This window comes from Tetrao urogallus (genome assembly GCF_951394365.1).
Source record: "Tetrao urogallus genome assembly, chromosome: 2".
In the NCBI taxonomy this organism is placed as follows: domain Eukaryota; kingdom Metazoa; phylum Chordata; class Aves; order Galliformes; family Phasianidae; genus Tetrao; species Tetrao urogallus.
The window spans coordinates 95,201,284-95,345,462 of record NC_136814.1 but is presented as its reverse complement, the minus strand read 5'-3'; the positions used below and the strand labels follow the sequence as shown (position 1 = coordinate 95,345,462).

At 45.6% G+C, this 144,179-nt stretch overlaps 5 protein-coding genes across 5 annotated transcripts; 1 reads left to right on the top strand and 4 right to left on the bottom strand.

Annotated features, from left to right (window-relative positions):
• Positions 1 to 14,840: 14,840 nt before the first annotated feature.
• On the bottom strand, positions 14,841 to 19,268 carry RRM2 (ribonucleotide reductase regulatory subunit M2; the record flags this gene model as incomplete). Its single annotated transcript, XM_079550196.1, has 10 exons — positions 14,841 to 14,993; positions 15,389 to 15,502; positions 15,638 to 15,742; positions 16,172 to 16,305; positions 17,025 to 17,119; positions 17,771 to 17,904; positions 18,480 to 18,596; positions 18,735 to 18,872; positions 19,005 to 19,082; positions 19,176 to 19,268. 10 exons carry the CDS (start codon positions 19,266 to 19,268, stop codon positions 14,841 to 14,843), a joined length of 1,161 nt encoding a protein of 386 aa, XP_079406322.1.
• Positions 19,269 to 31,323: 12,055 nt separating this feature from the next.
• CYS1 (cystin 1) lies at positions 31,324 to 38,066 on the top strand (the record flags this gene model as incomplete). The annotated part of the gene is made up of 3 exons (XM_079550068.1): positions 31,324 to 31,488; positions 33,941 to 33,993; positions 37,961 to 38,066. The coding sequence occupies 3 exons, from the start codon at positions 31,324 to 31,326 to the stop codon at positions 38,064 to 38,066; spliced, it is 324 nt and encodes a 107-aa protein (XP_079406194.1).
• A 5,251-nt stretch (positions 38,067 to 43,317) lies between these two features.
• KLF11 (KLF transcription factor 11) lies at positions 43,318 to 49,658 on the bottom strand (the record flags this gene model as incomplete). Its single annotated transcript, XM_079550723.1, has 4 exons — positions 43,318 to 43,622; positions 45,456 to 46,449; positions 47,987 to 48,241; positions 49,611 to 49,658. The coding sequence occupies 4 exons, from the start codon at positions 49,656 to 49,658 to the stop codon at positions 43,318 to 43,320; spliced, it is 1,602 nt and encodes a 533-aa protein (XP_079406849.1).
• Positions 49,659 to 53,549: 3,891 nt separating this feature from the next.
• Positions 53,550 to 89,749, bottom strand: GRHL1 (grainyhead like transcription factor 1; the record flags this gene model as incomplete). The annotated part of the gene is made up of 16 exons (XM_079550117.1): positions 53,550 to 53,664; positions 54,915 to 54,979; positions 56,685 to 56,770; positions 58,528 to 58,616; positions 58,718 to 58,755; positions 60,146 to 60,285; positions 62,469 to 62,520; positions 67,283 to 67,441; positions 78,410 to 78,504; positions 79,455 to 79,566; positions 80,037 to 80,193; positions 80,970 to 81,046; positions 81,814 to 82,204; positions 83,657 to 83,727; positions 86,647 to 86,833; positions 89,730 to 89,749. The coding sequence occupies 16 exons, from the start codon at positions 89,747 to 89,749 to the stop codon at positions 53,550 to 53,552; spliced, it is 1,854 nt and encodes a 617-aa protein (XP_079406243.1).
• A 7,095-nt stretch (positions 89,750 to 96,844) lies between these two features.
• On the bottom strand, positions 96,845 to 139,997 carry TAF1B (TATA-box binding protein associated factor, RNA polymerase I subunit B; the record flags this gene model as incomplete). Its single annotated transcript, XM_079550225.1, has 15 exons — positions 96,845 to 97,037; positions 100,270 to 100,495; positions 102,979 to 103,049; positions 103,498 to 103,588; positions 106,267 to 106,319; positions 106,618 to 106,795; positions 108,747 to 108,894; positions 127,075 to 127,174; positions 132,631 to 132,787; positions 135,976 to 136,108; positions 136,535 to 136,630; positions 136,951 to 137,048; positions 138,830 to 138,917; positions 139,241 to 139,339; positions 139,980 to 139,997. 15 exons carry the CDS (start codon positions 139,995 to 139,997, stop codon positions 96,845 to 96,847), a joined length of 1,749 nt encoding a protein of 582 aa, XP_079406351.1.
• Positions 139,998 to 144,179: the final 4,182 nt, after the last annotated feature.

Sequence of the window (144,179 nt, the reverse complement as noted above, 5' to 3'; positions counted from 1 at the left end):
TTCTACTTCCAAGAAGCCAAGCTACAAAATCTACATTGCAAACCTTAGAAAGCTGAAGAGTCCATGTTCCCATTCAGAGGCTCTTGTACTACTCCCTACAGCAGGTTATTTACCCTAAGAGTGAACAGCATTGACCTGCGGAAGACAAAATCCCTTGGAACACATGGTCTGCACCCTATAATAAGAGCAGGCAAACTGAGGAAGGGAGGAGTGGGTTAACCCACCAAAACCAAGCACTGCTGCATCCAGCCCTGTGCACCTGGAGGGAACCTCAGAGTTTTGTTCCTTAAGGCTATGAGGGAAGAACATTTCTTCTCTCTTGCAGAATTAAGGATGTGTTCTATTTGTTTTCTCACTCCCATCAAGGGAAGGCTGAATATCACCATTCTGTTTCTTCAAAAGCTTAAGCATCAGCTTACCAAAAGCTTCATTATTTCTTCACCCTTCCAAAAAGTCACTGTAAGGAACAGCCTAATAGTAGATCCTTGCATCGCACATTTCAGATCCTTAATGTCTGCAGATCACTGCTCCCTCTCCATGTCAAGTAGCTGAGGACAAGGTTTCCCAAACCCCATCACACCTCATGGAGGAGGCTGTTCCACAGCTTGCACCCATGTAACACACCAGGCTTACTAGCACATGGTCCCAGCTGCACCAGCTCCAGCTGGTGAAGAAAAGCACAAAGGAAGCCTGGTTATGGGAGTGCAGCTCTGAACAGCTGATGGAATTACAGAGGCAGGCTTTGCCCTCAGCGCTGGCCCTTTCAGCAGAAAGGGGGGAAAAAATACCATAAATTCTGGTTTCTTTCCTCTGAGGATCTGTCAAATACATTAGCAGCCAAGCAATAAAGGGAATTCTCCGTTTGAGTACTTGTCATCAAAATGAGCGAGGAATCAGAAAAACAGCAAAAGCAGATGATGACTGACAGGACTACATTTTTATTGCAAAAAAAAAAAATATATACAGTTTCACGTGAGCAACAGCTCACTTTTAGACTTCAGGAACGTTTGTATGCAGGTTCTGCTCAGTGACTCCATGTAATGGGTTAATAATAATTACAGAATACCTAATGGCTATGTGCAAGGGCTGCTCTGAAAGTAATGTCTCTTCTCAATGCTTGTTGAACGCTTATGGAAACCAAACATCTACAATTCAGCACTGGTGACAGCAACACAAGAGACAAGCCACATTCCACATGGCAGCGCAGATATTTTTACAAGCACAGCATACAGGCTTTTGTTCACCACTGGTGAAAATTCACAGCCAATGATGGTGAGCATGTTGAAAAACAATGTTTTGTAGCTGATAATTTGCTCTATTAAATAGTCTTATTGTGGTCTTTGTACCTGTTGAAGTTTTCATGGTAATAGAAATTCATGGAAAAGAAATAGGAAGGAATACTTCTGGAGCAACCTCCCTGTCTTCACAAATAGATATGCTGATGTGTAAATAATGTCCACAATAACTACTGTTTTAATCTGATTTCATTACATGCTCCTCACATCCATGACATGAACATATTAATCTTCAGTACAGATTAAGCATGACCTAAATTTTGCCCTGTTCCTTGTGCACTGGTGCAGGAGAAAGGCTGTGTGCAGTCACACAGCTCAGGCACAATCATGGGAAACTGCAGACATCCCAGGAATCCACTCCACATGAGCCCTGGGCTGCCCACTGTCACCTGTGCAGGAACATCCAGCTCCTTTTTACCTTTCCTTTTCAGCCACTTTGCAGATGCAAGCATTCCATGGAAAAAATCAGCACAGACACAATGTGTCTGCACTATTCCAACCACCTTGATGCCACGTCAGGCAGAACATCAGGGCAAGGCAGGAGGGAGCAAGCACAGGGAGAGAAGGAAAACAGGTCATGCAAAGCAGAAATAAAAATGCAAAACAAAAGCCACAACAGAAGAGATCAAGAACAAAAGAAGCAAATTCAGGAGACAGGCACCAGCAAAATTGACAGATGAAGTGATGCGATGCACTGTGTACTACTGGGTTTCAGTAGATATGATGATGCCCTCGTTCCTATCAAAATGGCTGTTGCATGAATGCCTTCATTGCTCCTCTTTATCTGCCTCTGCTGAAATAAGGCTCCCAGCCTGGGACAGCAGGCAGCCATTCAGAACGCAGCAATCAGCTGTGTCTGCTGAGAGCAGCACTGACAGATGGGCACTGCTGGATTTAGCCATGCAGGCTTGCAGCGCTCCTGCTCACAGTGCTGCACATGGCTGTAAGCTGCCCTCCTTGGGTTCTTTGGCAGTCGTAACCCCAGGGATTAGGCAGCGAACTGAGCACCTGCTCAGAACAGGTTTGGCAAAGGACAGAACAATAAGGAAGTGCAAAATGGAGAATAGACAGGACCCCAGCAAGGGGCTAGGGACCAGCATGAGACATCCCAAGCTCACAGACTCCAAATGCATCAGGAATCCTACACAGCATCTCCATAAGTCTAGAGTTCATCTGACTAGATGTGAATGTCAGCATCAGAGTTAATCACCAGCATCACCTGCACCATTCACAGAGAGAAACGGGCACTTGGCAGATATCTTCTATCTGTCCCACTGGAAGCTGATATCTGTGCCAGCCTGATGAGCTGCCACAAGCTGCCCCTTCCCCTTCATTAACCAGAGCCTGGGGTTACCACTCCAGGTACAGATTTCTCTGCCATAGGCATGGAAACATTAGTGAAATGAAATTAATCCCAGGACAACACACGTGACACTTGCTTGTCATGCTGCCACATGCCAGTTCTGTGCCAGCAGCTCTTTGTCCAAGATGAATAAATATCCCTTTGTCAATTTGATAATTAAAATTAAACATCTTCAGCACCACGTCAATGGAAAACTGAGGGTAATGGCTTTATGTAATAATTAACAACTGCTTGGGGAGATTATTCAATAAGCTTTAAGGGCAGCATTATTTGTCATACACCTGTCCTAATCAAGATCAACAGCAAGGAAATGTGACTGCCCTGTGGGAAATTACTCATCTTGCAGGCAGCACTGGAAGAAAAGTCGTGACTGTTCTCATAATTGGGCACTTGGAGATAAGGTCAAGAAGATACCAGGGAGTCAGGGTGCAGGCGTTATGATGCTTATGTGTTTCAAAGAGAAAACAATCTAGTTTCAAGAATCTGTACCCAAAACACTTTGTTGTGAGTGCAACAGAAGCACCCTGCAGAGGCAGGGCATTGCCACACTGGAAGCACAGTAAGGACATTTAACATCTTGCCAACCCTCTGCTCCCATGTCTGACACTCTTCTCCAATGGGCAAGCAGAGCCACCAACGGTATCACGCATTAGGAACCCTTTGCTCTGTAGAGGGAGCCACAGACCTGTAATGTACAACGAGCCTAAAAATATCATTGGGAAGCATGGGCCTGGGTAACAAAGGACACAATGGTGATTCAGTTTATAATTAAACTTCCTGTTAGAAATATCAAAGTTCCTCTGATAGCACTAGTAATTACACTTCTGACTCACCTAGCTGTTACTGTAACCAGGCAAAATAAAAGCTTTTTTGATCCTGAAGGTATAAATAATTAAAGAAACTATTGTTTTGAAAGAGTACCTGGCATTTCACAGTTACTGAAACACCATCAAAATAAATAGCTACCAGAGAAAAACACTACTTCCTACTTGAGAATACTTATTACGACATGTATTACCTCAAAGAGAGTGATAAAGCATCCATCCCTCATGCAGAAGAGCTTTACCACTCATCCATATCTGTATCCAGCAAGATTAGCCTACAGGGACAAATAGACCATTACTAGTTAGATGCTAATGAGGAATCATAGAATTATTAATGTTGGAAAAAGTGTGTGAGGCCATCTAGCCCAAGCACCAACCATCCCCACCGTGCCCACTGACCACATCCCTCAGTGCCACATCTCCATGGCTCTTGAACACTTCCAGGGACAGTGACTCCACCACCTCCCTGGGCAGTCCGTGCCAGTGCCTCACCACTCTCAGAGAAGAAATTTCCCTTAATATCCAATCTTAACCTCCCCTGGTATAGCTTAAAACCATTATTTGTCATCCTGTCACAGTTACCTGGGAGAAGAGGCCAACCCCATCTCACCACAACCTCCTTTTAGGTGATCATAGAGAGTGACAGGACCTCCCTCAAGCCTCCTCTTCTCCAGACTGAACAATCCCAGTTCCCTCACTTCCAGGCCTTTCTTATGGGGTCAGTAGCTTAGAAGGCCTTTTTCACCTATCATATGTGCTTTAGTTTTCCTTTAAGTTGGTGCTGCCTCAAAGCCTGGTGCCCTGGGGCTGCAAGCACTGCCACAGCACGAACCTCCGCTGCCTGAAGCTCCCCATGGGACAAGGTGCTTATCCGTAGGTCCAGAGCAAAAGCTGCATCAGTTCAGTCGGCCCTTTACCGCCAGGCTCTCAGGGCCCTCATGAGAAAGGGTTTGTTCTCTTCTAAACAAGAACATGATGTTTTTAACTTGCCTCTGGGGAGGCCTGGCACAGGATCGGCGAAGCCTTAGGCCTGAATCAGCAGGGTGGCACCCTGCGCTGCAGGGAAGCATGAAGGCAGCTCATTAATTAGAGCAGGTTTGTAAGGGCCTCACAGCCTGGCCTCACCCTCATTACAGGGCCCGCTGAGCAGCGCCACTCACTCCAGCAAAGACAGCACCAAGTTGCTCGCAGCTCACCACAGCCTGCTTGTCCCTCTTGGTGAGCCTCTTGCATCTCTGTTCTACTTAAGAACCTGATGTTTGGAAGCAGAAAAGGCCCTGATTAGCAAAACTGCTGCAGCAGAATTTGGGGAAACACAAACATACAGCTCTTCTGAAAAGCATGCTGCACACTGTGAAAACAAAGACAGATTACCGGCAAGAACTCTATTTTTAGTTGTACCGTGTAATAGTTGATACTCACAAATTCCAAGTAAATTTTCTGGTAAATATTTGAGAGGCAGCCTGCAGCCCCAGCTTTGCCAACAACTGGTAGCTACAAGCCCAGCACCTGCAGCACTGCACTGTTCTCCACTGTTTCCATAGGGCTTCTGGTTGGCTCTGCCAGTCAGCACACAGGGGATGAGCTAACACCAGATAGACATTTTATGCTTTTAACATGTGGGAAGCAAGGCGTAAATTGTCCCAATGAAATGGTGAAAGGAGCAGCCTTAAGGCCGTAGAAGCATTTTCAAAGCAGGCTGCTTGCAGCAGCTCCAAACACCATAGTTGCTGGAAAGCTTTCCCCAGACCTGAGCAGCCACAAAGCAGCATCAAGCTGCTGATTAGCTGTGCTGAGACAGATGCTGCTAACGAGGGCCTGCTCTACCCCACCATGGGAGCAGCATAAAAAGCAAGGCACAGGAGTTGTGCAGGACAGCAGCGCTCTATCACACCTGTCCCATGAGCTACTCCATGGTGAGCCCTCAATTTTGACAGCTCCATTCATAGTTCAGTGCTTTAAGCGAGCCACCAAGCTCAGCAATACATAGTTTTCTCAGTAAGTCAAATGTGCTCTCCAGGTGAAGCCACTCAAAACAAGAGCTGCCTTCCACCTGGGTTAAATACGAGCTAGTGCTTCAGTTAGCAGCAGGGAGAGGGCAGGTGTGTATGTTCAGACCTGCTAAACCCACCATTAACACCTCACCCCAGACTTACTGTGCAATTGAACCTGATGCAAGCTTTTGCTATACTGACACCATCCTGAGAGGAGGTTTTACGTGACAAAATGAAGAACTCACCTCTGCTACCTTCTCATTGCTGCACCCTCCCATTCACCCCAGGATTTCTAATATCAAATCCGCCTTCCTGTTACGATTCATTTTATTCTACAGAAGGCTGAAAAGAGAGGCATAACCCTGATAGATACAGGAAAATTCTAAATTAACAGGCATCAGGCTCTCCCTTTCTGAGGGGTCTCAAGACAGCACCATGGGAATTTGGTCTCCCCAGGAGCTACAGAATTGACTTGTGATGGCTGGGAAAGGGCAGAGCAACGAGCAAAAGGAAGTATTAGCAAGTCAATCATTTAAAGGCATTCCCATTTTCAGTTGTATTGCATAGTGACATTCAGGTCAGTGAGTGCACTGTATGTGGCATGTTTGCACTGCTGCAGGAGAAGCACTCATATTGCAGAACAGACAGCCCCCCAAAAAATCCCAGCAATACAGACTACACAGCCTGCTGTGAAATCTTGTGCAGAGCATGATTTGTGCACGTACTCTAATCCTGCACTCAGCAAGTAAACAGGATGTCTTGTATTCAAGTATAGGAATACATTCCATGTCTTTCCAGAAGGGAAGCTCCAGCAGCCCAGCTCTCACCCAGATGTGACACTCATCCAGCACTAAAGGAGAGCAGGCAGGGTAGGGTGATCAGCTAAGATCCTTACACAGCAGCCCCCTACTGATAGCCAAATGCAATGCTTGCTACAGGGAACCTGCAGGCAGACTCAGAGCATCACAGAGCACGATCATAGAATCAAGAGTTGTAAGGCACCTCCAAGAACCATCTAGTCCAACTCCCCTGAGGTGAACAGGGAAACCATAGCTAGATTAGGTTGCCCACGGCCTGATCCAGCCTCGCCTTGAAAAATCTCCAGAGACAGGGCATCAACCACAGCTCTGGGCAACCTGATCCAGTGCCTCCCCACCCTCACTGTAAAAGACTTCCCTATACCTAACCTAAATCTACCCCCTCGCTGAGCTTGAAGCCATTTCCCCTTGTTCTATCACAACAGACCCTGCTAAAGTGTCTGTCCCCTTCTTTCTTGTAGCTCCCCTTTAGATAAGGAAAGGCCACCCTCAAGTCAGCTCACAGCCTTCTCAGGGCTGGACAGCCCCAGCTCTCTCAGTGTGACCTCATAGGAGATGCATTCCATCCCCAGGATCATTTTTGTGGCCCTTCTCTGGACACACTCCACCAGATCCATATTTCTCCTGTACTGTGGACTCCACATCTGGATACAGTACTCCAGGTGAGGTCTCACCAGTGCAGAGTAGAGTGGCAGGATCACTTCCCTCAACCTGCTAGTCACACATCTTTTGAAGCAGCCCAGAGTACAGCTGGCTTTCTGGGCTGTGAGGGCACATTGCTGGCTCATGTTCAGCTTGCCATCCATCATTACCCCCAAGTCTTTTTTTAGCAGGGCTGCTCTCAATCCTTGGTAAAGGGGGTTGCCTCAACCCAGTTGCAAGACCTTGCATTTGGATTTGTTGAACCTCATGAGGTTTACCTTTGCCCACTGCTCAAGCCTGTCTAGGACCCACTGAATAGCACCCCTTCCCTCTGGTGCATCAATCACATTTCAAAGCTTGGTGTCATCAGCTAACTTGCTGAGGGTGCACTCGACCACAGTCAATGTCACTAATGAAGATATTAGACTATCGGCCCCAGCAGCGACCCCTGGGGGACACTGCTTGCTATCAATCTCTTCCCAGACATTGAGCGATTCACCACCGTCTGGACTCGACCCTGCAGCCAATTCTTCATCCAAAGAGTCCACCCATCGAATCCATATCTTTCCAGTCTGGAGGGAAGGATCTTGCGGGGTACCATGTCAAAGGCCTTACTGAATCACATATGATGATGATGATATCACAGATAGATGACATCAGTGGTTTTTCCCTTGTCCTTTGATGCAGTGACACCATCACAAAAGGCCACCAGGTTGGTCAAGCAGGATTTGCCCTTAGTGAAGCCATGCTGGTTCTCCCTTATCAGCTCCCTGTCTTCCATGTGCCTTAGCATAGCTTCCAGCAGGATCTGTTCTATGATCTTTCCCAGCAGAGGTGAGTCTGATAGGTCAGTAGTTCCCAGAGTCATCTTTTTTTACCCTTTTTAAAGATGGATATGTTTCCTGTTTTTCCAGTCACCAAGGTCTTCACCTGATTGCCACAACTTTTGAAATATCATAGAGAGTGGCTTGGCAGGCACTCCCCAATTCCCTTAAGGCTCTGGGATGCATCTCATCAGAACCCATAGACTTGTGGATGTTCAGGTTCCTCACAGTGAGAGGGACACTGCTTCCCCAATCCCCTCCTACCAAACCAAAAGTCTGAAGGCTGTGTGGTGAGACTTCCTTCCTTTCCAAGGAAGACAGAGACAAAAAGATTGTCAGCCTTTCTCCTTAAATCTTGTCTTCTTCTTAAACCTTAGATTAACTACTATGGCAGATCCTAACTCAAAGAGAAATAATGTTTGAGTTAGCAGAGTGCATGCACAGGGGTAGGAGCTAGAAGAAAGCCCAACCCCCCCACCTGCAGCAGTGAGGGGACAGCTGCTGCAGGAGGCTCAGATGTGGAGGAGATCCCCAACCAGATGTGCAATCCCCCAGGCACAGCAGCATCCATCCAACAAACCTCCACAGGCTCATGTCATCACAACCCCAGGGACCAGTTCTATGTTGGTAATGGAGAAGCCCATTTCTAGATAGCTCTCTTCGAGCAGAATTTCTTCATCATTGCAAACAACTTCTCTCCTAAGCAGGGCATACCCCCCCTCCTCCCCAGAGCCTGAACAGCTCTAAAAGCTCTGCTCAAGTTTATGAGCATATTAAAATCAGTCTCAATCCTTTTTCTTGTCTTATTTAGAGACATAAGCAGTGAAATCCATCTGCTGCCTAAATATCTATACAACAATATTTAACATTTCATTTGAAGCACTATTTTTGCTTTAATCAATTTAAATGTATCCCAGCCATTCTGTTATTTCACACGTAAAGCTAGGATTTAGTGGTGGGAAGTGCAGCATCATAGTTAAGTAATGAAAAGGCAGCAAGATTAAAACCTTCTCATGAAGTTAGCCTACTCGACATAGTAAACAGCTTCTCAATTTAAAGAGGGATAAGCATTTTATAGAAGTGTATTAAGAACGAACTCTGTTATATCCTCCATACCAGTTTTAGTTCATACACAGCAATAAATCCAGTCTTGCTTTTTTCTCTATATCTACATACATTTACAGCACTATCTAGTGCAAATGTGATAGTTATATCAATAGAATATACAGTTTCCAGAAGCAGTAATTGAAACTGCAAAGTTACTGTTAAGCCTTGAACATGTTTTGTTTGAAGCTGCTACAGAATCCAATACACAATTAATACTTCAATTCCTTTTAGAACTGAATTGTATTTAGCCCTCCTTATAGCTGAGATAGCATTTAAGTGGCATCACAAAAATTCACAACCAGAACAGTCATCTGCAAATAAGAACACTTAGCCCTGCCAGCATCTCTGTTTGCAATGCTGATCTCTAGCTCACTGCCTAAGAACAACGCTGAAGTTACCTAATGACAGCTCCCTGCCTCCCTGCCCCACACTACTCCAAAAGTAAATTCATAGAGGAGATAAATCACTTAATTAAATACCAGGAGAGAGGTGCATGGAAACTGGCTGTCAGTGCTGTGCACAGAACCCAGCTAAAACTGAAGTGCGTGGCAACCTGAGCCTGCTGTTCAGTTGTGTCTTGGGCTGGAAAACACATGTCAGTGTCTTGCAGAGCAGTGATTCAGGGTGGGAGGATGGAGATGAGTTCTGAAGCATTGACACAAATACACATACTGAAAGCTTCTGGATAACAGAAAAACTAAACATTACATAAAACAGCACAAAGCAAGTGAGAAAGTCACAAGAAAGAGACAGGGCATGTGTACACTGCAAGAACTGGCTTGCCTGAAGACTTGTCCAGCTACAGAAATACCTGCAACCCCCCTTTCTCTCAGTAAGAGTTCAGCCTTTAATCAATTCCCTTAGCAGACTTCATTACCCAGCTGGCCCAGTTACTACAATGATCTCCTAGGGAGAAAAAGGGTTTAACTCTAGTATACTGCACTAGAGGAAGTAAAGACCACAAGGCCCATCCTGGATTTTACCAGCAGCCCTTGACAGTTCTGGAGGGTGTAACAGGAACAGCAGCACCCCCTATAGTCCCAAGAACGGGAACAACTGAGAAGACCATTTTTTTGGAAGCTCAGCTCCCCCAAGCTGCAGATACGCAAGAACTGAATCTCTCACATCAAGTCAAATCCTACAAAACTTGGAAGTACAAATTACTTACTGATAACTGACAGCAGGAACTGGTCTGGGATGCTCCCCCCCTGCCTGAGAAGCATCAGGGGTATCCAACAAGTGTGCATCCAACACAGAACTCTTCACTCCATGGTCAGGAGAAAAAACTGCAGACACAGGTGTTCAGCATCAGCCAAGTGCTGTATGGCATAAGCACCTCCCCGTCATTCACTGTCAAGCAAAGCAGTGCTGCCTGTGGCATGAGCAGCACACTGCATTATAACATGGGAAGAAGAAGGTGGCTTTGGTTACTGGGAATAATTACAAAGCCATTCCATTAAGGTATTTATCTCTTGATATCTGAAGTCTCAAAGCAGTGAATAACAGCACGGGGAAGAAAAGGTATTCATTTTAAATCCATTCTCCCTTTAATGCATCTCAGAATTCCTGCTTTCAGAATATAAGCATCCACAGCAGGAGAGGATTCTGACACAGCCCTTTCTTCTGCCATGTGCAGCCCTCTCTTAGAGCATCTCTCCCCTGTAGATTCAGAAGCACATAGTGGTGGTTATGCAGGCTAAGATCAAGAGTCAGACAGCTCTGGTGACCAGCAGTGCCCTGGGTTTGCTGCTCACTCTGGTTGGTGACAGTAGCAGGTATTTCTCAGCTGATGCTCGAATGTGGGATTGAGAACTGGTGTTCCTGTTTTATCCCATCCCATACTTATCTTCCATTTAACCAAGAGCCCCACCTTGTCTGAGGATCAGTGAAATCGTTGCTGAAGATGTCACCAGCAAAAAATCTCATCCTTTAAGTACACAATACTCTCCAAAGGGATAAAGTTATTTCCCAGTTACTCTGCAGGCTCAGGCAGAAGCAATAAAAATTCTTAAAAATGGATGTCTGTGGCACAAAGACCTACCACACATTTTGTTAGCTTAATCTTTTGGTCATTCTGCATTTGAAGGCTGTTTTTCTTCAGAAATCCAACAACTGTCTGATATCATAGGATATCAGTAATTCTCCCTCCCACGGGCAAATACCTAACGAAAAACAATAGCTTTGCATCAGCAAGCAGGGCATGAGACTGAACTCTAACTCTCAAATCTCTTCTGACAAGAGCAGTTACTTCTTACAATTAATTAGGCAAAAAAAGAGGCCAAAGTGTTAAGATGTAATCAACAGCTTAAAATAAGTGGGGCTGTTCCTGACTGAGAAGTAGGCTCTGACAGAAGAACTCTGCTCATTTACTGCTTTCCGCCGGGCAAAGTTTGACTTCTCACTGGTGTAGAGGAAGTGGTTACCCTTTGGGTATTGCACCAGATTGTGAATATTCCTTCAGATCTGCAGGCTGGCTGTGCCCTGCTGCAGGCATGAGCAGCAGAAACTGTTCTCTGACCTCTTCTGGGCACAAATTGCTGTAATCACTCCAGGAAATTTGAGAAATCTGGGGATTTTCTTCGTCGTTACATTCTAATGTTGCAGTTGCTTCCTGAGCACAAGACAGAAGTGGCTGCTGCCCTTACTCCTCCATGTTGCTTAAGATTTTATGCCTGACATGTAATTCAAAAGAAAAAAAACGCACCAGTTAAAGAGCTTTCTTACCTGGGAGCTTTCTTACCTGAAGCCATGGTTTTGTTTTTGTTTTTTTTTGTTTGTTTGTGTTTTTTTGTTTGTTTGTTTGTTTTTCCCCCATTACAGTCACAGTTGGAAATTTTACAAAAGAAATGCTCAGTCACTGTTCTTCCGTTTTGTCTGGTGCTATTAAAAGCTGTTAAAATTAACAGTAAAACACGTGGGGGAATAGTTAGGGATCAGTTCTGCATAAATTAACTGACAGGCAGAGCATTGCACCAGGCACAACTGCTTTCACTTACCCCTCAGTATTTTTCCTCTACTATCCTAATCACCTTCCACTCGCAGCAATTACTGTGCCAGAACCCCCAGCAGACAGCTGTTCTCATTCAGAAATGCGTAAAGAAATCAGTACTTTCATCAGTTCGCTTCAAATATCTACTAGTTCTTCAAACTCAGCTCCTGTATGTATTTCAAAGTCTGTTTTTCCTTTATTTCTTGTCTATTCATCTTTTTTTTAAAACTGTCAGATTTCATTCTCTCCTCAGTGTTTAAGAGGATCAAGTGTCAAACAAATGACACCTCCATTGCATTAGGAAGTAAGCATTTTCCAGTAACTAAGTACTTTATCAAGACTTGGACATGATCTATGTACAACTAACCAAGACTAAGACGTGCAATTCTCCTTGTGAAAACTGGGAAATAAAGGCAGGATTGTATCACAGAATGGTCAGGGTTGGAAGGGACCTCAAAGATCATGAATCTCCAACCCCCCTGCCACAGGCAGGGCCACGAACCTCCCCATTTAATACCAGACCAGGCTGCCCAGGGCCCCACCTGGCCTTGAACACCTCTAGGGTTGGGGTATCCACAACCTTTCTGGGCAGCCTGTTCCAGCTCCACCACCCTCACAGGACAGAGCATAAAGCATAAAAATAAAGAATATTGTATGCATAGCTTTTCCCCAGGCTACATAGCAAGAAGCTATTTGCATTATGATGAGTTCATAACCAAAACTAAGCAGGCATTTACACACCAGTGATACCAGAATAAGATTAATACCAGCCACAGCAAGCCTTATTCTCTCATTGAATCACTTCTAATTCTTATCTAATCCATCTCTAACACATCCATGATTCTATGTCTATGGTATCTATTACCCTATAAGCACACTTAGCTAAAAGACTTTCCTCCTGTCTGCCATTACAGGAATCTTGCTTGGCCACACATCCATTTCAAATTGCCCTAATAGGAAGTAGAACTGAATTTTCAACATACTACCTCCTGAATTAGGGATAACAAAATTAAAGCCTTCCATTCCAATCATTTCCATCTAGTGATCCTCTAAGTACATAAGAATCAATTAGGAAAAGATAACTATGACACAGCTAAACATTTCATATTCACCTCTTGCTAGTCTCACGCTCCAAATAACACCATGAGTTCTGATGCTTTAAATCAATCTGATCAAAGCTTTAACTGAAACAAGCAACGATAGAGCACAAAATCCAATTTGCTGAAGAAATACGCTGGTATTTAGCAGGAAAGCTGCTTAATAAGTTTAAAAACAAGCATTGAGTTTCAGTGCTTCAAAATGGTGTGCCTGGCCAGTCGATGTAACATGCCCCTACCTGAGTCACCAATATGTTCTCAGCACGTGGTAATCACTGACCTGTTACCAACATCAGTGCTACAAGGGCATTTTAGAGCCATCTGTTACAAGTCTTCTATCTTCTGCCTTGCATGCCAGGCTTTGGGGCTGGGTTTTAAAAATAATTTCATTTTGTTCCCTAATATAGCCTTAGAAACACGTGTCCTGATAGCTTCAGGCTCAGGGGAAGAGCAGTCACACACCATCAGCCTCAGTGAGCTCAAGGGAAAGAGCAAAGACCAGCAGATCGGTTCATTCTCTGCCCAGACAGCATCTCTCAAAGAAACAATGTGTACATTATATATAACTTCAAAGATGGAACGCTTTGGCAGGAAGACACCAACTCACTTTTTCAGTTTATGGAAATGCTTTAAGTTCTGTAAAGTACCAACCAAAAAGGCGTCAGAAGGCACACCTGCAGGGCAGACCTTGTTACTGAGGCGTCCTATCATGGAAGTCTGTACTTCAGTTACTTTCAGTCTCAGCAGGAATTAATGTGGTTTCACTGCAACTCATTCACAACAGTGCAACCTGACACCATAGGAAATTCCTCCACATTCCACACGCCATTACCATAGCTGTATTAAGCATACTTCTTGTCATTGACTAGCATTCTGTGTTCTCTTCCTTCAATATTAAACATTAAAACCAACCTAACAATAAGATGCAGAACCAGAGGATGTTGCCCCAGCCAATTCACTGGCTTTACCCTGAACCACCACCTACTACAGCTGTAGACTTCTAGTTAGGCACAATCATTTAATTCAACATCTGCCAACCAGACGGTAGGAGTTCTTTCCTGCAGAACTTGCATTTCCTCAGGAAGTCCACAATGCAGAAGGAAATCACCACGCAGCTTTGCCCATTGGAGTATTGAAGCCAGAACAGCTTCAAATCCAACCAGCTCTTTATTACTAAATAATGTTCCCAGACATCAAAAAAAGCAAATAAGCCCACAAGCCAGTGGCATGTTATTTTTCAATACACAGAGTATCAACTGATCCATTTGTTCACCTGCCACGCCAAGTTCCTTTATGCTCAACAGACTTAAATATCACTGTTTTGTAGCACCATTCATTTATCTTACATACCAGGAGAAGCACAAGTCACAACATTTAAGGCTCCAAAACTCCCAAGACTTGCATTTTACCCATTAGAGTATTTCAAGACAATTCTTTATTTTGAAAAATAAAGTGCCTGATTTATGTACAAACTATTAAAATAATAGTTAAAAAAGTAAACTTAGAACCTGCTAAGAAAGCAGTGATGTCATGCTGTTGCCTCCAGGGTATTCAGTGAGTTTAAGACCAGAAATTCTCAACTGCTTCTTTATGCAGTTAGAGAAGCCAGTGGTAAGTTGCCCATTACCCCCCATCTAGCAGAAGGATGATGCCCACATTTCATAAAAGTAACATGTTTCACCTAAGCATTCTAATTAACGCCCTTGGCAAAACCTAATAAAAAGGAATCTTGCTGTCAGAGCTACACTAGCCTCCTTAGAAGTACCAATATCACCACACTGCTCAAGAATGGCATTTTAACACAAAAATCAAGGCACACTGACTCAATATGCCTGACATTTCCTTGCAAAGAGGGGAGCATACACACTAACTCATGTCTCAGTCCTTTTAAAATTCTGCATCCAGGGTGAAAGAGTTGTCTGTGGGCTTTGACATGACTCCCATCCTCTGATATTCACCTACTCGCTTCTCAAAGAAATTGGTCTTGCCTTCCAGAGAGATGTTCTCCATGAAATCAAAAGGATTCTCCACCTTGTATATCTGAAATGCAAAGGCAATTCTATAGTCACTACGATTCCCAAATCTTCAATACAAGAAAACATTAAAAGTGGTAAAGAAGAGGTGTGCAATGATGCTATTAGCGGGCTTATTAGCTAAGTAAACCAGTTTTGATCCCAAGCCTTTTCTACTATGTTCATGTCTGTCTTTAAACCACAGCTTATTCGGTAGAGAAGCACAGCAACTCTTACATGGTTTTCATCAGCATCCTTTGATTTTTTTTTTTCCTGTGGCTGTCCAAACAGTTTTTAACTGTGGGACTACTAACTGAGTTTATATCAATAATGCTGCTGCCATTTTAGGCTTTGGGTTTCTGGAAGAAATTAAACTTAATATGATCTTTTCCCCCCATGACAGATTCTGTGTATTAGCCTTACCTTTCTAAATCCCAGTTCCAGCATCAGCCGGTCTGCTACAAACTCTATGTACTGTTTCATTAAAGTGCAGTTCATGCCAATCAACTTAACAGGCAGTGCCTCCGTCAAGAATTCCTGCAGATAATAGAAGCACATCGTGTACAGAAGCCGGCATTCATTCTGAGCTGTCTGGAGTAATGTTATACCCAACAGCTCCACAGCTTTGCACTTAATTGTGATCAAGTTCCCAAACAAGGAGCAGACAATTACCTGTTCTATGAGAACTGCATTCATGATGATTTCCTTTACTCTTTCCTCCGACGGTTTGCGTATCAAGTGCTTGAACATGAGGCAGGCAAAGTCACAGTGCAAACCCTTGAAGGAAATATCAGAAAGGTCTTTCAGGAATACAGATTTAAAAGAACTGCTCCGCTCAGTAGCACAGAACATAGAGCCTGCAGTCTAAGCACCATCTTGGTACTTGCTACAGAGCTGCTATCTACACAAAACTTTCTGCCTAACCAGAAAGATGCACACGTGAATTCAGGCCACACCAACTGCACGTGTTCCCACAGCAAGGTACACTGAGAGCAAGAGCTGGTGAGAAACTTGACGCTACTTTAATTGTGAAATGGTGCTTGCATTCATTCACTGCTGTAAGATCCATCCACAGTGCCACATATTTAAACCTTTTTAGTGAGCTTCACGGACCGCCCATTTCTAAATGTATTCCTGCTGTAAAATAGAGGCTTTAACAAGCTATGTGGCACATTACCATCTTAACTGCTGGAACTTGATTCTTACCTCATCTCTACTGATGAGCTCATTAGAAAAAGTGAGTCCAGGCATTAAGCCTCTTTTCTTCAGCCAAAAAATGGATGCAAAAGAACCAGAAAAGAAGATTCCTTCCACTGCTGCAAATGCTACTACACGTTCTCCTGTTAAAAGAAGACAGATTGATATCAATCATAAAAACATACTAGGATTAATACTCAGAAGTTGTGATAAGACCAGCAAGCAGTCCTCCAAAGAGGAATGAAGAAGTTTCTACTGAAGTATGCTACAGCTCATCCTGAAAATTATTATAGTAGAGGTTTCCAGTTACTAAGTAAAGCTTGAAAACATCATAAATAGCAAAAATAGAGTAGCTGAAGCCAAAAATCCTTCTGCTAGGTGAACCTGCACAAAGTAGTCACTTCAGCAGCAAATTGAAGTCACTATCTGTTCATCCCTCCATTAAAAGGGACACTGGCCACAAAGGACGCTTTATTACTAATAAAATAATAACCTCTGTGATCCCACCTTTGAAATGAGGCATCAAGAATCACCGGAGAGAGGAGCCACAGCCTACGACTGTCAAGAGTCCCCTGGTAGAGAATGGCCAACACTGTTCTGGTCACTTCAGCAGTTTGCTCAGCAGCAGGCAGCCAAAGGAATGGTGACTGCCACATACATTATCATCATTCAGAACACCAACAGTTTTACAAACATTGAAACCCATTTGCAAGATTAAAATTTTCTTTATCTCCATAATTACACTGAAGAGCATTTATTCATCCATCTTGTAACAAAAACAATCCCTGTGAAGTCTAGAAAAATAGTGGTTCCTCTTCTGCTAGGGGAGGAATTTCACTTTGCTTCCAATAGATATACTCACCATATGTTGCTTTCTTGTCCCCAATCCAGCGTATGGCCCAGTCAGCCTTCTTCTTAACACATGGTAATGTTTCAATAGCATTAAAAAGGAATTCCCTGAAAAGCAGAAAACTCATCAGTATGAAACATGAGTACAACAAATTCAACATTCATAGCCATACATGGTCTTGTTCTCTTACAAGTGGTCTGCAGCCTCACCCCAATACTTCAGCATCTTTCCATTTTATTTTGCACCTATTGAGCTCCATTTATGTCCATCTACTCTGTTTACAACACTTTCCCTGTCAGGCCAACACCAGTTCACATGAACTCCTATGACAACATCCAGGAGAATACTGTTTTACAAAGTATGATACTTGACCAAGGCTTTCTAAACTACAAACTAATCAGCTTCCAGTCTTCAGTGACCAAAGTGCTAAGACTCAGAAACAATCCTACAAAGCCACCTGTTAGGTTCAGTGGACCCACCATGAGGGCTTACTGTAGTTTTATACACAATCTTGTCTTCTGTCTTTTATAATTATATTCCTTAGTTCCAGTGTTAAGTGGCTGCAGTTTCACTTCACTTGAGTGAGGTATCACACATAAGAGCAGATATTTTTGACTAAAGTTGCACCTAAGCACCCTTTTAGCAGTATTTTATGTCTTGTTTAAACCCAGAAATCAATTTCCACTTCGCAGTAACTTATAGGCAACACATCTCAACAATTAAGAGCTTCGAATCTCTCATTACAAGGCAATACCAACCTCTCTCTAGGATCTTTAATGTACGTGTCAATAAGAAGACTGTACATTTCTGAATGTATATTTTCCATGGCAATCTGGAAGCCATAGAAACAACGTGCTTCTGTGACTTGCACTTCTTGACTGAACCGCTCCACCTAGAGGAAACAAATGAGCATTTGTGAACATGTTTATAACCAAGCTGCAGGTCAGAGGCATTGATGCTGCCTGCAACCACCACTGCTCAGCCCACAGAACTCTGTAGATTAACTCCAGGTGTGTGGGCTTCAACATAAAGAGCAGTAGTAGCCCCTCACAGTTACAAGTCACAGACCCATAGAATTATTTGCATTGGAATCATAGAATCACAAGATTGGAAAGGACCTGCAAGATCATCTAATCTAACTGTCCTCCCACTACCATTGCTACCACAAGCATTAAACCCTATTTTGTAGCTCCTCATCCAGACACCTCTGAACACTGCCAGGGACTGCAATTCCACCACTTCCCTGGGCAGTCCATTCCAGAGCCCAGGGACCTTTTAAGGGAAGGGACCCTTAAAAGCTATCTCCCTGCAATGAGAAGGGACACCTACAGCTCCATCAAACGCACAGAGCCCCATCCAGCCTGACCTTGGGTGTCTCCAAGGACAGGCATCTACCACCTCTCCAGACAAGCTGGACACATTACTAAGGGCAGTGATGCTCCCATCAGGCTCTTTCCACACACTCACCAAGTTCTCGTTTACGATGCCATCGCTGGCAGCAAAGAAGGCAAGGACATGAGAGATGAAGTACTTCTCCTCGGGCTTCAGGGACTCCCAATGCTGCAGATCTTTGGACAGATCCACCTACACACGAATAAGGGCCGCTGAGATGTGTGCTTGGGCCCAGGGCCGCCCCGCACTGAGGCACGGCCGAGGGGAGCGACGCAAGAGCGCGCCGTGGAAGAGCCGGCGGAGATGCACCGGAACCGCGAGACACCTCACCTCCTCCGCCGTCCAGAAGGAAGCCTCGGCCTTCTTGTACATCCGCCAGATGTCATGGTACTGGATGGGGAAAATGACGAACCGCCGGGGGTTCTCCCGCAGCAGCGGTTCCTCCTCTTGCTCCGCGCCCAGCGCCACCTGCGGGGAGCACAGAGCGGCTCGGGACGGCACCACGCCGCGGGGAGGATGCGAGGGAGCGGGGGCAGCGCGGGGGGAAAGCGGTTCTCAGGGCAAGGTGGCGGCGGGGGGCGCGGGGCCGCGAGCACTCACCGGCTTCCCTTCGCTCTCCCGGAAGATCTTGCGTGCTGTCTTGCTCGCCAGGACGCGACTGCTGTTGAGCGCGGGCGGCTGGTAGGAGAGAGGCGCGGGAGCAGTGAGATCTCCGTCATACCGGGCGAGCGGCAGGAGAAAAGGAAGAAGGGAGAAAGGAAGGGCGCTCACCGTGTTCTCCTTGTCGCTCAGCGCTAAGTTCTTCAGGGGGGACAGCCGGGGCTGCTCCTGGAGGGCGGCGAGCGGGACGCGAGTGGACAGCATGGCGGCAGCGCGGGAAGAGAGTAGGCGCGGGTCGGCCGCGCGCTTCTTTATATCCTCTTCGAACTTGGCGCCAGAACACTCGGCTGCCAATCACAACGCACGCCGAGCCCGCGGCCGCCCACCCCCCAACGCGTATTGGCTGGAATGCCGGCCGGAACCCCGCCTTCCATTGTAGCGGCGAAGGCGGGAGGAAGGAACCGCCCGGCACTTGGGCCGTCTTGGGGAGCAAAAACGCGGGAAACTGAGGAGGCCCCGCCCCTACGGCCGGCCGTGGCCGGAACTGCGGCGTTTGCCCCGTCCAGGGCTGGGGGGAGGGGAATCCTTTTTCTCCATGCAGCTTTCCAGCCGCTCTGCCCCAAGCCTGCAGCGCGACCTGGGGTTGTTGTGGCCAAAGCACAGGACTCGGCACCTGGTCTTGTTGGTCTTCATCCCGCTGGCCTCAGCCCAGTGATCCAGCCTGTCCAGATCCCTCCGTAGGCCCTTCCTATCCCCAGGCAGATCGACGTTTCTTCCCAGCTTGGTGTCATCTGCAGACTTACTGAGGGTAAAAAAATATGGAACACCGCAGGCATTTGCCCAGCTGCCCCACAGCAGCAGCCCAGACCGACTGTATGGCAGACTGTCCCAGGCTGAGCTTGGCATTTGTCACCATGGTCCATCAATCTGTGGAAGTGAGAACACTGTCCTTACCACCCTGGTCGCCAGGCAGGCGGTACGTGGAGGTAATGCCTCCAATTCCAATCCCCCGCTCATCGTCAAAGCAGTTCACGACAGCAACGCTGATCTGGGTGTCTTCCTCAGCATCCCTGTGTGCATGGCAGCTGGGGCAGCGAGACCAGGCACTTAAAGAACATCACTCCTCCATACCACTTCTACCGTCAGCTTCTTAAGCAGAACCGACATAGGAGATATGGCCTAACTAGAGCAAGCGTGCATCTCAACTCCCTCTTGGCACAGGTGGAAAATTACTGGCCGTCCCCACTCACAGAGCCCGTCAATCACTGCAAACGAATACTGAACGTTCCTTTGGGTTACATTCCTCTGCATTTACTCACATGAAGCTGTGTGTGCCGGAAGGCAACTCCAGCTCCCTCCTTCCCGAGCACCAAAGGTTGCTCACGCTAAGCAGAGCTGCGGCACAGCACAGCTCTGGTGCACCTCATCAACTGCTGCTGCAGCATCGGCTTTTGGCCCCCAAAATCCAGCCTGTTGTGTCTGCAGAACTACGAGTCGCACTACTGCAAGATACAGCCCAGCGCTGTGTGACCGCCATCCGCCCCCCGGCGGCCGTAACCCGGCGGGGACGGAAGAGGGAGCCCGCGGCCTCCGAACGGCTCCGAGCTGGGAAGCAAATGAGCAATCTTAGGGTGAATGTCCTGCTGGTAACTCCCGGCTTCTGTCCAGTCCACCGCTTACACAAAACGCCCCTCCACAGCCCGAAAATGTGTTCAGCTGGGAAGCAGTGGGAGCACATCTGGAGCACTTTGAAAGACCTCCCGTTATAGAAGAGTCCCAAACCAACAGAGAAAATAATCCCATGTTGTGGCAAAGAAACCTCTATTAAGTAGTTCTGGCCCTGTCCTTTTCTCCCTGCACTGCAGTACCTGGGATGCCATAAACCCAGAAGGACCTCACAGAGTTGGACTAGATAATCTTAGTGTTCATTTCCAATCTTAATGATTCTATGATTCTATTCAGGCTGGATATTAGGAAACACTTCTTCTCAGAAAGACTGGTGAGGCAGTGGCACAGGCTGCCCAGGGAGGTGGTGGAGTCACCGTCCCTGGAGGTGTTCAAGAACTGGAGATGTGGACCTGAGGGATGCGGTCAGTGGGCATGGTGGGGATGGGTTGGTGGTTGCATGAGATGATCTTAGAGATCTTTTCCACTTTAATGATTTTGTAATTCTGTTCAAAGGACATCACACACCTGCAAATGCTGGACCCTCCTCTGGTTTCATGGAGATGTTTTTATCTGAACAAGAACCACATGACTTGGCCATTGCCTACTCATGGTCTTCAAGAAGGATGGGCTACATCATCTCCAGGGACATAACCCTGCAGCTGCAGCACCGAGAGGCGGTGAACAGCTGGGGGAGGTACAGCCTTCCTCAGCCCTAAAACCAGGTGGCTGCAGCCAACACCCCCAGCAGAAGCCATCCCTTTTGCTGTAATTCCTATGCCAGGTTGCATCCAGCCTGGGTACTCCTCTGAGTAATAAATACTGGTTTTCCTGGCGCTCACCCCTGCTCCAGCAGGAACACCCAGACCTGGGTGCCCAGCACATCATCCAGGTGGTTTCTGAAGATCTCCAAGCAGGAGACCTCACAGCCTTTGAGCAATCCAAACAGGCCCATGGCATCAATTCCTGACTCCTAAAGGTAAAATGTTTAGTGCTCATTATTTGAGAGGTACTCATAAATATCAGCATTTACTGGTGTGATAGACAGCAGCGACTCCTCTCACCAAACTGGACAAATGTTTTGTTGTTCTTTCACTTATCTCCTTTCCATGTGCCTCCAGCAGTGATGTTTCAGGAGCATGCTTTTAGCTAGATTCTTCTCACTGTTTGTTCACACCTGTTCAAGCTGCTGTAACATTGTACAACCTGTCATGGTTGATTTACATTTAGCACTGTGAAGAAAAAAGACTGACGATTGGAGTTCAGAGAGCAAAAATATGGTGAGGTTGGGCTTTGGGGTGGGTTTGGGGTTTTTTGGACCTAAAGACTTTAAGCAGTGAGCTCAGGCAAACAGCTTTCTGATCCAGGAAAGCTCCCTGGTCACAGTTCAGCATTTTACCAGCTGTGTTTTGTTCACCAAGGGAAGGGCAAAGAGTCTCCCACTTGCAGCCCTCTCAAGAAAAGTGTCATTTGAAACTTAAATAACCTCCTTATAGGAAGTTCTTCTGGAAGTGGTGTAAAAGCAAACTTTAAAAAAAAAATAAGAAAAAGAAAAGGAAGAAGAAACCTTATCCTTCTTTCCCCAGCAGACCTTGGCTGCTGTGGTTACGCACTGTGCTGGGAAGAGCCATTTATTCTGCTCGCTGGGAGCACAATAGAAATCTCAGCGGGATGCCTCTCACTACCAGCCTGTGCTTGTAGCACAGTGCATGACATTTCTAGCATGATTAAAATAAAGGTTATGAAACTCATGTATGAAATTCATATAGAAATCTGGACGCTGCAAAAAAGCTGAAGAAAGTTAAGTAACAAATCAAAGCACTGAGAAGTGCTCGTGTCCCTCCCGATGATAGGCGTTAAAAGTCACAGAATCAGAGAACCGTTTCAGTTGGAAGGGACCCTTGAAGGCTACCTGCTCCAACTCCCCTGCAATGAACAGGGACATCCACAGATCCATCAGGTGCTCAGAGCCCCATCTAACCTCAGCTCAGGTGTCCCGAGGGATGGGGCATCCAACACCTCTCTGGGCAACCTGTGCCAGTGCCTCAGCGCCCTTATTGTAAGAGCTTTGTTCCCCCGATGTTTGAAAAGGACAATTTCAGGCTACATCTGTATCAGCAACACACTCTAGAAGTCATTATAACATTCCTGCGGGCGATCAGATCGAGGTAACCTCGGCACAACAGTCGATGGGTTGACGTTAATGGGTTACAGGACGTGTGAGTAACCCCCTGCAGAGGAATGCAAAGCACTGCAAGAACGTGCCTTGCTCCCGGTGTGACCCTGCAGTCCTAACTGAGGACTTCTCTGTCTCAGGAGCAGCAGATGGCGCAGGTCACAACCTCAAGCAGTCTCTGTGCTGCTTCAATAGTTCTGCGAAAGCCCAAAAACCTGCCGTCCCAGGAGACTGAGACGCACACCTCTGAGATAACTGCCCCCTGGGGACCCTCAGAGCAGAAGGGCGCGTTGAGCTCTGCTGCACCCAGCACAATGGCCCCTGAAACGGTGCCAGCTGTTGAGTCGGGGCTTTGCCTGCTCCAACTGACTCAGCTGGAAGCAGGCTGGCACCAAGCTGTGCCGGGAGCAAAGCACCACCGTCAGCACAAAGCGAGTCCACGCACACAGCTTTGTAGCACACCATTTATTATTGCCATCATTATGACACCAAGGCGTCAAACAAGATGCTGGAGATTAAACGGCAACAGTTAGCACACTAATGGGCATGCTGGCGTGCAGCCCCACACCCCGCTCCACAGCAGGCAGACCACACAGACCTGCAAGATACCGCAGCCTGCCCCAGTGCAATGAATTCCTCACCTGTCCATCTCTTGATCAGAGCTCTGAGATGCTAGAAATAGTGTGGCCCTGCTCTGCTGCCTTTTTTCTTTCCTATTTTATTTTATTTTTTACCTCTGGGAGGTTTGCAAGGGTCAGTGGTTAGTAGCTCTGTTCACTCCTCTACCAGAAGACACATCGTGGATGCCATCAACACCACCACCCAGGCACTCAGGCTTTGAAAGCCTTGCAGCTATCCTGCCAAACCCACAATGGCATGCTGTTGGAGAGACTCACTGTGCCCATGTCTGCACTGAAGCACCAAGGACATCCTCCAGCAGACCCCACAAAGCAAGAACTCGCTATCAAGTCACTAACGTGCATCAACACGTTATCAGCCAATGGAAGTGTCCAAGGGACTCTTCCATGGCCCTTTTAGCTGTGGTTTTAAAATAAGTAAGAACCTTCTAATTAAATACTTCAAAAACCTACCCCCATTATCAGGACGTTCGGCACTGGTTCTCCTGAGGATATGGGAGTAATTTATAACAGCCAACAAACCCTCTGCTGTGCTCTGTTCTGTCCTTCGCAGAGCAGAGGTAACCACATCCACCTGAACAGAGGCGGGGAAGCTTAATTAACTAATAGTTACACAATGCTTTCACAGGGAAATCTTGTGTTTACAGCTTCGTTTTGTAATAAACAGTGTCAGTGTCTCCAGAACTTTAACACCCAATCTGTGTGAGGGACATTTTACAAAGCTCAGCACCAAAATCCCTGTTATTAAGCAACCTATTATTCCTATGTAAGTGTGCTCCTGTAGAAGCCCCGACATGCCTCAGAAGAAGCAGGCAGTAGGCAAAAGTTTGACTTGCTCATGACTCAGTGACATGAAGTCATCTGCTTTAACTAACTGTCTCTGAGCACTACACAGCTGAGAAAAAATAACAAAGGGATGTTCTTCATGTATTCCACATGAGCCCAGCTCAGATGGCTATCTGAACATAGGGATGGAGGAAAAAAAAAAATGATTTGGTGCATTTTGGGCTAAAAGCTGATACATTTTCTATCACCCATCTTTTGTTGCTGATTCCAGCTAACATGTAATACTTGATTTCAATAAGCACAAGCTGAGCTGGTGGTGTTACTGTAGGTAGATTGCCAAGCCCACCAGAATATGTTGCTTTTCCAAAGGCTACCCTTGCTTATCTCTTGGACTAAACCATGCTTCCTTTTGATCACTGGTGGATTCCATTTGAGTGCTGATCTCTAGAAGTACCCGAGGCTGTTGATCTTCTTCTGGGAATTTCTTCCCATCTTTGGGAAATACAAATTTGTCTGCAAGCAAGCACCACTGAAGTGTCGCTGGGAACTGATACAGATATTTCCTATCATCCTGGAGCTGACAAGAGCTCCAGGGGAAGAAAAGAGGAAATTTTTGCAGAGGTGATGTCCAGGCGGTATTTATTGTACGCAGAAGGTACAGTCCAGGGTGCAGCTGGTCGTTTACAGTCATGCTTGGTGTGATGGTAATGAACAGCTCAGGCCTGTAGAAAAGCAGAGTAACAGCAGAAGAATACCATGTGAGATTAAAGGAAATGAATAAGTAATATCACAGATCCCATAGATCTGTTTCAAATTACTTCTCAAAGCGGCGCATCTTTGCTCCCTGGGGCCTGCCCCCATAAGGTACTCTGCTTTCCCAATTCTTCTGCTCAGATTTTCCATCTTCAGACAAACAGAGCTGTCAAATCCACTAAGACTGAATACATACACACATACCTATCATCAGCTTTCCTTTGGCTTCAGAACAGACATTTCCCTCCTGTGCACCACCCCTTCGATGCTTAAATCTCCATACAAGCAGAGGCAACAAGCCTAGGTTCACCATATTCAGTGTGCTCAGTAGCAGAACATCCAGGGCCAACTACTCGAGGGGTGACTTACTCTGCCAAGCTGCTTTGTTTTCATCCATTAATGACAGCACGATGGGCAGATAAGCATTTACAGCCCGTGATCCCATTGGCCTGGTGTGATGCTGGTCACTGCTTGGGACCCAGCCAGCAATGCCACCCAGAGAACTGGACTTCAGCCTTCTTTGCAAACAAATGTAGCTTCAGAGGATCCATCTGTGTGGTAAATAAGGCTGGCCAGGGCTTGTGCATGACCCAGAGGCTTTCTGACACAACCTGGCTGCCTCTCTACTGCTCCGGTCTCTCACCCTCACCAAAACTGGAGGGCTACACACAAACCATGGCAGTAGCAGGGCGGCCTGGTGGCCTCTCCCCCAAAGTCTCTGAGCCCCTTGGCTAGGCTGCACGGGGCTTGACCTCCAGGCCACAGGTGGGCATTCTGACCATTCCAGCCTCTTCCCCTTTCTCCTTTTCCCACTGGGATGGTCTTTGCCAGCAGGACCAACAGCTCTGTGTTCCTCCAGCTGACACAACACCCTGGCAAACCCAAACATTTGGATGGGATGGGCCTCATCACAGTTACCTGCCCGCAGGGCCTGCTGCCAAGTCAGAGCAGTTTGCCCTGGGCCAGGCAAGTTCTGACGGGATGGAGAGCCCCAGCCTCTTTGAGCAACCTGCTCAGTGCTTCACCACCCTCAGGGTGAAGAACTTTTCCTCATGTTTGATGGGAATTTAGCCTCTTGCTGTTCGGTGCTAGTCTAGCTCCATCTACACTACAAACAATAACTGGTGGACATGCGAATGTTTGGAATAATCCTGAGCAAAGAATACTAAGTTTTCAGTAGCCTACTGAAAGCTGTGAGCTCATTTATCTGTGGGAAAAATAAATAAGCAAATGTCATCATTTTTTCCAATTGTTTACACAGGTCAGAAGCTGGGCCAGATGCTACTTTCTTCCCCCATGCAGACAAGTTGCATGTTCATTGACTAAAATAAACCCCAAATAGAACTTGATTGCCCAAATATAAGCTGTTGTCAATGCTCTGCTGTATTTGTGACATCTGTGACTCAGAGATGCTCAGCAACAGGACAGAAGGCAACGGTCACAAGCTGGAGCAAGAGAAATTCTGGCTGTGTGCATGGGAAAAAAATCGTTTTACTAAGAAAATGGTTAAGTGCTGGAGCAAGTTCCCCAGAGTCTCCATCCTTGGAGATACTCAACACTGTGTGAGGCCCTCAGCTGTGTGCTAGACAGCCCTGCTTAGAGGGTTGGACTGAGATCTATGGATGTCCCATACAACCTGAATTATTTTATTATTCTGTGATTCTGTGGCCTATAGAGACCTCACGCTTTTTGAAGATGTGGCTGAAGGCCAGGCAAGCCACCTCCAGGGCATCTGGAACACCTGCATGTTTCCATGGGGAGGTTCATCCATTTTGCTGGAGTCTCTGCCCCTTCATGAACTGGAAAAGAGAAAACGTTCCTTGCCAGCACTACTGATTTTCCCATCTCCATTCCCAGTCAACCTACTCTGTATCCAGATCTGCCATTCAGTGAAGATGCGATCACTGAGTTTACAGTCTAAGCTTTGGATTTCTGACCCATATTTTGGGGAAGTCAGGGGAGTGGTCCTCCCTCTCCTCCTTCCCTTTTGTAACCTCCCAGCAGCAAAAGAGTAAGTGCAGTGCAAATCCCTGTGCTCCAAAACCTCAGCCCTGTGTTCCAGAACAGCACAGCATGATGTAGTTAGCTACATGCTGAAAGGCATATTGTACATTAGCTACATGCTGTATGGTTGACTTTTAGAAAGGAAATGCTTTTAAAATCTTCCCTACTATTAGTCTCTTCAAATGTGAAATACCAAAAGTTGTACAGGTTCTTTCAATTAGAAAAATGCCAACACTTCCCCCCAGGTAGAAGCACATCATTTTGCACTTTAAAGCTGAGATAGATGAAAGGAGGGTTTGTTCACAGCTGATGTTCCCAGCAAGCCCATTCACACCGCCCTTCCCAGATAAAGACCTGGGAGCTCCTGCCCTGCCTCACCACTTAGTGGTGCTCCTCCACCTCATTCTATCAGGGCCAGCTTTGGCATCTGTTACAAACCCCTATAATCCCTGAGTCTGCTTAGCAGACACAGGCTTTCTAGCACCAAAACAGTTCGTCCATACCACAAAGAGATCAGGCATGATCGCGTTACAGCCTCTCAGCAAGTTATTCCAGGACTGGAGCCCCTGACATTATTCCAGGGCATGCCTCTAACCAGCTCATGTGTGGGACACTGCCCTGGCTGCAGCCTGCAGCGGGCCGGGGGCATACAGGGACAGCCTGCATAGCCCTGCTGCCAGGTGACAGCCCTGTCAGCTCATGTAGATGTCTGAATTCCAGGTCAGCTTTATTGCCTGCTGGTAAAATATTAACCTTGGCTATTTTTTTCTCTGTGCAACTGGAGAAACAAATCAGATGCTGTCCAAGAAGCGTAACAGCTTCTGCCTTGGGAAACCAAGCCTGGTACCACTTGCTAGCCCACTCAATGCTGTCTGGTGCCACCCAGCTTTGTTCAAGGCTGCGGCTTGCCCCGCTGCACAAGATGTCAACATGTTTTAGTGGTGTTAGGATGAGGTGCAGCTAAGGCAGGGCTTGCTCACAACTGCAACGGGTGAATCGGTGCCGTGGGTGCTCCTGGAGGAGACAGCAGCACATGTTCCACCCAGGAATCACGGCTAGGGAGGCAGCTGGTTGGTAACCAAAGGTCTGAAACCAGGCATACTCAAAAGGTAGTATAGGATAGGGTAGGGTAGGGTAGGGTAGGGTAGGGTAGAGTAGAGTAGAGTAGAGTAGAGTAGAGTAGAGTAGAGTAGAGTAGAGTAGAGTAGAGTAGAGTAGAATGGAACAGCTTTGAAGGTATCTTCAAAGATCACCAAGTCCAACTTCCTGATCATTTCAGGGCTAATCAAAAGTTAAAGCATATTATTGAGGGCATTAGCCTCAACAGGTGTGGAGCATCAAGCACCTCTCTAGGAAGCCTGTTAAATAAATAAAGGTATTGCCAAATCTTTTCTTCCAGCCAGCAGGTATTCATACAGAGCTGAAGTATGGGCGCAGAGCTTGAGAGTGATGTGGTCACCCAGCTGAGGGACCTGAGGTCCAGACCCAGCAGACCTAACAGCACATTTGGCCCTGCCGAAGTACGGGACATAGAGCCTTGCTAGCTGAAATCCCACAGCCTGCCTGAGACTGGGGATTTTAGGCTTTCTGCAATCAGCCAGCCTTCATAGACTTCAGCGTTGCCCACACTGAAGGGGAGAAACAAGCTCAGAAGACTAGAAAGAGAACATGGTTTCTGTTGGGAAGGGGAGGTTCACCTCTAAGGTTCATCTCCTGCTGGTTGCTTTCATACACCCACAGTGTCTCCACAGAGCTCTTCAGCTCCCCTGCCCTTCCCTTCACACCTGAGTTGCAGAAAGAAAAAACCCTTTTGCTGACAATGCTTAGGGTGCAGTAAAATCCAAGATGTGTTGAAAGAACACTCTTAAAAACCAGACTTTTAGATTTAAAGATGTGTTCTCAGCAGTTCTTTTGCAAATTGGATGAGTCAAACTCCAGCACTGGGCCAAAGCCCAGCTCCACCAATTTCATAGGGACAGCCTCAGTCCCTCCTCCACCCGTGGTTTCCCCACCACATCCCAGGCTCCATCCTTTGCAGGACGGCTCCCTGGGGTTCACTGGCCTCCATCTCATGGCTGTTTTCCCTGGGGCAGCAAAGCCACCCTTGGGCAGAAATTGCTGGTCCTGTGCTCCCCAACCCGGATCACAGAATCATAGAATCATAGAATCACATAATTACATAATCATAGAATGGCCTGGGTTGAAAAGGACCTCAAAGAGCATTTAGTTTCAACCCCCTTGCTATGTGTAAGGTTGCCAACCACTAGACCAGGCTGCCCAGAGCCACATCCAGCCTGGCCTTGAAGCTCCTTCCATGTCACACTGGGACAGGGTCAGAGGCACAGGATGTGACCCCACACCAACCCCAAAGAGTCATCACCATTACGTTTTGTAGGATGTTTGGGGCCAGAAAACGCAGCTGCAGGCAACAGCTGGGAAAAGGCTTTGGAAGTGAGGGCAGCAGTAGTGCTGTGTGATAGAGGCACTGCGATGTGAGCAATGCACCCAGCCCTTCTGCTGCGCGCCAGTTAATGCTAAAAGGCAGATTAATAACTAATCCTGCTCACTGAGGTGTGATGCCGCCACGGCAGTTTGCCATGGGAAACATTCAGCCTTCTCTGCTCCCTCTGTAGAGACCACACCTTATAGTTTTTCTTTCTTTTTAGAATATAGCAGAAGCCAGGAAAGCTGGTTTGGAATCACACTGCCTTCTCAGTGACATTCATTCTTCAAACAAATCCATGAAAGAAATGCCAAAATCTGTGGGCTTGCACCTTGGCATGCCACAGGAGAAACCACCAGTGAGCAAAAGGGAGAGACTGCCCTGACGTGATACATATTTCAACTTTGAATTTTAATTCTTTTCGTCATTGATATGGCTTTCTAGAGCTCCTATACCACAGGAATGCATCTGTCTCTGTTGAAGATTCACAGAAAACCCAGCAAGTATCAGGAAAGAAGGCAAAACTTAAACACATGGTGCAGTGTTTATTGTCACAAGATCAGCTTCCTCAATGTACTGTCTGTAACTGCCCTAGAGAAGTTCTGGTGGGAACAGAAGCCTGAGAAAATAGAACTCTACAGGCTCTGTTTGGGCTCTTACAGAGAAAGGATCCTGTTATTCCTCTTATCCTGTGAGCGAGCTCCTTCCTTGCTCTCTGGCCCTCCAGCAATGAAGGTGATGACATTGGTTCCATGGCAGCCGTTGCCATGCCCCATCACCCACACCCTCCTTGCCCTCACATTGCCACCACCAACACTTCTTGACACCGGTTGGGACAGCCAGCCTCTATACTGTCATGCTCAGGAAATGAGCAACCCGAAAATGAGATCAGATAGCAAGATTTTGTCCAAGCAATTGTGTTCTTGACTCCACCTTGGCCATTGGTCTTGGAAGTGCCATAAAGAACAGCCAGATGCCACAATGAGGCAATCCAGTGCTGGTGGTTTCAGTGGGTCATAGAATCACGGAATCACTGAATCATTAAGGTAGGAAAAGATGTCCAAGATCATCGAGTCCAACCGTCAGCCCAGCCCCACCGTGCCCACTGATCACGTCCCTCAGTGCCATATCTCCACGGTTCTTGAGCACCTCCAGGGTTGGTGACTCCACCGCCTCCCTGGGCAGCGTGGTGTGCCATGCCTCACCGATCTTTCTGACAAAATTTCTCAAGAAATGTTTCCTAATATCCAACCTGAAGCTTCCTCGGTGCAACGTCAGGCTATTACCTCTTATCCTATAGCTGCTACTGGGAGAAGAGGCCACCTCACCACGACCTCCTTTCATAGCAGTCACACAGTAACAACTCGAGTGTATAAAGAAATGTGAAGGGTTGGGCAATTTTGGGGTATTCCTGTGTACATACCTGTATATGGAGATGTCTGTGTATACGTATATATATGTCCGCGTGGCTCATTATTTATTAGAAGAAATGACTGCTGGGTTTGAAGAGCGCTGCCCAGCAGAGGCTGGCAGTGTTTCAGACACGAGGTACATCTCCTTCCCCGGACGGAGGCGAGGAGCCCGCCTGACTCGGTGCAGCACCGTCCCCCGGCATCGCTCCGGGCTCACCGCATACCTCCGCCCTCGCTCCTGGAGAGCGGCCAAGCTGCTTTTAACAGCGACTAGTCTGCTGTAAAAAAACAGTCACCAGGCGGCCCATCGCCGCCTCTTTCCCGCATCTTCGCCCCTCGCCACCCTCGGGCTCGGCCCCCCCGGCCCGGCTCAGGGCCGCCCCGCGGCGAGGCGGCCCTTGGCGGCGGCCCCGGCTCCGGCCCCGGCTCGGGCGCGGCGGCCATGGGCAGCGGCAGCAGCCGGCGGTGGGGCCGTGCCGGCGGCGCCCCGCGCGGGACGGCGCAGGCGGAGGCGGCGGCGGGTCCGCTCCCAGCCGCGGAGGAGCGGCGGGCGCCGGGGACGGCGCTGGAAGCGGCCCCGCCCGGCCCCGCCCAGCCCGCGCCGGAGGTGAGTGCCGCGAGGCCGGGCCGGTTCGGTCCGCGCTGGGGGCGGGGGGAGCCCGGGGCCGGAGCGCGGCGCCGCCTCGAAGCTCAGCGACCGCTCTGCCGCCGCGCTCGGTTCGCCGTTCTCGCCGTTCTCGCCGAACCGTTCCGGTTTTCCGGATGTTCTTCTGGGGAAAGAGGAGATCTGTTTATTTATTTATTTCCCTGCCCAAAAATAACAGCCGAGTCTCTGTGGCGTGGGGCTGTCAGGGAGGGGCAGCTGGGGGACAGGGACAGGCTGTGCACCAGAGGGCGGTGGGCACGGAACGGGCTGCCCAGGGCTGTGGGCACGGCCCCGAGTGCCGGAGTTCAAGGAGCGTTTGGGCGCCGCTCTCAGACTCTCAGACACAGGGTTTGGATCTTGGGTGATGCTGTGTGAAGCCCGGGGTTGATCCGTGCAAGTCCGTACCGACCCGGGCTGTGCCGTGGTCGTGCGGGTCCGTTCCGTGGCGATGCAGCGGAGCCGGGCAGCACCGTCGGTCCGAGCACAGCTGTGGGGTCGCGTGCTGTTCGTTGGGCAAATGCTGCCCCGAGCAGACGCACAGAAGTCGCGGGCGTGGTGTAATGCATTGAAGTAATGCGTTCCTGGAGGTATTTCGGAGGCGTGTGGACGTGGTGCATCAGGACGTGGTGCAGCAACGGACCCGGCAGTGCAGGGCAGTGCTTGGGCTCATCTTCTGAATCTTTTTCATCATAAAACATCCCGTGATTCTGCGGTTTACCAACAGAGATAAATATTGCTCAGCACAGGAAAAACCCACCCGTGCTTTTGCCAGGACCGTTGCAGCACAGAGCGCAGTGGCTCGTTAGGCAGAGGTGCACTCACTGCCTGCAGGACCAGCATCGTCTCTCCGTTCAGTGCTGCTTGTCTTTAAAATTCAGCAGTGAGCTGCGCCATCCCCTTGGCCAGTGTCAGTCCCCTCGGTCACACCCTCGCAGCTGTGCTGCAGCTGTGCTCCCAAAGCCACCCCTCCTTTGCTGTTTTCCCCACAGCACCACTCAGCTGAGCACAGCCCCTCTTTGACCTGGAACATCCCTGGCACATCATTGACACATCTCCAGCACCGTCCCTGACGCAATTGCTGGCTCATCCCTGCCACATCCTTAACACATCCCTAACACATCCTTGACACCATCCCGGGCAACCCTAGCAGATCCCTGGCACCACCTCCTGCCCATCCCTGGCATATCCCTGACCCAGAGCAAGCACCAGGCTTGCACAAGACAGCCAGGAGCCGCTGTTAGCTCTGGAAGCCAGGAGAAGCGTGGCACTGCCTACCTTCCCTGCAGGATGCTGCCTCCCACCCCTCTGCACATCGGCAGGATAGGATCCCTGCCCGTGGCAGCTCAAGCTCTGTGTTCACCAGGAGTTGGTTTTGGCAGCATTCACTGGCCCGGCCACCCGTGGCATTTCTTATGTCGCTGGAGGGTGCTGCTGCTCACTGCACAGGCACGGCTGGAATGGCCCCTGTCACCGTTTTGACTTGGGCCAGCTTGTGACCCCAAATAACTCTTGGTTTTGGGGTGTGCCTGCAGTCACAGTGTCACCACAGCCCCACTGTGCCTGGCCCAGCACTGGGGGCTTTGGGGCTCAGGAGGGGCTGGGGGGCCATTTTCTTTCACTTCCCCACAGATCTCAAAGCTCCAAGTGAAATGTCGGCAGTGCTCCTTTGGGAAATAGGTACTGCTGCTGACAGATCCCTCAGAGAAGGTGGGAGCTGGTTTTGCAGAGGGAAGCAAATTTTGCTAACCAAAGCTGCTCCATCCTGATGACTAATTGATTCTGTCTTCCACCCACACACCACGTACAGCTCGTAACACAGAGGAGTCAGCCACAAAGGGGAAAAGAGGCAACCGCCTGTCTTCCAAGCCCATCCTTTGCCCAGAAGTGCTGGGAATGGGTTCTCAGGGTGGGAATTGCCGAGACAAAGCTGCGGGGCTGAGCATTCTTCTGGGCACAGAAAGGAGCTGCTTTGTTCCTGCTTTCTAGGGGCTGGGTCCTTACACTGGCTCTGCACTGTGCCTGTTTAACTTCTGTTGGTGCTGTTGGGAGCGGCAGGATAGCTCGTGTGAACCACCAGCTTCAGCTTAGAGAAAGCAGTCACCAAGCTGACTGAGTCTGAGTCTGTCTCAAGCCAGAATCTGCCTTTGTCCCCCTCCCCTTTCTGTGGGGCAGTACAGTAAAGAGGAGAAATGTGGAAGTTTGGTTCTTCCTGCAGCACCCAGCCTGCCTGCAGGGGGTTCTCTTTGTCACTTCCTTCATCAGCAGGTATTTTCATTAGCAGGTATTTTCATTCCTAGGAGGTGCTCTGGCCCGTGTACCATCCTCCCAGAGGTGGGTGCAAACATGGCCGATGAGACACAAAGACAGCTTTGTATTGTCGTAACTGAAACATTTGACGTTTATTCTTTTCAAGGCCTCGTCTCCACGACGCCCCTCAGACCCAGGGAACAACAACTTCAGCAATGAGTGAGTAGCCCCTGCCTCCCTTTCCCCTGCTGTGTTTTTTGTTGCCATCATGGCCACCTGGGCCTTCCATGGGCTGTGCAGCCTGGATGGAGTGGATCACAAGTCCTTCCTCCCCAGGAACCCTAAAAATCCATGAGAGGCTCCCATGCTGCAGCAGTTAGAGACACAGATCTCAGAATCACAGAATGGTCAGGGTTGGAAGGGACCTCAAGGATCATGAATCTCCAACTCCCCTGCTGCATGCAGGGCCACCAACCTCCCCATTTAATACCAGACCAGGCTGCCCAGAGCCCCATCCAACCTGGCCTTGAACACCTCCAGGGACGGGGCATCTACAGCCTCTCTGGGCAGCCTGTTCCAGCACCTCACCACTCTCTCTATAAAGAGTTTCCCCCTGACATCCAACCTAAATCTCCCCTCCCTCAACTTAAAACTATTTCCCCTTGTCCTGCAGTTATCTACCCTTTCAAACAGTTGATTCCCCTCCTGTTTGTAGGCTCCCTTTAGGTATTGAAAGGCTGCAATGAGGTCACCCTGCAGCCTTCTTTTCTCCAGGCTGAACAAGCCCAGCTCCCTCAGCCTGTCCTCATAGGGGAGGTGCCCCTGATCATCTTTGTGGCTCTCCTCTGGACCCTCTCCAACAGCTCCCTGTCTTTTTTGTACTGGGGGCTCCAGACCTGGATGCAGTACTCCAGACTCCAGGGCCTCACAAGAGCAGAGTAGAGGGGGACAATCACCTCCCTGTCCCTGCTGGCCACTCCTCTTCTGATGGAGCCCAGGATACCATTTGCCTCCAGAGCTGCAAGAGCACATTGCTGGTTCATGTTAAGCTTTTCATCCATCAGGACCCCCAGGTCCTTCTCCACAGGGCTGCTCTCAAGGACCGCTCCTTCCAGTCTGTATGGATGCCTGGGAGACCTGCTGCTCTGGGCATCCAACAAACAAAACCCGAACTCTTACTTTCACGAACAGCAATGTTGACTGTGTCCCCAGGTCTGCCAGCAGCAGTGGGAGCAGTTTCATGCATGTGTTAGAGAAACAGAGAAGAAACTAAAAGGATTGGAAAACCATCTCCTTGCACTAAGGAGAGACTCTTTTCAGTGCTGGGTTGTCACACAGCCCCTCTGCCCTTGAGTATGTGTTAATCTGAAAATTGGGGAGAAAAAGGCAGGGAGGAAAAAAGAAGAGACTTCACAGAACCACAGCATGGTGGGGGTGGCAGAACTCTCTGGGTCCATCGGGCCCAGCCCCTGCTCCAGCAGGGACACCCAGAGCAGGGTGCCAGCACCTCCTGCTGTCACCTAGAAGAGCAGCCCAATGAGATAGAGGCTGGAAATGTGACACCAAATAACCCCCTAAATCAGACACTAATGAACACCCTCCAAGCGGGATCTGTATGTGTTCTTTGCTGTATCACATTACCTCTTTTTTTCCCACACGACCAGTGGCAGTCCACCAATTGAATGACATGGCTCAGGAATGTCACAACAATCCTATAATTGCTTTCAACCCCTGTGTCATGTGCAGTGTTATCCAAGCGTGGCTTTGACCCATTTTTTCAGCTGCTAGGTCTTGCAGAGGGCATTTTAATGATTAATCCTGTACTTTCCCATCCTCAGCAGAAAGATAAAAAACAGTGGCCTAGATTCATCCCATCTCATTCTGATTGGACTCATTCAGGGGTTAGGGAAAGCCTCTGCCCCAGAGGGCGGTGGGCATGGAACAGGCTGCCCAGGGCAGTGGGCATGGCCCCAAGTGCCGGAGTTCAAGGAACGTTTGGGCATCACTCTCAGAAACAGGGTTTGGATCTTGGGTGCTCCTGTGTGGAGCCAGGGGTTGGACTTGGGATCCATGTGAATCCTTTCTCACTGGAGATATTCTGTGATTTTCAGGCTCTTAACTGGGACTGACTTGCTTAACTTGGCCAGATGACCACCAGAGGTCCCTCCCATCACCATTCTGTGATCCTGGGGTTCCTACCTAGGAGGTTACCACTCATGAGGGACACTGTCAGCAGACCCCATAGCTCACTTTTGAGCTAATCCTGCCCTTTGTGTTTCCTTCTCCTCATTGCAAAGTTCACTGTCTTTCCATTAAAAATATTCCCCCTTCCCTTAACCATATTTAAACACAGAGAGTCTGGTGGCTGAAATGGAGCACATTCCTTGCTTTCTCCTTTTCTAAATTGCTTTAGCCTCTCTGATCACTCTTACTGCTGCTTTCTAAGCTGTTAGTAACTCCAGTATTTTACTCAAAAGTCTCTGCAGTGATCTCGATGGGTTGTGTTTCCCATGCTGTCCTCCCCCATTGCTTCTCATGCCTCTGGCTCCCTGAGGGCTGCTGGGTTTGAACAATTCCCTCCCAACATCCCAACCTCCAATTTTCAAGTCACCAAGTCCAGCAGCTCTCAGCCGGACTCAGCGGGCAGCACCGTGATGCTGCAGGTCCAATGGCATGCCATGTGGCACCCCCATTGCTCTCGTTTCTCAGCCCCAGCTTAATTCCTTGAGATGAAGGCTCAGGCTGGGAGGCCTCGGAGGCCTCGGACTGACCTCCTGCTCAAAGCCACCTCAGTGCAGGGTCCTGTCTGGCCTGGCCCTGAAAAGGCTCAGTGATGCAGCGTGCACAGCTGCAGGCTTCCTGCTGGAGGGGTTTCTCCTTTTATGCAGGTGGGATGTCTCTGTTTTTGGTTTATTTCAGTTTTTCCACATTAAGTGATGGATAACTGCCACAACAGCAGAAAGGACCCAAGCAGCAGCTTGCTTTCCTTTTGCATCATAGAGGGTTGCTTCTGTCTGTTTGAAATCCCCTCTGTGTGTCACTGAACCTGAATTTTACCTGGAGACTTTCTCTCCTGCCTGGAAGTCAGCACACAGGCAAGATGTGGGGATGCTAATGACCAAGTTCAACCCAGCTGTGCTGGGTCTCATCCTTAGAGAAGCAGTGGGTCAGTGGTTGCTAAATAATGGCAGAGCCAGAGATGTGCTGTTGGATATGATTTCTACAGTGCCAATAAAACCTGGGCCAGTCCCCTACCGATGGTACATCAGACATCACTTGTGTGAGAGAGAAATAACTAAACCATAGGAGCACTTGGAGGGAGTTGAGCTCTTACTTTGGTTGGAACACAAAGGAAAGCCAGCCAAGCCCTGTAGTGCTGCAGAGGTTCCCATGGAAGAACCTTGCAAATGTTCTCCATCAGTACCTCGCTTTTTGGGGCCTGGTGTTTTATAGCATTACCTTTTACCTTACATCTCTCAAAAGCAGAAGCACAAAAATACCAATGTGATCATTCTTATTGGCAACATCCAGCTCCCTTAAAAAGGACAAAGTCCACAGGGCATGCACATGGTGGTTGGATAATAACAAAAAGCTCCTTTCTGGATGAAACCTTGGAACTAGCAGCTGGTGTTAAAGGATATGCAGCGTATTGGCTGGGCCATGGCTGTAGCTTACCAAGCATTATGGAGCACAGGAGTTTGAGTACTGTACAGATTTCACTGTAACAATCTCACTGACTAGAATAGGTGCCAAGTGCTAGAAAACGTCAGCCAGTGGTGTGCCCATGGAGTGTGGAAATCTGATGCATTAGAATAGCAGCATCTCAGCAAGCCACGAGCACTGCCATTTTCCCATTCACCCGATGATGAAGTTGGCAATGAGGGAGTGCGGCTCCCTTCCCAGCAGCAACAGGGAGGAATGGTTTTAAACTGAGATGGCGAGATTTAGGTTAGATATTAGGACGTGACACACTGGAACAGGTTGCCCAAGGATGTTGTGGATGCCCCATCCCTGGAGGCATTCAAGGCCAGGATGGATGTGGCTCTGGGCAGCCTGGTCTGGTGGTTGGTGACCCTGCACACAGCAGGGGGGTTGAAACTGGATGATCATTGTGGTCCTTTTCAACCCAGGCCATTCTATGATTCTGTGATTCTATGATTCAATAACCTGCTCCCTCCACCTGCAGGTGCCCATCACAGGGCAGCAAGCAGTCAGTGGGGTGCCCGGCCATCTTGTACCATGGCTCAGAAGAGGAACTGATGGCCAGCATCGAGCGGGAGTACGGCTGTTGAGCTCCACACACAGGGCATGGCTGGGGCAGCGGAGCTGCCAGCAGGAGAACGCAGTGCCTGGGATGGTGAGGAGGAGTGCAAGGAGAAAGACCAGAAAAAGCACACCTTGTGAATCAGTATCTCAAAGCTCCTCTTGAAATGGCCTTTTTACCAGATTTACTAGCTTTTTGAGATGTGGTGCTTTAGGGAAGAAGACCTTTGCTTTGTCCTGGCAGTAATAAAGTGCAGCAAAATCATTTGATATAGATCTGACTTTGGGAGTGTGCTGTGAAATGCAGCAAGCTCTGATGCATTTCTGCTCCCTGGCAGAAAAATCACTGTGTTATATCCTTAGCTGATCCAAAGTAAAACAGAAAGGCTGTGGATCTCTGAAGAAAATAATGTTTTCTGTGCTCCCCAATAGGGAAGCCTTGTGTTGTAGGGTTTCTGCCTTTGTTTTATCTGCATCTTAATGTATCATGAGTAGCTGCTTCTTAACAGAAGTAGAAAAATACCTAATTTCTATCTTTAGCTGAAGTATTCAAGATATCAGATGAAGTACAGAGTGTGAATGCAAGAGGAAACAGCAGGACACATCTTAAGATGCTGTATTATGATGTCTTCGTCATTGCAGGTATTTGTGAAAGAGAAATATATGCATCTGTATTCTACGTACCTTTCAATAAAGGCAACAGTGGTTTTGAAGCAGAGTCTCCTGGAAAAAATCCTGTTTTGAACGCCAGCACTTTTTGTGGGGAGCAGAAATATTTAGGTTTAGACCCATGGCTGCCGAGCCACTGCTCTGCAGCGCATCCATTGGATCTCCTGCCGCTTGTGTTAGCTTTTGGCAGCTCTCAAAGACCTCCTGTGGCAAGCAGAACAGATGTGTGCCGGGAAAACACTGGAGGCCTCCTGACTGCAGCTCTGCAGGCGGCCTTGGGGCTCTGTGCCCTGCCCAGCTTTCATGTCACTTCCAGCCTCTCTCTGCGGCTGCAGTCGCTAACTAGGCCAGGTGTATCCTTACAACCCATTTCAGTCTCTCCTAAAATAAAGTCTGTACTTCAACAATTCTGCAGAAATTGAGTAATTTTAGAAGGCACAAATATTTCTAAATGGAGTGTATTCCTGTTAGGCTGCAGGAAATTTCTCTTGCAATGCAGCAAACCCCTAAGCTTCTCTGTGAAAGAAGCTGGTAGGACAGTGAAGGAACAAGCACGCGTCTGCTCCCAGGATTAGGGGGAGGCAGGTTTCATTCACGGCAAACCTCAGTACTACCACGAGAGGAGGAGCTGCAGGAGGAGGGGAGTGCAGTGAGCTGGGACAGTCCATGCTCGGGGAGAAGGAAAGGTGGGGTCGGAAGAAGCGGCTGCAAGCTGTGCAATGGTTTCTCAGGCTCTGCGCTGAGAAACAAAGAGCTGCTGTGAACTCAAGAGAGATCACAAGGGAGAAAATAAAATCTGAAGTATTCTTCTCATCTAAAAAAAAGCTCTTCCAGGAAAGGGCATGCTCTGGCCTGCTGAGGCTGTCTGCATGCATGAGATGCGCTTGTGGCCATCTGTACGCATCAGGAAGTGAGCATTACCCAATTTCCTTCTCCCACGCTCCAGGACTGAGGCAGAAACTGAAGGAGGCTGCGTTTGCTGGAGGAAGAAACTGATCATGAAAGAAACTGCCTCAGTGCCAACACACCCCGCGGAGGAGCGATCCCACAGAGCGCGCTGCGATGGCTGAGTGCAGTTGAGGTGTCACGGCATCCTCCTCAGCCATCTTGCAGCCTCCTCAGCCCATGCACTGCCATTTTCTGAGTCATCATTTGCTGTTCCTGCATGTGTGAGTTTGCCTTTTCGTGGCCACAACCTGCCTGCCTCAAGCTGCCTCGCCAGCCATGATTGGAAGGCAGCAGCCATATGGGCTCACAGATGGAACTGGGAGATGCACCCAGCAGCCCCACGTGTCACGCATGCTGCCATGCAGGAGCTTGCACAGCCATGAGGGGAAGCCACCAAATGCCACCTCCTGCACTCTCAGCACAGTCTCCACCGCTGAAGCAGGAGCCTGAGCTGTAGCCTAAGGGTGAGCTGTATGCCAAAGTGTGAGTACCCAGCTGTTCTGCCCTAAGGCCTCGCTCCCGGCTAGCTCCGGGGGCTCTGACCTTGGGAGCGGGTCACCTTGCTGCGAGCAGCTGTGACAAAGTCGGTTTCATTACACCCCTTCCTCTTTTCTCCCAATTCCACTTCCCTTATGCGCCCACCCCATTCCCATGGCACTGGAAACCAGTAGTGGAAACCAGAACCTGCCATTTAGAAACACAGCCCTGCTAGAAATAAATACTGCTGCAATCCGGGAACCAGCCAGAGGGAAAGGAACGGCAGAGATGCTTGAAAGTGTAAACAAGGAGTTAGTGTGCTGGCATCCTCCCGGCCACATCCTTCCCAGCTGAGACCTGCGGGTCACACCCAGAGCACACAGGAATGGGAAGAAGCAGGGCTAACGCAGCCATACTTGAGTCACATTCTTATCTCTTCTTTATTTGCACCTTTCATGCTGCTTCTAGAAGCCATGCTAGGAGAGAACACAGTTCTGAGCCCCGAGACTCCTGTTTTCAGACAGCATGCGAAAACCCCACACCACGGTGGTGATGTACACATAAATACAGAAGAACCAAAAAGGTCTTTCATTTGATGGTAGGTAAACCAGTGAGTCTTCTACTGGCTAAATAGATAACATAATCCATATTATTTTTTTTACATAGTTCTGAAGCAGATATTTAGGATATAGGAATATAGCAGATATTTAGATATATAGGAAATCTGAAAATTCACACCTTTTAATGATTTAAAAACAGTCACGTCACACAGTTCCTTCAGTAGAAGCTAAAAAACAGATACAAAACCAGAATTCCACTTCTTTAAAATGCAGGCTCAAAGAGACTGGAGGGTGTCGTTCAGGCAGTGAGTGAGAGCAGTGCCCCCCATCACGTGTAATCCACAAATAACGCTTATACAGCAGGAAGGAGCAGAGCAAACAGAGCCAGCAGCCACAGCATGGCCCAGCTGTTTGGGAACACTCACAGGACGCAGGAGGTGGGAGGCCACACATGGGCTTCCACACCTCCCAGGAGCTGCAGGAATCACCACTGGCCACAAAAAAACTAAGAGGGCGGGAGATGTGAGTCCCCAGATGGCTCTGCTCAGGACTAAATGGGCCGGCAGACTGAGACAGGCCAACCTTCTCCCAGGTTATAAGTGCGTTACAGTGACAACCAAAAGTCAAACTTCCTAATCTAGGGAACTTCTGAGCAAAACAGAGCAAAGTCTTTCTTTCTACACCACACAAAGTGCAAACATTCACTACAAGGGGGAAGCACAAAGCTGCATGTGCACACACTCCCCAACATGTATGCTGCCCGTGGGATGATGGTGCAGCACACAAGCAGGGTGTGGGCGTTTCAAAGGTGAGGCACAGCACTTCAATACACCCAACACAACGCTCTTGTGCAGGCTGGAAACTTGTTACCAGTAATTATAACTATAGAGCGAAGTGTAAAAATAATGACAGATTCAGCTTTCAACTGAAAAAGGCCTCTGCTGATTTCAGGGGAGTGCTGAGATCAGCAAGTCTGCTTAAATGAGAGCAGCACTTTGCCCATGCTGAGAAACAAGACCACGTGTTTAGAACAAAGCCGTGCAGGATACAGCGCATTCCTATGTACCTGCATTTTCACATTCAGGTAAAAAATAAATTAAAACAAGTGCTCTCCAGCACTCAAATGAGCTCAGCATAGGAACGGTTGAAGATAGGAGCCCTAGAGGGTGAACACTGTAGAAATACTTCACAACAGGTGAGCTTCAGCCAGCAAAACAGCAGCTGGCACTTCTCAGCACACAGCACACAGGTACCCTCCTGTACAAGCTGGCCACAGGAGGGGTGTTGCATCTCATTGCTCACAGCAGGCCAGCACAGCACAGTGCCCTGCAGCCAGCCGTTCCACTCCTCAGTCACATTTACATGGGGTGTGAAAGAAAATCCAACCAACGGGGAGAGTATCTCGTTTAATAGAAAAGGGTGATGCGATACAAAGTACTGTGGAGAAGTATAAGGCCACGTGAAGAGCATCCTCGCGCTGAAAAAGGTGGCTGTTTGTTAAGACATGACTAGCATTTCTCCTGGTGCTTTGATACAGGTCATCAAAAGTCTGGAACAATTTTCTGTAAGGTGCATAAGCATCCACAATGCGTAAACTTAATTTTATATTTCTGCTGTATTAAAAAAATATATATATGCAAACAGAGACCCAGCTAATCACTCACAGGTTATCTTGCCATTTTTGCGATTTTTCAGTAGACTTTAATACGCTGATTTAGTAGGGCTGAAAGTAAAGCATCGTTTCTAGTGTCAAAGCTTCTGAACAGTGTTTGTGCTTCTACATCCAGCAGAGCAGCCTGGCTCCCAGTGCTCTGCTCAGGCAGAGTGGGGACCCAGGAACACCCAGTGTGTCAAGCTTTACTAAAAGTCACAACAGCTTCCACTTGCAAAGAATATGAACTGATGGGGTGCTGAGGATTTCAACACTTCTTTTCTGAAAGTCATTCTAGGATGGTTTTGTTGGGTTGGTTTTTAGCTGGCTCTTGTTTTGTTTATAAACAATGACAGGCTTAGACCTCAGACTCTCCAACGTCACCTGCACAAGGAGGCTCTAACAGCACCAGTCTGTTGGAGGATCAGAATCCAGAAGTGTGAAAATCCCAAACACCAAATTTTCAAACATTACATACTTACAGAATGCTCTGAATGCATTTGCTTAGGCTCACAGGAAAGTAGTTTCCAAAGCCCTGGGTTTCATCCTGCACTCCTCTACTAACGCAGGTCAAGTAAGCCTGCATACGAAGATCCAAAGGAATAAATACAAAATATATTTGGTATAGAAAACACTAGTATAAAAAATTAAAAATCACCCTGTTTCACTGTCCATCAAAATATTAACAGCAAGCAATGACTCGTTTAAACCTATTGCCAAAATCATTTCAAAAGAGTCCCGCTTTCCTGAAGTGCTGGTGATTGCATCTGCCCAAATATTGAACAAACAAATAGGATGAGGAAACAGGATAGATTTCTCACCTAGCATTATTAACAGAGGACCTAAAATGAAGGGAACTGAAGTATGTACAAACAAACACGCTGAGGGGTGAAGAGGGGCATGCTGTCAGTTCTGTTGTAGCCAGCAGAGCTCTTCACGGTTTACAGACAGTTTCAGAGAAGGTGCCTTGTCCCACTAGCCCTGACAGACAGACGGTGGCACGGGGATGAGCATACTCAGAGCACTGCTGCTTTTCGGTTTCTCCGCTGTGGCAATTCTGTTCAGTTTGCCCACCTCTGTCTGCCAGCTGGGGATCTTCTTGGTGGCCATGTGGCGCCGGGTGTGCTTCGTCAAGTGATCGCTGCGCATGAAGCGGCGCTCACACACGGGGCAGGCAAACTTCTTCTCTCCCGTGTGAGTTCTGCGGTGGCGTGACAGTTCATCTGAGCGGGCAAACTTCTTGTCGCAGCCTTCCCAGTTGCAGCTGAAGGGCTTTTCTCCTGCAGAACGTAAAAGAAAGATCACTTTCATTAAGCTCTGTTTTACCGAAGAGCTGTGTCATACCCTACTTTGCAGAACCTGACAGCTTCCAAAACTGCCCATCTGTGCAGCCACCGCTAGCTCGAGTACAAGCTGAATTTGACTTGCAGAGAAAAAGCGAAGGTCTCTTTTCCCCTTATTTCCTCACATCTCTTTAAACGTTCTTTAATAGAGTCCATTTGTTTAAAGAGAAGCTATGTTAACTACAGACTTAACCAAAAGCAAATCCCTGAGCCCATCCCTCCTATGTGGCCACAGCCCTACAACCACTATGCATCATTAGCAAATGCTGTGGGCAACAAGAAAACATGGGGTTCACGCTCCCAGTCCTGCTGAAGTGACCACACACCGATGCAGCACATCAGGGAGCACTGTGCTCTGACGGCCCACATGCCCAGAGACCCAGACTCCTACAGGAGCTCTGGATGCCAGGGAAAGATAGCAGCCAGGAAGGCTTTCAACAGAAGTTTCTCATGCTGGGTGACTGCTTAACATCACACCCATCCTAAACAATGTGACCTGCTGCCTGCAGCCCTCATAGACCTCAAGATAAACAAGATAAACATCTACCCTTCACCACAAATCTGGGGAACTCTTTGGAGCGGAGCAAGAAGTCCAGCAGAAAATATGCACCGCAGCAGCTGTGTTCTTACTGCAGAAGGCAAGTGAAGCTCGGTGTGCATGATGCCCACCTAGCTGCTCAGTGAGTGGGATGAAGCAGGAAAAGCAAGCTGCTGCTGCTCTGCCCACTGATGCTGCACAGCAGGGTGGCAAGTGATGGGACTGTGTGCTTCCCCAGCCACGGGTGCTCATGTTAACATCACAGCAGACACAGCTTCCCTCGTGGGTCAGTGGTGGTACGTGACAAGGGAGAGGTTTGCTGCCACAGACCAGAAGCAGAACCATCATTCTGTCTCTGAGCTCCAGTTTACGGGGATTATCAGCTTCATACGGGGCTTAAGCTCTGTTCTCATAGGAATTGGACAGACAAGCTGGCAAACTAATGCACATCCTGCCTTGGAACCACAGAGGGTGGCAGAAATAAGCAAAGGAAAAAAAATTTAGACAAACGTTTAAATGAACTCTTCTTTATCAATCACCTGATGTGCATGTTCCTCAACATCAGAAATAGTCCCTTCCAAGAACTCAACATTTAGTTTTGACTTAACAGGATCTGAGAGTTAAAAAGAGAATAGGTAAAACACATTTACACTGCCTCTACACTAACCAGATGTTATGGAACAAATCATATTAATTGTAACTAATTTACAATTACTTAACATAAATCCAATTATATTCCTGCAGCAGCTCTGCTTCCTAACACTCTAACCCAAAATCTTAACGCACACCTATTTAGCCTAGCCAAAACTCCAGGAATTCTAAACATAGTAGTATTAGTAGTACTGGAATGTCTCTTTTCCTTCATTCACGTACAAATTAAGAACAACTACCTGTACTATGGACTGCTTACACCAGACCCCTCCATACTCAAAATAAAGACTTGCACAATTCACTGCAATCCAGTCCAGCTGGCAGAATTCCACTCAAATCTAAACACATGCACACAGAGGGCAAAGCTTTGCTCCGACTAAAGCATGTGAAACTCAACCAACGCTACAGGGTCGGCTGAGGTCTCAGAACAAAGTCTGTTTTGTTTGCTTGCCCATGGAGAATGAGCATTCTTCTCCTCTCCAAGATGAGCACAAGACCCCTGACCACCTGCCCCTTCCCTTTCCCACCCGCTGCCACGCACCCTTCAACACCCCAATGACAGCTCACCCCACGTTACACACCAGTGTGGGTACGAAGGTGGGCTTTGAGGTGGGAGCTCTTGAAATAGGTTTTCTTGCACCCGGGGAAGGTGCAAACATAATTCCTCCGTCTCGAAAAGTCCATCTGGGGGGTGCAGCTTTGACCAGAAGCGATGAACACGGGGGCAGGAGCAAGGGGCAGCAGCTTGGTGTTCCCAACAGTCATTACTGCTTGCGGGCACTGCGGCGTCGGCGCGACAGCAGTCTGTGGAAGCACCAACATGACGGCCCCCTGAGGCACAGAAGATCCCACGAGCACAGGCTGAGAGAGCGGAGCTGTCTGCGGTAAAATGGGTTTCATCGGAGCTGAGACGGTTGGAGCTGAAGGCTTGACGTAGGCATTAATCACACCGCTTTGGCCATTCAAAGGGATCATTTGACACAGAACCTGGGGGCTTGACACGGGGACGGGCGGCACTGGGGTAGCTCTTTTTTGCAAGTCGTCCTCGCAACTCTTTGGTAAGTGGGTCTGTGGAGATACAGGTCGGATTGGAAGCTGTCCCTGGCTGGGCACGACATCACTGCGGTCACCAGCACACGGCTGGCGTACCGGAGAGGCTTTGTTAACTAAAGCATCGGCAGCACACGTGTCCTGTGGCAGGCTGGAATGTCTTCGGTCCTCTGCTCCACTCCGGCCTCCAGAAGCGCCGCAGCCCAAAGCTGCCTTTGCTTTCTCTCGCGCAGCAGGACCCTGGTGGTAAGCAGAGCTGTCACCCGTGTGCCGTATGACGCTCGTCGCCATGGCCCTGCAAGGCTGAGGGGCAGAGGCCTCCGCGAGGGCCGCCCTCTGCTCACACTGCCTCTCCATGCTCAGGACGGACGGCTTGGCCGCGGGAGTTGAGTCGGTAGTGGATGTGACCAAGCAGGCAGCCGTGCTTGCCATGACGGTCCTGGGCTTGGAGTAAGTGACCTGCGAGGGGAGCAGCACGGCGGCAGACATCTCCACAAGGTCGGGGCTGTGCGGGGGGGTCATGCACTGCAGAAAGAAAGCACTGTTATACAACGCTGCTACCCGGCGCACAGTCCTTAGTGCAAAAATAAAATCACACCTGCTCCTCAGAACCTCAGAAACCGCTGCTTGGGGAAAGCAATTAAAGCTTGCATTGCCTCATCTGATGGTCATTCAGAAGAGGCTCAGAAGTGTGCTAATTAATAAAAGGAAGGCGATGGGGCAGATTGCAAACCCACGTAAAATGGTGCGTGTCTACTCAGTGCACTACAGAAACTCCCTCATTTCTTCTCCCAGCAATGGGTGCAGATACAAGAGGCTCTGAGCGCTCTGCTGATCACAGAGACAGAGCAATAGACAGCAGAACTGTACCATGCGGACTTCAATATTCCAGTAAGACTTCAATATTTTTATCTTTAATTTAATAATAAATGATACTTTAATTACTTAAGATCTTCAAATAATGACCTCTCCAGCAGCTGATGGCTATTCCCAAGACAAACACAAATGGAACTGCTCTTCCCCATAGCCCACGCACCCACCCACCCCCGTGCCTTCCTGCTGCTGCCACCTCTCCTGCCCCTCTTAACACTGAAATCCCAACCCATGCCTGTCTGCTGGGCAGCTCCAGAGTTCCAGAACTGAGTGGCAGGAGTACAACAGAAGAGGCCTACCAGCCAGTTGCTGTATCATCCCAGCCTATCTGCCTCTCCTATTCTCTTTTTGTGACATAACTTCATACTAAAAGCCAGCTGGCTGAAATAGGTCTTAGCCTTCTAAAACACAAATGACAAGTCTTTTATTTTTTATTTTTTTTTAAATCTACTTCTATTGCAACATAGTTTGAAACAAAAAAAAAATTGTGATTCAACTGACATTAATCAGTCAGAGAAGGCCAATGCTCTGGAAAAATAAACTGCGTGTAGAAACACACAGCATAAAAACCAATTAAATTTGCAGTTTCATAATGGTAAGCTGTACTAGAGATCAGCGTGAAGCCAAATGTCGTCAAGAACCTTCCTCCTAAAGGCCTTCCAGATAAGTCAGCGCTGAATCACTGAGGCTCAATCTGCCTTTTGTACTCCAAGTGCTCCAAGAACCAGGCAGCACTTCTGTGCAGTGCAGGTGATGGAGCACAGGCTGCCCAGAGCTGTGGGATCTCCTCCTCGGGGACCCTCAGATGCGGTGCTGGGCACCCCGCTCTGGTTGTCCCTGCTGCAGCAGGACTGTGCTTGATGCACCCAGATGGCCCTGCCCACCTCAGCCCCTCTGCGATTCTCTCAAACATCCAAACACCGAAACAGCCTTCCTCTGTGCTGCTCCTGACAGCAGGAGCTTTTATAACAAGATTTAACAGGAGACCAAACTCCTACATTCGCCATCCCAGAAACAGCAGGAAACCCCACGCTGCTGATTTGCATGTACACACACAGCACGAGTCGCGCTGCCACTGTTCTATGCACGGTCACACAAGCGAGGTATCTTCCTCAGCTAAGCCAAAAGACAGCAGAGATGTACCAGCCAGGTGTCACGCACGCTTATTTTGCAGTCACGCCTTCCTTACCAGCGTAGATAAATAATCCTTTGGTAATTCAGAAGTAGCCTCAGCGTGCATTGTGAAATCTCCAGAATCCGAGAAGGGCGTGAGAGGCCTTATCTTTAATATGTCACCTTTCTGCAATCTTTGCCCCCAGGAGCTCATACAAACAAGTGCCTCAACGGCTTCGATGTCATTCTGCTCCAAGGTGCTGCAGGTGGAACGCTCGCTGTCGTGGCGCTGCCGCTCCCGGATGGACTCATAGATATCCACAATGTCAACCTGGATGTAATCGGATTACTGGCTATTAGCACGAGTCAGAATACAAAGCTGACACCACCCACATGCTGTCTGCTCACCATGAAGGTCATCTGAAACAGATCCCATGCCTGCAGCAGGACTTTTACCCATCAGCTCCTCTCTCACCCTCCCCCTGCCAGCTGGTCTCCCCACCCTGTTACCCTTCTAAAGGAAAAAAAAAGGGGGAAAACCAAAAAGATCACAAATAAATAAATAATAAATAAATAAAATCAACCAAGCAAGACCAAAAAGCCACCCTCACAGAAAAGGAATTGATAGGTTTAACGTGGAGCTCAGGTTTCCAGAGTTCTTTTCCTGGATAGCACTGCTCTGAATAAACACGTTCCTTGTCTGTATACAAGCAGAAAGAAGGGATGAACTTCCAACCTTGTTTAGACAAGGCTGTCTCCTGGCCCCAGAAGATGGCTGCTCATTAGCACTAATCTCATTGCCGGAGCGCATGGAAAACACACTTGAGGCTGACAGCACGATGCTCTGAGCCTGGGGGTACCATGCTGTGCAAAGCATTTCCATTTTATTTTTAGCTAGTGGGGAAAAAGGAAGGCAAGGAGCTTCCGGAGCACAGCAGGGCTTCTTCGTATGCAGCACTCTGAAAAACTGTGCTAAGAAACGTACGGTACCGCACAGGTGCCGGGTATCCCAAAGGGCACCGAGCAGCGCGAAGGCAAGGGGCAGGAACGCTATCGGTGTGCGTCCACAGGCGAGCGGCACAGCTAGGGGTGCGCAGCCACACGCGAGGCAACACCCAGCCTTCCCGCACAGGAAACCCGAGCGTGGCAGAGCTCCGGCAGCACACGGCATCACGGCATCGCGGCTGCTCGGCGCCTTGCCGGCACCGGGACGGGAGGCGCAGGACGAGCGCTGCAGCCCTGCCGCAAAAAGAAAAGGGGAACTAAAAAAAGCAGGCAGTGCCACGCCGCTGCCACGGCCTCCGGAGCCGAGGGAACCGCGGGAACCGCGCTTCCTGGGTGATGTCATAGGGGCTCTCGTGGCCCGCAGTTCTGGGACTGACTCACGGAGCGGGGCTCCGCGGCGTCACGGACATACGGATGCGCGACATCGCCGCCGCTACGCGCACGGGCAGCTCGTCAGCGCCGGAGATCCGCGCAGCGGCTCGCGGCCGGGACGCGTGTCCCCGTCTCACCCCGCCCGGCGCGGCGTCGGCGGCAGCCGGGTAAGGGGGCCGCCGCGCTGCCAGGACGGAGCCCCTCAGATCCCGCCCCGAGCGCCCCATCCCCGCAGCTAACGGCCCCGACGGCCCCCCGCCCCAATCCCGTTAGGCACCGGCCCCGGCCGCCCCCCTCGGGGTAACGGTCCCCGCGTCGCTCACCGCGGCCGCATCTCCCATCTCCGGGCAGGGCGAACCCGAGCCGTGCATGGCGCGTCGACGCGAGCGGGAAGGCGGGAGGCGGCGCGGCGGACGGCAGGGCGCAGCACGGCGGCGGGCACCGCCCCCGCCCCTTCTTCCCCGCCCGCGGGGCCGGCACCGACGGTCCCGCGCGCCGCGAGCCGCCGAGAGCTCCGCGCGCCAGACGGCGCGGGCGGGGCGGAGGCTCTCCGCCAATCGGCGCCCGGCGCGAACCGCGCGCGGCCAACGGGAGGCGGCGGGCGGCGTGATCGCGGCGTGCAGGGGCGCTGCCGGAGGGGGGGGCGGCGCGTGGGCGCGGCCCGCGGCGGCGGGCGGGAAGGCGGCGCGCCAGGGGGCGGGGGAGAGGAGCTGGAAACTGGGGGAAAGGTCGGGCGGGGGGCGGGGCGGGGGGCGGGGTGGCGGCCGGGAATGCCCGGGGGTGTGGCGGGGCGGGGAGGGGGCGGGGCCGGGCCGGAACTCCCCTCCCCCCGAGTGCGTGCCGCGCTGCACGTGGACGGCGGGCGGGCGGGGGGGGGGGAGGGGAGGGGAGGGCCGTCCGGGTGCGGCGGGCAGGGCTCCGGCTGCACGGCTCCGGCTGCACGGCTCCGGCTGCACGGCTCCGGCTGCACGGCTCCGGCTGCACGGCTCCGGCTGCACGGCTCCGGCTGCACGGAGCGCGTCCGCCTCGGGATGGGGCTCCCACCGCGCTCCGAGTGCGGCGTTTCCTCCTCCCTTTTAACTTAAATCTCCCCCTTTTAGGTTAAAGCCGTTCTCCTGCCCCTACCCGCTCACGTAGAACGCCCGTTTCCTCATTACACATACGCTTACGGGAGGAGCGGTCCCCGCGCACACCCACCCACGTGCTGCCCCGGGGCAGCCCCGTTATGGGCCGGCGAGGAACGGATAAAGCGCGAGCTGTGCTCCGCGCCCGGCCCTGCCCTGCAGCCCGCCCACCCACGCCGCGTCACACCTAAACGGGGCCCGTCCCTGCAAGCCGGGGCTCCAGAAGGCTGCCGACGGGGAGGGAGGGCCGGGCGCACGCGGGGACACGAGGCTCCCAGCCCCACGCCGCAGCTCAAGCCCGGACTGCGAGAGCGGAGCGCCGCACTGCGCGCTGCTGGCAGTGACTCATACGGCGTCCCGAGTCGGCAAGGACAGCCCCGGCTCCGCGCAGCACCGCCCCGAACCCAAAGCCCAGCTCTGAGAGCGCCGTTCAAACGCCCCTTACAGTGCAGCCGCTCAGGCCCTAGGCAGCCCGTGCCGTACCCGCAGTCCGTCCCTAACCCCCCCTTCCCCGCCCCGCCAGCCCCGCGCCGTTCCCTCGGGCCCTGTCGCTGTCGAAGAGGCCAGGAAAGGCAGCCGTGCTCACTGCACAGAGGACTCAGCGTTAGAAATGAACATATAAAATTTAATAGCTTGGTTTAAAATACGTTTTCAATTAAAAAACAGCAGGCAAAACCAAAAAATCAGTTCCATAACACATACATGAGGTTGCTGCTACAGAGAGAAGACCCGTGTCCCAGAGAGCCTTAGAGGAAAACAACCGGCAGATTTAGTTCACATACTTCATTACACAGTAAAAAAGAAATAACAGTTGTGTCAACCCTACCCCTACAGAGACCCTAAACTACTTCCCTGACCCCAGACTGAGATTCTGTAATAGAACTTCCATTTTCGATACAAATGTGTCAACAGATAGGGATTCTATATACCAGGTTTAAAAAACCCCCTTGCAGCAGTGCCCCTAACTCGCAAGGGAAGCCCAATGGAGGGCAGGGCCATGCCAGCTCACTCCGGGCCCAAGCAGGATGTTAGCAAGTGGGCACGTGGTGCTGAGAGGAAAGGAGGGGGAATGGGACGCTCTGAGAGCCTGCCTGGGGGCGGCCCGAGCATAAATCCCAAAATACCACAGTCCACCTAAGTCATAAAACAATAAAATATATGGCGGGGAGGGATTTCAGGTTGGAAACCTCACCCCAGCACCAGGACAGGATTAACTGTACCCACAGCCACCAGGGTACGTTATCCAGCCTGGCTCTGGAGAGCTCTGATGCCAAAGGCCACAGCCCTCCCTGGGCAACCTTCTCCATCTGCAACCTGAATTTCTGCAACGTAAGCCCAGCACAAGGAGTGGGAGCACACATCAACACGTTTGGAGACTCTGCTCCCTCAGCCCTGGGCTCCTGGCAGCACAACAGTGGCAAGGGCCAGCCCTGAGCAGGGCACCGTGCTGTGGCTGAGGCTCCCTCAGAGCCCAGTGGGACACCAGGCGAGGCTCAGGCATTCTGCAGCCTGTGCTTCTGTTTGTGAAACTCAGTGTGGCATCTACGTCCCTTTTCCAAACAGCAGCATGATGCAGCCGGACAGCACTGGGTTACCACTCGCTGATGGCTCAGGGGACACACAAACCATTCGGCAGAATCACGTCCTACTTTGCCAGCCTGCTTCTCCAGCCTACCCGGGTCAACCCAGGGCAACGCACGTCCAACCCCCCCAACTTTGTGCTGCAAACCTCCCATTAACGCAGACCACTGCCATCAGCACCAGTCCCAGAACTTCCTACCCGCTCACATCCCAGCCTGCAGTGCAGGTGGCTGTAGCTCCTACTGTGTACCTCTCCCTTGCTGCTAACCAGAGGGCACTTTCCCTTCCTAAGCACAAAGGCACAGTGAGTAAGCACTATAGAGCTTACTGCAGTGGCTGGTTTTGGAGGTTCCTGGCAGCTGGGACCAGACTGACTGCTGCTACCAGCTGCCCTCGTTGGTCCAGGGCCCCGGTTCCCTGCTGCACCACCCAACACCTTGCCAAGCACTGGACTTCCCCAGACCGAGCCACTGCCACAGGGCTTGGCAGAGGGCTGGGGGAACCCTAAGCATACTGCCAGACAGAAATCCACCCTGCAGGAGACTTCCTGACCCCTCAAAGTGAGGTTTCAAGGAACCTGAATGTGCTCAGCGTTTCTTGGGCACAGCCTCTTGGCCTCAGCACAGACCACCCTGCTCAGAGCCAGGACAGTCAGGAGACGGAGCTGCCAGTGCCTTGCTGTCCAGAGAGGTTGAGGAGAGCTGCTACCCTTCCCTCCACACAGGAGAATGCATGCTGAACAAGGTCTCTGCGCACTCTACAAACGTACCAATGCGTGCTCACCTTTGGTGCATGTTAAGGCTTTGTCCTTTTTTTAAATAGCTACGTTAAATATCTGTTTTCTCTGTATATGGCATCCTTTTAGATGGGCTTCTTTGCATATATTCATGGTATATACACAAACACCATATTTTATATATATTATATATCACTTGTATGTACACATTTACAAACCTTCAAAAATATATTGCACTTATATACAATATAGCTTCATCTGATGAGAGTTCACACAGTTACTAAGGCGAGTTCTTCATAAGCAAGGCAGTATTACATTCCCCCCCATGACACAAGTGATTTCAACAACCTGCCCTGATAAAGAGTAAACATTATGATGACTTTTCTCCAACCTGCACGCAATTCCTACCAGTTTCAGTCAGTAGTTTTGCAGCTCTACCTAACAGAAAACAGTCCAGTAAAACGCTATTAGCTGATAACAGGCTCAATCGTGGGTACCGAATAGATAAATAAGACATCACCATTCTAAAAGGCCACCTTCCAAGGGTTTCCCCTCCCTTACCTACTAGTCTTTTATACATGCTCTATTTAATTGCTGTTCTTTGCTCACTGGTTTCAAGTGCAAATAAGGTCATGAGCATTACAACGTTCTCTAGAAAGAACAGACAAAGGTATCAAGCAAAAACACCTCTCTGATCCCCAGAACAAGTCAACACCTGACTTGCTCCTGGAGAAGGTGATTAGTGTTTTACCCGACACACTACGTTATGGGAAAATGATCACTCGAGATCTGTGCTTAAAATCCACAGAGGATCCGTGATCTTAGATCTCAGTGAGAGTCAGCTTGTAAGATCCTCCAACTTCTTCAATCTGCAGCTGGAAGGTATCTTCATTAGAATAGTGTTTCACAATGTTATCATCCATGTTGACCAGAATTCTGGAAAAATAAGATAAGTTGGGGAAATATTAGAGTTCTACATGCCAAAGACAGCAAAGGCAGACTCAAATCTGAGACTGTCCAGAGGTAAGCTAAGATTCCTGCCCACCTGCATTGAATCTGCACCTGCCATAGCAAATCTAGCTGCTGTCACCCAGAGCTGCCACCAAGGGTTGCAGCCACACTTCTCAGCTGAAGGAAAGCACGAAGTGTCGCTCCTGAACTGGGAGGGAAGGAGATCTCAGAAATGGCACAAATCCCATCAGATGCTGAACACGCTTTAGCAGCCCTGGGGCTCTGAACTGGCTTGTTTGACAGTTATAACTAATCAGCAGTTATAAATAACCCCTGCAGAGTTCACAGCAAAGAAACGGCTGACATGTGGCCACTTCTTTTATTTGCCAGAATAGCTGTGTATTTGCGTGTAAGTGTGTGCATACAGGCATTTCACACACTGAAACACACAGAACTGTCCTCAGCAGTGATGCAGCTGCCATCAATTCCAAACTCTCGCAGTTATTCCGGCGTGGCAATTCTGCCAGAAAAGCACCACTACTATTTGAAATTACGTTCCAAAGGTGATTAAACTTTTCTGGTAAATTAATTTTTCTGGGCAGAGGGGCTTTGGGGAAGAAGCTAAGAAACTGAAGTGATTTTGGAGAAGGGCCAAGAAAATTACTAAAAGATTAAAAGGAAAAATAAAGGCACGTTCATAAACTCAAGTACGAACTCAAGGATCGCGGCCTTTGCAGGGAACAGGTATTTCACAAGTGGGGGTCTTCTCAATGTAGCACATACACAAAAAAAACAACAAGCCACCCAGCTTTAGTAATTCTAGCCAAATACAGACAGTGAGCACAGTTAACCATTCAAATAATTTAGCATGAGTTCAAGTAGGTTCTTTGTCACTTGGAGCCTTTAAACAAACTGAACTCTGATCTGGCATGATCAAGTCTGATTCAAATAGCAGTCAATTCCAAGACCAATGCAAGTGCAGTTACTGGCATTTATAGAGTAAGTCAGTCCAAGTGTTTAGCTCTACAGGACCCTTATGCTTTACTGCTCTATGAGTTACATTGCAACAGGATTCGTTCAGGGCCTGAACACACACACACACACACACACACACACACACACACACTCGTGACATTTGCATACATGCAGTGCACAGAAAGAGTTAAAGCAGATCTGCCTATGGGTTTGAAAGAGAGGAGCTCGTTCTCAGAGCTGCCCCAAGGATACATACTCACCCTTTTTTACATTTTTTGAAGATTTTTCCTATTTTATCAAAAGGAACATCGTACTTGTCAGATATCTAGAACAAAAGAAAGAAAACATCTGTAAAGCAAGGAGGCTGCTAAGACTGCCTCTCACTTACTTCAGTGCAAAACACTCAACTATGATCTAAACCTGGGCACTGATTCTTGATCTAGCAACTCCCTGCTGACTCAACAAGGAGCCTGCACAGAGAGAACAACAACACTGCACCCTGCCTGGGCTCTCTGGTCTCTCACTGTATTGAAAGCCATTTTTAAAGTCAGTATCAGAGAGATGAGGTTAAAAACTACTCATCACAGTGGCTGATAAAGGAAGAAAGAGCAACAAAACACTGTGCTGAAGACAAAATGATCACAAATTTCTGCCTTAGCCATTTGAGTGTCCACAGCCTCAAAGCATGGCTTGTCATCATACTAATACACAAAGGCAACCACGTCTGATTTACTTTGGCAAATTGCTCTATTGAATCAACAGCAAGCACCAAACCAATGTGCTCTTTCAGGGCACAACAGTATGCAATGGGTTCTCCGAACTGTATTTACGAGCTTTTGATTCCCTGTTATGAGAAGTCCCAGTGAAACAGTAGAGGTTCAGTTTTACTTCAGGGCCCCTGGGTAAGGGAGGACCCCACAGCCTTCACTCCCCCTCTACCTGTCAGCCACTCCAGCTCCAGCCTTGTGTGCTGGCAAAGCCTCTGTGCCCCAGCACACAGCAGCTCAAGCTGCTCCCACAATTAGCCATCAGTAAAATTCCTCTTCTGCCTCATATTCCTCATCCAGATTTGTAGAGGAGAACAGACCAAGAACATCACGCTCCAAAACATCACGGGCAGGAAAGGGTCTCATGTTATAGAGCCATCTCTGGTCCCAAAGAGAAGGCAACACCTGGCTGTACAGCCCCGAGGCCTCTGTCTTCCAAGCCTCCACGAAGCATTAGTCACAGAATGACGGTTAGAAATGGCAATTCTGAGCTAGTGCCAAGCATGACATCATTCCCTAGAGTTAAGCTCTGTACTTCCCTTGCAGCATTACAGCAGCAGGAGTAAGTGGAAGGCTATTTTGGAAGTCAAGCACCAGAGAATAATTTCACGCTTGTGTGCACAGACACATAAAACTGTCCAAGCACACTGCCCTGTTCTAAGCTGGGGCTTAGAAAGAGCTCCTCCCTAGCAGTCTGCAGAGGGGAAGGAAGGCCCCCAAATGGGGCTTTCACACAGAAATAAACCCAAGCCATTGAACACGCTCTGGAAATTGCTTCACCTCTTAATTCAGCTCTTATCTGCCACAAAAGTCATTCCAAGTAGGAACCCACTGTCTTTTTTTTTTCCTCAAGGAAAAGACCTACAAACTGCTTGCTGCTGCCACGTGCCCACAAAAGAGCCCGCATAAATAACAAGCCCAGAAGTCCAGCACTGCCTAGCAGTTTGTGACTCTTAAGCTCAGATTTTCAAAGACTGTTAAGAACCACCTTCTTACACCCAGATCTCATGCGTGTGGAATAAGACACACAACAGGAAGCTTCCAAAACCCCCTTCAACAATGAACTAAAGCATTATTTACATTAATTCCCCCTTTACTGAAAGAGCATTGGCCTTCTGCATCTTTTCCAGAAGCAGCAGAGATACATGGACTCAAACTGCAACCAGCATTCTAAATCCTACGATTGTCCTTCACACACTGACTGGGCCACTTGCTCTTTCCTCAAGCAGGAGGCAAGGACTACAAATCAGCCTTCATACTTACAGCTTCCATTAGGCCTTTCAGAGATGGTGTCTTTAACATCAGTGCATCAAAGACTTCCTCTGACTCTTTTCGGACATAAAGCAACACTGAAAAGCAAATCAGAGAGAGGAGGTAACTGCAGCTGATCCTTATCAAAGAGCTGTATATATGACAGTGGCCAAATACGGAGCAATGTGGACTAAGGGTCTCATGAAGAGAGGTACATACATACACCTACCATACACTGAAGCTGTACAGCTAGGTTAGCTCAAAAGGCACCCTTCATGCCCAGAAATACTGCATGCTTACATGTCAAACACCTTCATTCTCAAAATTCAGGTTTTTCACCAGCTGATATTTTCTCTATTTTTTGAAAGATTACATTTAAAACACAGAAAGGAGGAATGCAAAACATGGGAGTTTCGAGAATCCAGCATCCCTTCATGTCCCACAAGTTACCTACCGTAAGATTTTTCACAGTTAACCAGTTCGACAGCCACCATCACAGCAGGTGAAGCCAACTTGGTCAGCTCCTCATTTTATAATTATTTATCTGTACACTCCCCCCTCCTCCTACACCATCTCATCTGCTTCCCCTCTCCATGCCATATTTGAGGAATCCCCACTCCAGCTCAGCTGACACACTACAGGTTCTCTTTCCTGCTAGGATGGGAACCAAAGAATAAGAAACCCAATTAGGTAAGTATCTCTAGCGTTCTCAAGCCAGCAGAGTCATTGTATGTAGCATCAGCCTCATTAAAAACTGCATTAAGGCTGAGGAATAAGCCATAAGAGCAAAAAAGCTTGGACTTGAACGGCTTTGCTGCCTTTAATCCATCTTCTAATGACTAGGTATTGCAAGCTGGATTGTTTACAAGGGTTCATTAACTACACGCCTTTGACACGCCTGCAATACAGCACAATTACTGGTCTAAGTTGACCAAGGTGAGCTAAGGACAGCACAACACCTTGATTTCCTCTGCTAGAGGAAGATTCAAAACAAGAACTGTAGATTTTTAAATGAAGAGAGCATGAACACTCTCAGTAACAGCACAGGTAGGACATTAGAGCAGTCAACATAGAGATATTGCCATGGATCTCATTTTTTTGCACACAGTCAAGAGACACCAAGAGGTCACACTTCCTTTTATAAAATCCATCATTTCCAATTAGTTTTCACAGACTACCAAAGTACAGCCCCAATCGGGTCAAACTTGTGAGGTGGAAAAGGTTAAACCTCGCAACTTCAATCTTCATCTTTTAATCCTTTAAGACTTGTCATGATCTTTCCATACACAGCTTTCATCAGGCAGGCAATCCTCCTCTATGCCTCCTCCAAAAAGGATCTCTCATTTTCTGCCATGACACCACATTAATGTCCAATTCCACAAAGTTCAAAGATATAAAACATGTTTAAAATCAACCAAATATGCTCTCATTTTGCTTCCTAGTGGTGAACAGCCCATCTTCCAGCACCATGGAAGATGCAACAATATCCAGAAGCAGCTCTTGGCACTGAAACGTCAAACCCCCACAAAAGAGTTTCTGGTATTTTGTAATTGATTATCTGGTAAACTTCCTGCTCAAAAAACTGGTACAAACTGCTCAATATCTCTGCACCTTTCCTTACACAAAATTCAAAAGCAGGCAGTGCGTGAGCTGGCAGAAAAGCCCCAAAATTCTCCCATGGCAAAAAGATTTGTGAAACTGAATTACAATCTGACACACGTGTACTTTCCATTATTAGTCAAAACAAGAAGGTCAGGATAAAGCGTACTACAAAATGAAACAATCTCAGGGGCTGCTCTTTACCCTGATGGACAAGCACTCCGATAATGCAGTCTTTGAAAGGAGAAAGTAATACCTCTTTTTGGTTCTTCTATTCTGGCCATTTTGTTTGGAGTAGCAATGAAGTCCTCTTCACCAATGTAACCTCCTCTCTTCAGGTTGGAACTGTCATTGACAGAGCAAAACGTCAGCCACAGTGCAATTACAGGGACTTACCTCCTTTCCAAGGGCAAAGTTTCAGGAGTCTGAAAAAGCACAGCTCTTACCTTTCACCTTCTAGCTCTTCAGAAGCAACAGGAAGGACCTTTTAAAACAAAGAAATATTTTCTTGAAATATGCAGAAAAACATACGGTGATTTGACTAGCTAGTGAGAGCCTAAGAGCATATTCTGTCCTCTGAGAAAACTACGTAGTAGTCTGAACTCCACAAAACAAAGCCACACGAAGACATACCATTTGGCTGGCATTACACGGTCCTGCCAGCAATACACTTCCCATCCCTTCAAGCACTAACTGCAAACAGCAACTCTGCAATAGTTCTGCTTACATCAAAGAGTCGTTGCTACTGAGCAATTCTGCTGTATCCCACACAAGCAAAGGTCCAACAGTGACACGTTTTTGTTCTAGCAGAGAGAACCCTTAAACCCACAGTAGGAAATGCAGGGGATAGGCAGCTGGCTCTCTTGCTCAGCTGACTGATAAACACAGCAGTACAGGCTACTAAAAAGAGGCTGTCAAGAAGGCAGCCAGACGCACCTTCACTACTACAAGTAAGATCCTTTGATCCAAGCAAAAAAACATCACCTTCATTTTAATAAACAGACAGTACTTTTGCTTAGGGTTGTGCAAGCTTTATCCAGAACTGGAATTCATTTCCTCTTTATCTTTCAACTCTGTATCGAACAACACTTAGACTCAATCTTTCAAAAGGCAGAAAGTACCTTCTTTATCACTTTCCCTACAGAGAAATTGAAGGATCTCAAATGCTAGGGATGGAAATGCACAAGAGCTAACTAGTTCTCTGTCTAGGCTAACGTAGTCTTCCAACAGTACTTAAAACTACAGCTTATAGAGACAGGTTTATTTCGATTCTCCGTTAGGAATTGAGGCCACTGTCTTAAAAAAGTAACATTGATATTCTATTAGAGCATGCCAGAACTCTAAACACAGGAAGACTGAAGATTCTGAAATTTGGTTGCACTCATTTTTTCCCTTCCAGCTTCCTGTCAGCTGGGACTTTCCAGGAATGCTGAGGCAGGGTGATCTGGCAGCAGATCACACAGCTGACACGCTTGCCAGCTCCACAAAACAGCTTTTCACTCTGCAGCAGCAGGCTGCAGAAGCCTGAAGTCTACAGCAGCACAGCAGAAAGCCAGCAGACTTTACAAGAGAAAACCAGCCTGCAGTTCCTTCTGTGAACTCTCAGCTGGAAATGCTTTGGAAAAATCATTTCAGGTTCTTCACAACAGTAGCTCACAGGAAAATAATTTATTCAGAAAACATCCCCAGTTAAGTCCAGCCAACACGTCTAGGAGCAATGTCTCTTGCTCATGTAAGACTCAGCCTGTGTTTGTTTACAGCATCAGCGCAGACAGTCTGGTATTTCATATTTAACAGAAACACACAGCATCCTAGACTTCTTGCAAATACACCCCACAGCACTCATCACTCCCACACCCACAGGCTTTACTTACGTGAGCACCACGCTGCAGATTTGCAAAGTGAACATCAGGAATGAAGAGGACTGGCTGAGTGTCTAAATCCATGAAGGGCTTGAAGATAGTGATGTCCGTCCGCTTATGCGAGGGAAGCATTGGCACTTTGACATCAGAAACTGGAGAGAGACCAAAGGCTGGGTCAAAGGACAGCACAGACAGCGAGAACGGTGCAGGCAGTGAGGAGGCCAAAGCTCTCCCACATCATTTAAAAGGCACACACAGGCTGCTGAACAAGAGTACCCAACAGTCAGGGTCAAAGGGAGAAGCTTCTGTAGTAGAGGAGTTTGAACCTGGGTTGTCTTGGGCAAGGGGGCCTGGACTCCAGCAGAACGGCAGAGAATGAATTCCATTTAAGTGAACTGTCTGACTCCATCTGAGTATTAAGCTGGGCTGCAGGGTGGTCTGACCACTAGCCCCAACATCAAAACCTAGGTGTGCCATATACCAAGTGGAACAGAGAACAAAAGCTGTTTAAAGCCCCCCCCTGCCCTTCTGCTTAACCAATCCCCCACAGCGGGCTGCTGAAGTTCCCACACCGGTGGAAAGAAGAGAAAGAAGGAAACAGACTGCCACCCACACAGCTGGGCACCTCTCCAAAGTCTGTATTAAGCAGCATGTTTGCTCTAAAGAGATGCACAAATCTGCTCATGAGCTGCATTTCCATTTCATACTTCTCAATTTATATTCTTCATCTCATCATTCGCCCTGGTCACCCCCAGGCTGCCAGACCCCACGTCATCCCCCACCAGCACCATCTCCCACAGAGGACTTCAGCTCTCACCACACACCAGTTCAGTGACACAAAGCACAGCGTTCATTCACAAAAGCCCATTTGGGACAGAGTGAGGCAGAAAGTGCCTCAAATTGCTGTTCTGATATGACCAGATTCTGATATCTGGTCATTTCAGAACCACAGACGTCCACTTAACTACCACGTGGAAACTTTTACACTTTGAGTGTATAGCAAAGCACTTCACCTCTCATGTTTCCGATCAAAAATAAACTTTTTTTGCCTTGTAAAACTGATTTTTCAAAGACTGCTCAATCCCTGTAAAATAATTGTTTTGACCAAAAGTCAACATTTCTGCTGTTGCTAAGTCCACTTGCATACGGTATCAGTAATCCCAGAGGTGGGTACAACAGCTTTTGTCTTAGAGCAATTAAAAACTCCTAACATAAAAACTCAACAGCAACGCACTGCACTTTCCAGGAAAAATCAAGGTCTCTCCAGGTTAATTCTCACTAGAAAGCTTCTGTACAATCACAAGATCCTGGAAATTGGTATTGAAACTGAGTTTTCACCTTCCAGCAGTCTTTTGACAGCCAATGAGGCAACCACATTTGTGAAATGCTAGCAGTGTGCTAAAGCTGCCTTTTACGTAGGGGAAAACAAATCAAAACAGATCCCTTCAACGCTGGCCCTTGAGCAAAAGGGTTCCCTCAGAGCATTACGTTCTTCTGAAGCTGCTCCAGCAGCCCATACCTGCTGTGTCAGGAAAATCCTGCCCAACAAGCTGTGAGATGCCTGCCTGTCCAACTAGTCGGACTGCTCACAGCACAGCTCTGATAAGCAAGGGAGAGCACACGCCTGCCCCATTACAGGGAGCATTGGGAGATGTGTTCTCTGAGCAGCTCTGTTAGCCAATAACAAGCCACCAAAACATAGGATCTGTTGCAGTCAAGATACATAAACCTCACCTGCAGCAGCCAAGGGGAAGATACTTAGCAGGAGGCAGCTGTGCAGCCTTTGTGTACTGAGAACACAGAGGTCTTCACATCACTCATACGTATGGAAATAATTTCTACTGAAAATACTAAATAAGGATGGCTTCGCTCTGGAAGAGTGAGCACAGGGCTGGAAGGCACAGATTCAAGCCTGCCACCATCTTGCTGCACAGCTGTAAGCACCTTCCAACATACGCTAAAGCTTAAGTTTAAGATCAAGTTGGAAATGTTAAGAACAGCTCCAGCTCTTGTGGACACCTGAATCTACAGGGGCTGCAGCAAGCATGCAAACATCACACACACCTCGTCACTTCAACTGCTGGTAAATGTGCACCAGGATCCTGTCTTGGACAGGAAAAATTACATAAAGTCCTAAATGACTCAGTAACTTGTTAAATGCAATTAATGATCCATAAACAACAGCTTAAAACAAAACCAACTCCACAGGGGAGTTGACTCAAGAGTACTACTGCATAAACTATTCATAAACAAAATGAGATCTAATATTTAAAATACTCGTGGAATAATTTCTACTTACAGGCATTCAACTGAGAGCTGGGGTCAGTGCACTTGCCTTTTCTTTTGCTTTGCTTTCTTTCTTCATCCCTGATCTTCCTTTCTGCTCCCTGCCAAGAGATTAAGGGAAGTAGAAGTGAGGAAGGTTTCTCAGTTTGTTGTTTTTTTAGCTGCAAAAGCAGGAACAGATTCTTCCAGAGCTGTGCTTGCAGAGGTCAGATCCAGGGTACCTGAAATGCAACTCCACCTGTATGCCAACACTGAGATCTCCCAGCATTTACTTTCAAATCCTATCATGAATGAACTCCAGCAACCACACAGAAGGTGCCTTTTCTTTCAAGTCGGATAGAAATAACAATTGTATGAAGCACAACAAGATATACCTGAAGTGTTTGAAACACTAGAAACTTTCAAGTCCTCCCAATTTAAGAGTTTGTAAGATAATTAGTGAGCATTGATCTATAACGTCAAGCCACGCTCGGATCACCAAGATACCTTCCTGCATGCTGCATGTGGAGTCAGCAGCAGCTATGGAAGCCTCTACAGTCTAAAGCTGTAGACATTCACTGCTTTAATGTAGGCATCATTTCTTTCTTTCCTTTGCATCAGCACTGGGCTGTGGTGGAAGCCACAGAGACCAAGCTGGGTTGCTGCCCACATAGCTCCTGGCACTTCACCCCAAGCAGCAGTGGGGACACAAAGTCAAGGTAGATGCAGACAGCTACAACAGAGAATCACTTTCATTCCTTCAGATCTGAACACAATCCCACGTGACTGTGGGTTAGGGCAGGGATGTCACACAGCCAGCTGCAGGAAGCTACGGGCCCAAAGTAGCTACCCAAGACTCAGTTGGGGTGCTGCCATCAGACCACTGTCCCAGATGGAGCACACAAGCTCTGCCCTCCTGTAAAACAGAGTAACAGTCATCTGGCCACAGAGGAATTACAGAAAGCCATCACTGCTTCTTTCTAGCCCTGCAGAGCTGCCAGTAACACTCCCACATCGCTGTGCAGAGCAGAGGAAGAACAGATTAGCTGTAGCAGACAGTATCAAAAAACACACGGCAGTAAGATGTGAAATAGTACCTAACAGTACCTAATACATGCATGTGAGAAAGGCAACAGCCCTCCTAACCACACAGTAAATCCACACTCTATGGGCAACACTACACTAACACCTGCAAGGTTGCAGCAGGCATGTCTACACTAGCAACTAAAGGGAAGATTCACCTACACTTTTGATGTGCACCAACACATACCTCCTCTTCGCCCCGCTGGCAGCAGGGACACAAGTAGTTTCATGACAGCTGTTGTGGAAAAAAAACCAAGAAAATTGCTGATAAAGACAAGCCTGCTGCTGGCTGCAGCTGCCCCCATAACAACAACAAAGGCTCCACCAGGACAGCAAGGACACCCACCCAAACTCCAGATGGACCCACTTCCTCTTTGTGCCTTCTGTCACCAGAGGGGTTGCAGCATCTCAGCTCAACAGCAGAAGTTGGTGGCAGAAAGATTTGGCTCCAGCCCTGTGTTCTCCACCTTTCATGTGCAATTAATGAAGTTCTGCTCCTCAGACTTTATGCTAAAGAACAGCATGGTCTTCAGTGCCAAGAACATACAGATCCACTGACAGGATTTGTATGCATTTTGAGGAAACCTCCTTTGACCTCTCTCCCTTACTGCACGGTCACAGAGCTCTGTTATATACAGTCAGCTGGGTTCTCCCTGGGTCCCTGCATCACCTCAGCTGCTTAAATGACAGGCTCTTCTGTTTGTCAGCTTGTTACTAAGAGCAAGGGGAAGGAAAAAAAAAAAACCAAACCAACAAAGATACTGGAATCCCATATTCTGCAGTTATGGAGTAAGTATGCTCACAAGAAAAAGATCTTCCCAACTTTCCTCACCAGCCTGAAATGCTGAAATGCAAGATTTCACACTCTTGCCAACATGTTAAAGGCTGCAGGATTTTTCTGTGTTGTTTCTCCTCCCTCATGTAACGGGTTCTTGGGCTGTCAAAGGGAAGCTCTGGAGAGCCATCATTCCTCCCTCCTGCAGCAAAACACAACTTACATGATAAACAACAGCTGCACAGGTGCAAAGCTGTGACACGGTCAAAATGGCACAGTCTTCAGGACACCACTGGGCTGCCTGGCTCCTGCCCATGTGCTGGGTACAACAGACATGCTCTGAGATGCCCCCAGCCCCTCTTGTTTAGGTAGGGCTCTGGCAGCCTGCGCGCAATGCAGAGGAGTTTCCCTGTGGGACAGGCTCACTCCAGACAACAGCTGGGCATCCTGCCCACGTGCCTGGCATGTCCCCACATCTGACAGTGTAGTGAGGATGCTTGGCTGGTGGAGAAATGTCACTACAAGAGACCTCAGCTACTCTCTTGTCCATGGAAACTAGGGCAAAGGGACGTGGAGACGTGAGAGCACAAGGGATGCTGAGCCAAAGGGGTCTAATAACAGCACATCACTGTTGAAAGCCAGCTGGAGGCTCAAGCTGTGACCCATGGCATGCAGGGGGGGTTGGAGAAATAACACAGGTCCTCGGGGCTGGCCCTTGGCATCTCTCATCTCCTTGCTTCTGGGTTCATGAAGTAGGTCAGAGAAGAAGAGATCTAATAGGAGGGGAAGCTGCTCACTGCAGAAGCATTAGAAATTCTGGAGGGGCGGGGATTTACTGGGCTGGGACAGAGGCAGAAAGCATTATCCCCTCTCAAGCACTCTGCACCAGCACAGCCTGTTCTTCAGCCAGCTGCATCACCTCCATGACCTCTTCTTTCAACATCTCACTGGTTTCAGTACCCCACAAAAACCCTCTCACTGCACAGCAATGGCAGCTCCCAAAGGACACCGTCAGCAATAGTTTGTGAGAGCATGCATTTAATTGCCCCGTGCCCATGCAGCACTCAGCTGTGTCCCAGAGTTCTCCCTCTGACAGACCACCCCCATCCCTGGTAGCACAAGCACTTCCGTGCCAAGCCTGAAGGAAGCCTGCACTATGACGCACTACAGAAAGGCAGCAATCTCTGTTCAGCTCCTGAAGCCACACGGGAGATAAGATGCAATCCAAGCATGGTGGGCACCTTTGGGCTCCTTCCACACGGAACACAAAGAGCAGAAACACCAGAAGAAACTTCATCTCACAGGCAGCAACCAAAAACCAGAACCAAGCAGCAGCAGCTTCCCCTGCCCCACAGGTTCCTCCCTTCCTGTGCAAAAGCGATCGCACAGCATTAACACAACTGCTTGGCCTTCCATAGAAAATCTGTGAATTCATACACATAAAACAGCAGAGCACTGCCATGCCAGTACCTAGGCTTGATGTGAGGTCAGGCGGGCCTTAGGTGGAATTAGGGGATCTATAGAGCAGTTGGTTGGCCACAGCAAGACTATTCTGTGCTGTTTTTTTTTTTCTTCCCCCCAAAAAAAGATCTCCACAGTGTAGAATTGGTTCCCCAAGAAGAAAATGGGTAACAGCACACCTGCAGGTAAGAGGTGGCAACAAACACAGTAAGGACAGTGATACATGCAGATGACACAGTTATGTGCAGAGGAAGTAGCCCTGAGAACGTTCATTAATTCTCTCGTAAGTTCATCATCATCACAACAGTCTTCCCAGGAAGGAAAACAAAACTCTTCCCAAGAGGCACACGAAAGAAGACAAATAAACAACTTTATACTGATAACTGCAAGCAGCTTCTCCTAATATGCAAGAAAGCAGAGAGGCCTTCATTACCAGTTACTTCATCAGGTTGAATATGAGGAAACATTTCTTCTCAGAAAGACTGGTGAGGCAGTGGCACAGGCTGCCCAGGGAGGTGGTGGAGTCACCGTCCCTGGAGGTGTTCAAGAACCCTGGAGATGGGGCACTGAGGGATGTGGCTAAGGGGCATGCTGGGGATGGATCAGTGGGGGAAATGAGATTATCTTAGTGGTCTTCTCCAATGTTAATGATTCCATGATTCTGTTTAAAACCAAAAATGAACAATAAAACATGGCAGGTTATTACTAGGGTGCTATTAGCAGAGGCAGATTAGAGGGCTCCATAGATTTGGGGAGGTGGTGGGGCAGAAAAAAAATGAAATGGGACACTCATATTCCAGCAGCATGCCAAGGAAAGACTGCACATGATGAGATCAATGCCTGATAGCTCAGGCCTCCAGAGGGAGGGTGTGAACCTATTCTCAGACCTGGGACTGCAGAGGTGTGCGAGATCTCACTCGCAAACAGTCCTTCTGATGAAGAGGGCTGGATGTGAAGAGAGGCCCCAGCCAGGCAGAAGTTCAGTATGGCTCCCAGTGATGGACAGAGGGACTGGGGAAGTCATGCAGCACTCCTGCCAGCCAGGAGAGCTCTTGGTCTCTCTGGAAACAGTAACACTGCATATCACCTGCTACCATCTCCCTTGAAAGATTGTTCAGATGGGAGCAGGTTAAAAAAACTGAGAAGTCTTTCTTCACAAACCCAGAGAAGCTCTTACAACTGCTTTCAGCTCAGCTCCTGTAGCTTCCCTCACTCTTTCAGGTGATCCATGACTGGGAAAGGTGTTAGTTCTTGAGGTGTTAAATGCATGTGGCAGAGCAGTCAAATTACAGCATCTATCCACCCTGTAAACAGACTACACTGCTGTATCCCATAAGGGCACAATGAGAGCAGCTCCATTTTACACTCAAAGAAGGGTCAACTTGACAACAAAAGAAAAGCATAATAAGAAAACACAAAGATATTTACAAGGGATGACACGGTGTAACTTAGGCAAAAATGAACACTTTCACTTGTCCATATCAATTGCACTGTTCAAACAAAAGCCCCCTAAGCTGAGGACCAGCCTTTCTCAAAGTATCATCTGCACATTGACCCAACCTTACCTTATCACAGAAGACTTTAATCTGGCAGTAGGCACGGTGCACAGGTTTGTTACTCCTGTTGTTGTAGCTGTAGGTGTCGATCTGAAGATTCAGGGGCAGGCCTTTAACTCCTTTCTGAGAGGAAAAATCTGTGCTGAGGCAGTTCACAGAGATGAAAACCTGCAGAAGAGGAAAACAGTACTCATCAGCAGTGTCACAGATTGCTCACTGGCCACTGAGCAACAGACTGCATGACAAGTGGAGATCTAGATGCTGCTCTCCATCCCTACATGCAGCGCTCTCTATCTTCAGAGATTTCAGGTAAAAATGCATGAGAGACATCACTGCGTTCCTAATTCTTTATCCAAATCACGACAGGGGCAAAGTCACTTCAGTAAGAGTCAATTTCAGTAAATTCTCAAGCTTTATGAGATCTCCATCCACCTTTCCCAGACACTTACACCAGGCTTCTCTCCAGACACAATGCTCATTATTGGCACATCTCAGAAGTTGCTGGAGATATTGCAGGAATGCTTCCCACCAACTAATTGCTTACTTCTTTTGCTGCTAAAGCGAAGCACAATCTGACACTGTACAGAGAGTTAGTGCCACCTTCCGGAGCCTCTCAGCATTGCAAAATCCCTTGCTCATTTGCAAGTAGTGGATGGGTTTGATCAGGAACCTTGATTTTGCAAAGTGCTTATCAAAGGCTTCTTTGCACAGGTTCTGCAACAGCCTTCTCAAGTTCTGACACAATGGGGAAATGGAAACGCAATACCTATCAACAGATTAGGATACGAGTTCTTATTCTCATATAAAACAGTGCAATAAAAACCTAAAAAGAAAAACCAAAGAACAGGGAGGCTGGCTGCCCAGTCAAGCACTGCTAAGCACAACCCCTGGCACAACAGCCCAGCAAACAGCCACAGCCCCTTCTGCAGGACCTTGCCAACACCCTGCCAGGTCTCACTCCTACAGAGAAACTGAGACGTGTGGAAAGTATTTCCAGTAAACATCAGCAATCCACAACCACCTGCATGTTGAGCTCCAGGGCCCGGAATGGGCAGAGGGAGGGTGCTGGCAGCACTACCAGGGTGAGCAATTGCTCCCAGGAGCCTGAAGAGATGCTCTCAGCTGCTCTGGGACTGTGTAATCAGCCGCATGCGCAGCCTGGGTAATTGTGCTCCCTGAGCACTGGTCTTGTTTGTAAGAGAGCCTTAACTCTGCTGTCTGCATACTTTTACATCTTTTCAATTTTAAATATACGGACCCATGATGAATATTCACATGCAGCTCTCCTGTCTGCATGGGAAAGATGACTGCATGCTGCAAGGAAACAGGCACGAGCAGCTGCTCCACGTCTCCCACAGCCCCAACATTCCTGCAAAACCCCTCCTGAAGTCCCACACTGCTGCACCCCAAGAGATCGAGCACCCACAAAACGGTGTCACATCTTCTCTGGCAAATTCAGGTCTAAGTATGGGGCACTCCACTGGAAGAGGCCCCCAGGCCCAGCCTTACCAGCTATGCAAAGCACGCACAGCACTCCAGGCAAAAGGTGGCAGCCTTGGCACAAGAGCTACGTGCTGCTGCAGCACAACTGTGTGGGGATCTCATGGGAACCTGGGATCGGCTGTCAGATGACAAAGATTATCCTCCTACTTGAAATTCTCCTCATTTGATTAGTTCTGGCTTTGAAGAGTTGACTTCATTTCAATGCCATTTAAGTCTTCAGGACTCTAGGCGGGAGACGACAACCCAAACTTTCTTGCGCCTTTGCCCATTTGTACCAAACCACCTCAGTTAAAAGGGATCCATCTGCTTCTCCCAACCCATCCTGCAACTCTGAGCCCCATTGTACGTTTGAAGTTGCTTCAAATTCCACAAAAGGGGCACTTCAGAGAACTGCTTTTCTAGGTTGAGCTATCACAGTCTCAGCCCGGTGCTTTGCTCAGGAAGATGTGACTGTGCTCAGAGAGAAACGCAGGGCTGGGTGAGTGAACCAGCCCTGTGAGCCAGCTCCATCCCCACCCCACAACTGCCAGAAGAAAGAAAAATGTAACCGCAGAAGTTGCTCCACGTCTTCAGCCTGCTGAGCAAGATTCCTTTTCATGTGTCCAACCTATTTTCCTAAGGGCAGTTCCGCATTCTCAGCTATATTAAGATTTGCTGTTACTTTGAAAAAAAATAAAAAAAAAAAAAAAACACATTTTCATCTCACCTCCCAAGATTCAACATAAAGCCGGCACTTAAAAATAGAGTGCTGTCAAGCCCAAGCACTTACGAGCGTGAGTCAAACCCTCAAAAGTTACGCAGATTTTCTTTAAAGATCTGGAAAAGGATCAGAAACCTGTTCCCGAGTTTTATTTTGCTTGCTTGGCAGTTAAACCCATGGTGTATACTGAATCATATTTCCAGGCTTTGCCAGACTTCATTTTCTGTTGTTGTTATTAATGAAAGCTGACAAATAGCTCTGCACAGCAGTGTTTGAGATGGAACACCAAACAACAAAGCCTGCAAGCCAGGACACGATGCTATAACTCCACATTCAGTGACATTCACCTCAGTGCACTCCAGACCTCCCATGGCCACGGTCAGCACCATGCAGCCACAGGGCAGGTGAGCAGCAGCCCAGTCCTGCAGAAGGAACAAACTGAGACACAGGGATGAAAGCAGCTGCTTTGAGATCACTCTGGAAGGTGGCATAGGAAGAGCATTGACCTTCTTGGCTCCGTGAGCCATCTAACCACCTGATTGCTCACAGCTACGAAGGAACACACTGTGCCTGTGGTCAGATCTGCAAGAAATGATCTTCAGCTTTAACTCTGCCGAAAAACCTAATCTGCTCTGCTGCACGCCCTCAAGGAAGGGCAGCACAGACAGCCAGGTTCTTTCCACGCAGCACCTTTTTCCTAACAAGATCTGCCTTTCAAACAAACCAGGAAAAACAGGCGTAATTAAAGGGCAATCAAAGCACTGCAGGAACCTCGCTGTCAGCGAGATGAAAGATGTCTTTATAACATGAAGGCCTGCATACCTACATCTCCTCTCCCTGGTTTATCTTGGACGCGGGGAGCTCTTTGGTCACACAAGAAGCACCAGCAATTTTGCTTAGTCCAAAGGTTGCATATGCAGAAGCTTTAGATGAGATGTCACTTTGCACAGCCTCCTCTTACCCGCTGCAAAGCTGAAAGGGATCCTGGGGCTGGCCCAGGTAAAGGCAGGCTGCGTGGATGGGAATCAGCTCTGCCCAGTCCCCAGCACCACATGTGGTAGAACCTGCACTAAGGTCACATAACAGACCTCCACTCATGCCACGGATTTCCTTCTGAATATAGCCCTAGACAGATGGGCTTGGGACCATCCTCATATGATTACCTTCCTCCCTGCAACTTAGTCCTTTTAAGCAGAACATAGCTAAATTGCATTCAACTCCTCCTATTTATGCTCCATTATGTTTTTGTAATCAGAAGATAAAATCACTGCTCAATAATCCAAGTCCATTGGCCATTTCTTTTCTCAATTCAGAAAAAAAATATATCAGCTTTTCTCTAGCACTCTTAGGCAGGCAAAAGCCTCTTGTTTTAATGTTATACTGAACTTAAACCTATCAGGATGCTCAAGACTTTGGATCACTGTATTTGGAGAAAACACAAAGCCCAGAGTCTACAACATACCTAATAGGGACAGGTTAAGCTGCTTCCTCAGGAAGGCAGTATAAACCATTCTTCTTGACCTTAAGTGCTGATGGCCCACTAGTTCCAGTGTTCTGCCCAAAATGCAGCAGGCAAGGGGATTCCATTGTATCCCATTTCCATAACACCAAGGCACAGTCTTGCTGCAGATGCCTCACCAGACTCCCTGCTCCCAGAACCAGCCTGGGGCCTCACAGACCTCACCCAACAGGACCCACTGGGACCATGCTGCATTGCACTCCGCTTTCTCTCGGTGCAGCAAGCTCATTCCTGTGGTCTCTGGCTGGGGAAGGCAGCAGGGAAGTTGCTGTACAGTTGACTTTATCTCTGTGTCAATTTCACTTTTTGTAGAACAGAGAGCCACGGAACCCCTCAACTGAACTAACCTGAAGAGGAACCTTTGAGGCTTCCACACAAGATTAAAAACCAGGGGAACAAATAAGGCAAAGGATGCATCTAACCTAAATAAAAGAGTGTGGTTTGGACCAGCGGATTTGAACCTGCCTGCCAGCAGGAGCTCTGGGAATGTCAGTTCCAGGCCTGAGAGCTGCTTTGCACAGTGACCCACAGATGCATGCAACCACATGGTCACTGTACTCTTGCTGAATAGCTGGAGGAACAGCCTTAGGCCCAAATTCCACAGACAGCTCATTTATCAGCCATCCACCAAAGAAAAATTACCCAGAAGCTCAAAGGTCAATATTTAAGTGCTGATGGCCGAAAGCACATGGGTTCTCTAAAGGCTTTGCTAAATACAGATGTGAATGAGAAAGACAAAGGGGTCTTTCCTAGAGAGACAAGCACATGGATGTATGCAGGATAGACCTTAAAGTGCTCGATCCTGTTGAGCTGGATACAAACCTTTCCTAGCCCCGGAGCCTTATAAATGACACCAGTGCAGCCCCAAGAGGCAGAGTGCCATGCTAACGTCGTGGCCATGTGGCTTCCAGGAGTGGAGCTGGGCCGTGGCCAGGCAGCTGGCAGCACAAGCAGGGCAAGCATGGGTCTCTGCCTGCACACATCCATGAAAGTACAGCCCAGGAAAGCAGCGCTGGGAAGGCTGCTCTGCCTTTCAAAGAAGGAGGAAGAGAAAAAAAGAAACGCTTGGTACCAATCACCTGAGAGGTCGCTAATCTTGCTGCTCTCACATTTGTTTCTTCACCTCCCACATGCACCACAGGTTTTGCATCAGCAGGGTGAGAGCCAAGACAGAGATAAAAATTGGGCAACTCATGCACCTGTGGGCTCCCCAGCCACCTCCTGCCTTCAGGATCGGACGCTCCAAATAAGGGTTGTCTGGCAGATCTGCGATAGGGCCGCATCCGCTGCAGCTCCCTGAGACCCAGCGCCGTCCTGCTGGGAGTCCAAGGAATTTGCTTGCGCTCAAAGCCTCCAAAGCCCAATCCCAGCTACTGGCACAACACACAGTGTGGGTCCCACACCCTGCCAAGCAAGGCGGAGTGGGAAACATCACCCGGTCCCAGATGAAAGAACATCCTCCTTGCAAGCTTGTTCCGTCAACAGAATGAAATTGCATAGTAATGAAAGGAAAATACATATTCCTGCTCACAAAGAGCAACACTGATTGCTATTCCAACATGTTCTGGAGCAAGGCAATACTCACAACACATGGGAAAACCAGGGATAGAGGTTCCCATTCCTACAGTACACCCCTCACCCCATACTCTGATAAGATAAAGATGCAGCCCAGGTGTTGCTCTCATTGGAGTGGGTGGAAAGAAAATAAAAGCAGCAGTTTGGCAAAGGAAAAAATAAAAATAAAAAAAATAAAGCAATATGTTTTTAAAAAAATCTGGAAGAATGAAGTCTACTATGGCAAAAGATGGCTGAAGAGGAAGTTTTGCAATCAGGTATGAAAGGAACGGAGTTAAAATCATCATCACCCAGTTCTGTCCACAGAAAAACTACTGCAGAAAGGTTTCTGCTTTGGCGTTAAGAGACATGCTGTGAGCTCCATGTTGGAAAGATGGTGGAGTTCAAGATGCCAAGTTCTGGAGGAACGACTCTTAGCTGAAGAACTGCTCCTGATGTGCAGTGTTTAAAATAAAGAGCAACAGACACTTGGTTTCAGCACAGAGAACGGAGAACTGTGTGTTAGCAGGCAGGTAGGCAAGGCTGGCTGTGACTTTCCTACATCCCTGCTCCTAAAGCTGTATGTACTTGTGCACCAAAGTACTTGTGGTCTGCAGCCTTGGCTTCAAACCAATACCTTTCCTTTAAGTATGTCTGACTCAACACATTTCATAGTTTCATTTCCAACTAACCAAACCTGTACCTCCCCAATGCTGCTGAAGGTGGCAACACCTTCTTTAATGAGGCATATGACTGCTGTTTCATTACAATGGCATCCATATAAATACATGCAATATTCATCAATCAAAAAAGTTGAATTTTTTTCTATGGTGAACACTAAGTGAAGATTGTGCTAGAATAAACTCTTAAACCAGCAGAGTACACCCCTGCATTACTGCATGTTACAGCAAAAGACCCACCCTCTCCAAGAAGTGGGCTCACCTAACAGAAACCTGCCCAAGAGCTGCAGTTGACGGGCACGAGGACCTGCTGAAAGACCATCCTCAGTGAGCAAACTACTATTTTTAAAGGCTGACTCCAATTAGCTTCCAATTACCTTATAGACTTTTCCACATTTCTTGGACAAAAAAGAAAAAAAAAAGCAGTTTAATCAGATTTGTAATTTTTAATTGTAATTCAGAGCGTCACTTTAGAGAAAGCACAGCATCTACCCTTTAGTGGAAAGAGCCAAAAGCTTTACCAGAGTTCTCCAGCCCTAAAGCTGCTGTTACACCCTGACTAAGTACCTCATTTCAGTAGAAAGGGTCTTTCACACACAGAGACTGCTTACAATGCCTTTTTTTGTTTTTGGAGGGAAGGAGTGGGAGGACAATAGGGCCCTTAATGTGCAGTGACATCACTTTTGGCTGCAGTCCTACCATCCAGCCTAAAACCAGCAGACAGAAGCCCTCCACAGGGCCCTGCTCAGGAGCCACTGACTTTCAGAAGGAGCCACGGCAAGCATGGAAGGCTGCCTCCAACACCAGCAGGGACCTGCGGTTCACATAACCACATAACCTGTCAAAGACACGACTGCCACGAAGACACCTGCTTGCTTCACTGTGCTCTGCCCAGCGCTCTTCTGCTGAGTTACAGCTCTTGGGCTTTCAGCCAAACAGGTTAGGAGCAGAGCCTGGAGCGAGCCAGCTCAGTGCTCAACTGTGCGGCTAAGCCCCTCTGCAGAGCCCCCAGCCCAGAGCACAGCACGCTGCCTTGCCTGGGGCAGACACGGGGCAGGAGCTCAGACAGCACCCGAGCCAAGCTGGATCCAGCAAAGCCAGTTAACCCTGGGGAAACCGATCTGTCCAGATTGTTCAACTGTCACTGCCTTGAGAGCAGGCCATGTCTCCAGGCCAAGGTTAAGGGAGAGAAAATGTTTCACAGCCTAACGGCTAACAGAACAGAACGGCCAATGTGAAGGACAGAGCAGCAGGGAAGACTTGCAGGAAATGTACATTTACCCACGCACACATTGACAATTCTCCAGAATCATTAAGATTGGAGAAGACCACTAAGATCAACTAGTCCAACGATCAACCCAGCACCATGCCCACAAACAACATCCCTAAGTGTTCACTGGAACAGGTTGCCCAAGGAGGCTGTGGATGCCCCATCCCTGGAGGCATTCAAGGCCAGGCTGGATGTGGCTCTGGGCAGCCTGGTCTGGTGGTTGGCGACCCTGCACACAGCAGGGGGTTGAAACCAGGTGATCATTGTGGTCCTTTTCAACCCAGGCCATTCTATGATTCTGTGATTCTAAGTGCTACATACAACTTTTTCAGGAAAATCTCCAGGGACAGAAACTCCACCACCTCCCTGGGCAAGACCGCTGCTGGGTACCAACCAAAAGGAGAATCAGGCACACTGTGTAATCTTGAGAAGAGATGGTTCTCAGTCTCAAAAACTTACAGTCTGGATCTACAACTACTTTTCCTGGCTGCCAGATGGAGTCAAAGACACAAAAAAGAGCAACAAAAAGAGCAGCAAGGACAAGATTCCTCTTCCCTAACTTAAGAAGCTGACTTCAAAGACTGTCCAATCAATGGGGAATGGCAGACACCTCCACAGAAAGCTCCATTCCAGCTCTAGACACCCCATCCCTAACAAAGGGACAGAAGAAAAAGGCAACAGGCTTGTGTTCAGACACCTAAAAGCTGTTAGCAGAAAAATAACTCTGCCCTGTCTGGCCAGAGAGGCAGAGGCCCAGGATAGGGTGGGAAGCTGTTTGAAGTCTCCGAAAGCCTCAGGGTAACTCCAGCATTACCTGTTGCGTGCAAGCAGCGAGTGTATCAGCTACACATCTTTGTCAGACTCATCAGACTACGCTTCCACCCAACTGGGGCTGCTCCCGAGAAGCTGTGCTGACTTTCCTAAATACCCAATTCAACAGTTCACCACTTTGTCAGCTATATCCCCTTTTGAAACCTGGTCATCTTCTCCACACCCTCAGCTCCCTTCACCGCCTCAGAGCAGGGAAACTTCAGATCCCGGGCCCTTTTCCAGTTCAAACACATTTGCAAAAGCCACAGAGCACTTACTGCACTGCTGCTCCACAGGCTGGCCATTTCCAGCGACTTCTGTGCTGTCCTGAAGGAACAGAAGAGGGCAGAGAGGAGCCACTAAAAAGAAGTACAGAACATCCTTGAAATCCAGAGACTGAGATCCCAGAGTGGGAAAAGCCTGTTGTATGTGAAATACTCCTGTCCCCGCACACATGGGATGACCTAAGAGCACACAGATGCAGCCAGGTACATAACTTCAATTGCTTCAAGTAGGACCTGCCTGCTGCAGCTCATGTCCAGTGCCCTGGAATCGCACTTAGCTCTCTGAACTGGGAAATACTCTTTCCTGGTGAGAAACACTCACTGATGATTGCTTCCAGCCTCCAGCAACGCATCTGCACATCTTCCTTCATACAGAGTGAACATAGTTATTATTACTTGAAAACAGTGTTTTTTTCACCAGGAAGTTGTGCATTACCAACTCGTCAGTGTCCTCAGGGGATCAGCAAACCATTCTCCTAAGGAGCAAGGTGACAGAGAGCATGGATAAAGTGGTGGTAGAGACCTGATGCTCCTGCAGAGCCCCACACAGCAAGGGTTAGCACAAGAAAAAAAGGCAAATTCTCGTAAGACTCTGGTCCCAGAGCTGCTAGGGACAATTTCTTGAGAAGATACACCATTTCTGCCTTAGGACTTTTTGACATGCACCCAGAGTCCTGGGTCCCTATATGAGTAATTGCATCAGAAACCTCAGATGCACAGCCCTGCACCACTGTACTGTGCTGTACAGGACCAGATCCTTCCTACAGCAAACTGGAATCAAGAGCAAGAGGGAAAGGAGAGAAGCAGCAACTTCAGAAATTCAGCTCACTTTATTCTCTGTTCCTCATATGCTTTAAGACTATTGTTTGAGGAAGAAAAAAAAGAAAGGAGATTGGGAGAGTGCGAGAAAGAGCACACGTGTATGCAAGGTAAATGAACCATGCAATAAAGATTGTTGAAATTGGCTCAGGCATCTCTTGATAAGATCAGAGGAGTTGAGAAAGAGCTGCAGCTCATGGATGAGAAATCCAACCACTGACAAAATGCATCCGCTAAGGGAAAAAAGCTGAATAGACATTTAAACACACAGAACATTTGTTAAAAATGAGACTTGGGTCCAGAGTATTTCTGTCTTAAGATCCAGATTCCAGGAGGTATCAATGGTGCCTTCTCCATATTCACACAAACCAGCACAGAAAGCACACGGATATTGTGCTGGAAGGAAGGAAATTTGTCTTACAGAGCCTTAAAACCAGCCTCAGTCACAACTTCCCATACCAATTAATCCCATAAATATTAGCCATGACACGAAATTCAACTTTGAGGATCCTCAGACATTTTCAAGTTGTTATTGGTAATTTCACTATGAGTCTGCAATAACTAAGCTACTCATTCAGGTGCCTGTAGAGCAGCTGGGCAATAAACACCTGCACCAGCTTCAAAATAGATACACTCAAATTCATCAGTTACGTGCTGACAAACCTGTTTAAAAGGTTTGGTTCATCTTTTGGTTCACCTCGATGAATACTGCTGTGCCCACTAAAGACTCTGAAAGACCAGAGACTCTGCCTGGACATGCCAAGGATGACACAGTGGAGCTGTTGAACAGTTTGCTCCTCTGATCACAGAGAAAACACTGAATCCTGAGCATCTACAGTGATCTGCTCATTGCCAGTTTGCTAGGACTGCCCTGAGGGGTAAAATCAGAAGATAATTACTAGGCTGTCAGCTGGTGGGACAGGATAGCTTTCCTCAGGATGGCCACCCAGCATCAGTTCTATGCCCTGCTCTTGTTATGCTCTCGTGCAGCACAGAGTAAAGCTTGCAATAGCAACAAGCTCAGTGCAGCAACATTTCATGCCTCTTGCAGAGCACAGCAGCACACACAGCTCTAGAAGGACCTTTGCATTTGCTGCCAAGAGCTCCAAGGTGCCCCGTAGTAGGGCTTTCCCTACACACAGCACCGCAGCCCCCAGCAGCTCTCCTCACAATGATGGCAACTAGCACAAGGCACTAGCAAGAGAACAGTCAGTCCACAAAAAACAAAGGATACACTTCCCACACTTTGAAGAAAACCCTGTACTGTCAGCCCAGGCAGTAAAGAAATTCTCCAAAGACGACTTCTGTACTCAACTCCAGCAACAAAGTACAGAAAATGACTTGGAAACTGAGGATACTGCATTCTCTCTTACCTGCTATCACGCCAGCCAGAAGACACAAGTCCCTTCCAAATAATGGAACGGCTTCATACAGCCACAGTTCTCTACAAACTAGGAAAGCTGCCTGTACACATCTACTGTAGTGCCCAAAGTTTGGCAAAAAGATGAAAACAAAGTTCACCGGGAGGCTGCTCTAAATTTAAATAGGTCACGGTGCATTGGAATCTGTGCTCTCAGCAACACATGCTGTTAGCTCAACAACAGCAGCTACTCCTTCAATACGAGCCCATCATCACAGCCTTAACTCCTGAGAAATTGTCTTCCCAGCTTCCTACCAAGGGCATGGACTGCCCCTGAGTCCAGTTACACTCAATCCCACCCCTGGTACCATTTCATCTGCTCTGGAAAAGTTCAGTGCTTCCTTTTGTCAGTACTTGTCTTTCAGCAGACAATTCTGCCAAGAATCTTAGAGCAGTTGCAAAGCTCTCCGCAGTTGCACATAGAAACCCTCTTAAGAAACAGCCAGGAGGTTTTGCCTAATATAAGAGCGTAAACAAACTTGTTACATGCTAATCACTGGGTAGGCCACACACCCTTCTCCTCCCCCCACGCCGTGAATCTCCTGAAAGGACAGGAAATAAAACCATGGTCACATACCTTTGCTTCCTCGTTGATGTCCCAAGTGAAGGAGATGGCATTGTATGCGATCTCTTCAATGTTACTGATGGTGTTGAAGCTCTCCTTGTAGTCAGCTATTAGAAAAAAAAGAAGGGTGAGGGAGAAGAAGAGGTGATACCGCCCGGAGTTCTTAACACATACACAGCAGCAAAAAGCTGCACCTCCTCAGCAACACCTTGGGGGCAAAGGAAGGCGAATCGTATTTAAGAATGGATCACTAGAAGTCAGGAAATGACTCTCAGACTAAAAACCAAACAAAAAAAAATAAATAAATAACCAACATAAAACCAAAACCCTACGCAGGTTGGAATCCTAACTAGAAACTCCAGTGAGAAAGGCAGACATCGTTGATATTGCATGTCCTGAGTCATAAGCTGCTACATAAGGGAAACTCTGGACAGCAATGGTAAAAGCTCTCAATAAAACTCATCCAATAACAAACAAAGATTTGCATGTACGTCTGCTTTAAGTGCCAAGTGATTAATCCCTGCTTTTATTCACAGAAGGAAGACTCAGAACAACCCAGCTTTCTGCCAGAGAAGTTTGGAAGGTGGCCAACCACAGCCTTATCTAGAGGCAAGAGGAAATTTGCAGCATTTTCCTTTTTTGTCCGTGAACCAAAGGCCAGTTGTGAGCAAATCTCACTAGAGTTGAGGTACTTCTCTACAAGGATCTTTACCCTTTGAAGAGATACAACATCTAGGACAGCCACAGAGTCCGTAAGATACAATCTAGCTACAGCTACCAAGATTCATGCCAAAAGCAACTGCAATCTGGAGAGAGTCATCAGATCACCCAACACAGGTCTTCAAATTCAACTCATTCATGAACCAAAAAGAACCTTCCAGAAACCCAGTCTCTGTAAGGAATCCTAAAAACCACATTAACTCAATTAGAAGCACCTTCCAGTCCTTTGGAAAAGTTACAGAATTGAAGGCATAATGCAAGTAACAAAGCTTTAGCAGAAAATCCATGCCAACGAATTAAGTTTGGAGTTTGACATCAGCAAGAAGTGTTCCTTTACCTATGTCAATGCATCTTTGTTTGGCTGTGTGTTGTCTTGAGTGCCAGTATTTCCAGTGCCGGAGCTGATCTTCTCTTGTTTTGTCTTCAGCAAACACTACCATAATGACACTCTAAAAGGAGAGGGCAGAAGATTAAAGAAAATAAAACACAAACACACAAGAGAGAAAAGGCCACAGAGTACATTTGTTTTGGAAGTTCTCCTTGGTATCAAGTTTTCCGCATTAGGCTTTCCAAAGTAATGCAGTGCAGTACACCTGACACGCAACAGGAAGGCAGACAGCAGCGTTTTCTGGGTCATAAACAGATGAGCAGAACTGCCCTCCTAACTGGAGTTCATGAATCTCATTCCAGGTGTTGCATCACTTTTACACAAGTGCTGACAATGCTTCTTAGCAGACTAAGCCAAGATAGGTTGGCCTGGAAGTAGGTGGACAGCAAAGGAATGAACATTGACGTAACAGAGCTGGTAAGCTGCCCTTAGTGCTGATACTCTGGTTTAGATTACAGCGCTTTGGGAGAGTTTAAGGCTACCAGCATACACACCCCTCTTTCCCAAGAAACCACAAGAAGTGCCACTCACACGGACTTTACTGATGGGGTGATGGATTCCTTCACTGCTGCTGACTTCTTTGAGTGTGATTGGATAAAACTGACCCTTATTTAGGTAAGTCATCGTGCTGTCCCCAGGCTTCTGTCGGAGGGACTTGGAGGCTTCCAGAGTATATTCAAAGTTATTCCTGCAAAGCAAAGATGGCAGTGATTGGTAAGGCACTTTCCTGGAAAGCTGATTAAATGTTCTACGTTTAATTTGGAGAAATTCCAAAGTCATTAGTTGACTCACTAAGCCATCAACAGGCAAGGAGGCTGGAAAACAGGACGAGCCCCTTCTTAAACTATGTCCTTCATGAATGAAGATTTAAAGAGAAATTCTTTGCAAGCTAAATCGCAAGTCACAGCAGGAGGCAAGTCTGGAAACTCCTTATTCCCATCTCAGAGCAGTAAGCTGCTCTCATGGAAAAGGAAACTACTAGCAATTGATTCACAAGCTAACAAGCTCTTCAATGGCCACAGTCTCCTCTTCTCTCTTGATCAACTGCAACTAACCTAACAACTATGTTATTCTCCTTCACCAAAGTTCACAAAAGTTTCATGCTTCCTACTTCTGCTGTAGGTTTCCAGCAGGGAGAGAGGAAAGCAAGAAGGCAAGGAAGTGCATGGAAGCCAGCTGAGATCATTGCCAAACTGACAAGACAGCGCTGCACCTCCTTATGGAATAGGAAGTCCTTACAAGGACAGCAACTGAAACAGGGTGCTGTTTCCAATCCCACAGGTATTTTTAATTAAAGACGTAGGCACAATTTTGAACTATGAAACAAGCAAGTACTGTGTGTGCCTCTGAATTCTACAGTCCCCAATGCCTGACAGAGATTCGGTGCAGAAGGGAGTGAGCTTGGCCAAACCAATGCTAAGAAAACAATAAGGAAAGGACTGAGAGGGAGGCTTGAAGCGTTACCCAGAAATACTGTCAAAAACATAATCTTCTGAGTTCATGTTGGCCATCCGTAGATTCAATTCAGCAGGAAAGAAAACCTGGGGTAGACAAAAAACAAAACAACACAACAACTAACACAGCAGCAACAACAAAATTCACAATTATACAGATAGGTGTTATCACAGACAGAACTGATCACCAGGTAACAATTGATTTCTGGTCTGTGAAAACAGGATGCTGGAGCAAGATTTCAATCAAAAACTTTTGGGTGCCAGTTAAGCACAACATCTCACACGTCTTCTTAGTCAAATTATGGCAATGTTTTAAAGCTTCCCCAAATCTCAAAGAAAGAGCACAGCTATGTCCTCAGTGCATGTCTTTAAAATAAATAAAATCAAAACAAATCAAGACAAATCTCTTGTCGGTTGGTAAGACAAAACAAAACACATGGATTTTCATCCAACTTTACCTCACAGTCAAGGCCCTTACTGCTGTTTTCCATACACTACACCTAGAAACTAGCAGTGATGGAGCTTATAAGCAGTCCCTTCAGCTTGGTATCTGCACAGGCCCTGCCGAGCACTGAACTCTTTCTTGCAAAACCAAGCCCATGCTGTGGATCAAGATAACTATTTCCACACTCTGCAAGCCAACAGCTCTGTCACCCATAGGATTAGTCATTTGCTTTTGATAATGATTTCATGTTGTATGGGTTTTACATATGAGGTTATACCTATGCACCCCTCCGAGAAGATTTTCTATTTCTAAATCACTAGGCACATTTCTGCCCTACATAACAAAAACGATAAAGACAGAACTGGATTCCACAGATCGATCAAAACACACACAGAGTTCCTCTCGGTACCTCTTGTACGCCTTCCTTGAAGGTCTCTGAAAAGGTAGAGTCCGGCGTTCGCCTCTGGGAGTTCTGTGGCTGGGTGTTGGAATTGAACTGGTCAGGAGTGAGGTTCCTGTCGAACACCACCACCCGCTCGGGGGGCTCGGGGTGGTAGACGCTCGGAGGGATGCCCACTGCAAAGCCGTGGGGCTGCGTCTCCGTTTTGATGGAATGCGTGGGCATCGTCGCAATCGAGACAGTGACCGTCGTGTCAGGGGTTGTGAGGTGGCCTCTCTTGTCCATGCCCATCTGGGGCGTATGAGGAAGGACAATATTGAAAGGTACATTTTTCAGAACTTGGACTCTGTTTTCTCCAGTGGAAATCAGTGACTGCTCTGTCACGTTTGGGATGCTGTTCCTTTAAAAAACGAGGAGGAAAAAGCACATTAATTTTACAGTTCGTTTTCTCATTCCACAATAACCAGAAATACTTTCCAGTCTTTTGGACAAGGACAGCTGATACAAACTCTGGTGTTTGCAAAGAACGGCTCCACCCTAACCTGAAAAATGGAGAAAAAATAAAAAAAGAAAAAGAAATCCTCACCCACTGCTAACAACTCCACCCTGGAGATGAATTACCCTGGAGCAAAGAGTGAGGGAGGATTCGCTGCCCAGATTCTCACTGTCTGGAAAACAGCAGTCCAAACCCAAGCACTGAGGCTTCTCTCACCTCACATCAGCACGTGCAGCCTCACACCAGGCTGCATGAAACTGCTCTCTGGTGGATGAAGGGGGATTGAGAGTAAAGTAGCAGTTCCTTTGCCATAGGATTGTCTGCCACTCAAGAAGAGTTCAAAGGGAAATTACAGCCCTCTTTCACATACAGCCCCTCAAGAAAATCCACATCAAAACTCCCCGGAATGGTTTACGTAGCTTCACACTCTCATTGCTGCCAGGATGCCATTTACATCTGTGGTGAGCTGACCTCACAGCTAGCAGCCACTAAGAGTCAGCCCTCCCTTCCTTTCTCCCTCCCAGCAATGTGGTCCTGCCCTCTCCAAAGCACCAATCAGACACTCCCCCATCCTCTTGGTGAGCCAGTTTGGCTTGTTCAACTGACAGCAAGCTAATCACTTTTTTCTCCTGCTAGGTTATGGGTCAGTAGAAGACTACATCTCGTGCTAGGGGAGCAGCGGGAACACATGGCTGGGAACTAGACTGCTCTTCTCAACAAAAAGTCATTCTATCAGCTCAGCCAGATCACAAAGCCTCACCACAGGTCCTGAAGACGTTCTTATCTTCTAATCGGTCCAAAGGAAAGGATGGTGGGAGAGGAAGCTTGAATGAACTTCACGTGCACAGTATTTACCTAACCAGTATCATCTGCTTCAAGTAGAGAGGCACAAGACAGAGAAAGCAGGAAGATGAAGAAAGAAAGCAGTTTCAGAGGATACAAGAGAAGTCCACAAACAGCACAAAACCAAACTAAATCCCAAGCACTCTGAAATCCCTCCCTACCAGCCCATGCATAAGGGAGCAACACCGCTGTTGCCCGACACCAACATTCCCAGTGCAGAGCAGAGGAAACCACATGCAAAGACAAAAGGGTCATCAGTCACCTCTGTGAGCCTTGGGAAGGGAAACCTGTGTTACCAGATGGTGCCCAAATTTCAGGAAAGCAGCTTTTGCCAAGCAGATCATGAGACAAGTAGACAGAAAGCAGACGGATGGCCATGAAAAGCAGTTAGAGTCTCAGCTCTCCACAACTCGGTGCGCTCCCTTCCCATTCCTAGTGCAGACAAGGTAATGTTCCTTCAGAAGTTTTGGTGGAAAGGGGGATATGCAGACACACAGTACTAAAAACTGATACCTTTTGCTATGATCTTGGTCAGGATGTTCTACCTCTGGTTTAGCTGTTGAAGATCTCCTCTCCCTTGGAACCTGGGAAATACAACACATGCTATAAGTGCATTCTTCCTTCCATATATATATTTAAAAAAAAAAAAAAAAAAAAAAAAAAAAAAAAAAAAAAAAAAAGAGCACCTTCAAACACAGCCATTAAAGCTCTTCCCCTTGTTTGGTCAAATTAAGAAAGCATCACTCTTTGATACCAGTCATTATTACATTACAGCCTGACTGATGGAAACACAGCTGCTTTGGAACACCAGGCCCATCCCATGTGCTGTTCAGCAGATGCTGCTGTCAGCAACCCAGCCAGCATTAGACTGTGCTAAAACCAAAGGAAAAGTGGCACTCAGGAGCTGGACATCAGCACAGAGCTGAAGTGGACCAGAAGGTAAATCCTTAAGTTCCCAAAACCACCTAAGGCTTCGTTTCTTCCTTGGGGACCTGGAATGTGGGGGGCTCAAATGGTGCTCCCAGTAGCAGCAAACTCATTTCTTGGCTCAGAAGCACCTTCCAATGGGGCAGGCATCCCCAGCCCTGCCCCAAAGAGATTGCCCCCACAGCCTCTGCTCAGAGAGACTATGGGGACATTTCAGAGCAGAAAGCAGAGCCTTGGACACATGCTCATTTTGTGGTGGTTTTCAGTGCAACTCACCCCACAACCATTGGTGACAGGCTGACCCTGAGCACAGCCGAACAGCCACAGGGCAGAACAGGCTGGCTTGCCCCCTCTGCTGCATGGTTAAACCCACATAAGTCCCTCCACAAACACACACATGGCGGTCAGGGCTTTTGCAACCCTCATTGTACCACCTGAATGATTAAAACAAACATCTTCCTGTGCAAGGGGGAGCAAACCCAACTTTTTCCCTTGCTGAAGCCTGCATTACAAGCACGTTTGGTTGCTGCTTGTGTTTGCTAGCTCAGGTGCAATGTGAAGAATCACCACTTTACTGCTAATTAACTCTAATGCTGGTGACATAACTGCATGAAAAGCATACTTTTCTTAATAGCCCCGACTAAAGCCTAAACCCCAGCTGTTCCACATAACATGAAATCTCTACCAACACCAGAATTGGTTATGCCACAGTCAACTGCAGAATTCTGAGAACCTCTGAATGAAGAGTACTAATGATAACTATTGTAAAAACAAAGCTCTTCCAAATTGCCTTTGGACAAAAGTCTAGACCTGCAGAATCCAGATTTTGACCAAGCATTTATTTCCTGTGAGGCACCAACAGAACTATCACAGCAGCCCATTAGTCAAATGGAAGTCAATTTAAGCCCAGTTGTTTGCTTTTTTTGTGCATTTAGATCTTTTTTGTGAATGTTTGTTTTCCAGTGGTTTGTTAGTTTTTATTTTAAATATAAGACATTCAAAGGTGATCTCATCAGCTGCTTTTAATATTGCAAAGAAGAGGAGGCGTATTCGGAATGCCTAGACGCTGTCCCTCCAGCATTACTTCATAACAATAAATCTTTCAACCTCCAGCCATTCTGCCTCACACAAGTCTGCCAAATACCTGTTTTTCCACTGATTTTTCTACACACCTACTGGTATCCAAACATGAAGAAACCCAAAACTAGACAACTAGACACGAATGTGGAGCAAATCCCTACTGCTTTGCTAAGCGTGAAGCAATGCTGACATTCTCTTTGTAACATACAGATTTTGATATCAAAGTAGACTTTGTGGATTAAAGTTGTTCTGGTATTTGTGGGGGGACTGGGGGGGGATTATTGTGAGTTTTTTCCCCCCTCCTCGAGAGCATAAAAAGCACAAGCACAAAGCAGAAGCACAAAAACTTTCTCACAAAACTGGCTGGATAACATTCACGCCAATGAGTTTGTGGCATTTTGTCGTGCGCATAGAGCACTAATCTCCATATTAAGCATTACAAGAATATTTTGATATTTAAGGCATATGCAATTCTCTTTTCTAAGCAAGAACACAATACAGAATCACAGAATGGCCAGGATTGGAAGGGACCTCAAGGATCATGAATCTCCAATCCCTCTGCCACATGCAAGGCCACCAACGTCCACATTTAATACTAGACCATACAAATAAAGCAACCTCTCCCATGATTTGAGGAATATACCAAGGCTGGCAGGCACGCTCACGACTCTTCAAAGACACTAACCACAACGTCAGGCAGCAGAACCAAGGCAGCCTTCTGGCATCCTTGCCTGCTCAGCAAAGAGCAGACAGGCATCTCCACGCGCTGAGCCAGGCCGCTGTGCACAAGCAGGTCACCCTCTGCATGCAACTGCCTGCTGCTCTCCACTCACTTGAACACTGGGGCGAATAAAACCACCCCATCTTGTCTAATATGTAGGGAAGAAATGAAGCATATTCCAGGCCGATCAGGTTATCCGTGAGAATATAGTAGGGTAAATGTCTCTGAGAAGACCCTGAATGCTACAGAAGATGACCATGGTTGTCTGAGGACTAACAGATTATGGCAGCAGAAGCTCACCAAAAGTTAGAGGGACACAGGCAATAAGCTCTTTGGAATGACAACCCCACACACAACAAAAATCTGTTAACTGTAGCTTCAATTGATGCCACAGCAGAACATAACAGCCCCAGCAAAAGCCAGCTGTCAGTCCCATCAGAACAGGCATCACAAAGCAAAAAGAAATGCATATTTGTACTCAAGACAGACAGCTCCCAAGTCTCATTCTCCACTATTATGAACGATACATTGTCTCCTCCAGAACCCAGAGTCAACCAAAAGGCAAAGCCCTACTACTGAGGCTTTTGACCCCCCCACTGCAAGATCTAGACAAACTTACTTTACTTTGTTAAAGAGAAATCAATTTTCAGGAAAAACTTAATTTTTTTTTTTTTTTTAATTAAATTTGTAAAACACACAGATTCAATTCCCCATTCATGGCTTCTACAAAAATCCTTTGCACAGGCAGTGTCAGAGCCCACCCCTGCCAACCCACCTTGTAGTAATCATACAGCAGTCCGAGGGCGGCTGCGCTGTCCTCATCGCCATTGATGCTCATCATAGCTTTGGTGGCTGCTGTAAGGGGATTTTCAAGAAAGGATTTCCAGGCCTCATCTTCACTGGTGTAAGGACGTCTCTGGGAGTAGAGAGAGTCATTCTGAAGAACCAACACAGGTCTTTTACTTGAATCATGAAAAAGAAAAAGAAAAAACCCACACCTGTTAGAACACATGAAAAACATTCTTCAAGTTCTTCAGTGTTACCTGCCCCAGTTTCACAGGGTTCAGGTTCTGATTCAGTGCACGGCAAGGATTAGTCAACACAAAAAGCCCAGAAACCTAATTCTGATCTCACTCACGCTCTGCATACATCGGGATTACTTGGACCAAACTCAGCTGGGTTACACCAGCCTGCACACAATCACAGCACTGCCTCAGAGCACCACTGACCCGCCAACACTCTGAATCCAACCCAGAAGCCATACGTGCTCACTAACCTGCCACCTACCAAACCTCCAGCACACCTACATAACGCTAGCGAGCCATGACCTGCTCTAGCTCCCATGTGGGACTAGGAAGTGCAAATTAACCTAACATCTTTCTCCCAGAGCTTTGCGAAGGCAGCAGCCAGCAGCTGCCAGCGAGTTACAGACTGCATGGGGAAACCAAGTCAGTGCAGCACTCACTGCTTCTGGCAAGTGAAGATCTACTGCCTGCTTATCACTGAAGCATCTGTGACCCTAGTTTTAAACAGCATCAACTGGGGAAAAAAAAACAAAACAACAAACAACCCCAAAACACTACAGACTTGCTGATGTAGCATATTGAGAACCTGGACCTACTCTGTTTTGTGATTGCTGCCAAGAAGTGAAAGTGGGACCTACGCAGAGCATGCTGCCCCACCAGCTCAGGCCACAGCACATGCTCTGGCTTTTTTGGTGGTACAAGTGCTCCAGCTTTAAGGTCAGCCCAAGAAAAAGGTCAGAGCTGGCTTTTAATCAAGCTCAGTTTTCTTCCCAGTGCAAGCACAACATCCATTTCCTAGATTGGGTCGAGCGGGGGACATTTTTTTGTCTTCTTAAATAATTAAAAACTTGAATGTTTAATGGATTGGTAATAGTTATTGTTTAAAAAAAGCAAACAAAAAAGAAAAAGCCACCACCACCAAAGCCACCCCACCCTCACCACCACCGTACCCCTTCCCCAGAACAGGATTCTTTTTATCTGCTCTTTACTCGGATGCATTCAGAAACCAAAATATAATACAAATACAAAAAGTTGTGAAACACAAAGTTGTGAAATACTCTAATCACTATAATCAGCTTAACAGGATCCTGCATTTATCACCACCTTCCACCAAAAAGATTGCCAAGCACTTTGTAAATGATGCGTCCTATTGGTTACACAAGTGGTCTCACCAGCCTCAATGGGACACCGGGCTGGGCTTCAGCAGCTGGAGCGAGGGGAAGTTGCCAAGGTTTATATGAGCACTTTGTACCTATAAAGCAGCATCGGAGCAGGGGAAAAAGCAAACAGAGAAGCCAAGCTCTCCCAACACTTCTCGAGGTGTTTGCGCGGCTTTACCCTGACACCCTCCCACTGAAACACAGATTCTGCCAGTACCTGGGACATCCACTTTCTACCACAGACTGGACAACAGAAGACAAGGTGAGCTTTCTTTAGGAATACGGCACAAGTTCCTGTTCTTATACTTCACAATGAAAGAAAACTCAAACACCTGTAGCGAATGGGGAAGTCCTCAAGCAAAGTCGCTTGCAAAGAAAAGCTGACAGCAGCAGCGCGCACACACGGCCACGTCTGAGGGCCACGGCATCACTGGGAATCAGAGGGAACCCAAGGCTCAGCGCTGCCACAGCCACGAGCTCCAGATCCCAGAACGACGCGTTTCCATGCCAATTGCCACACACTCGTTGCCCTGAAGGCAACCGACCCCTTCAAAGAGGGGGAAAGAACAGAGCTTGGCAGTGCCACAACAGAACCACAGTTCTTTTAGGTAAACGCGAACGTATCAACGAGAGTAAAGCAGCTCGTCCTTCTCACGGCGCTGGTTTGGACACGGCAGCACGCGCAGCTGCTCCCAAGCCGCAGGTGTCCCCGGCAGGGCACGGTAAGTCGCTCAGGGCTGCCCGGACGTCGTTCCGTCCTCATCTGCGGAGCGGCACCGCAAATAGAAGAGGTGCCACGGCGCCCAGGCGGAGGGCTGTAGAGCCGGCGTTCCACAGAGAGGCGCCGAGCTCCGCAGAGAGCCCAACGCCTTCTCAAGGAGTCACAGAATCCTCGGAGTCGGAACGGACCGCTAAGGGCCATCTCGTCCAACCGGGCCACCGCGGCCAGACCGGCTCGCCCAGGGCCCGATGCAGCCCGACACAGAAACCAGCGCCCCGTTCCAGACGCCGGTGACTTCGGGGCCACCGCGTTAGCGCCGGTCACAGCGACGGACGCGCGGCTCCCTGCCGGTCGAGCTATCGCCGATAAGCTCCGAGCACACACGGATGCGGCCAACAGCAGGAACGCCGCTCTCTGCCCGACGCGACAGCAGCCCCGGCCCCCCGAGGCGCGGCCGTTACCTGCCGAAATCCACCTTGCCGGAGGGATGCGCCTCGTAGAAATCCATGGGGCCGCTCCAGCGCCCTCCGCCGCGCGCGGAGCCCAGGCGGGGCGGGCCGTCAGGGGCTCAGGCGGCGGCTCCCGCCCCGCCGCACCGCACCGAGCAGTGCCGGCCCGGGGCCGCCGCCCGCCTTTAAGGCGCGGTAGGGGGCGGGAGGCGGACGGCGGCGGCGCTGCCCCACGCCCGGCGGCGGTGTCGGGTTTCAAAGCGGCCCTGCCCCGCCGCTCGCCGCCGATGATAAGGGCGGAGGGAGAGGGGCGGGATGGCCGCAGGGGTCGCGCCACCGCCCCCCTCCCGCCGCGTCGCGCCGCCCCCCCGAGGCGACGGAGGGGCGGCCCCTAGAACCCCCCGCGCAGCGGCGCTTCCCCGGCTCCGCCACCCCCCGACCCCCGTAGGCGGCGCCGGTCGGACCGGACGCGGCTCCAGCCCTCCCCGCCCCGCGCAGCTCACTTGTCGTAGTCTTGTGTCATGTCTGGCGGAGGCAGCGGGCGTCGGAACTGGCCCGGCGGGTCGGGAGGACGCGGGGGCGAGCGGAGAGAGCAGCGCGCAGCCCGCCGCACCGACGGGTTCTGGCGGCTTTTCTCGCCCGCTCAGGTGGCTCCCGCAGCCGCAGGTGGACGGCCGCCGAGGGACGCCTCTCATTGGCTGCCGGCGGCGAAGGGGCGGGGCCGCCGCGCCCCATTGGGCGGTCGGGCAGGAGAGGGCGGGGCCCGCGGCCGCGCGGGGCCGCGGCGCTGAAGCGGCTGTCGGAGCGGAGAGGGACGGGGGCCGCGGGTAACGCTTCGCCCCGCGCGGGCGGGAGCTCCGGGTCCGGCCGGGTCAGCTGCTGCGCCGAGGCAAAAAAACGGCCGCCCGCTCTTCGCTGCACCTGCTATGGGGCACGGAGCGTGGAGGGGCGACGCCACGCGCAGCAATCGGAAGAATGTGGGTCTCTCCCTGGGAAATGCGGGTGGGAGGCTGCCGTTCAGGTAATGAGTTGAATCGAACCCCGAGCAGCAGCAAGTGCCGTCTGTCACATGCCCGGATGCTGCAGACAAAAGCGGGCACAGTAACGGAGCTCTCCTGGGTCAGCAGCTCTTCCCGCTCGGTACAGGGCACACAAAGCAACAGCAGGGCTTTCAGGCCAACCCAGGCACACGCAGAAAAGAGGGAACAAACTTTCACCCAGGGGCTAATCGTGGACCTTGGGTAACATCGTTGGACCAGATTACAGCTGGCGTCCAAGAAGCAGAACGCTTTGCTTGGATCTGCACACATCGCCATCGGCAGGCAAAAGGCAGATCGGTGGAGGGCCGTGCTCTGAACTGAAATGAACTCAGCTTGGTGGCTCTCTGTGGCAGAACTGTTGGAAAGCACTGCCACCTTCCTCTGGTGCCATTTGTTCCTTACACTCTCCACTTCTGTTCTTGGAGCTCTGGGATGTGTACACAGCATCATCTGGCACGCGTGCGCACTTTTCATGAACAACCAAATACAGCACGCAGCTCCCAGCGAGCCAGGTTCTGCACGTGTTGAAGCTCAGTCACCTCTTTACATCACACCCGAATTGCTGAAATCTCAGTAGCATACCACACTTGGCACTTGTGCTTTGCTAAAATACACCAAGGTTCTATTCCAGATAAGTCAAAGCTGTTGCCTCTGTGAAAGGACTGCTCTTCCTAACTGCCTGATTCACTGATGAAAACTTCAGCTGTCGATGCAGCAATCACTTCCACATTCAGGAGACAATGATACAAACATGGATTGTGACACCACTGACTAATCTGCCGGTCACAATCTAGACTGTAACACCACAGGTAGGTGTATTTCTGTGATGTCATTCACCTGATTGCATCATCAGTGGATAAAATCAGGCAAGCACCACAAAGGGATTTAGGAGAGCTTGGGCACAAAGCCATGCCGGCGTGATGCAGCAGCACACTGGCAGGACCTTCCTTGCCGTGTGCTGATTGGTGTTCACTTCAACTTCTTCCCTTATTCAGGCCTTTCAATGTCACTCAACGTCACTGCTCTCCTCCACTCTTATCCCTTTCCTTTACAACTCTTCCTCAGTCCTGCCTTTGTTGTTCTCCTTCCCTCCTTCACACTTCCACTTCCTTTTAAGTGAATCCCACTCAGAACACATTAAGAACCCATCAGGAGCCACGTACTGTTTGCCACCACCTGGTCAAGAACCATCTCAGCGCGCTGATTTCTTTTCCGATTCTGTCTTTGACATCATCATCTAGAGAAACTAGGAATTATTCTGCATGAGGATTAGCTACTGTTCTGACTTACCCAACAAGGTTTTAAAATTTCACACAAGATAATTACCATCTACGTGCACCAGCCGTTCACACCTGTGTAACAAACAAGTTGCATCAAATTTGTAACAGTATTTTTGAAACAAGTGGTCAAAACAAGATCTTTTTCTATTTAATTTGAACCGCTAAAATGTTAGGGCCAAGCTGCAGAACTGGCTGTAATGAGTATCGAATTTTCTGTACTTCATTACACCGTACATCTGCATTAGGCCAGGTGGTTTCCGACCATAGAGACAGAAAAGTAAGCCTCAAGTGATCACACTGACTCCTGCAGCATTAACCTGAAGGCACCAAAGGGCTGAAAAAAGGAGAAAAGCCCAGGCAGAAGTTCAGGAGCTCAATAGGAAGTGAGGTAAAAGCAGACACAATGGGAAGAAAGAAGCAGACAAGTGACAGTGGCAAGGGATGCTGGAATGCCTTCTAGGGAAAAAGTGGAGAAAAACTGTAAAGAAATTAATGAAGACCAATTGTGTGCAATAAAAAAGAAAGTGAATCAGACTGCGTTTCAGTTACATCTTGCAAGCACTCTTTAAAAATCAGATTTCCCCTTTTCATTCTGTATTTAGCCCTAAAGATAACGTAGAAACTGTTCAGAGACCGCAGACTGTTCAGGAGATGTTACTCCTGTTACTCCTGTTACTCCTTTGACAATGACAAAAATCAATCAATTTTACCACAGCCTACATATAAAAAGAAGTGAACCCGAAGTCTAGAACTTTGTATCAACAACACCTTTACCATGATAACCAGCCTCACTGAACATTTTTCATCTCTAACAGCATTTCCTTTGGATTAGGCTTCCTTGTACATGGGGTGACAGTGCTGTAGCAACAGAACAGCGCGTGCAGTTCTTTCCCTGCATGCTGTTCTCTGCCTAATCTGCTTTGCTCCACAGCAAAGAAAGCACTCAGCTGCACAGGCAGGAGTTACAAACACCACAGAGATCACAGAGATGAGCCACCCTTCAGTAAACAAAATGTTTTGTTGCAGTCTTGTATTGAAATGGCACACCTCACTGAGCTGATGAGATGCAGAGTCCTGCTGAGAACCTCAGCAACCAGCCTCTCTGTAGCCTCTACCCACAGCCCTCAGGAGCCCTGCTGGAGGCAGGCAGTGCTCAAGCACACGGCCCATGCAGGTGTCCTCCTGGAAAAGGCAGCACAAAAGCATTCCCTGGTCCAGTTTTTTGGTCACAGCATAGACACAAAGGCTGATGTTCTCACTAGGCGATGGCAGCATCTGCCACTGATGAGCAAAGCCACCACTAGGACAGCAAGGAGGTCTCTGAGCAGATAAGGAATGCTTTCCCAGTACAGAGCAGCCATGTGAGATTATCAGGAGAACTGGCTTGTATTTTCTTTCCAAAGCACCCGAGGTACTGCTGGAGGCAGGCTGCAGCTGCCGGGCAGCAGGGAGGAGCACTCTGGCTCTCAAAGTACTGCCAGTAGCAGTTGTACAAGCACAGCTGTAACCTCTTGTGAGGACATGAGCACTCATCATCCTGTGTTCTGCCAAACCTTACTCAGTCTCTTGTTTAGCACATGCAGTGCTGAGGAAAGCTCTTTCATCTATGCCTGCTCCCACACCTTGGCATCCCCTTCATGCCTTCCCGCACACAACCAGGCCAGGAGCAAAGCAGCTTCGCAGCAGTGAGACCAACAACCCTGGAGGAGATGGTGAAAGTAAGCATTCTGCTCTTAGTGCGAAGACAGAGCACTGAGACGTGCTGCTTTGGCCAATCTACATAATATACTGGGAAGCCCATTTCCTTTTGGACCAAAATGTGAAATTCCTCGAACAAAGTTATTCTGACTCTCCCATACCTCTGATGCAGCACAAAACATCTCAGCCCGAATAGGAAAGCGATGGATTAGTCATGAAGCAGACATATATCCAGGACTTCACATTTGGTAAGTCTTTACCTTTCCCAAAAGGCCTGTGGGTCCAGGACCTCTACAAAAGCATCCTTTTGACTACATCCCATAGTCTAAAATAACATTTCAGCAGGAGTCTTATTTATCCAGCCAGGAAGAAAACTCTGCATTAAGCATTCAGGGGAAGGAACACTAAGCTTCCCAGGAAGTTACAAGCAAGTGAGTTACTCATTGTGTTGCCTGCAACACTGCGTGAAGCTCTGCCAAATCTTCCAAACACAGCTGTTTCAAGGGACGTGCTACAAATAGGTTAGGAAAGATGTAATTACAGCAGAGCCCGTACAACACATTATTGACAATAAATTAGACTAGTGCTGCCTACAGGCACAGGACTTTGCTGATGCTCACTCTCTTGTTAAATCAAGTTCAGGGCCCTCAGCAAAAGAGGAGAAAGCCTCCATCTCTGCTTCATGTCTGGAAAATGGTACAACTTGAGAAAGAAAAAAGTACATGACAGATTAAATTGGTCTAAGAATGCAAACACAGAGAGGCAGTGAAAAACTAGTCAGGTAAAATTCAAATACTGTTGGCACTAACTTCCAAAGAAAATTACGTCTGATAGTTCTCCACAGAATCAATAGAAAGGTTGCTTTATTTAAGGAAAGTCTGAAAGTATGGTTGCATTTGTACTCTGAATGATAGAAAATAGCATTTAATCTAAGCTTAAAAAAAAACCACTTAGCTTTAATCTATGTAAGAACATTTGACATCTAGCGTTTAAAAAAAACAAAGCAAACCAAACCTCCTCACTTGGAGACCTGAAATTCCAAGGGAAGAAATACAAAAACATACATGTCAGAAAGCCCAGGGAGAGCTGTCAGCAAAGAGCTACAGAAAGGAGCCGTACTTCCAAGCAGGAGGAAGAGGCGGCTGGAATGGGCTGTGGCAGCCACCCTGCCCTGCAGCCACTGCCTGCAGCTGCTCAACGCCTCCTCCCCAGGGTTACACTCAATGGACCCAAAGCAGTTGTCCCAAGAGAGCTCAGCTACACTCCGCTGAAGATAAGGCACTCCTGTGGTTCATCAGCTTCTTAAACACCATTACTCCGGCGTGAGCATCGATTGATTAAACTGGGTAGAACTAACATTCAGTATTTGAGAGGCACACCCTTTATTTTTAAATCTGACTCTTAACCTATGTGTCCAGGAGGCACATGGCTCCTGATGCTTAATTGGAAGCTTTATTCCAGTTTATTAAAGTACAACTTTAATTTATTCTAACATCTAAGGGAGCTTTGTTACATTTGTAACAATGTAACGAGTACAGGATTTTTAATTTATGAAGCTGAGATTTTACTACTACAGTAGTTTTAAAATAAGCATGTACCTGTAATTAAGTGTGTAAGTCTTTCAAATAACGACTTCTGAATTAAATTAATCCTTTATGTAAAATAAAGTGTCTTTTAGATAGCTAATTCCAAACTTCAACAATACTACAGTAAAGCAAATGAGATATGTTCAGTGGTTGGAGCAAGCACTGTTGAAAGCATTAATGCTACTGTAGATTCCTAACTGATAGAAATACAGAGAAGAACAAAAGATGGCTCTTCTCAATATTGACAGACTTCAGCAATTCACTCAGGTGAGGTCAAACATAACAACAAATAGCTAATTCTAAAATACAGACACCAGAACAACGTCCAATTCAGTTGGTACACACACACGACACGGCTGTGTGGTTAGACACACTGACCACACCACTTAGGAAACACTTAACACAAGTAACAGCTCACTCTGCTCTTTCCATCACAAAACACAGTTTGCCTCTGTATTGCTAAAACAGTACTTTCCCATCTGAGCATCACAACCACATTAAGGGACCGCTGCATCTAAACCCCAAGAGCTATTTAAAATGTTAAGTAAAAACTTTCCCCCAAACCTTAAATCAGTACACTATGTCCTACCCCTGCCTCTACAGAGTTTGTGAAGCCCCCCTGCTTGTCAGTATTACTAAATAGCTTATCTCCAGTAGCCTGCCTCCCTCCCTCCCTGCTACACATCCCTGCCTGCTCCACCTCTGCTTAAATACTGCTTTACCACTTACTTTCAGACAGGCAGGGTGGTACATCCTATCATTCATTCGCTTGTTACCAATTTTTAGACAACAGCTCCACTGCTAGAGATCTGAAACCCCTTCCACCATACTCAGTCTACCCTCTGAACAGATTGCCTTCTCTGACTACACCTCACCACAGCCCAAGCCTCCTTCAGGAAGGAAGCGATTACTTAAAAAGTCCACAGACATTTTTGTCCATAACACCACCTAGGAACAGCTGCTGATTGTGTTACTGATCAAGTGCATTTGGCAACTTCTGTACTTCGTACTGACAGACGGAGCTACTGAATTTTATTTCATTCAACTGAAAGCAGTATTACTCATCAGTGTATCTACTCAACATCTCTGTTCAACATACACATATGTTATGGTGCCTTTCATGTAGTGGTAGCACCCAACTTCATTTACTTGTTGTCTGGGACAGAATAAAAACATGGTGCATAAATAAGGTTGAGCATGAGAAACTGGGAGAATGGCTGAGGCACAACTGGCGAAGGTGCTATGATACAAAGTGACCAGAAGAAATGAAGTACAACTCAAAAGAGAGCAGTGCTGTGAAAGAAGAGTGTCAGGAGGACCTGGCAGGCACCGCTGTGCAGAAAACAGGATGGATGGTTCCAGGTATAAAAGAAGCTACAAGAGCTGTGGAGCCCGGAGTGGAATGTGGACCCAAAAGGTGTACACTTCAACGAGAGGCCCAGGCTTAAGAAGAGACAAGGAGATACTTGGGATGCAAGGAAATGTTGAAAGCAGTGCCAGAACTGCCACAACAGACAGCTAAGAAACGAAAGCTGAACAGCTCACTGCACAGAAAACATTGTCCACCTGCTCCTTTTATTTATTAACACACTCTTTCAAAACAAAGTAAACATTACTTTCTAGAAATGAAGTTGCTGTCATACAAGTCAGTAAAAAAATAAAAAGCATTTTAATTGCAAAGCCTTGCAATGCAATTAGATGCCAACGTGCCATCCAGTACATTCAAAGCATGTACAATTATGTGAAAAAATGGTAATTTCATAGCTTCCTGTCGGCCCTGCTACAAAGTGAGGAAATAAATCTTGGTAAACAGTTTCCTGGGTAGCTCACAGCTGGAAACCAGCAACTTAAATTATGGATAACATGACACCACAGATAACTGCAGTAGTAGATGTCAGCACTAAAACCTTAACAGAAGATTTCTATGCAGGCAAAAGGATCAGTTTCAGTTTGAATAGCACGGTTTGGGATCAAACCAATTCACACAGCTTTAATACTACAATATTTAGGTCTTTTACTTCCTTAGGCTCCTGCTGTATTTTGGCTTTTTATAGAGTTTTTTGTTAAAAAGTTTGTGTTCTATCACACACACCTCTTCATGGATGGAGGAAGGCTGTATCCTCAGAAGAAAGGAGAAAAGTCTCAGTACAAAATGGTAACTCTTGGGAAAGTCCTCTTCTCTGTAGTGAGCCAGATGACCGCACAATCTGAAAAGAAAGAAAGGAAAAAAGAAAGCCCTGAGTTACAAGTGTATTTAGTTAGCATTTTGCAAACATTTACATACACAGTTGCAATTAAAGGAAAATATCAACATTTTATCAGGTGTCTAAACCCCAATTCTGATCTACCATGTCAGTTCTGTCCTAAAAAAACCCAGCTGCTTCAATTAAAAAACCCTTTATATTCATATGAAGACTCAGGTGCTATTCCCTGCCTAAACCCTATGCATCCTCTCACTTACAAGGTGTTGCCCTGGGATGTGGAGAAGCAGAGCTTCCATTTCCCCTCTGTCTGATTCAGAGCAGCGGTCTTAAATATTCACCAGAACAAGGACTGGAACCCGTCTGTCCCAATTTATGGGCAAGTGTGCTAATTACTAGACTATAGAGTCATTTGCTCACTCCCTCTGGCCCAACACCATTTACATTTTACCTCAAACTGGAGGAACAGATGCACTATTCTGGATTGCCACGAAAGCCATGGGAGTTGCACTTCAGGGTACAAAGTTGCAGTTTAAATCCTCCTGAAGCCTGGCAGATTAGAAATCTGAATGTAGGTCTCTCACACCAAAGCCTGTCCTGCACAGTCCTCACACCACCTGAAAGCCACCAGCTTGCAAAACCCAAGTTAAACTGCTCATTTCAGCAGTGTCAGAAGAAACCAGCTGACTCCACAATCCACACTAAGCGTTTGTTAAGTTTGAGCTTCATTTATATTGCAGAATTTACACCAGGAGGGTATAAATGCTCACAAAAGAACATAAAGAACATAGTATGAAAGTTTCTCAGGACCTATGGCACCAATATGAGGCTGAAGTTGACAGTTTCCTGCCTCACACAATTACTAGTGAGGAGATGTGGTGTCAACACAATGTGCCAGAGTCAAAATGGCAGTCCATGGAGTGGCAATATGTATTTTCCATATGAGGAAAAAGTTAAAGACACATCTCTCAGCAGGTCAAGTGATGTGCACTGTCTATTGGGATAGGAAAGGGGTGATCCTTCTGGATTTCCTGGAACTTGGACAAACCATCACCTCTGACTGCTACATTGTAAGGCTGATGAGCAGAAAGTTCAAACTACCAGAGTCAAACCAAAGAAGGCAACCTTTTTCTTGCAACGCAATAACTCCAGGCCCCACACCAGTTTGAAGACCATGAAGCACAGTACCAGTCTTGGTTGGACTGGTACCACTGACCATCTGCTTGGGCCAATGAAAGATGGACTGCATGGGCAACATTTTCCTAGTAACAATGCTGTCATAGCAGCTATGAAACAGTGAGTCAGCTCCACTGTGTAGAGTTTCATGAACGTGTCATGCAGCCTCTTGTTCTTTGCTGGTGAAAATACATGGCTGGTGGTGGTGACTATTTTGAAAACCAGGGTTTGGAGCTGAGAATCGGTTCAAATAGCGTTATTTGCACTCTTTGTATCTGTTGGAGTTTCCATAGAAATAAATAGGAGGTGTTACTTTTGGAGCATCATACACAGCTATATACCTGATTCAGAACTCAGCTTAATAATAAAAGTTTTAAATAAAAGAAACATTTTACCAATCAGTTAACCGCTCTCAGTTTTGCCCACTGAAATACTTCAGTCCTACCACTGAAGCACTCCAGCAGTCCCAGTTAAACCACGCTGATTTTTAGAGAACCTGTAAGTCTGTTTTTAGTTCTGTTATACATACATACGCTTGCATGGGATAGAACCTCATGTCTGAGGGAGTAGATGTCATTCTCCAAAGTTAAGTGAGTGTCAGATGTATAATTAATTACTTGCATTGCAAATGATACAATGGGAAATTCAACCGGTAAGAGTTTAAATTCAAATCTCGTTTCGTGAAGGCTAAGACAGTTCGCCATCATCATTTTAATACATTACATATGAAAATGTAGGCTTAAAAACAGACTTTGCATGAAAAGATTATTCACGCAAACACACACTGAAATATCCTCTCATTCAGTGGGTCTGTAAGATTTACGCAAATCTGTGGTAAAAGGATTATTACATCCCCTCCCTTAAAAAAAAAAAGGCAGAAAAAGCTTCTTATTCATACAAAAGAATGAATCCATACAACCAAGGCTCCTGTAATACAACACTGTGTTTACATTATTCCAACCCATTTCTGTCACGGTGGATATGTGAAAGGCAATGTGAAAAGGAAAATAAAGATAAGCAAATAAATCCACTAAAAAACAACAAAAGGCTGCACACATGTAAAAGGCAATTATTTTCAAGGGTAATATTTAATCTTTTAAAAATCAGGAATGTATCACTGAGATTTTGTAGGGACTACTGCTCTCCTAAGCGTGACATTTAGACGCACATTCAGATAAAGACTTAAGATGTCATTCAACGCTTATTCAACAGCACACAAATGAAAACTCATTTCACATTAAGGTACCTCAACCTTCAGAAGGAAGGCTACATCACCTGGCCTATCACTGTCCTTGCTATTTGGGTCCTTGGAAGTAAATAACTGTACTAAGAAATGGCACGATTGTTCTGATAAGCGCTTAGGTGAAAAAAAAAATTCTTTAACACCTGTGAAGTCAGGATTTGGGCACATTTCTCTAGTACAGAAAGCCACTAAACAACTTCAAGAGCACAAGAGCTTTCCTGTTCCCAGATTTCCTATGTTGCTTTTCCAGGCTGCTTGCAAAGATAACTCAGATGTAATAGCATTTGAGCCCATTTCTCACCCAATTACTTCATTCTGAAGTAGACTTTGGAGGCATTAACTGCTGTCTTGAAATCTAACTGCTAATGTGGATTAAAGCCATGAAAAAAGCAGCATGGTGATTTAAAAATAAATTTTCAACACTTTTTTGTGACTTAGAGGAGAGAGGAATGGATGTTTTCTCATTCTCTTAAATGTAATAGCTCCTGAAGTACTGTGAAGAAGGAAGCGGAGTGAATATTTCTACCTAGCTGCTGCTCTTGCCATGTGACTCTAGTTGTTGACAGTCTCATCTCCTCTCTTCTCAAAAGCTTTCTTTAATCACTCTTTGTATTACAATGCCTACTCCCAATCCAAGCCCAAGCACTCTGCACACACCCCCTTCTACAAATGATTTCAACTGTACGTGAACACATAGCTGTGTACACACCCCACATGTCATTTGTAAAGGAAAAAAGAGAGATCTACATACATACACACACTGTGCTTCACCATCGAGAGGATTTCACAAAATGCAATTAACAGAAATGTAATACTTACTTCTCATTACACAGTTTATCTGTACAAAGCCAATAGTCTGTGTTGATGGCTGTAAGTAAACCATGTTTTTCTTGCAAAATTCCCTTCAGGCTATGCCCATGAAAACAAGACCCATCTGTGTTTTCTTCAGACCAGCTTAACTGAAAACTTGACGGATTTGGCCTTCCTGCAGGTCGCACCGAACCAGACAACTTGCCAAACTGATTTTGCAAGTTCTCAACCATTTCTGTACAAATAGAAATGAGACAAAAAAGATAATAATCCCACAAGGCAGAAACATTAAGTTTTGGAACACTGTTCCGAGCTGATTTGCAAAGAAATAATACGGTATTTGTGTCCTTTACATTTTTTTTTTAATCCCCTACAAGGAATCCTGAGAAAGCTTAAAGTTCTGTGCTTTCTCCCACTGTACTTAGCATTCATTCTTGTCATATGTTTTTGAAGAAAATTTTGAAAAACCATTCAAAATGCCACAGTACCCACTGCCAACAGTACTGGAGTACCACGAAAGCATTCCCTGAGTAAAGCCAAAAAAATCCATCTGATACTGCTGGTAATTTTGTTCCTACAGAACACATAAGCCTGGATGCCTTCTGCTGTATTTATCTGGCCAGGTGCTATCACTCAGCCCAGATACAATGAATAGCTCCTCACGTATCAGCATTCACAAAGTTTCAAATACAAACTTAAGCTGAAGCTTTTGGCAGCATAGATTTCAATTGGAAACAGAATTTAAAAACAGAACAAACCAAAAGCCACACCACCTTTCTCCACAGCTAGAGAAATACTAAAAAAAAATATTATAATATATGAGTTAAGAAAAAACAATCAAAGCTTTTCTTCTTCTTAATAAGGATTTTATAGGGTTTCTCTATTTTTCATTCCCACCCTTTCAGAAGCCCCTGGGAACACCCTTGGGACTCCTAACCCCTCCATGTCAAATGTGAGTGAGAATGACAAACTTTCATACTTAACTGATGCTGATGGACAGAAGGGAAAGATGGTGTGGTGACAGATCAGCACACACAACACCAAACCACACACAAAGCCACCAAGCCTTGCTTCCCCAGCATAAAAAGCCAGCTAGAAAACAGCCTTCCTAGAGCTCCAGCTTCTTTTTATGACCTGTATCTAACAATCATTCATAAATTGGAAAAAGGCAAGGAAGATATGTTGAAGTGATCCAGGGAGAGGGATGCCTATCTTTCAAGAGTAAAGATGATGGTTTCAATAAAATCAACCATAAAAATCAAAGCTGAGGAAGATTTTTGTAACCTATATCTTAAATATACGCATATGCCAAATGATAGAAAGGCAAAAAGCTATCACAGGTAAAGAACAAGAATAGGAAAACTGTCCAGAAATAACAAGCCAAAAGTACAAACTGCATTAGCACCAGAACAAGAGTGGTTTAGGGCACTCTTTGTATAGGCATTCTTTGTCTCTACTGTTTGAAATTTGTTTTCAGATGAATTTTGCCTTGTTGAAATGACATGATGTGGGATTCCTGCCTGCAATAGCTCAGTAATCCAGTTAGTCCTTTCATATCTCAAAGAGAAGATCCAGAAGGAGAATCTAAAGTGGCACAGAATTAATGAACAACAAATGATTCTTCATTTTTCTTATTGATAGGGGAACTAAAGGGCTCCAGAGGAAACCATTTCAGAATAAAAAACAGACCTAAGAATGTTTTTACACAGAATGCGACTTAACTGCAGCATCATCACCCCTACAGAATTTTGAAGCATAAGAACACGACTAAAAACCCAATGCACTCTTGCACAGTAAGTCTAACATGAGTTACTCAAACTAAGCAGGAGTATATAATGAGCTTCGAAGCTCCTATATCAGTCACTTCCAGAAACTGTAAGAGTATATAAGGAGAAAATCATCACTCGCCACATTAACTTCTCTCTCCCAGTTCCTGTTGCTTATTACTATCAAATACTGAATGAAGAACCTCAGCTTTTATTTAGTCAAATAAAATTCCTGCTTTTGTGTTGCAGTTTCTGTTGGTTTTGTTTGTTTCTGTTTGGTGGATTTTTGCTTCTTTGTTTTAAAAAGAAAAGTAAAACCCAACCACTGGGCAGCCTGGTCTGGTGGGTGCAGCCCTGCCCATTGCAGTGAGTTTGGACTAGATGATCTTTAAGGTCTCTTCCAAACCAAGTCATTCCCTGATTTCTTACAGGTACTTCCATATGTATTAAAATGGACAGACCTTCACCCTGACCATGAACAGCCAGCTGATCATGCAAAACCACGTTCAGAGAAATCCTCCTCACTTTCCGTAGAAGACTGCAAAAGTAACTAGCAGAGAAGAGGGACAGAAGGATCTACCCAAGGACAAACCAGGGGATGTATATGTGGAAAGAGAGGAGAGTTGAAAAGCCACAGGAGAACAACAAAAAATGATGAAGAGCACAGTTAAAGGCAGCTGACAGATGAGTGAGATGAGGACAAAGTGCCAATCCTGAGATTGTGTTAAGTAAGTCGCTATGAAGGCTGCAATTTCAGTTAAGCAGGAGGAAAACGTCTGATTGAAGAATTCCAGCCATGGGTTGTAAAATAGTACTACATTCATTTTGCCCAGAGATGAAAGACTGAAGGGAAAGTATTTTAAGATGTAAATATTATTACAGTCAGAATTTCTATGATGGGAAAAGTTGGAGCAGACTTCTGTGCTGGCAGAAAGAGGTGGAGTGTACTCACGTCTTCTCCTAAGGATTTTAGATTTCTTCTTGACTGAATAAAACAGCGGCTTCTCACATTTCCACAGATACCTACAAGTAAGAGAAATAAAAACTGTTACAAAAAAGAGCTGGAGAAACCACGTAAAACAATAATTTCTTAATTAAGTGGAGCTATTAATATAAGAACAAAATCATCTGTTGTTAACGCCGTTAAAAGCCACCTCCAACACATATGGCAGTCTCTTTCTGCATAGACAAAGGGAGGCACGTAAGCCCAGATTTACTGTAATCAGTTAATTGTTCAGTTGTATAAGCTACTTTGTCACAGAAAGTGTTTAATTAATATGTTGGATAAATATCATGCCTGTAAATAGAAAATTAAGATATGGATGAAATCGCTTTGTTCACCTAAGAGTGCTGAATGGAAACATGGAGCAAATTCTAAACTTTTTTATCTTCTGTAGGGGTCAGGATTTCACTTAAAATTATCTACCTTAATATTATTATTATCACTACCAAGTACTTAAAAATCTCTTACTTGGCTTTTTCTTCATCCAGTTTTTTTTGCTCCACATCCAAGGTACATTTTATAACCTTGTACCACTTTTTGAACTCGAAATATGGACCACCTGAATAAAACATTCATGTTTTAATTTTAGGTTGTGAAGCAGTGAAAGAAATGTGATACACAGAATGTGGTCATCATGCAGTTGGACTCCGCATCTCCTGTCTGCAGGCAAATCTTAAATTCCATCTGCTTATAGAAAACATACTGAATCCAACATTTCTGTAAGATAGAGAAAATGAAAAGCAGAAATGCAGGAAAGGAACAGCATAAAAGGTGGGATGAAATGCCTCTGCTCAGAATACGTTTCCTAGTTTTAGACAAGTCAGTCCTTCTCCCTCCTTTCTGAAAGTTAAGTGTAATTACTACCTGAACTAAATCTCCACAACACTAACTGGCCTTCCTCTGTTTGAAATCTGACTTCAAGGAATTAATGAAACTGTAGAAGCTTAGTTTTAAACAAGTTCTGAAGCTCAGATGTAGGAGGTGAAACTGTGCCAATCCCCCACCATCCATCCTGCTGCCCATGAGATGATGCAAGGCAAGAAGCATTATTCAGACAATTGTATTCACTGCGTATCAGTGTCCCACATATTTTGAGCACAGGATTCTCACTCACTGATATGCGAACAAATACATACCAGTGCATGCAAAAATGTTAAGGCACAAGGCCTTCCAGCAGCGTGTTTACCATTGATACTCCAAAGAGGCACAGGATTGAAGTAGATCAACAGGGTACAATAAGTGTAAGAACTGCAAACAGAACTATGGCACAGGGTACATTTAAATAACCAACTCTTATTATCCGTGGGTGTATTATCTGCATCATGAATTAACCAGGCTTTGCATTTCCCCATCACCCCAGCTGCACTGCATGGATGCTTGCATCACGCTCATTTCTAAAGAGCTAGCTGGCAAACTATTCTGAAGGTGAATATATTGTTCTTATAAGCAAAGTTCTGTACATTTTCTGTGTTTTTGCTATTCAAGTTATCCTGCCACGAGAGGCCTTACAAACTAGAGCTATAGGTGGCCTCAAATGGACAAAGGTAAGAAAGATCCTTCAGTAGTTATTAAAATGCAATGGATAAAATTCTGTTTCAAACTCCCTACGCAGAGGGTGCTGGGAGGTTGCATGGGAAGAAAAGAATTTTTGTATTTACTTTAATACAAATCATTCAACATCTGTCGCAAAGAAGCCTGCTGTCAGGGACATGACACTAACGTTCACCTGGCTGGTACTGCTAGTCCTGCATTCACATGGCTGAGACAACTGGCAAACACACAGCTCTACGATGCACTCACACATACACACATGCCTCAATCACATTTTACTTGAGCATAAACGGCATCGTGTATGTGTGCAGTCTGCAGAACGTATACTCACACACACGCGAGGAAGCTACAACCACCTACTGCACAGCTTCCAGGCTGTCTTGAAAAACTGTAGGAGCTGAAATATTTTATATAGTGAAAAAAAAAATTCTAGAGAGAGGATAGTTGTACTGAAAGTACAGCTAGCACACCCTGGATCTTTACAATGCAGCATCAGCCATTATTTATCTGAGCACACTAAGCTTGCAAAAGTGCCGGGGCAGTGCTGAGCTCTGGCACTGATCAGTGCCCAAACAGAACACTCACATCAGCTGCCTGCTGCCACTCCAACAGCTGAAGAATGGGGACAACAGAACACAGCACATGAATTGTTTTGCACCAGCAGATTTCAAAGGAGAAAAAGTGGGCAAAGAGTGAGCTGTTAATTGCTAAAGGCAACGAGACTTATTAATAAGAGAGAAACCCTATTAAGACATTAATAGCTTTGAGCCTCAGCTTGTAAGCAGTTGTGCAACTTCTACTCGGGTCACTGCTGCAAAAGTTTTCAAGGGAAATAAAAACGAAATAATAAGATCTGAAGTAAGTTGGAATATCCACTTAAAATGAGAATTACACATTTTAGTTGACAGTGGGGACTGTCTCTAGATACAGAGATGATGATGCATTCATGTATGACTAATGGTCATGTTTGTTATTGACATAAATGTAACAGAAGGGCAAAAATGAACCAAAAAAAAAAAAAGGATGTGAGGCTTAAAACATAAATCACTGCAACACATCTTTGATCTTGTCTTCAGCTGTGATCTGGATAAGGTCACAGAGGATCTTCCTGAGGATTTCTAATCTTTGATTTGGTCTTTCTGCCCTCAAAGAACTACGTTCACACCATTATCTTTTCTATCTTAATTGCTGCTAGCTTTTCCACACTCTCTCAGGATTATTTGGAAGAAGAAAATAGATTACATCTCAAATATGTTACACACTAAGACATTTTATTTAACAAGACTAAACAAGTTTGGATTTTATCATAAATGTGGTTGGATGCCCCTCATAAGTATCTGCTATTTATGATCAAAGTGCATTCCCACTTTACGAGGTAACCATTCACCTTCACCTAACATGCACAAAAAGGAGAGGAGAGCAGGGAAAAGCAGAAACATATCCAGTAAAGTATGTACAAACTTCCCTATCCTTATATTATTCTTAGGTATCACTCTCAGAATTAAGCAAGGAAGCCAAAACAATTTTATGTGAATAAAATCCCATTGTCTTTAAAGAACTGCCTGAAAAGAATAAATGACAAAATCACTCTTCAACAGTCAGTAGGATTAAGACTTTCCAAGCCTGATTACAAAGTTATTTGGTTTAGAAAATCCTAAGGCTGCTTCTACTACAATATTTATGTACCTTCACCTTCTTTGTTATTTTTCTTTCTTTCTGAAGAGAAGTCTGAGAGCAACCTGGAAGAAAGAAAGGAATAAAGCTCAGATCCTTTTGTAGACCCAAATGCTGCAATTTTCACATGAATTTCAAATGCGGCTGACAAAAACACACCCCAGTTCTCCTTCCAGGTTTCAGCTTCAAACTGCTGATTTGTAAGAATAAGTAACATTCAAAGTCTAAAATGCCCTCAAGTTCACATTTCATGCTACTGAACAAAATACTACAATTTCAACATTATTGAAGAAAGGCTCATCAAAGAGTTATTTACGCTACAGGAAAGTTTGGGCTTTGTTAGAGAGCTGCCTACATACTTACCACTCGTAGTGATCATCTAATAAAAACAGTAACTTTAGAACCACCACAATAACTGCTGCTGCAAGGACATCATATTTCACTTTCCTTGCTGATTTATTTCCAGGCGTGAGAGTCAGGAAATCCGCCTCTCCCATAGAAGTCTTTTTGACCACGCGACAAGTCCAGTTGTGCAATTCATCTAGTCAATACAAAGCAGAATATAAAAGGACTATGTTGAAAGAAGCTAAAAATACTTCTGCAGTGCAAAATAGTGGTCATTAGAGGAAAACATTGCTCCTGTCTTTTGGAACAATTAGCCGTCTTTCTCAGGCTGAGCAGCATTTCGAGATGTTTTCATAGATGGTAGGTAATCTTTGTTGTAATTAAAATAAAAATGATTGACATACATTCACAGGAAAAAAGAATAAACTTTTTAAATATTGGCTAATGTTATTCAAAAGATGGCATTATGTCATCCTCAACTTTGTTCCGGGAAAGTAAATCTTAAATCTATATACCTAATAACAGTTAAACTCTAATTTTTAAAAAAACCAACAAACCCAAAGCCAAAAATCTGTCAACCCCCTTTTTTTTCTGTCTGTCGGCTTTAAACAAATGTGGGATCGGAGCCAGGCCATAGCAGCACCAAGAGAACCAGGGGCTGCTTAAAGAAGCTTCTGGGCACAGAGCCCAGCATGCCTGGCACAGCAGCACCGGGCACAAAGCAGACATTCAACCTGGAGCTGACCCTGTAAGAGCTAATTGCACCTGCTGCCATGGTTTGTAGCAAACCTATACAGCTGCGGCTCCGAAAGCAGCAGCACGCTGTCCATACAGCCCTGTGTTACTCCACGCTTATTTTTCACAGATACAAATCCCCCAAATTTCTCACCGTTCCTGTTCAGCAAGAAATACAGGTGGAGATTACATCACCGTTGGATTCCACAAAGGTTAGCAACGTATGACTAAGTACAATCTTAATCCATCTCTACTTTGTATTCTCTTGCTGCTTACAAAGAGCTCACTACAAACCAGTATTTAATCCTCTCATACATAACAGTGGAAGGTAAGTAAAATCTGAAAAGTATAAAAGCACTTCCAAAACAAACCTTCTTGTGACAGCTGCTGATACACTTTCTTGTACTTTCAATCATTTAGCCTACATTTTCACTGTTATTCACTGTCCTGAGAAGCAACGCCAATTCATTTTAGGAGTTGAAACAGCAACAATCATCTTTTTTTTCATTTATAAAAGAGAAACACAAACCATTCACACACAGAAAGTAACAACCAAAACAAAAAGATACTTCTATGTGACAAAAAGTTCAGTAAGCAAGGAAAGAGTAAAGGACAATAGATTTTTCTCTTCTACTAACTTCCAAAGGGTATTCAGAACCTTATTTCTCTGTAATTTACCTGGAAATGCCCAATTTTTAGCCTCTCTTTTCTAAAATGAAATCCCCAAACTATTAATTGTCAGAATGCTTTTTAGGAAAAAAATCTCAATTTACAGGCTATTTGTCTGCAGAAGTCATCTCCAGAGACAGCAGCAGGGCAGTTCAGCAGACGCTGCTCACGGACTGGCAGTCATCAGCCTTCCTTTGGTAGGTCAATATTCAACACTTCATTTTAGAATTAAGAAAAATACTTCATACTTACGCAGTACGTTCTGTCAAACCTAAACCAGACCAACCAACCAAGTGAGACAAGCTGTTTTCTCACACAGCATCACTTGTTAGTACTAAAATGATTGCTGATACACAGTATCACAGAACACGTGTTCAATATTGCATATTATGCTTCCATTCAGTGCTGAACTTCATGAACCCCTGATCTAGAGTTACTAAACCAGGTGACTTCCACTAGGAGCTCTTAGTTCACATCACTACTGAAAGATGTGAAACAAAGCATCCACTCAACAGCCTCAGAGAGTTAGCACCAGAGAGCACTGCATATCTGGGCCTTCAGTACCTACTTGGATGTTTGATGGAGGCACTTCCTATAGAAATTACCTTTCAGTTCAAGCTTAAGCATGTATAAACTAAAAGGAAAAGAGGAGGCACTTTTAAGAGGAGTAATTTAAGTCTTTTTTGCTAGGATTTAATAAACCGAAGAAAAACTTATCGGTTCAGGTTAAGGAAAATATTTACCAGGTAAATTAGCTTCCATCATGTACTTCATGCACAACACATTTGGATGCAGAAAGCAGTTGTCTGTTATATCTGGAAAACGAGGCAGATCTAAAAATGCTGCAAGTTCGACCATTTTGTTGTAGACTTCTTCGTATACAGGCCATGACTGCAAAACAGAGTTAAGAGTGTGTTATGTATTTGTGTTGGTGTATTTGTTATTAATTTTAATAATGAATTTTCTATTTTAATACAGAAACACTGCATTCTTTCAGCACTCTGCATGACTGAACACATGTGCGAGAATGGAGCCAGACTGCAGTACTGCAAAGAGAAACATCGGCTATTTTTAAAGCCCGTAAAATGCATATAATGCCAATAAAACATTGCTGTTCAGACTGCTGACAAGCCACTGCCCTCTTAGTGAAGGGATCAATACATTTCCAGACACTCCAAGACTGAAAATGCATTTAAAAACAATAATTAAATAGAAGATGAAATGTCTTAAGAGGTAAGAGATAACAGAGTCAGAATGGGTGAGGCTGGGAGGGAGACTATCTGATCCCAGTGCCCTGCTCAGCTCAGCTACAGCAGGTTGGCCAGGACCGTGTCCCGTTGGATTCTGAGCATTTCCAAAGATGACAACTACCTACAACTGCGTGGCTGACCTGCTATTCCAGTGGTTCACTACCTGCACTGCAGAAAACAATATATTTCTTATCATTAAATGGAATTTAATAGCTAATAGTGATGACTATACTGAAAAATAGTGTTTTGTAATTGAGCATCTACTTTATCTGTGTTACTATGCTCCACTGCAATTTCCACAGAAATAAATAGGAGGCATTACTTTCAGAGCAGCTAAGTACTTTCCTTTAATTGGAATTTAGCAGAGGCTTACACGTTGCACACAGATTCAGAACTTCCTTGATCAATAATGAATTCAGGGTTTTATATGAATTCTGGATTTTATAGACCAGACTGAGATCAGAGCAATCATGTTTATGACAACAGTAAGACTGAAGTAATGTCTTTTTATCCAATCATTTGGTTTCCTTTCTTTTAATATAAGCTATGTAGCCAATGTTCACATTTTATAGTCTTGGAGTGTTACCATACTTTTTTTTTTTTTTTTTAAGTGCTCTCCCCCCAGACTGCAGTTAAGACTTGCATTAATAAATGCTTAAGTAAACGAATAACCCTGCTGTCACTATTACACATGCCAACTTCTTGTAACAGTTAGGAAGTTGTTCATTAGATTTTCTAAATGGTGTTAAAAAGTGGCTTAGGCTTCTACATGACTATCTTGAGAAACAAGAAAAACACGCATTGCCGGACCTCTGCAAAAGCTCCAGCTCACCGTGCTTCCCTTCCTCTTAAAAGAGCAGCCGTTAATTGAATACCAAAACAAAACCTGAAGCCGATTTCGCCTTTCTCCAGTGTATTTGGGAAAAAAATGAAAGTCCCAGGCGATTCAAATAAAAGCATCGCATAAGTAATGTACCTAATTAGATACAAAGGAAATGCGTTGGATGAACAGCAGCTGAATTAGTAGCTTCTTAATCGCACAGCACAGATGACAATAAAGACACCGAGAATTCAGCCATTTGAAGCATTCCCATTCTCAAACACTGAACAGTGAGGTTATCTGAAGCCTAAATTAAACAAGAGCTGCTTTAAGATGCGTAGCTCTTAATTTGAGGTCCTATCACTTTTTATATGAGCTCTTCTCACCACATCAGGCTAAGGAGGCAGCCCTAGGTTCCAGGTCCCAGGGACAACACGAGCTATCATTTGGCTCTTTTTAAAAGGGTGTAAACAAACAGACAGTTATCAATTTATGTTCATAAAGAGATGTGAACACAACTGGGACACGTGGCTCTAGGACACACTAATCCACCACAGAGACCAACCAAATCAATTACTGCTTCCCAAGGCTTAGCTCTCAAGCTCCACATGCACAACTGCACAACTCGTGCCTCTACAATGCAGAGCTGAGTTACAACAAAGTAAGATGAATGGAACCCCGTGCTTCCAGGAACACACAGCCATCGCCTGAGCTTTGGGCTGTAGGTGTAAGCTGAACCTAACAGATCACATCCCAGCAAGACACATCACAGCAAAGAGTTGGAAGGCTTGAAGGTTAGGACTGAAGAGACCAGAGAGCATTTCTAGCCCTGGAAATTCTTATCTGTCACCACATACACCTGCCTAATTCTGAAGGAGGTCTGATTTCATACAGAAAATCCCTTATGCTGCAAAATTTTGTATGAACTGGGAGGGTTAAAACAAACAGAACACCCAAATTCCACACAACAAGCACAGTAAATACCAGAACGATACTAGGAAAAAGCAAAATACAGCAAAGCAGCAGCCGTCAGAGCCACAGACCAACACCATAGCTGAGGCTCAAAGGGAGCCAAGGAAGTCATCTGATTCAATCGTGGACCAACTGGGTCCAACCTAGAGCAGGTTGCCCAGGCCTACACCCAGGTAGCCTTCAAATTGATAAATTTTATCACTTTCTACCTAGCTATGCATCTTTTCCACCAAAACAAACGAACGAAGTGATAAAACAAGCTGAAAAAAAAAAAAACAAAAAAACCAACCCAAAACAACAAATCAACTAGGAAAGCAAGTTTCAGAGCTGGGGCTTCCTTTCAATGAAAGCAAAGCCTCCAGCAGCTCATGGTTAAACCCCAAGGTAGGAGTCCCTGGACAGGAGAGGATTAGACCACACGCCACACATTCTCGAAGTACAACTTTCACGTACCCAATCACAAATTAAAAGATTTTGCATTACTTATTTGCAGTTGTGTTTCTGTGTTAAATACTAGGACAACTCCCCAGTCCATCAGCACATGGAGTTACTAAGCTCTCACTTTGTTTCGAGAACCTGGGAAACACTCCACATATAAAACTCAGTTACAAACCCTTGAGGGCACTTAATAATTTCAGGAAGACTGACAGAAAACCCTTTTAAAGTCATGCCATCTGATAGCCCTTTCAGGTGTTTCGCAAGCTGGAATTTCTTCAAGACTGATCAACAATGCTGACAGAGCCCATAACTCGTCCAGAATGGGTACAGAGGTTACTGAGAACTTCTCTTAACAGCATTGTCTTGAAAATCTTTTGTACCTCATTCTCACACATGACAAACAAGGTAACTTCAGGTCTTCTACAGAAAGCAGCGTGGAAGATTACTACTACTTTATGGTTTTCTTTTTTCTCTCTGCCCAACTCCAGCTTTGCATAGGAAGAAGAATACATAATGTTTAGTTGGTAAAGATGTATCTAGTATAAGATTTTCATTATAATATACACTCATTACACTATTTAAATTAGTTGCATTTATCGTTCAAAATTACATGAAATTTTTCACCCGTGTTAGAAAAGAACCACCTGGTTTTCAGAAGCAGGTGAGCCAAACTATTTACATGATAATCAGATCACAGCAGCAGGTAATTGTTTTGGGTGAGCCAAGATTGCAGCCTCTCCTACTTGTTTGGACAGTATCAGGATGTTGCTGATCAACAAGTAGAAAACAGTATACAACTGGCTGACTTTCTAGATTCACTTGCAGGCTCCACAGCTTCTTGTTTCAAATGTGGTCTAACTGACTCTCTTCTTAGATGACTGTATAGACAATTTTCGCCTCCTGTATCAGGACAAGAAATCAGGAGTAATTACTTATATATTCACAGTTCTGTTTATATTGTTGTGAATATGTTCTATCTTTCTGAAAAGAATTGAAGAGTTGTTTCAATTCTTATATCTTTTTCTTTTTCCCTATCGTACTCCTTTCCAGTACTTTTCCCTAGTACAGTTCCCTTCATCATCCATTTAATCACAAATTTCCCAAAGATTCTTTTCTTCCCATACCTGCATGTTTTCTGAGGCTCTACCTTCACCTGTGCTGCTTGCATTCAGTAGCAGACATCCTTCTATGAGATTCCTTTAACAGCCATTTAATTCTGGAATCTACTTCCCTTTTTCATTATTGGCTTTTTATAGGTTGTTGGGGATCTCTGAAATGTAGTCTAGATACGCTTGGAATTATCTGAGTATCAGCAAACCTCATCACTTTCAAGAAGACTGAGTCAGTCTAGCCTGAATTTGAAAAACTGCGTCAAACTTCTCAAGAAATGGACTAAGAAAGGGGTTTAACCTGAAGATTTGGAAAACATCCAGTTATGAAGCTTGGATAAGAGGGTATGCAACAGAACCCAGAAGCTGGTTCATTAAAGCAAGGCACGTCCATAAAACAGAAGATATTTAGTTAGAAGTTAATAAGCCCATCAGAGTACTACAAATGGGCACTCCAAGAGGGTACTCTAATGTGTGTAAACACCTTTGAACAAAGCCTGCGTTGAGACATACACTGCCAGGAACCAAGCTAGCTTTAGAACTAGCTAAGGTAAAATGAGCTATCACAGCAGTCAAGCAAGTGCTCTGCACAGCCTGTCACGCTGTGCTTTGCTTCTGCTACTCAGCTACTTCAGCTGAGCTGCATTCGTTTTCTGGAGCAGAAAGCTGTCCTCCCCTCCTTGGGTAGGATACAGCCCACCAGGCTGCACAAAGAACTGCCAATAAAGGCAATAAACAAATCAGCTGTGAAATGTACACCCAAACTAGTATTTAATGCTGAATGACCTTGTGACCTAATTGTTATGTGATACCTAACGTGATTGGAAAGCCCAAACTCCTAAGATGACTGAAGTTCATTTCCCCATGCTGGGGTCCTGCCCTCACCAATCCACTATTCTTGTGCACTTGTACTAATCTGGCTGCCCCACTCAAATACGCACCAACAAATCCTACTGATGGATATTTTTTGTGTCTTTTTTTCCCCCTTCTGCATAACATCTATCTGCCTCATCATCACCCCACCTGCAGCAGCATGAAATTACTGCAATAACCATCACACGCAAATTAAGTGCACTTTAATGTTTTACCACTAATAAAACCTTCAGAAATAGATAACATTCTTTTCCCACCTAAGTGACATGGCCAAACTAAGGTAGAGAGCTGTGTTGCAGTTAGACTCCACGCAGAGTAAAGCTAAATTCTGTATGAACAGTTTCTTTGCTGGAGTACAGGGTATATACCAGAGACAAAGGCCATTTAGAGGATGGGGACCATTACCACTGCTGTACAAAACTGACTCAGTCTCAAATTGCTGGTGCACGTGTAAGGATTCCAGGAAGAACCACTGCTCCCTCATCCCTCCCTAGGTCATCATCGGAAGCAGAGGACCAGGTTCAATTGGCACTGAGCATGGCTTGGTACCACCATTTTAGTGTGGATGAAAGGAGCAGATGCAGTTCTTCAAACACTGATATCCATGAATCATATACAGATGCTGATGTAACAGCAAAGGGTGTGCCTGGAATTATTAAAAGGGAACCAAATGACAGGAAGAACAAAGGCAGGTGAAACTGCTACAGCTCCATTCGTACAACTGCTGAAAAATACATGGCGTGCAAGAGTTCTGCTAGGAAAGGCAAGAGACATAGGATATGCTTGAAGTTGGTACTGAGGATTGTTGTAGAGAAAAGATCCATTTTAGAAGAGGGCTCAATAAACAATGTTTACACATTGAGAGAATTAATTCTAGGCGTGCTAGGATATTTGACTGCATGGGATTGACGCAGGCGGTTTTTAATCAAGGAATGGTACGTGAATGATGAGCCAGCAACCTACATGCAAGAGAAAGAGCTAACTGAGCATTCAGCACAGATCACGAAACCACACAAACATAGGGGCTGGACATCATCTAGTCTAACCCCCAACAGTGTACCTTTACTGAAAAAAAAAAGTTGTTTGGCTCTATTGCAGGCTTTTTAATATCCTACTTTTGCCTTGTTCATTAGGCAGTTCCTGGCTAAAGTGGTTTTTGAATAAATGAGTTTCAATATTATTAAACCAACAGGGAGACGTGCACGAATGTTGCTCTGCTCATGCTCAAGTTAAATCTGAGCAACCAATATTTTTCTAAAAAATGTGGTCTTTCTATAAATGGAGAGAGCAATCCAGCAGGGAACTGAACTGTCATAAACATATTGAGCTACAGGACTTCAGGAACAGATTTTATTGAATTTCATAAATATTTTAGTAGGTTTGTTTTCTTTCTTCATTAAGTAATGCTTGAAGGCAGGTATGGACAAGCTAGAGTTTCTGTTACACAACAGCAAGCTCCCGTGATAAACTTGATTACAATAACCCTTTCAGCAGTGAACTTCCTCCTCAGCTTTTTTTTTTTTTTTTTAAATAAAAGCCTCGCCCTTGATTCTTTCCATTCTGCACTATTCTTTTTTTTGTGAACGAGTAGTACATGCACCTGCTAAAAGTGAACAAGAATACAAAATTACAAAGAAAGAAAGAAAGGAAACAAATAACAGAGAGAAGGAACCCCCCAAATTAAGATTACAGAGTATGGCAAAAGCACTGCAGACCAAAGCAGGAATTGCTGCTTGTTTTGGAAAGTAAAAGCAGCATGGCTGATTAGCAGAATTTGTATGGCTGGAATTCTCCACCTCTTAGAAGATTTTTAAAAATAAACAAGAATGACTGGCTTCTGTGTCAATTTGAATTCCTTCAAGAGCTGCCATTAAAAACAAAAATCAGAGGGCTCATTCAAATTTCAACTGGGAGAATGGGGATCCTTCCACATCAGACAAAATGGGATTTTGCAAAAGGACCTCAGTAAATAGTTTTAGCTCAGCTACAAACAAGCCTAGGGGGTGCACATCCCAGAAGCAGAAAGCTGCTGTCATTATGACTGAACACTCTGGAAGAAAACAGAACGAACGTACTGACCTGCATTCATGAGTTAATTCATCGATTTCATCAGCAATTCCTCAGTTTGACTCAGACTCAAACTAAAATATAAACACACAGTGCACCAAAATCCAGGCTGCAAAACAATCCCAAGGGCAGTGGTTTCCTCAGAGATGTGTGATGACTTGAAGTCATGGGTATTAGCCAGGATCAGATTATGAAGTGGTACGAAATCCTTTTGAATAGGCAGCGTGAAAGAAAAACTTATTAAACAAGGTGACAGCTCCACAGGGTTTAGGAAATCTTGAGGGTTACTCATGGTAGTACCCCAGGTGCACAGTGTTGCCTTGGGGAAGTCTCTCCATCCTGGGGTCCCAACAGTAAGGGAGCAGCAGTGCCCCGTTACCCCCGGCCTGAGCAGAACAGCCACCACAGCACCTGATGAGCACCCAAGGACAAAACAGAGCAAATGTTCTGCAGCTGTGCTGGCTTTACCTAGCACGTGCTAAAGCAGGCTTAAACTCCCACGTTAGGTGAAGAAAAGGAAAAGACAGACAAGCAGCTCATGACTTTCTGTGCATTAAACTGCAACGCTATCTTGTTATAGAAACAGTAAGCGATTAAATGATTAATAGCTACAGCCTAGCACACTTTGCAAATACCTTCAGTAATTCCTAAAATCTGCACACTCAACTTTATAATCTTAGTCACAATTCAAAGACGTGAAAGTAAGACTGTATTAGTGTAATCTGTTCACAAATCCAAGACTTATGCTTATCTTAAAAGCCAAAAAGAAACGAACAGAAGGTTGTTTAGAAGTATTACCAGTAACGTGTAAAAACACCTGTCTCCCAGAAGACCCACTATTTACCCTCACTTTTTCTCTTTTACCTTATCTTTTTCACTTCTACCTTGCCACATTTTTAGGCCAGATTTTGTGCCATTGCTCTTTCCTGCTCCTAGTGTTGGGAAGAAAAGTAGCTGGTTTTCATTAATTATCTCACAAAGTTTCACCATCCCAAAAAAGTTTCTCCAGAGCACAAAACCCACAAATTGAAACCCTAACTTTAATCCCAGAACAGCAACAAAAAGTGGCTGTACCACTTCTATCCAAGAAGATCTATTTAGCCTTGTGTCCAGCAGCAAGCAAGAGAGATGAGTGGGAAGGAATTTAAGAGCTAAGTAAGCCACAAGGACACCTTCCCAATTTTTTGTCCAGCTTCACACAGTTTGTGGCTGAGCCAACACTTACTAGTTCTGCATGCCTTTTCTTCTGTGGGCCTTGTCCAGTCACTCTCTGACCCTATTAGCACCCAGAATGTCTGACAGCAATAAGTTCCACCAATTATCCACAAGATACACAAAGAAAAATTCTCTGCTGTTTGATTCTGAACCAGCAGACTAGCAAATTTTGTCTAGTGCTTCCAAAGAAGCGATACTGGGAGAGATTCAGAATGGCTGCCGTCTGAACAAAATAAACCATCACCATTCTTTAACTTGAAAGGTAAGTAGATAAACTGAATTGTTTCTTGCCTAGGAAACCTGTATCTGCTTTTGATCATCCTTGTCACTCCACAAATCTTCTTGTTCTCCTGGGATTTTTTTTTTTTTTTTTTTTTGAGAGAGGGTAAGAAAAACAAAACAAACAACCAAAACAAAAAGAAGAAAAAAAAACAACAAAAGGAACCAACCAAACAAATCAGAAAACACCCCAAAACCAACAGCAGCAAAAAAAACAAAACCAAACCAACCAACAAATCAATCCAACCAGAATTCCATAGCGTGAGGAGTATGAGGGATTTATACATTAACAATGCTTCATTCTACAGTTCCTTATTAGAAGTCAGGAATTACTAGAAAATAATTCTAATATAGCTGGACTAAAACAGCTGCATGCTTGAAAACACCATGAAGGAATTGTAGAAACCCGTATAATTAAGATCATGCAGATATTTAAATTAAGGTTGGTACATGAACATAACATTGATCATATCAGCTTCCAGAGAACATTAAAACATTTCTACTTGAAAAAAAATCACTTCCTATTAGACAGACTTAATGGGCATTTCTGTTGATTCAGATACACCTTATGGGTGTACTTGGACACAAAGAAGATATTGGTGAGAAAAATATATTTCTATTTAATTGAAGCTTGTGGGTCAATGAATCACAGTCTTTTCTTAAAGAAGAGCAAAAATTAAATGCAATGCTTGCCCACTGTGATCTTTACCCACTATAATGATGCCACACAAAAAAAACAAAGCTTGTACTGTATCTGTCTTTTAAGTTTTTCTCCTTCCCACATAATGTCTTTATTTCCTACTCTTCTCTCCCAGTAGTCTCAAAATAACATCAGTCAACTGCTGGATAGGATGAAAACCTTAGAAGTTTCAAACTGGTATTTGCTTTATCTATATTCTCATAACAATCAAGCTGAGAGATTATGTATTTTAGTAGATGCAGAAGGGAGCAGTTTTCTTGCATGAGAAATCTGGTTAAGAAGGTAGCGGGTTTTGTTGTTTTTTTTTCCAACTCATTCAAAGCTGTTTGCAACACAGAAGAGGTTACTTGCCTCCATACCACAATTTTTCTACAAGGCTAACTCTCCAAAAATGCTCAGCAGACCATTTTATTTTAAAAACCATCTTCAGAGTAGACAATGGCTTAATTTATCAACATGCTCATTTTAATCAATAAACTTCCAAATGGCAACGTCAAATTAATTTAGATGTCAATGTCAACTTAGAGAATGCACTGTTATCACCCATCAAATTAACAATGCCAAATCAGTCACCAAACGGTAGGCCTACTACAGACAGCAGAAAGTAGGCTCACAATCACAGGGTCTCGTTCTCATGGGGGACTTCGATCACTTTGATATTTACCAGAAGAGCAACATTATCAGGCACACATGGTCCTGGAGTTTCCTGCAGTGCATGGAAGGTAACCTTCTGACACAAGTGGTGGAAAGGAGTGCTACTGGACCTTGTTAAAAACAGGAAAGGTCTGGTTGGGTACATGAAGGCTGAGGGCATCCTTGGATGCAGTGACTACGAGTCAGTGGAATTCAGGATCTTTATCAATGACATCAATGACGGAATCGAGTGCCCCGTCCCTGGAGCCGTTCAAGGCCAGATTGGATGGGGCCCTGGGCAGCCTGGTCTAGTACTGAATGTGGAAGTTGGTGGCCCTGCATGTGGCAGGGGGGTTGGAGATTCATGATCCTTGAGGTCCCTTCCAACCCTGGCTATTCTGTGATTCTGTGATCTTGCATGGAAGAAGCAAGGCAATACATAGCATTGCCAACCAAGATTTCAGGAGAGCCAACCCTGACTTCTTCAAGGACCTACTTGGAGGCATCCCATGAGTTTCAGCGTTGGAAGGTAATGGGGTCCAAGAGAGTTGGCTGACATCCAAGCATCACTTCCTCCAAGCTCAAGATTGGTGCATCCCTAAGAGTAAGAAATCAGGTAAAGGTGGGAGGAGACCCACATGAATGAGCTAGCAGCTCATGGAAAAATTCATATGGAAGATGAAAGTCCATGGACAGCAGAAAAGAGGTCTGGTCTCTTGGAAGTAACATAGGAATGCTGTCAAGGCACGCAGGGATACAGTGAGGAAGGCTAAGACCGCCTTGGAAATAAAACTGACTAGGAAGGTCAAGGACAACAAGGAAGGCTTCTGTAAGTATGTCAACAGCAAAAGGAAGACTATGAAAATTGTTGGTCTGCTGCTGAATGAAGTGGATGTCTTGTTAACAGAGGACACTGAGAAGGAAGGCACAGTTACTGAATGCCTTCTTTGCTTCAGTCTTTGCTGTTAGGACTGCCCTTAAGGAGTCCCAGACCCTGGAGATAAGAGAAAGACTGTAGAAAGGAAGACTTCTTTGTTGAGGAGGATCCGATCAGAGATCATCTAGGCAAATCTGAGACACACAAATCTATGGATCCCAATGGCATGCACCCAAAAGTGCTGAGCTGCCAAGAAGCTTTCTATCACCTTTGAAAGGTGTTGGGGAATGGGAGAGGTGCCTGAGGATGATAAGGGTAGCGAAGCACCAGAGGATGATAAGGGTAGCGAAGCACCAGAACAGGCTGAGAGGCTGTGGAATCTCATTCTCTGGAGATACTAAAAACTTGTCTGGATGCTTTTCTGTGTAACCTACTGCAGGAAATCTGCTTTAGCAGGGGGTTGGATTAGATCTACGTAGGCCCCTTCCAACCCCCATGATTTCCTCAGCAAGAATTTCTGTTGAATGACCTCATAAAATACTCAGAATACAGAAGTAGGCAGAGGAATTTCACTCCTCCTTAGACATTGGGACAAAAATCATAAAGCCCTAAAACAGTGATTCACTTCATCTACCCCTCCTAGAAGAGTACTATAATTAGGAGACTCAATCTACACCCACAACTAAAGAAACACGAGCAGTTAAGAAACACTGTCAAGTTTATAAACTTCTATTAACATACAGAAACTCTGTAATGAAGCAAATGTTAATCCATCTGCTTTTAAGCTGATGAAATTGTAGATCCAGAAATAGCATCTTTGATATCAAACAATCCCAAAGTATGAAATATCATTTGCTCAGTTATGCTACATCCAGCTTAGGGTACAAATCAAGGAACAAAACGAGCGTGGAGGAATTAGCCTGAAGGGCTGGATAAATACCCTTAGTTCTTAACGATATTAAAAATAATCACCATGAGATTTCTAAGGCTCTTCAGTGGTCAGTTTGGCTTTGTATGAGTTTATGCCACCACTACAGTTCACCCAGAACATCAACCCCCTGGCTCCTACCACGGCAGGTGCAGCAGTGTGCTCTGCAGCCGTTCCCACTAAGAGTGCTCACAGACAATGCATCATTCTCTGTGCTCTTGGGGTTTGAGTACAGATCTCATCTCCCATGTGACAATACCGCTCAGCTACTTTGCTATGTGAGAAGTAACTCTCTTCTTTTTACTGTATTTAAAAGAACAATGAAAAATAACTTGATCTTTGTTCTTAGCACACGTGGGAAGAACGACCCACATGAGCAAAATCAGCACACCAGCTCCACAAGCTTGTCCAGCTCTTGAGGAGATGGGCTGAGTGTCTGCAAAGAGAGAAGAATGAATGCTCTACTAACAGTTTCTCTCCTATGTTCCATGTGATGTACATCAAGAAACTACATTTAAGCTACCTAATGAGAATGTAAGTGAGAGAGGTACTTGCTTTCCAAAGCCTCCAAAAGCAGATGCTATCTGTCTAGGTTTAGGCAGTTCAAACACAAGAAAATATTTCACCAATGTGTGATACACTCCCGATTTCAAGAAAGAAAACAGAAGGAGCTCAAAGTACGTTACAAGTAAATGCAAACAACTGTTTCCAGCATTAATAAGCTGAGCAATAGACTAAGTTCGATATCTAAGTGATGAACGTTCTCCATTCAGTACCATAAACACAAAAAACTAGTTTTTAAGAAACCTGTAATGGTGATTCTACCTCTGGTCATAGCATACCTTCTTTATTCAATCAATCCTAATAGCATAAATTACACTAACTCCTTTACACTTCGACAAAGATTATTAGAAATTAATGAGGAATAAATGTTAAATTAGTTCTAAGATTGAGCCATTATCCTTAAAGCCTCAAGACTACAGCCAAATTCTAGTTTTTGTTGCATACAGCAGGTAACCATCAAAGTTTTTAGCAATTTTCTTTTCTTAACCCATGAGAAATCCTCCTATTTTATACTTTCCTCCAGGCTAATCGTCAGTTCTTCTGCCCCCAATATTCACAGGGAAATCAAAACCAGGAGGCGTATTAAACTTCTTAAACTCGTCAGCTAAATTTACAAAACAAAACTGATTTTACTATGCTTGAACAATGCTGAGTTGATTCAAATATGCATGTGTGGTGCAACCCTATTTTATTCAAAACAGCTCTTACTGAGCAACTAAATTATTAGATGGTCACAAGGCAAAAAATGTCTACAGGTTACAAGCATTAACAACTGTATTCCCATCATAATTTTGCCTATAATCACAATAATTAGAAATAAGGGCAAAATCTGAGGTTTTGACATCTGCCATCACGGTAAAAGTCAGCAACACGTAGCCACGCTGTAAGACAAGAGATTATCATTATGGCATCATCGCAAACTTGGAAGCAAAGGGGTCCAACATTGAGCAGCACAATGATACAAATTCCAAATTTAAACCTTGTTCTCAGTTATAACAGTAAAATATACCAAAATCCCCAGTTCCTGCCTTAAAAGGATGTACTTTAGGCCTCTCCAAACGCAGCATCAGTTGGTCACTGCCTGACAGCTCTTGGTTTTTTGAGATAATGGGAGAACATAACAGGAGGCGCACAACTCAACAACAATCTCCTGGATAAAAGAGGCAAGAAACAGCATTGTAGATATTCTGCAATTAAATGAAAGGTGAAGGCAACTAAGCCATACAAAGCAAAGAAGGTAGACAAAAAAAAAAATATCCACCATCACCAAAAGAACCTTTAATTTCAAGGTAAATAGGTAAGCCATGAAACAAATAGGAATAAATAGAAAGTTTGTTCTGCATCTGGAAGAAGAACAAGAATCCATCTTGTTAAAATAATATGGAAGGCAGAGAAAATTTATGCCTGTAAAAAAGTAAAGCAGTATCTGATAAAATGAAGTATTTCACAAAGGATAGGCCTAGGAAATTTACACACAAGAAGCTTCAAGGAAATAACCGAGGAGCTCAGGAGTTCTCTGAAACACAAATGTTGTTTTTTTAAATATCTTAAGAAATTCTGAAGATCAAAGGACACAGAAAATTAATATTAAAAAATGTAAACGGGAAGATGCAGGAACTCTACAATGATTAGCCTGGCATGGATTCTGAAGAAAATAGTACAATGACAATGGGAAAAATGGGAGCTAAAAATACCCTGTAAGTCAAACAACCTTCATAAGGTCATACAAGGAGAGAGCCAGCGGAAGCTTCAGCTCCAACAAGGAGATCTACAGGTGCTGCTTCTCTGAAAAGATCATTCTCCTTGTTTATGGAAAGCTAGCTGATACAAGGGGAGCAAATAAATAAAAAGGCAGCAGAAATCCACTGGGGGACTCATGATAACACCTCAAACACAAAAACAGCTGCTCCACTGAAAAAAAAAAAAAAAACACACGCAAAACAAAGAAGCAAAACACAACTGTCTTTAATATAATGGACACACATAGATACAAAAGTACTGCTAAGAATTAAAAAAATAAAAGGAAATAAAATCATAAGAACAGCAAGACAATGCAATCTATGGACTGCTATAAAAGAAGAAAGCAAGACTCAAAGAGTTTCAGTGTAGAGAAGTTTGCCTGCCATTGCTTACAGCAAGCCTTTCACAATCAAAAGCAGACAGAAACATAATAATCGAAGCTAGAGAGGATGTGCGCGTGCAGGTGTGCAAGATACGCACTCCTCTAATTCAAAAAAAATAATCATAGAATCACAGAATAAAACTCTCTGCACCGAAGAAGCACATTCTGAGAAGAGCTGAAGAGTCTTCCACCACACTTGAGAATACACTATGGCGCCTATTCCAACACCAGCACTCCTTACTTGAGGGAAAGGAAGACTCGGGATGAATGACACCTTTTCTTAGGGCACCAAATATATGCACTGCTTTTCAAGCTTTTCTTTTTCCTATCAAAGCCAACATCAGATCATAAATACGAATCAAAATTTTTATTAAACCGAACACAATGGAGAACTGCCCAGAATTACTGACACAGAACAAATCACAGCAACTCAGTATAGTACAGGAAGCAATGATGAAGAAATCAAGGATGAAAGCAGGTGAAGACAATTAAGAACAAAATTAAAACCGACCAGAAAATAAACTGATTTGAAGAGTCCTAGGCCACAAAGCATATCAACATTATTCTGTAAAGTGAAGTGTTCAGTGGCCCTCTGAACAGGACTGACCAACATTCACTGACCATCTATTCTCTCCTAGTCCTTCACCCCTTAGGAAAAAAACCCTGTTCTTAACAGGTTCAGGAAGAAAAGAGCTATTTGAATGCCACAGGTGAGACTGAAGGAAGGGAACTTCACCAAGGTCACACATCTGGCTCCTCGCCATGCCTGGATACTCGTGCGTCTAATATGAAGGCCATTCCAGGAGCTCTTCAGAACAACCGGACCTGAAAGCTATTTATGAGGCTACACCTATCCTGCTCCACACAGCACATACTACAAACTGACGTGTCTGTTATCTTCAATACTTTGGTAAATCAAGTTGCACAACAGTCATGGGAGTCATCTGCTTACCTATAGACATGTAAGTTTGCGTGCGCGTCAATAACCTGAGAATCAAACCAAAAATCATTCCCAGACACACAAAATAATAATAAAATATCAACCTGCAATCAAGCAGGAATGGAGGAAAAAAGAATAAATTGGTGTGGTGCTTCACCAGAGGACAAATGCTATCAAAAAAAAAAAAAAAAGCTGAAATCAAATTTGCCACAGAGCTTTATATGTACTACCACTGACACACAAGCTAGTTTTAAGTCCTACACTAGCAGGCTTTTAAAGGTAAATAACCTCTGCAATAAGGAAACAAAAATGATTTCCACCTAAAAGAGATGACTGTTCATCAAAGATGCATTAACTACTGGCAAATGCCTTCAGATTAAGAGGGATTAACTGTAGTTAACTGAATTGCAAATAGGAAGAAAAAATCCTTGATCTCCTCTATAAAAGAAGTCATCAAGAAAGAAAAAAACCAAGTATTATGGAGACTGCTATTAGTCTGCTTTAGCAAAAAGCTTTTCCCCCCCCACAGCAGAAGATGAACATTTCCTTTTCTTCTGCTGTCTTGGGAATTTAGAAATTCTGAATTAAGAACTAAGAAGCATCCTGCTACTGCCGCTGTTTGCCCCATGAACGTACTTTTAGATAAAACCCACTTCTCAAATGCTAACTTTTAACACGCATGATTTTAATAGAGGAAGGGGTAAGCACAGGATGTGTGATGAAATGAAGGCTTTAAAAGGAGAGCAATGGGAAAAATGAATACGTATGGAAAATAAATAACTCATTTCCCATTTTACACAAAGCTCTTGAATAAAGAACTTTTATCCTTCGTAAAATACTTGTCACATAGTGCTTATCTCCTCTTATAGACTGACACATTTGTCTAAAGGTATCCAAAAAAAACCTTTGTGGATGGTTTTAAGCAAAGCTCACCCTTTGCAGAATGCAAAAATACAGAAAACACCCTTCTTATTAGCTGTTCCATTACTAAATCCTGCATAATTTAATTGCCACCTACACTGAAAATGTGACAGAGAATACAAGGCATGCTACACCATGAAGATCACAGCACACTGGAGATCAGAAGGGATCCCTGGAGATCACTGAGCCCATCCCCTGCTCAAAGCAGGGCCAACTACAGCAGGTTGCTCAGGACCATGTCCACTCAGGCTTTGAGCATTTCCAGAGATGGAGGCTTCACAGTAATTTTGGGCAGCTTGTTCCAGTGTTCAGTCACCCTTGCAGTATGTACAAAAAAAAAAATTAGAAAATCTTATGTTTAAATTAAAGCTCCTGTTTTTCCAAAATGTGCCCACTGAGTCTTGCCCACTGTTTCTGATGTTCAGTGAAAGGAGTCTGACTCCATCTGCGCTCCTCCCTATTGAGCACTTACTCATTTTATTGCAATGAAGCCCCTGCTTAGGGATAAAAAAAAACTCAGCTCCCTCAGCTTCTCTTCCCATGACAGATACGACGTTCTTTCATCACCTCCAACTCCTAAATTGCAAGTAAGACAACGAAATGCTATCGGTGATATAGACTCACTCCCTGCGTTACACACAGCACTGACACTGACTGGCTGGAAATGCTAAGGCAAGCTATGTTCCATGCATTCAGTTCCACCAACTGAATAACAGTAAGAGTAAAAAATGTTGGACATACACACACAACTGTGTAGATAGAAAGTAGAGGCAACTCACCTTGTAGTAACTATTGCATTTATTTTTTAAAGCTCTAATAACTTCAACCTTGCACAAATTCTGGAATTTTTATGCTGGATACCTGGAAAATTGTTACTGAAAATAGTTTTTTAAGCCACTGAAAGCACTTATACCTATGGTGACTCTTACTGAGTTATAATTCATCTATGTTTAACTGATAAGACAGTAGCTTATTATGATTTTGTATCTAAAGCAACCATGTAGCTACTACTTGATTAAAATTTGGGTTGCAGTCAGCCAGCACAGGAAACAATTAAATTTACTAAAAAAATGGTTAAGAAAATAATAAAAAAACCCAAACAACTACTGAATAACCTAGTGAAACAGCTGTTTTTGAAAATATTATCAGTTTGCATTCACCAGACTTGAAATGCAACAAATAATGACATGAAAAACAAGGCATGTAAGAGGGCGTGTAAGATGCTTTAATGACCATAATTTGATAAAAAGTTTTTCCACAGAATCAGAGAATGGTTGGGTTGGAAGGGACCTCACAGCCTGCCCACCCAACCCCTGCCATGGGCTGGCTGCCCCCCAGCAGCTCAGGTTGCCCAGGGCCCACCCAACCTGGCCTTGAGTGCCTGCAGGGATTGGGCACCCACAGCTCTTGGGCAGCTGTGCCAGAGCCTCACCGCGCTCTGAGTAGATTACTTCCTCTTAACATCTAACTTAAATCTCCCTTCTGCTAGTTTAAAGCCATTCCCTCTTGTCCTGTCACTATCAGAGAAGACATGGAGCATAACTGTCTACAGAATACCATATACAGAACACCAAGGAGAAAAAAACATAGGCTGTGCTTTGAGGATAGAGTATTGCACAATCTGACTTCCTGCTCCAGGACAACCACCTGGTCTCCTGAATATCTCAAAACTCAGATGTCAAAACTGGATACAGGTGGATAAACGATTGGCAATCTCTGTGTTGCAATGAGAAGTAAGATCGTTCTGAAACATAAGATCTAGGAAACACCTTGATGTTTTCTTCTGCAATTTTCAGCCCAATCACGTAGTCAAAAACGTCTGGGATCCTCCCTGGGCAACTGTGATCTCCTTTCTGCAAACCAGACCTCATATTCTGAGGTGTGGTACAAGCTACAGCTCACGCAAAAACTTCAAGTGGGATTTTTGTTTGTTTTTGATTTAGCTGGGGCCAAAACTCAAGTTCTGTGTAACCACGTTGAGAGGCACAAATCCAAAGGATGAAGACAAAGGTTTTTTGGTAGTTTTACACAAATACCACATAGCCCTCAGACACGAAACCAAATCCTATTTCTGAACATTCCAACAGCAGTTCAGAATACTTTTTTCTCAACAAGTACTTACTGAATTTGTTTTAACTTAGGTAATCAGCCTAATTAGACTGGTTAACAATTAAAGCATGGAAGGTCTCTGAGTGAACTGTGTTCTGCACAGACTCCAATAATGTGAAACCTGAATTCTACAGTGTAAGAATAGATTTAATCAATTTATTAGTACATTAATCAAAAATTAAAATACCACGAGATAAATCAGCTGGTTGTTTTTTTTTTTTTAATCTATTATTCAAAGAAAAAAAAAAAATTACCTCCACACAAAAGATCCTAAGATCAAGGCCATATAACTTCATCTTCTCTGGAAAGTGCTGATAAGCATTGAAATATGGAATATGACCTTCAACAACAAACCTGCGTAAAAAAGCGAACACAAACAGCAGTTAGCACAACAAAAGCATGTTTGTTCTACAATTAATCCATGTATCAATTTCTGGTTCAAAACAACGTCTGTATTATACTGCCTAAGCAATACTATCTGAATTCCACACCCCTAAATGCTCCACAGGATGAACATCAGTTCCATCCTTTTAACGGGCCTTTAAATTCAAGCTCAGCTATGACTGACGAATGGTGATGTTACCACAGCAAGCTTACAATCAGCAGGCTTGCGTACAGTTTGTTCTGCACATTCTTCAGCTCCTGTGTTTTTGAAACTGCTTTCTTTCTTGTCTTTCTTTCAAAACGTTAATGCTAGAAGTAAATTTTACAAAATGAAGATGAAACACCTTCTGTTGTGAGTGAGGCAACGGGGGGAGGGGGGAGTCAGAGAATTATGAGCACACACCCAGAACCACAACTCTGATAATTACATTCTGTAGTCTGATTAAGAAAGTTTGCGTGCTAATAAAATCCAAAATCATTTATTTTGAATTTGCACCCAAATAATGCATTTTCCACTAAAAACTGACTTGTAGTTTACAGTAGTATTTTGGATTTTTTTTTTCTTCCAGATCCTTATTGTGGGATTCAGCAACATCTACCAATAACAAGACACCAGCACCTCCAAACCCTAGGCTTATCCAATACTGATGCCTACAACAGGCAAAGCAAGCACTGAACAAGCCTGGATCTTCATGACAGAACGGGCACTGCTCTCGTTCCAGATTAAAGCCCACTGACAGCCTTCATAGGGCTCAGAACTGCCTTCCTGAACTACTTTTCTTCAGAATTTGAGTAATAATTTAGATCGGACTAAGTTAACACTTCAAACAGACCAGACCGTTCTTTAAATGGTATCAGATCTGAAAACAATTTTCTCCCCTGTGCCAGCTGTGCCTTCTTTCTGCACAACATCCCTCTGATCTTGCTACACAGACTGGCAAGGTCTACAAACTCCTACAGTATTGGTAAAGCCAGGCTCTGCATCCGCTCCCAGCAGAGGACAGGACCTGCACGCCCTGATCACCGGAGAGGTCCCCTCCTAGCAGCTGACCAAGTTCCTCATAGCACACAGCCATCTGTCACTGCCACTCACATCGTGTCTGGAGAACAAAACAAGACCAAGGCAAAGAATGCCTTCCCTGACAGAGCGCTCACTTCTCCCCTCACACATGGCAGGGCACAAACCCACCTCTTCTTTTCCACTACAGCACCTTCATCACCCCTTGCTGGGTATTACAGAGTACGTGTAGGAAAACCGATTAAAATTTTGTTTTAAGAGCCAGTTACTGCAACTGGCAATGTGTGCTGCCCCACATGCTTGCTGAGGTTACCAGCCAGACCCAGCACCCGCTGTGTGCTTGCCACCCTGCCCGATGTGCTGAGCAGCTGCCCGGCAGCTCTGTGCAACCAAATTGCAATAAACTGAACAATTTCAGCCTGAGGAATGGTTCGACAAGATGGACTGAAACAACCAAAACCATAACTAGCTGTACTTCCCTCCTCCTGTTCTGGCTGTGTGCTCCTGGAGCTTACCATTCTCTTCTACAAATTTAACTCACAGAAGCAGCAAAAGCGTCCCTGTGACCCTACTATCAGAAGGAAAGAAGGGTTTATCTGCTGGCATCTAACAATCAGAGGCTAACAGGCTGCTCACAAGTGCCACAACTGGCTTAGCAGTGCCAGGAAGAGGGAAGCACACAAGCAGCTCAGCTGATTGCAAGTGCTGCCTGACATCTGGTAAGGAGCACTCACAGAATTAGCTGCCAGATCTGAAAGGTGGCTCCAAGAAACTGAGAGCAGCAACTCCTGAGCAAGCACAGCACCAGCTGGAGGACAAACAATCAAGGCACAGGGTGTGGTGTGGCCTCGATTGCAGCTAAACCACCCGTAACAGCTTGCTGCCTCCCAAATGGGAAATCCCACCCTCCCTGCTGCCCTCTGCATCACACTCCTGTCTCCTCCCTGCTGACAAAAGCACTTGTGTCTCTTCTACTGAGGATTAGACTGAAAACAGTCTTTTGTTTTCTAGGGTTTGACTTAAAACAGACAGATTTCCAGACTGCTGACATTACTGCCAGCACAACGTGGAAAGGGATCATGTTGAAGCAAATTACACGGCACTAAAACGCCCACTGAAACTTTCTTCTGCAAAATTAGTTTTCTGATCTGCTTTCAGCTAATGTATCAACAGCTAGGTGAATGCTAGTGCCCAGCACAAGAGAAAACAAGCAGTATCTATGCACAAAAGACAAACAACGCCTACAAAAGTGGTGGTTGTGTGTTTTTGGTTTTTTGCTCTTAAAAGTTCTCACTAACTTGGCTTTACCACGTCAAAGCATTGCAACTGCTGAAAAAACAATGACGACACCTATCCTAGCCTGAAATTACTGTCTCCGTGCAAAAAACATGCTCTTCTCTCAGGTGGAAAGCTGCTTCTATGTTTCAAAAATCCCTGAAACAGCATAAATACTCTGCTATGAATGCAACATGCCAATGATTCAGGATTTTAACACTTACTCTAAAAGCCTGGATTTGGAACGGAATTGAAAATAGTTTAACTGCCTGCTCTTCTTCCAGCCCTGTCATTTAACAGATGGGTGATCAAAACACTCACAGCACAAAGTTGTATCAGTGAAGTGCCTGAATGGCCCATACAGCACACAGCATATGTGCTTTTAATTACAGCAGCAGCATACATTAGTCAGGGCTAAGTGCAAAGAAAATCCTGCATACTACAAGGAAACGATGCATCTGTTAAAGCCACACAGCAATGCCACAAACTGATTACAAGTTCAGTCTTGCCGGAGTAGCCGTGTATAACCTCATTTGAGAAGCAGTAGTTGTCAGCCTCTCGAAGCCTAGCACCTTGATTTTCTTCTCCCTCCACAAAATCCCCATTTTATTAATTAGTTACAGAATGCACTGCATGTAGAGAGAGCGTTGTGAGATTACTCACAGTGGAAAAGGATTTACTATTATGCAGACTAGAGCAGAAGGTTGTTAAAATGTTATTTTTAAACCAAAAACGTCTCTTTCAGAGGAGGTAATTGTAGTGTTTTTCTGCTAAGTGTGTCAAGTAGCAAGGAGGAGTGTATTTTTGGTGTAGTAAATCCTTTAAAACTTGGCAGGTTGCCGCAGTGTGGTGCCTAAGCATGTGTCACAAGGGAGGAGCGGGAGTCAGCTGACTGCAGGCAGGGAGAAAACCAACTGAGGACAAAAAACAAGGCAGAACTTTGAAGCACAACTGTAATTCAGAAGGTTTAAATAACACAATTTGCTTACAAAGATTTTAAAGGTAACGCTGAATATTTCATGTTTCCATCTCTGCTCTGTCGCTATTTTGATCTGTATCTCAACACATGCAAAAATGTTAACGTTGTCTGAATTTTGAGCTTAAATATTCAGCCGTCAGAAAACAAGAGTTTGATGATAGTTCACGCAGTTTAGAATTCTCTGCCCTTCTTCATCAAGCTTGTGAAAGGCAAAGAACTTAAGGGTAGGGAGGGAACATGATAATGTAATTACAGTCTCCTACAACTATCGTAAAACTCTGCAATACAAACGGCATTCTTTTAAACATCACTTTTTGCATTTAATTCACTTCTTATGTTCAGTGCATTTAAAGTCACCAAATCATTCCGATCCCCCACTGGATTCATGGCCTTATATAGAGTCTATTAAACCCATACAATGTCCCTAATTAAGTGATACATTCTTTCAAATCATCTTAATTCAGTTTCCAGTTATTAGTTTCTGATTATGCTCTTCTCTGCTGTATTTGGTACCTGATTTTTATTTTTTTACAAAGACAAAGGATGCTCTCCAGGTTCTGAATTTTCCTGGATCGTTTTTGCAGTCTCCAGATTTTGAAGACTCAAACACAACAATACACCATTAATATGGAATTAACACAGTCCATCTCACTACTGCATTCTATTCTGACCTAAACTGACTTTCATAGCTTTTTGTTTTTGCCTTCTTACTGAAAGTTGGTTTTGATTTCTGCTGTTTATTAACCTACTCAGTATTTACTTCTGTACTGCAGGATACTTACTCTGAATTCTGAATGTCATGGCATGTTGCTGAACATTTTAGAAGCATCGTTTACACAACAGCATATCCAGTTATGCAAACATGCAACAGTTTGTGTGATTGTGATTGATGAAGGCAACAGCCATCCCCTGAACTTAAATCAAAGGATTAAACATTAGTTTAACCAGTTTAGTGTACCCAGTATTAATTGCTATAGTTAGTTCAAGACATACAAACCTCTCTTGCCACAAAAGCACTTTCCATCGCTCTCAGAAAGCTTGTACAAAGCTAGCAAGTGCAGGGGGTTTGGCATCCAGAGAGGCACAGCAGGGACTGGGATAAACTCACCTTGCATTAAACCTTCAGCAGCAATACAAGTTACATCCATCACAAGTATTGCCTTGCCTTCTAGTCCACAGGTTATATACTTGGAAAAAAAAATTAAAATTCAACAACTGAAGCCTATCTTATCAACTGAATCTTGAATCAGTTTTTCCTTATTCTGTCCAAGTGCAATTTGATCTGCCCGCCTACAATTACCTGATCATTTTGGCAAGAAGAAAAAGACATTTTCCCCATATTTCTAGAAATGGACACTACTTCAACAACGGTTAAAAAAAATATCAGCATACAAAAGGTTTTACAGAGCAGCCCTAAGAATCTCTGAATGTAAGCTGCTTTGGTCTGATTTAAAATATTTATTGCTAACAACAGAAAAAAGTTGACAGCTTAATCCCTTAAGAAAACAAGGAATATATTCCTACCCAAATCATAGGGGGGAGAAAAGAACTACATTGTCAGTAATAGCTTGACAATCCCCATATTTAGCATCAAACTATATCGTTACATTGTTTTATATCTACCGTATTAAAAGCTCTTTATTCTGAACTCTGATGATTACAGATACAAAGCTATAAAGACAAAGAAAAACTCACTATATTAATTTCTGAGCCCCACTCCATTACGTGAAGCTACTTAGTTACCTTCCAGATCTCTGTATGCTGCTGGTATTGTTTGCATGATGACACTGACGCAAGTCCCAGGGAACATTTACTCATTTAGTTTTGGCTTGCTGACAACAGCAAAAATAGCAAAAATGCGACCATGCCTACTGCTCCAGTGAATCTAAAGAAATTTCAAAGGAGAAGGACTAAAAGCTTCTTTAGCTGCTAAATCTTCTGCCTTGCAGGTCTTTGAGTTTCAGTGCAAACAACGGAAGAGAATGTTCTCTTGAAGCAGCTGCACAAATTCTTGTGTCAGAGCATAGTTATGGATATTAAGCATAAGGTAACTCACTGAACAAATTAGTAACAAGGTAACAGTAAAGATCCTACTAGAAATACATATATATTAGTTACAAAAGCAACAGCCATCTCAGCAAAGACCATTCATACCTTAAGAGCTCAGATAACGTCATTGGTTCTTTCAGCCAGAGTAATGCCATGTAACAAAATGAAAGGGTCATTGGCATTGACATCCGCAATTTGTCCTTTCGGTTCTTCGTTACGTACAAGCTACCATCTACTGACCCAGAGCATACAGAGGTGCTTTCTTTGGTTTATGTTAAAAACAGAAGAGAAAAAAAGTAATTGATACAACATACACACAATCCATAGGGTACAGAAAACAGGACAAAGGAGCATACAAGTACTCTTGTTCAGCAACTAATAACATTTCCAAATCATTACTCTGCAGTTGTCTGATAGTCAAGGTACTTCAGCTTCACTCTAGTTTATTCATTTGCCATTATGTAATAACCTGTCCCCTAAACAGCTATCTCAATTGAAACATTGAATCACATGAAAAGAGACCTCATTCAGGAACCCATAAAAACAGAACCTTTTGGTTTCTGGACCTTTTGGTGGGAGCAACACTTCCCAGCTTTTCAGAAGTCTGAGTTTAACCACAGTCGTGAGCTGGAAATACTATTTTCCATTTGACAGATAAGGAAGCAGTGGAGAAATGGGGAAAAATTCTATGTGCTTAAACCAACACCTTGGAGATGGGGATTAAAACACAGTTTTAAGCTTCTGCACTGTCAGAGCTTTAACAAGAACACAATCTACACTGCAGAGACTTTACTGAAGTTAAGGTGTGTATCCATCTGCCATAAAGTAGGTTGTTGGATATTTTTCATTTAAATTCAATGTAAAAAAAAAAAAAAAAAAAAGAACTTGAGAACACAGAAGTATCAAATGGTAAAGAAGGTTAAAGAAAACCAAAACGAACCACAAAACAACCAAACCTTCCTATACTCTCACTGAGATGAATCACCAAACAGAGAGAAGCAGCAATGAGAAACTTAATTTATGGGATAGACTTTGAATTAAGAACCTTTTCAGCAGTGAAACCTTGGAGTTCAGGGAAGGAGGAACAAAAACTGAAAAGATCTTCTTCCCTACATCATGAATAGGCCAGGATAAATGAAAATATTTTGTTTCTAAAGCACACCAACACAAAACATCAACTCTGACTCTGTAGTGCCTTCTCCACAGTTCCCCAGACTGGGCAGAAAGCGTGAAGACTGACACACAGCTCCCAACCTGGGAGCTGCAGGGTCACAGCGAGCAGCCTGAGCGGGGAGCTGGGCAGCGCCGTGGTTACGCCCGTAGGTGAAACCCAGGTCTGTGAGGTGGCAACGGGCAGAGGTCTGGCACCCACTGACACACTGGCAGGCAGAACTGCAAGTGTGGTGTTTCTGGGTCAGAATTAGTCTTTGATGCCACCTACTGGCTCCTCAAAAGAGGAGACGGCACGCAGGGGACACAGACTAGATGAGAGGATCCTGAGATGACTGTTGCGTATAGGTGTGCTGGGGAATAAAGGCAGCAGCCTTCAGTTAATCCTTTTAGTCAACAGTTTCACCTTTTACATGGATACATGTGCTTAGGCAGCTTCACGACCGAAGCTTCATTATTAATTTCACATTCAACTCAATTTTGAATAATCCTCATTATATTTGTGGCTTTAATGATAGCACACAATTTCCTTTTATTTCTTGTAGCTTACGCAAGACCTGACAACATACAATTACACACATCTAATAATTTAAGAGTTTAATAGGCTTCCCTAGCAATATCTCAGCACTATACTCAGTGGAATTTGCTATTATCCCCATACAAAAATAACCAAAAAATAATAAAACAAAAAAAACCCACAACAATTGCATGTTGGAGCAGCCTCTTAGGAGAGTGTTGAGGTTTCCAGTCTGTAGCAATAACAACTCAGTAGAAATGGCACTAGGAGGAAATGAATCAATCTTCACCACCATTTACGGTCTACTAGAACACATCTAGTATTATTTGTATCAAATTTCAATATAGTAAATAATCGCTGTGCTTCTTTGATTGCTCCAAAATATGCTTTTACTGTCACTGAGCTCTTATCTACTTCAAAGGCTTTTAGTGAAATAGGTATGACTACTTAAAGGTTAATCTGTTCTCCACAACAACAGACCAAGGAGAACACATTACATTACGGCCTGTCTTAATGCTGACTTTTAGATACATATAGGAGGCACAACTCCTAAAAAAGTAAGGAGTTCCTTTAGACATCTAAAAGAGAAGAATTCAACTGAGTATTTGCACTAGAATTTTTTCACTGTGTTCTTTCCTACTTAAGGAAAGAATTTGTAAAACGCCCTGAATCTGCTGTGTATGAACACACAGAGACTTTTTACCTGCAAATCTTAACATTTTAGTATATTAGAATGAAAAGTGCCTGCATTATGTTCTCAAAAGTTTGTGTTGCTATTTTTGCCCTATTTCCCCCTTTCTAATCCTGTTCAAGAGTTTTAGTTTCTTAATATTTCTAATTGCTGTAGCTCAAGTTTCTCATTCTGTTTTCATTTCTGGATTGTATGAAATAAAAATATAGAAGGACAAAATTATATTACTTGGATGGCAGATGGACAATATCGTAGAAAAATAGAAGTAGAACATAAAGAGGACCTTTTAACATGGGAACAGTAAACACTGAAACAGACAAAGAAGGAAAAGACAAAGAATCGAGCATAAAAGAACAATCAGAAACTCAAAGTGCAAGCAAAAACGTTCAAATATGCTTTGAGTTGTATTTCCATCATCAGACACCACAGCACTGCCTGAGATTATACTTGCCCACTAACACCAAAGACTCCAATTTTATGGAGTCTTTTCTTTTTTTAATTAAAATGTTTAGAATTCTGTCAATGTTTTCAAACTCATTTGTGAACAGAAAGGAGAAGCTGAAGGAATGATACAAGATTTTTGGATGAAAAAGGCTATAAGGATAGTAAACATAATGCAGGACAAGGGATACAGAAGTACCAAAAACGCTGTTAAAAAAATAATAGAAAAATACATATGGGACAGGGAAAAAAAAAACAACACATAACGTGAAGAACATAAAGGAAACAAGAGAATCAACTCTTTTTTTTTAAACATAGAAGTCAGGACTTGTTAGGAACATGTAGCTTTGCAGACAAAATAGCTTTTTCTTTCTACATTCCAGACAGGATGCATGGGGCAACACGGCTAAAAAGTACAACTTCCCTCTACATTTCTAGATCACATTCAACTTTAGAGGGAAAAAAAAAGTCTTCTGCTACAGATAGAATATAAAATACCTCCGTGGCAAATAGGATTGAAAACTCTACACTTTCCAGCTACACATCAAAAAGTCCTTCCAATTAATTCTACACAAATACACCCAAGTCATTACAAGAATGGTTTCCAGATACTTCACTTCATTGCTCCTACCTGAGACCTTGCCAACTGATGAGGCATAGCTGCAATCTGTCTGTAGATCCCCGTCACTTTCAGAGACAGATAAAAAGTGAAGCAGGCTAGGTTGCTCTGGTTCACTGTCCATATCTGTACTGCTATCACATACCTGTTTTTTGTAAATATGACATAGTATTATCTACTGTTAGTAACTGTTTAATCTGAATAAACCAAATAAAGCATAACAGATAGAAGATCTAGTACATGAAGTTGAAACCCAAGCTGTTCACATATTTACCTGCTCTATGAATCACCAGTATGTAAAGAAACCTTGAAAAAAAATTTTCTTTGTGATTCTGTTACATCCCAATTGCCTACAATGACCAGAGAGGAGGTAATTTATAGAAGCAAAGCTTAATGAAATAAGTAACTTCAGGAGACTGGGCAACTTCAGGGACTGTGGTATTCCATTTAGAAGACATTCTCACTGAAGTGAGATTAATGTGAGTTAGGTATGCAGCTTAAAGAAAGTTTTTTGTTGTTACTCTTTAAGAAAAATAACCAACATCTCATAGGATCTGAGCTTTTCACTTACTGATAATGCCTTGATAGTTTCACCAGCTGGTCTGTTGCAATATGCCTGTTGGCTCTTCTGAAGGTAACGCCTCCAAAAATTGCACAGAATTTCATCCTGGTAAATACAAATGGACAGCAATTTGTACAAGGTTTAGAGAGAGAACGTTACGTTCTGAGAAAACAGAACCTAACAGAATTACTAACTCAGGAACCTAAACAATATTCCAGCTCTGATTTCATTACCTCCAGTTTTTAATTCATGTTTTATAACTATGAGGAAAATTAAGTTTGTTTACATGCACTCAGTATATATTTCTTCTAAGAGAGGGACTTGATTTACCCAAAAAATTACAGTATCCTTAAATAACACCCCTGCTGCACACTCACAGTGTGCACAACTCAGAGTCTGTAGGATTCAAACCGATCTCTACATACCTTCATTTGTGGGCACACTCCTAATGCTTCCAAAGCTTCAGCTTGTTGCTTTAGTACCAGCTGAAAGCCTTCACAAACATACCACTCCCAGCCTTCATCTATTAAAAAGAAAGTGTTTTTTAAACCTTAAGCAAGGTATTTTCACTTAATATTCTGTTATCTTGTACCAGGACAGAGACGTACCTCTATGAAATAACTTCAGATACGAGAGCAAAGACCATTACACTGAATATTCCATTAATTTCCACTTATTCACAGGCTTCAGAAAGAAGAAATATTACTGAACAAGTGATGTTCTAACCACATTTCCAAATACTAATATATTTCACTATCATTTCTAACACAGCATTTGCAAATGAGGAGAGAGTTGCCTAGTGACCAGTTTTAAAGTAGGACCTGTTGTTGAAAAAATGAGATGTCTTTTCTTCCCTATCTTGAGCATGAAAAGCTGGAACGCATTGCATTGCAGTACTTCATCAGGTAGATATTAAAATATATATATATAAATCACCGTGTTCTTCACCAGTGTCTCTCATGGAATCATACAGGTTTAACTGAAAGTTTCTCAGACATTCAGAGCTTTTATCATACCTCAGCATATGATGAATTTCCTAAGGCCTGCTCTAATCTATTCACTATTTCCTCAGACAGCATTACATTTACTTTCCGCCATACCTCTCCATATTTACAAATCCTTTCCACATGCTCTTGGTCTTAAAAAAAATGTCTCTGTAGCTCCCAACTCTCTTTGTTTTCACTCCATCGCTGTTATTCATTATTTTTCCTTCCAATCACACCTTGCATCTCATCATCTTAAAAGTTATCTGCCCCAAGTTAATCCCCAGCATTAAGGATGCTGGCTTTACCTGTTAACCACAGATACAGCTTAACCCTACACACGTATGAAAATAAACTGTCATAGCCTCGTGCAACTGCACTTGCAGAAGGGACTGTATGAAGCTAAGAAGCATGGGGGATTGCTGATGACAAGCCCAACATGAAAAGTAAAAGGCACGAAGTCTCAGCACTGATTTTTGGAGCAATGCAGGAAAAAGGCAGGTAGAGGTGTTAAGGCCTTTCTTCACTCCCACCTTCAACTTCCCACAATTGCTCTTTTCAAAGGAATGCAGTCATCTCCTGCCACTGCAGTACAGTGAAGATAGGTCAGCCTATCACAGACAAAGATAGCTCTGTGCTTCATGTATCACTGTAATGCATTTTTGCTTTTTGAAAGTCGCCACAACAGCAAAACAACTCTCCAGCCATGAGAGTACACACACACAGCTCCAGCAGCAACTCTACTATAACACGCATAGCATATCACCATATATAACGGCTACTGCTCTTTCGAATCATGAAATTAATGCAGAGTGACTTGGGATAAAATACGTATTACCAAACTACTTCAGACTAGCTACTCTAACTGCACAAAATCCCATCCACTTAAATCTCTGCATAGGTTGCAGGGTCAAGTGCGCACAGGGCAAGCTGGGCACACATTTTGAGAGTGGGACCATTGCCACATTTCATTTAGACACACACACTGCTCTTTTGTGACAGTCACCACAAAGAAGGAACAGAAGGACCACCACATCTGGATGAACACTATGCACCATCTTCAGTGAGCAGCAGCCTGCACAAATCCAAGTGGCAGAAACACCAAGCCTAATGCACAATATCCACAAACTTCATGGAGGCCACCTGTGCCTCTGGAACTCACTGAGGCTGGGGCTGCTTAAGGCTCTGGCAGTGTCTGGGGATGCATTACATTCCTGTTCTTGGTCCTTTTTAGATATCTGCTTTCATCCACAGTTGAAGACAATGTGCTCAGTGAATCAGTGTATCCATTCATGCAGAACACAGAGTTTTCTGTACGTACCAGTTTTTTTCTGACTTCTAGAGCCTTTGGAGATTGTCTGGATTCTTGCATTAGGGATAACATCGGTGCTTACAACTTCTCGAGTTCTCTGCAAAACAGTAACATCTTAGCAAGAAAAATGCCAGACCTAATTTGCATCAATCGCCCCATAATAAAACGTAATGGAATTACTTGTTCTATTTTCTTAAAACAGACAAATATTTCATTCAGAATTATCAAAAATTGGTTATTACAGTCCTGGACATACAGCTGTCACTTGTCAGCGTGTCACAGCGGTGCCGTGCTGCAGCACAGCAATATCCAGGCAGTAGTGTTAAGACACCCAGGTCACGCCATATAGCATTTTTATAACCTAAAAACCAGGCATAATCAAAATAAAGCAATCTGAAGGCCAACAGCTCTGCTTTTTACCTCAATAACATTGTGGCAAGTTCTGCAGTAAAATCTGCCTCCATCAGTGAGACCCCAGTTTACTTCTGAACACTGTGCGCAGCGCTCATCAAAACCTCCCTGAAAGGAGAAAACAAACTTTCACAGGCTCAAGTACAGCAGATAACCCCCAGCCAGGCTACTGCACAGCTTTCAGGATTAGCTACAGCAAACGCATGTCCCTGAGGTGAGTTGATGCAGACAACGGGTAGTGGCAGTCTTTGCTGTTAGCTCGTCCCAGACAACAACGTGCGAGCTGGCAAGCGCCAGTACGTGAACTTCCCGTATAACGGGAAGCTGGTAACTAAGTCACTGCCCCAGTAATCCACCCATCAGAAATAGGAAGGGGAATAGAGGCCTGGAGGTGAAAGAACGAATCTCCAGAACGGCGCAAAACACGTGGAAGAAGCCTGCACAACGCACGGAGAGCCGTGCCCGGGGAAATCCGAGGGGGGAGGAGAGAAGAGGGAAACCCACAGAAGCAGCAGGAAGGGGAGCGCTTCTACAGCCCCACGGGCCTGCCGGGCAGCTCCGCGCTCAGGCCGGGCCCCAACCCCGACACCGAGCCGGGAACGCCGCCGGGGCCTCTCCCGCCCCAGCGCCGGAGCCCGCAGCCCGCCCCCCGCCCGCGGCCACCGAACGACCCGCGGGGCAGCGCCGCCCACGCGGCCGCGTTCCAGCTCGGCGAAACCGGCCGCTCCCGGAGCCGCCCGCTCCGCACCGCGTCCTCCTCGTCCATGCTGCTGAGCGCCGGGCGGCCGCTCCGGGGATCCCACCGCCGCAGCCGTGCCGAGCGCCCGCGCCGTCGGTCGGCCCGGAAACGGCAGCCCCGGCGCTTACGTTCCGGCCCTGCCCGGCGGCCTCGGTCGGCATCTCGGGGCACGCGGCCTCCCCGGCCTGTCAGCGCTGGGCCGGGACGGAGACGGGAGGGGGGCACGTGGGGCTTCTTCACTGAGTGGACGTGGGGGCTTCATAGAATCACAGAATCGCTAACGTTGGTAGAGACCACTGAGATGGTCTCGTGCAACCACACCCCATCCCCACCGTGCCCACTGACCGCGTCCTCAGTGCCCCATCTCCACATCCCTTGAGCGCCTCCAGGAATGGTGACTCCACCACCTCCCTGGGCAGCCTGTGCCACCGCCTCACCGCTCTTTCTGTGAACAAATGTTTCCTAATATCAAGTCTAATTTCTGGGGAGACATGGGGAACTTCACGAAGAGGACATGGATGTTTCATTTTCGGGGAGACGTGGGAGCTTCACTATGGAAGCAATGAGGTTTCACCTCTGAGGGGACGCAGGAGCATCACAGAGGTTACTCACATGGAGGCTTCACCCCTGATGGATCACAGGGAGCTTCACCAAGGGGCTTCACCTCTGAAGGCACATGGTCCCAGAGGGGATGTGTGGCCCGCCACCACCATTCCTCTCTGCTGAGCATCCTCAGATCACCGTGGCCATGCCAGTGCCCCACCTGACACCCTGCCAAAGATGTTGGAGGGGGACTATTGCTGCCCTTGCAAAAGGAGAGCAAAACTCATTTAACTACGTAAAGCACTTGTGGATCCTTGAATGAGGGAAACGATGATCTGAAATTTGCTTTCAGTTTAAAAAAAAAACAAAACAACAAAACAAAACACCAAACCTCCAGATCTTGATGTAGGTCTCTAATTTCTGCTATACTAATAATGATGTCTAAACACAGAGATCTGTTATTGCAATGAATTTGCCCACAAAATTGGAGAACAGGTTTAGGTTTAGACCCCTCTAAAAAAAAAAAAAAAAAAATTCCACTGAGTGAAAGCATGGGAAAAAATTAAAGCTAAAATATACACGGAAAGAGGTGAGGCTCCCTTGACAGCTGTGGTTACATTGATGTTGGAGGATATGTACAGAGCTAGAGGGGAACTGTTTATGTTCATGAAAAAAAGTTATTACTCATACCAACTGTGATCTTTTTTCAGTGTGGGATGAACATTTGTAACACCCATTAGAGGGAATTATGCATATAATTCCTGACATGGTAAAAAGGTGATCGTCAGCCTCACAGAAATGCGGCTAACACTCTGATGAAACAGATTCTACTTGTTATATTAATTTCCATAATTTTTGTTTGCGAAAATACAGTTCTGGGAAAGCAAGACCTTTTCGTGTGATAGAGTTTGATCTTTTTGTAATGAGTTTCTAAGATGAAATGCCATCTTGAAAAAAAAGCAGAGCAGCTCTGTATATGGTAAACCAGGAAGGGCTGTGTCCTGGTTAGAAGAGGTGGCCTTCCTCCTGCTAGGAGCTGGGCTTGGGTTTGGAGTCACTGTGTGAATGAGCAGGCCGCTCCATGGATTTAACTCAACTGAAGAAGTCGCTTAAATTAAGCATGGAACAACTGCTTGGATGAGGCAGGGCCTCAGCGGTAGGACTTCTGCTTGCTAATTACACCTGGGCAAAGCAGTGTTGAAGGAAGCATAGTGACAGAACACTGCTAATTCATCAAAACCAGAGCACTTCATTTTCAGTGGTAGGAGCTGAAGAGAACAAAAGAAAAGTTTGAGGGACTGCATGGGGATCGATATTAGTGAAATTCTGAGCATACTGGTTTGACAGCCTAGTGAAGTTTTTAAGTGGGTAAGCACTGGTTCTGTTCTTTTGGACAACCTGCTCAGCTTTTCTGAGCTGTGTTTTCCATGCAGGTGAGGTAAAGATACGAAAAGCTACCAAACTTCAGACAAAAAGCTGTACAAAGACTAGTGTTGGTGGTTCTAGTTACGTATTCAGGCTTTATATGGGTGCAAATCTTCCATTAGTATTTTCTAAGACCATCAACTAACAAGTAATCTGGTAGCAAAAATTCACAGTGTAATAGGGGTAGCAAGACTTATATCTATTTCTTAATATTTTTTTTTTTTTGAGATGACATGCTTAAAACCGGTTTTTCAGCATATAAAATTATGTGTAACCTTTGTCCCTAATTACAAGTTACCCAAGCATACAGATAGGCATATGATAATTTCAAAGCCAGGAGACAGACTGTCTTCCTGCTTCAGCTCACTTTTCTAATTAAAATCATTATGCATAGTAGTCAGATTGATTCAAGGCTTAGATAAATAATATGTCCTGTTGTTTCCATTGAATTGAATTTTTAATGAACTGGATTCCACTGCTGATACCACATTTCTGGCTCTCGAGTGCAGACTTTCTGTACGTGAAGGCACAAAAACTACATCTTGAACCGAAAGACGTGTCCTTTGGCCTATCCTTCAGGATATTGCTTATGAAATTTTATTGGCTCCAGGATAAAAATTCTGCATCACAGATTCTCCCAGGAGTCCTATATAGACTTTACCCATTATCAGACACCTACTACAAAGAGCTGGAGCAGAAACACAACCCCGGCTGCTCTAAAGATTGTGAAGATTTACACTGGGCACATCTACCAGATTCTAGTTTATAGCAGATATACATTGTTATTAGCACACGCAATTTGGTTTTTGTACCTTCAAAAAAGGAAACAGAAAACATAGGGAAATTAGAAAAACAAGACAGAGGCGCTTTTATCTGAACTGTATGGATTTAGTCTAACCAATCTCTAAAAGTGATCACAATATAAAAGGGTCAAGGGGAAAAGCTGTGCTAAGCAGAAGTGCAGCAGAGACAAAACTGTGGGGAGAGCAGTTGTGCAAGAAGCAAACACAGAATGGACAAAGGTGGGAACGCTGATGGAGTGTAGAGGTTGCAGGCAGCCTGGCAGGGAGGATAACCAGGGAGGGGCTGAGCTGAGTGGAGCTTTGAAGGAAGAGACGAGAAGAATGATTTTAACATTACTGCTCAGGCACACCCAGAATTGCCTTGTGATATTTAGTGTTTATTGTACAGCTTCAGCTTTCAAATGATATTTTTTAAATGTGTTTCTAGCCCTGAAGTGGAAAGCCTGAAAATGTGACCTTGAATGTCCCAAACAACAGAAAGCACGTAACATTTTTTTTCAGAGATTACTCAGGTTTTCTTGTGCTGTACTTAGGATGTGAGCAGCATGAAGTTGAATTTTTGACTGGTGAAAGCAGCAATACTACTAACACAAGTGAGGGCAGACATATCCGGTCATGTGCTGAGTATGAAGTTCTACGTACTCAGATGCAGCCCAGCCCATCTCACAGTTACTTTGCAGGGCCATGGGTTTGCTCCAGCTTTATATGTGACCCCACACAAAGGAGAGCTGATGTTTATCTGCAGCCATCGAACCATCTGCCTTGGAGATGCACACCTCAGGGAAGGGCTTCATGTTTGCATGAGCTGATCTAAGAAGCAAAGCTCTTCAGGTTCAGCCACCTCATGTGATCCGAAGCCATGCTAAATTGTGGTCAGTTGTGAACTTAGCTGTGAGGTCTGCCTTGGGAATTCCAGAGTCCTGTCTGGAAGGAAGGAAAGATCTCACTGTGGGTCCCAGCCTTCAAAGGCAAGTTGTCTTTCCTGAGGAGTACTCGCCTTCTTTCTGTCCATACCAGTAGAGATTTCACACACCCCCTTCCCCCTAAATGGGTGACTGTGTTCATCTCATTCTACAGAGCAACAGGGCAGGGGTAGGCCACTTCTAGGAAAGTGGTCTTAGCAGCCACGAAGGCACAGAGTAAGCAGTGAGTGTTTGAATATTCCACCATACATCACAGGCATGTACAATGCCTTTGTCTTCTCCTATTTCAGATTTTATTAAATAGCTAACACGAAACATTCCTTCAAGTTTTAATACTTTTAATTGTATTAGATTTTGCATCGTTTCCAGCTTTACTGAAAGAAGAATATGCAGCATGCTAAAGGAAATCTCGCTTTCCACTATATCACTGTGCATCTGTGGAGCTCTGGAGATGCAGTTCATCTACAAACACAGTGGCAATTTCAAAGTAATCGAGAGCCACCTTGTGGAGCTGG